Source organism: Bombyx mandarina, chromosome 15 (assembly GCF_030267445.1).
Source record: "Bombyx mandarina strain Sakado chromosome 15, ASM3026744v2".
In the NCBI taxonomy this organism is placed as follows: domain Eukaryota; kingdom Metazoa; phylum Arthropoda; class Insecta; order Lepidoptera; family Bombycidae; genus Bombyx; species Bombyx mandarina.
The window spans coordinates 14281105-14425283 of record NC_143221.1 but is presented as its reverse complement, the minus strand read 5'-3'; the positions used below and the strand labels follow the sequence as shown (position 1 = coordinate 14425283).

The following is a 144179-nucleotide window of genomic DNA, read 5'->3' as shown; positions in this document are numbered from 1 at the left end:
AATTTGCATAAGGCCCGTTATGTCTTACGCGAGTGCGGTGCTCGCTCACGCGGCCCGAACGCACATAGACACTCTCTAAACCCTACAATCCTGGTTATCCGTCGGAGCTCCATGGTTCGTGAGGAACGTTGACCTACACGATCATCGGGTCTTTGAGTCGGTCCAGAAGTACACGAAGTCAGCGTCGGAGCGATACTTCGATAAGGCTTTGCGTCATGATAATCGTCTTATCGTTGCCACCGCTGACTAGTCCCCGAATCCTGATCACGCAGGAGACAGTCACCGTCGACGCCTTAAATACGTCCTTACGGATCCATCAGATCCAAAAACCTTTACATTAGACGCTTTCAGCTCTAACACTAGTAGTAGGCTTAGGGACCCCGGTAACCATACTCCTCGAACTCAACAAAGAGTGCGACGTGCAACCTAACCCATACATCAGTCTGCTGAGTGTCTCGCCGGATCTTCTCAGCGGGTCGCGATTCCGATCCGGTAGTAGACTCATTCGCGAAGCAACTGCTCTTAAGTTGTTAGGTCTCCTTCGGATGCGCTCGGGCAGCTGCTAGCAAATCCCACCCCTCCTGGCTGAGCCTTTGCTTGCCCACTTGTCCTGGTGAAACTGGAAGGGCTACCAGTAATCCTTCAATCTCTAAGACTCAAATTAAAATTTTACGTGACTTTTCCTTCAAACTTCAATTTCTTCGAGCAACATTATTTAACTTTAATAATGTTTTAGTGTTGTTTAAATATCATATATTTCTGAACATAGCTAGTTTTTTTTCCTACCTAAGCTTGAGAGGCTATGCCAGCATATCCGAACGAGTAGGTGAGCTCACGGGGCTGACAAACTAGGAAGAGCAGTGCTTCGCAGAATTTACCACCCACCGGATCGGAAACGCGACCCACTGAGAAGATCTGGCGATAAACTCAGTGGGCTGTGTCTGTGGGTTAATTTACTCGCCGAGCCCTTCGTCACAAGCGATGGATTCGACGAGAACGATGACCGGTGCTTGAGGTATCTACTTAAAAGCACTGTTAGTGGATCGGGAGGATAGAAAATGACGTGTTTTGGGCGACGTCGACTGTTTACTATTTGGTCCGCAGGATCGGGAACGTAGTTAAGGCGGCCGCGATGAGAGGGTTCTCATGTTGATGTCGTGCCGATTTTTATAAATAGCGCACTGATGTCGATTGTAGATACTTAATGATGTACTATAGGTCCATATCGTCGTGGAGATCCACGTTTCTCACGTACAATCGTGCTCTGATGGCGGTCCTCCAAAAATGGGATTGTATGATTTGAAGGGGTTTCAAGTAGTGCGGGCCGTGTGAGCGAACACTACACTTGCATAGGAAGCATGACCAGACGTATGCAAGCTTTGTAGAGCCTTATTTCGGAGGGACAATTCACTTCGCTTGCAGATCATCGGGTAAAGGCGTCCTACTATGAACGCGGCTCGGCCGCGTACCGTACTGTAGAAGCGGAATGTCATCTTCCTAACGAGGTGACGCATAGGTATTTGACCTTTGAGGCTCACTGTATGGGCTAGTTGAATATAGTGATGGGGCGAATAGCGGAGGTATTTACTCGCCTATTAGGGAGTGAGCTTCTCGAAGTGGTATTCGGAGGGCGACCCCTTTTGAAGAACATCGCTGTACTTTTCGTGGGGTTGATGTCGATGTAAGCCAAAAGTGTGTACAGCCTATTTTATTTTACCACAAAGTGAAAGCTGCTAATTTATGATATAATGTAAGGATATAAGAAATAATTTAATATAATTAAACCACTATCGTAGTCTTCAACCCAGAAATTCATATTGCTTGCAGGCCGGCCATTCATGTGGCAACAATATGCCACCATTTTTTTAAGTTAGAATTGGGTCGCTGGAGCTTGGTAGCTATATCGGAATGTATATGGAGTCACCGCCGCTAGAGTCACAACTTAGAATTAAATGACAGCTCCAAAGTACCAATATCTCATACCTGTATCTTTTAATGAAGATAGTTTTTTCTAACCAACATCTTCAAACTTTAAACTCTTTAGTCAGAACTCTTTAGTTGTTTAAAGTTCTATAGCTTGAAATGTTTATACCAACAACGATTTTCCATTTTGAATGGCATATATCAAATTGGCAAGGTAAATGAAAAAAAATCTTAGTATTAGCAAACTTTGAAATATAACTGTCCCAGGTTCGTTTTATGTATGCCCTTTTCGTTATTGAAGAAAATGAACGATTTTCACACACAATATCTAGCTTTTTAATATTAAACTATGGATTTCTTGTGGACATTGTCTGGGCTTAATTTCAGAACTCGTTTTGATTGGTATGATTTAGATTTTTGTTTAGATATCGGCAGATGAGTAAATCCGCTGAAGTGCATCTATGCATTCCCGATTGTCGTTGGCTCTCTTGGATCGAGTTGTTTAATGATATTGTTCAATGGCATGAAGAGTTATGTTGTGTGAAGAAAAATAGTGATTATTTTATGTTTGCGTTTTCACTGCTAATTTTAAGTTTGCGTTTTCACTGCTAATTTTAAGTTTGCGTTTTCACTGTTAATTTTTTTATTGATCGTACCAATTTGACGCGTCTGTACGTTTCACTGTTACGTTTTTGATTTCAAATCTGCGAGTATGGTGGTGTAAAAAAGATAAGGCACTATTGTGCCTGCTGCTGTGCATTTATTTTCTAGAATTGGGTCGTTGAGTCGTAGCTGACTTATTTTGTAGATGCGTCAAACGCGATGCAGAATAATCTAATTAGCGTTCACCTTTTGTTGGTTTTCATTAATTTTAAGAAAAAGTAAGCAGTATAAAACTATTTGATTGATTCATCCGACCGATTTCGGCCATGGCGGCCACTTTGACTCCTGTCCATCAATTTGGCGTTCGTGTGTTCAAAGATGGCTTATATAGCCTATACAGGATACCATAAGGTATAGTATAAGTATATAAATACTTAGTAGTAACAAACTCATCACGCAATAGAGGCTCGTCCAGCTCAAGGGCAAGAGGGAGTTGAGGCATTAAGCTGATGCTTTGCAGATCTGCCGATCGATCAATATTCAGCAGAGTTTGAAGTGCTCTGCCTAGCGCTTTAGAACATCCTCCTTGCTTGTTAAAAGGTGCCTACTATCTAGAGACCTTAAAGGCACCTTTGCATGGTTGGATGTACGCATCTCGCTATAGAACTCACCAAGCTGGTTTGTGTCAGCGAGCCATTGCATATGACTAGCTTTGTCCTGCCACCACTTGTATTTTGCCATCTCGATCAAAAAGCATTCTCACGTCCACGCGCCAAATGTCATAATAGATATTTTTATGATATTTCTTTTGCAACGTCGACCACGATTTGACTGATGCAGTGGCAGCCGCGGTTACTACCACTAATCAAGTTGGGACAAGCATTTTCTTAGGGAACCTTTTCAAGCCCCCTCCCCGGCTGGGCGGGGAAAGCAGTGCCTCCCTAAACAGGGCTGCTTTGCCATCTTGGGTGCTACCGAACCCGCGCTATCGCCCCAAACTTGCAGCGCAGGAACGACCACGGTGTGCACTCACACCCCCAAGACCGCCTGTGTGTAGGTATCGGACAAAGCCGGGCTTTTTTTTTATTGCTTAGATGGGTGGACGAGCTCACAGCTCACCTGGTGTTAAGTGGTTACTGGAGCCCATAGATATCTACAACGTTAATGCGCCACCCACCTAGAGATATAAGTTCTAAGGGTCTCAATATAGTTACAGCGGCTGCCCCACCCTTCAAACCGAAACGCATTACTGCTTCACGGCAGAAATAGGCAGGGTGGTGGTACCTATCCGCGCGGACTCACAAGAGGTCCTACCACCAGTAATTGCGCAAATTATAATTTTGCGGGTTTGATTTTTATTACACGATGTTATTCCTTCACCGTGGAAGTCAATCGTGAACATTTGTTGAGTACGTATTTCATTAGAAAAATTGGTACCCGCCTGAGATTCGAACACCGGTGCATCGCTCAACACGAATGCACCGGACGTCTTATCGCTTAGGCCACGACAACTTCTCAACATCTTCTTACATCAGGCTAGACCTCTCTACTTCTATCCATCGCCACAGGACTTTTGCCTATTCGGAGTCCATTAACGGAAACGGTCAGATACGCAGGATATATTTAGGTGCGCAAACGTTTGCGCTCACGCAGGCGCACACCCTCGTCCTATCCCTTCTTGGATCAGTGGAACGGGAAACCGCTACGACTGAAGAAGGGGTTGGATGTTGTGTCTGGCCGACGGTGACTATATGCCCTCCACCATCGCTCTAGGCCATCAACCTTGCCTTGCTGACCCGCCGAGTCCGCCAATTAACGTTGCATACCTGCGTTGTGTTGCCTTCCTCGCCAAGTCAGACTTTGAGTGTTAAGCGGGAGGGAGCCGCATGTAGAGACGGGTTTTAAAGAGATGAGGAGAAGAGGGAATTTAGGAGTAGGAAGGACAGGATACTGTAGCCACGGACGAGTAGGTTGTGGTCTATAGCAGCTCAGGGAAGGCGGGATCGCGTGCCCGTGCACTCAGTACTACCGGACAGATAGTATATTTGAGCGCCCCCTGCCTTACATATATACTTAATTTAGTAATTATATATACTTAGTCTGGCCATAAATACTATTACAATTAAAAAAAATAAAAAAAATATTACATTTGTATTTGGAATCTGTCATTTTTGTATGATTGCTCATTGAGTTTTCTCATTTTGGCGCCAATACATTGTACGATATTTTGCGATATTAAAATGGAGTGGAGTAATAAAGAGCACCGAATCGCTGTGATTGCATTACACAAAATAGGTATGGAGCCAAATGCAATTTTTAAAACTCTCCATGCGCTTGGTATTAGTAAAATGTTTGTGTACGGGGCTATTAATAGATGCAATGAGACTTCCTCTGTTTTTGACAGATAAAGATTTGGCCGCCCACGTAGTGTTCGTACGAAAAAGGTGGTCAAAGCAGTAAGAGAAAGAATTCGAAGATATTCTGTCCGAAAGCAAAAGATTTTATCTCGGGAGATGAAGATAGCACCTAGAACCATGTCGCGTATTTTAAAAGATGACTTAAGACTTGCAGCCTTTATGAGACGTACTGGTCATTTCTTAACTGATAATTTAAAAGAGAATAGGGTGGTAAAATCGAAACAACTACTGAAGCGGTACGCAAAGGGAGGTCATAGAAAATAGTTACAAAAGTTTACGGATGAGAATTTTTTTACAATTGAGCAACATTTTAACAAACAAAATGACCGTATTTATGCTCAAAGCTCTAAGGAAGCTTCCCAATTAGTCGATAGAGTGCAACGTGGGCACTATCCGACTTCAGTGATGGTTTGGTGGGGTATTAGCTATGAAGGAGTGACTGAGCCATACTTTTGTGAAAAAGGTATCAAAACATGGGCACAATTGTATCAAGATACCATTCTTGAGAAGGTAGTGAAGCCCCTTAACAGCACCATGTTCAATAATCAAGAATGGTCCTTCCAGCAAGACTCGGCGCCAAGTCATAAAGCTCGGTCTACGTAGTCTTGGTTGGAAACGAACGTTTCGGACTTCATCAGAGCTGAAGACTGGCCGTCGTCTAGTCCCGATCTTAATCCGCTGGATTATGATTTATGGTCAGTTTTAGAGAGTACGGCTTGCTCTACACGCCATGATAATTTGGAGTAACTAAAACAATCCGTACGATTGGCAGTGAAATGTTTTTTCCATGGAAAGAGTGGGTGCTTCTATTGATAACTGGCCTCAACGTTTAAAGGACTGTATTGCAGCCAATGGAGACCACTTCGAATAAGCTTTTTATACTTTAAATTGTTTTATATTTATGTATTAAACTAACACACTGTAAAAGTAATAAATATTATTTGCAATAGATTTTTTTTTTATTTTTAATTGTAACAGTATTTATGGCCAGACTAAGTTTAGTACTAGTGGCCCACTCCGGCTCCGCTCGGGTCTTTAACGAAAATTTCAACGACGTTGTTTTATTTTTTTAAATAAAATAACACTTATTGCGGCATAACTGTAATAGTTAGACATATTATGCTGTCGCGACACTTTTTGTAAATAATAATAACTACAAAGTCGTAGTACATTATTTTATTCTATCATCAATAGTTTTACGCAGGGAACGCAATGTAAAGAATATTTTGGGTATTTTTTTACATCTTCGGTTATATTGTTGGAGTTTTAGTAAGAATTTCAATTTTTTTTCAAAAAAGATTATAGCCTATGTTACTCGGGAATAGTGTAGCTTCCAAACAGTGAAATAATTTTTCAAATCGGCTAGTAGTTTCAGAGCCTATTCAATACAAACAAACAAACAAATCTTTCCTCTTTATAATATTAGTATAGATAAAATGACTGGTTATAGAGAGACTATTATTACTTACAAGCAAAAACTAGTTTTATCGTAATCTATACTGTTTCTCGGTATAAAGATTCAAATTTTAATGTATTTCATTCGAGGCTAAAACTCAAACTAATATATTTTAGTAATATTCATATACACCTTTCGCGTAGCCATGAATCCTTATTAACTTTATTATTCAAAGCTAATGTAATATGTTTTGATAAGCTATCTTACAGTAGCCGTGCATTTGTTCGAAAATGTTGATGTTGATGGTGTCCAATCGTAGGGCGCGTAATTATTGTCAAAATCAGCGATCCTTATACAACAGAAGCTGATTTAAAAAATAGGTATGTTAGTTATATGTGCTGACCAATTTTTAATTAAAGGTTAACGAAAGGGCACAAGGTAAATTAAATTGTACCGTAAGTATGTAATGAACAGAATTTATTTTTATTAAACAACAATCAAAACATTTTGAAACGTAAACGCACAATTTCATCATGAATCTTTATGACGATCTTTATACTCAACTCGTAATAATGCCAATGAAAGCTGGTGTATTGAATTGGTCGAGAATCAAGAAGAAATAGGGCTTGTCGAAGATGAAGTCTGGCTCGGCAACCACGCTTGCAGCTTCTGTTTTAAAATTAATAAATCGTATTTAATATATAAAATTTTTAAACTTACAAACAAGCTTTCCAACTAAAACTCGATTTTTTTATTGTTATTGCTAACCGATCATGCAGCACTGTTTGTGCTGTTTCTAAAACATATGAATATATATATGTGGATATATATTCTGTATGTAATATGCGGGCTAGACTGATTCTTTTTTTCTGACTTTTTTATTTAATTATTGAATGGGTAATTTGAAATAGCAGATGCTGAAAGAGTTACTAGAGCTCATACATTATATTATCTGAATCCCGTCATCCACCTTGAAACCTGAGGTCGATGTCTCAACCGTATTGTATAAGGACTAACCGGAACAAATGACTGGCCTACAGCAGAAACAGACAATGTCATATAACATCCCAACATGGTAAGAGTCCTTCACGAAATTCCGTTCAGTAAGTAAATACCTAGATAGATTGGTATCCATCTCTGCCTGATACTGAGTATACCGAATTTCGTCCTTTATGCTCTAATGACTTTGTATTACCATTTGAGAGGCTGTATGATTGTGAATTCACTTACGCTCTTCTGTGGGCTGTTCGAAGTCAATACGTGTATGACTCAACATGTAGGATATATATCCTGATTTATTGTCATAGACCGTATCGAAGCCGTCGAAGTTTTTCTCAAAAAGCTCTGTCAAGAGTCCGGCCTGCAAATTTACGGTTAGTACAAATTAGGAAATAAAGCTGAAATGTTTGTGCTTTTAATTTAAATAAATAATAGTATAAAAAAAACACACAAAATGCTTTTATAGAAAATCCAACTAAAAAATAGAAAATAAAGTTGAATTAAAAATAGTGTAAAACAATTAATTTTATTGTAAAAAAAAATGTGTTTGGGTGCAACTCACACAGGGTAGAAGTGTAACTCATAAAAAATAAAAATAATCACAAGGGTCAACCACTCCGCAGTGCAACGGATCAGCCTCACCCTGGGGAACTGCCTGCATGGTTACGTTATCCCTACGCCAGGTAAGTTTTTTTTTTTTTTATGATTGAAACTTTACTGGTGGCCCGAAGGCCTTTCCAGTTTCACCAGGACATGTGGGCGAGCAAAGGCTCAGCCAAGAGGGGTGGGATTTGCTAACAACTGCCCGAGCGCCTCCGAAGGAGACCTAACAACTCAAGAGCAATTGTTTCGCGAATGAATCTACTACCGGATCGGAATCGCGACCCGCTGAGAAGATCCGGCGAGAAACTCAGCGGGCTGATGCATGGGTTAGGTTGCACGTCGACCTCTTTGTCGAGTTCGACGAGTACGGTTACCGGGGTCCCTAAGCCTGCCCCTAGTATTAGAGCTGAAGGCATCTAATGCAAAGGTTATTGGATCTGATGGATCCGTAAGGACGTGTCTAGGGCGTCGACGGTGACTGGCTCCTGCATGATCAGGATTCGGGGAGTAGTCAGCGGCGGCAACGATAAGGCGATTATCATGACGCATAGCCTTATCGAAGTATCGTTCCGACGCTGACTTCATGTATTTCCGAATTGATTCGAGGCCCAGGTCGTCGTGTAGGTCAACGTTCCTCACGAACCACGGAGCCCCGACAGCTAACCTGCAAAAGCGGGATTGTAGGGATTGGAGGGTGTCTATGTGTGTGCGGGCCGCGTGAGCGAACACCACACTCGCGTAAGTCATGACGGGCCTTATGCAAGTTTTGTAAAGTGTCACCTTGTTCCGAAGGGACATTTTACTCCGCTTACAGATCATGGGGTAGAGTCTACCGAGAATAAACGCGGCACGGTCACGGACTGATTTTATATGCGGGCGGAATGTCATCGATGCTTCCAGGGTAACGCCCAGGTACTTGACCTTCCTGGCCCAGGGTATGGGTTGTCTAAAGAGAGTAATCGGGGGTGTGAGATTCCTCCTCCTAATCCGGGAGGAAATCCGTGTGGAGCTTCCCCTCTGAAATAGCACCGCAGTACTTTTCGCTGGGTTGATGTCTATGCGCCATTTTCGGAACCACTGTCCTAGGGCTAGGGCTGCGCTCTGAAGCTTCTTCGCGATTAGGGACTTATTTCTACTAGAATAGTAAACAGTCGTGTCGTCGGCGAATAAAGCTAAATGGGTCGGCGGCGACCGGGGAATATCGTTGACGAATAAGCTAAATAGGAGGGGTGAGAGGACAGAGCCTTGCGGGACTCCAGCTGTGAGAGGTCGTGGGGAGGAGCGGGTTCCCTCGACTCGATATCGAAAAGAGCGGTTCGACAAGAAGTCCCGTATGATGAGCACGAGACTATCCGGCACGCCCATGTTGAATAGTTTGAAAATCAAACCATTGTGCCAGACTTTGTCGAACGCTTTTGCGACGTCGAAGAAGAGAGCTCCCGTGTATAACGGTTTTGGTCGATTAAGCCCCACAAGAATGTGCTCCGTGAGGCGGTGCACCTGTTGAACGCATGAGTGATTTGTACGGAATCCGAATTGTTCATCGATGAGAATGCCCTTGGATGAGACGAAGTCTCTGAGGCGTTTGTAGAGCAGACGCTCATACAGTTTGCCTAGAGACATGAGGAGGCTAATCGGGCGGTAGCTCGTCGGATGATTTTTTGGTTTACCGGGTTTATGTATGCCGATAACGTCCGCTTCTTTCCACACCGCGGGAAAGATACAGTTCGCCATAGCGGCATTGAAAATAGATGCCAACATCACGATGAGTTGGATGGGTAGAAGTTTAATAACGCGGTTAGATATACCGTCGGAACCGGGAGCCTTGCGAGGACGTAGGTCTTTGATCAAGTCTTTAACTTCTATCGGGGTGACGGGTGGTAACGCATCCGATGGTGGCAAGGAGGCTCTGCGTTCTACCTCACTGTCTACTAATTCTACATGAACAGGGTCCACGGATTGGGTGCTGGGCGTGCACTGGGTTTGCAATGTATCGGCCAGCAGCTCTGCTTTGTCGTCATCATCGAACGCCGCGAGTCGGCCTGAGGGGCCTACGAGGGGGGGCATAGTTACTACCGTATCCGATTTGAGAGTACGAGCTAAGCGGTAGTAAGACCTTTGGGAGGGCGCGAGTCCTTCTAAGAAATCAGACCATCTGGCATCTCGGACTTCGGCGATGCGAGACTTTACGTCGCGTTGTAGGGCACGCATTCGAATACGATTTTCCGCGGTAGGATACCTGTCGTAGGCGCGTATCGAGGCGTTCTTAGCTCTAAGGAGTTCCCTAATATCGTCGGACAATTTGAAGCGGTCAAGGAAGTCCTCCGCTACAACTTGTTTCGATGACCTATCTAATGTCGAGGTGATGTGTGACGTTAAGATGTCTATGGCTTCAGCGGTATCCTGAGGAGACGGGATAGAGTCCGGGTTAAACGGGAGCGATGGTGGATCAGATTCAGCCAGGCTGATGCCCAGCGTGTGCCAATCCACCACAGTCCTCGTGACGGGAACGGAATCGGGAGCGCGACCGAGCTTCATAACGACGGGACGGTGGTCTGAATCTAATTCTGAAACTACTTCGATCGAGTGTAAGCGCAGAGTTACGTTTTTTAATAACGCTATGTCGAGTATATCCGGGCGATGCGCGATATTTAGCGGGTAGTGAGTCGGGGTTAGCGGAGCGACGATATCGAAGGCGAGATCATCGACTAACGCGTCAAGCCGCCTGCCATTCGGGGTTGTGGTGTGTGAGTTCCACCTGATGTGTTTACAATTTAGGTCGCCCGCCAGAATGACAGAGCTCCCCATACCGAGCAGCGCCTCGATATCACTGCTTAGAACGATCTTATCCGGTGGAAGATAAACGGACGCGATAACGATCGGCGCGTGTCCCGTCAGTGAGATTCGGCACACTGATGCTTCGATATTAGCGAGCGCGGGAGGATCGAGCGGGACGCAATGCAGGGCTCTTCTATAGTAAATGACGGTACCACCACCACGGGCAGAGAGCCTGTCGTTCCTGACCATGTTATAGTTCGCGATTTTAGGGTCACGGCGCGCGGGCTTAAGTAGGGTCTCCTGCACTAAAAAGATATCAATTTGATGGTCACGCAAAAAGTCAGAAACCTGATCACGTTGATTTGCGAGACCGTAAGCGTTAAAAAATCCTATCGTTACGGATAGGGGCTTTATTCTACTTATATACGCCATTGATTACCGGCGGAGTGAGGGGAGGACGTACGTATTTAATGACGCGTATACGTCGGCGTATTCTTGCACAACGGCGATAAAGTGTTGTGCAGTGGAGGCAGCGCGAATGGCGTCGCCCAAAGCGTTAACGCGCTCAAAGTTGATCGACTGAAAGAAGTCGATCGCTAAAGCGAGATTTTCGGACGCGGTGGGAGGGCAATTCGCGGGAGAGGGACGAGTCGCGGGGGCGGGACGAATCGCGGAGGAGGGAGTTGTAGCCGTGTTCGTGTACGGCAGCGGTTTTGCCCAGGCCGAGACACTGGGCACCGTCGCCGGAACGAACGCTGGCTTAGCCTGCGACGCAGAGGGTGCCGTGGCTTTGATGTCTGGGCCGGAAGCTCGGAGGTGGTTTTGGCGGGCGACGCGGCGATTTATTTTAGGGGCTCGGGGGCAACCACGGTAATTCGCGGGGTGACCCTGTGTTCGACACAGGACGCAGCTAGGCGGTTCCGTCGCGGTTTTTTGGTCGCGAGCGCAGAGGGCCGTGGCGTGATCGCCCAAACACTTAACACATCGGGGGCGCGCGTGACAGTTACGGGAAGAATGCCCGTACAATTGACAGTTATGGCACTGGCTAGGAGTGCCTTTTTTATGGGGGGCTTCGATGGCGATACCGGAGAGCCTACAGACGGTCTGTGTGTTGAAGATTTTTTTACCCTCGGGGGTAGGCTGGAGGGTGACTAGAACCATATTATATGGCTCCCTACCGCGACCGGTGTGCATACGGTGCACAGAATTCACTGGAAAGCCCTGTTCTAACAGATCGGCCTTGACGAGCTCTACATCTAACTCTTTAGGGATTCCGCGTATTACAACGCGGAGTTCGCGCTCCTCCTGGAGCGTATAAGTATGGAAACTTATACGTTCCTTACGGAGGTAAGAAGAGAGGGCCCTATGGTCGTCGGGTGTTTGAACCTTAATTTGAATGCCGTTCGCGAGGTTACGGGCATTCGTGAAATTTATATTTTTGGCCTTAAGGGCCAGGCAAACTCGATCCCAAGCTGCCTTCTCCTGAAGGATAACCGGGGGAGGGGTCTGGGTTTTATTTTGTGCCACCGGACGCGGCGACGGAGTGGCACGGGCTGGGGGCGCAACGGGAGTCTGAGGGCGGGGGCGCGACGCGTTCACGGCTTTGCTAATTTTAGCGGCCGCGGGAGCTCGAGACTCCGCGGCACGCTTCTTACCCTTCTGTACCAGGGTGAATCCATCCGTCGATGAGGCGGGGGCGAGGTCGACCTCCATGTCCGAGTCAGAGTCGGAGCACGAGGAGGCGGGTGCAGGCGACCTACGAGCAAGTGTAGGTGTTTTAGAGGGCGCGACGGAGGCCGCGGATGATCGCTCAGCTGAAACGATGGTCACGGCGGACGACGCAGCAGCTTTTCTCGCCAGTATAGGCGACACGGGAGCGGCAGGCACGACAGAGGCTGCGGTGCTCAATGCAGAAGCTCTGCACGCAGGTACAGGCGACGCAGGAGCAGCGAGCGCGGCGGAGTCCTCGAGAGGGCTCGCAGTGTGATTGGCCTTGAAGACCAGAAACTCTGAGGCGAGCTGTGGGTGGCGAAGTCGGAGGAATTCCGCGAATACAGCGTCGATGATCGACGCCAGGTAAGTATGAATCAGGAAGAGAAATACGAGAAAGTCTATCAACTGTGTAACATCTCGTCACCACGATTCAGGAATTGTTGAATTTACTTGCAGCGACATCTGTTGATAACAAACTAAATAGAAATAAAAGTATCTCAGGGCGCTCCGAGAGCCACGACAGCGTGCGTCAAAGAGACACTGAACTAGTCGGGTACGCGAGACCGTATGGAGCGCTTCGTGATTTGTCGGCGCCGCTCGGAGCCGCTTCGGCAAGCCAATCGCAGCACACTTATTTTTCGTTTCGTTTCATTTCGTTTCATCGAGTTTGAAATCACAACGATTCTAAAGAAGTTTCACTTCAAAAAGCGTGGGGTGCTCTCAGTATATGTATTATCAAAATAACCTTCTGTTCTTCAGCTTTTTTTTACAATAAAATCATTTTTTACCTAAACATACATAAACCACATTCGGTAAGCCATGGACAGTAATTCACAGATCTGAATAACGTAGTATTTCAGACTGTGTAGCTCTAATACAACTGTCAATATCAAGGTATCTGTCATTAGTGCGTGTGAGCATTTGCCAAAGTTCACTTGCTCCTGAGCGCCGCCTGCGCCGGACGTGTGTATAGGGATATTTTTTATTTATTCCATAGACATGTAATTGAATCTCAATTTGTATATTATAGCCACAGTTTCACCATTGAAGTAACTTAGCGATAGTGTATATAAATCTTTTTTGTTGAAATTATATATAAGTAAATAACTTTTACAAACCCTTTTAATTTCAGGTACATAATCACGTGAATCTCTCAACGGAAATTCGACCGGAACGGCGAGCTTCAAGTATTTAGACTCGGTTTGAGTCAAGATATACGCCAGCGTCGCGGGATCGCGGAGTTTGTTAAATGCGCCGCTAAGATCCTTGTTGTCATTTAATGCAGTCCCCAAGACGACGGAAAGACCAGGTCTCAAAGAAAACTGGAAGACCTGGCTAATGAAAACCAAAAGAGAGTACAATAGGACGATCAAAAGTTAAAACATACAATTTGTGAAATGTAAATTGAACATGAACTTAATTTAAACAGATCAGTGTGTACCTTGATGCCAAGATTTTCGATTTCCGCGTATTTTCCCGCACCCTCCGAGTACCATGCTTATTTATTACTTTGTGTTCCGTCTAGTGCTGTGAATGAAATGTCGATCTGCTTGTACGGGCGGTATGAGTCGCTAGCTTGGCCCCATGGGAACTATAAAGGAACAGAACTTTATCGAAGTGGCATTGTCATTAGCATTGAAAATTGTGGATACTCAATGTTTATTTTCTATAACACAGCGTGAACTAAGATTAATAAAGTACTACTCATCGATACACAATATATATGTATGTACTATATGTCAATGGTTATACTATACTATGGTGAATAAGATTAAAAGACTAAGATTCTATATTTTTTACGAAGGAGATGATAGTTTACGGTAATGATAGTGACACAGGCTTCTGTTTATAGAGAGGTGAAGGGAAGAAAAGTGAAATGTGTTGCCTGTTCAGAAATTCCTTGATATATTTTACATGTTCTAAATAAAATACTTTATGGTTTTTTTAATCCAAATAAACGAAATGAATTATGAAAATACTCACATAAATGTTAGTGTAAGCTGTGAGAATTATACCGGTTTCCTTATCGATGTCGCCGTCTTTCAGAGCAATTTCTATGTCGTTTCCACTGTCGCTTTGTAGCTGCAAATTATCGAATACATAATTTACTAGAAAATTAATAAGATATTAAGTCAAAGCTTCCAAAAAACCATGGCCTTTACGTTTGTGCCGAAGTGAGTTAACTTAAGTTCAATACGTTAAGACTAAAAATATTACAAGCCATGACGTGAAATATATTGACATTTATCTCAATTTTTGACAAAATAAAGCAAAAGTGAAAAACGCTTACTGAATCCCTGATAGTTGCGACGGCATCATTACTATAGTCAATATTTTTAACAGTTCCGTTGAGAAGATTAGCGAAATTCTGTATGAAGGTTTCAGAGAACGGAGAATCGATGTCAGTGTAGGCGTTCAATATTAGAGTCGATTGGTAAATCTCGTTCTTTGTATTTAAATTTGTGTTGACGGCCTGGTTAACGTATACGACCTGTAATGATTAAGCGAAGACAAAATAAAAACACTATTTGATACATTCATATTAAGAAGCTATAATATAACATAAAAAAGATATATCAAACCCAAAGAAGTACGTGAAAAGTGAATTTCATTACAAGCGCATGTCGTTAGCATGAATTTGAAGATAATACTTACCTCATCTTCAGCTTGCAAATTAAGGTTTTTGTACAGTTCCGCTGTAGTATCCTCTTTGCTGTTTAAGGAGAGTTCACTCAACATGAACAATAGTGGAATCGCTGTGGAGAACTGATTCCTTTCGGGTTCATATTGAAACCATTGCTACAAAAAAATTCAATTGATGAAACTGTTTACAATTACCGATACAAGAACTTATTATTAGTTTGCATAAATTGGGATCGCTATTAAGATAATAATAATAAAAAAAAACAAAATGTGTGCAATTCACACGTGGTAGAAATGAAACCTTCCAAAATTAAAATACAATTATCCTAAACGTCTTAAGTAAATGTAAAATTTTGTCATTAGTAAATAATTGTAAGGTAGCGCCCTCTGTGAATTGATATTTTAATTTCACGTATAATCCTAAATTAAAATTCACTACAAGAGCTTTCATACACACGTTAGTATTAAAAAATCTCACAGATGGCGCTGTATTAAATAGTATGTATATTTCTGTCTCATTCTTTGCTGGCTTCATCCTACACATTTTTGTATTTGTGTCTCTTACCTGTCGTTTTTTCCGTTGCATCCGGTTTGAAATCACAACGATTCTAAAGAAGTTTTCACTTCAAAATGTTATGCGAATAAATCATTCTTCCGCTACTGATACAGAACCCATTCTCCTTGATTGTTAATTATACTACAAGTTACTGGTGGTAGGATGTCTTGTGGGTCAGCACGTGTAAGGACCACCACCCTGCCTATTTCTGTTGTTAAGCATTACGCATTACATTTCGATTTGAAGGGCAGGGCAGCCGTTGTACTGTTAAACCTTAGAAATCATGTCTCAAGGAGGGTGGCACCATTTATGTTGTAGATGTCTATGGGCTCCAGCAACCATCTAAAACCAGTTGAGCCATGAGCTCGTCCACCCATCTAAGTAATAAAAAAGATGTGTGGTGTCGTGAGACACCTGGTAGAAACGAACGGGTATTATTGCATTACTAATAAAAATCTTACGTTACGGACGTTTTTTCCCGGCACCGTCCGCTCCGCATCGTCCCATAAGGAAATTCTTTCCAAAAAAATCTACATAGCAGGCAGCGCTATGCTATGTACTAGCATTCAACGAGACAAGAACAACATCACCAATTCGGTATCTGATCGTGGTACAGAAATCACATTCAACAACCAATACAGTAATTTAAAAAAACAAAGCTACACTTACGTCAATGCCTATTCCACACAGGCCAGTGTTAGCATCATAAAATCTAAGCTGAGCTTCAGTGTAGTTCTTGGTGCATAGAGTGGAAGCGAACAAGTTGGCTGCGACAGCCACGGCCAAGCTTAGAGCCAACATGATCACGAACAATCTGCTGCAACAACTAATGTTGGCTAACCGATTCAGAGTTCTTATATACGATCCAATAATACAGGCCAAGTTCAATTTAGCACCTGATAAAATAGAGAATAAGTAAGTTTAAAAAAAAAGTAAATACAGCATCTAATTATCGCTTTTGCAAATACCAATTGTTTTATTATTTTTGCAAAGACATATATTAATTTGTATTGTTTCATAAAAAAATCTTTTTATTATAATTCGTATTGTCTTTATGGAATTATTTTATCAAAATTATTAACCATTTCATTATCAAGCTCGATGCTATTACGTTTTTGTTTCAGTATCATTATTATATCATTTAAAGCTGTTCAATAGGTACTCCTGTGAGATGAAGCTAAATATAAATGATCTAAGTTATGGCCATATTAGATTTTTAACTACTAAACTGCCCTATAGTAGATAGAAACAGTAGGTTTTTTTTTTCTATGAATTAAAATATAATATATCCATAGTATCGATGCATCTTTACCAGTGCAGTCTTGTTCAATGACCTTCTTGAAGAAGATTGGTGTACGGGACCCAAAAGTTCTTCAAAAGCATTTTGTACTGGCCCTCAAGTATTGTATTGTTGCCCTGGCAAGAAGCTGTCCAAACTTTGGAAAAAAACAAAGACGCTCGTCAACCAAGGTCTTGATTACGATGTATGACGTAAATCTTCAAGCCTTAGCACTTGTAGCTTAGGTATCGTCTGTTTTGCCGTATAAGGTCGAGTTTTGTCGTGCAGAAGCAGCTGCGACAAGCGGTTAACCATGGCTGGTTGGAAATTATCGAGATTCTTCATCATTGTGTCTAGTTTCTCACAGTACGTATCCACAGTAATGCCGGTGCCATTTGTGGTTTCCATAATACAACGTGATTGCTGTCGATCAGCGGGTTTGATTTTATTATACAATGTTATTCCTTCACTGTGGAAGTCAATCGTGAATATTTGTTAAGTACGTATTTCATTAGAAAAATTGGTATCCGCCTGCGGGATTCGAAAAATGGTGCATCGTTCGACACGAATGCATCGGACGTCTTATCCGTTAGGCCACGACGACTTCTGCTTCTGCTTTCTGCGACTACTTTTGTAATGCATCCGATAATTAACATTTCAAACTTATTGCTTCATCAAATTTATTTCTGATAACCCCAGTAACCCCTAAGCATCGACTAAGCTATATAATCAACTTGTTTATACCAATAAAAACATTCATATTTTATGAAGTCAGTTCAAACTCCTAATCATACTTAAGACTTCACAGGTGGCGGGTACTGACGTCACGGAGATGAAAGGCTTTTTCATCGATTGAGCAGTGTTTTTTTTTTGCCAAAAATTAGTTCAAGAGGAGGTTCTTAATTCGGTAAGTATTCTTTTTTGAACGGAATATACATTCAGCATGTAACAAAGTTGCACGCGCTGTTGTGACCAACTGTAATTCATTGAAGTATAATTTAATTCTAAAGATTATGTATAAAGACTGAAGGCTATATTTTTTCTGTTCGGTCGTATCCTTCAGCCCGCAGACGTCCACTACTCTCAAACTGTGGACGTCTGTGGATTACGAATCAAGGAACTCTCCCAAGTCTGGTCACACCGATCAGTACTGCGCTGTGTGCATCCTGCGAACAGTAGGTCAACCTCGTAGGACGCCTACCCACGCTACCTCTATAATAATACGCTATGTACTACATTTTATTTATTGCTTATTGCTTATTGCTGTTATTCATCCTAAGAACGATAAAGATGCACTCTGCATATATGTATGTATGTAATTTTTTAACAACTATTAAATTAACAGTAAATAATTGAAAGTTCTTTAAAAAATTATAGAGATTCTTTTGTGACTACGATTGATTTTTGGTTTTACCTATTTATCTCTTTAGTTAAAGCGCTATTTTTTTTTTTTTTTTTTTTATTGCTTAGATGGGTGGACGAGCTCACAGCCCACCTGATGTTAAGTGGTTACTGGAGCCCATAGACATCCACAACGTAAATGCGCCACCCACCTTGAGATACAAGTTCTAAGGTCTCAAGTATAGTAACGACGGCTGCCCCACCCTTCAAACCGAAACGCATTACTGCTTCACGGCAGAAATAGGCAGGGTGGTGGTACCCACCCGCGCGGACTCACAAGAGGTCCTACCACCAGTAATTACGCAAATTATAATTTTGCGGGTTTCATTTTTATTACACGATGTTATTCCTTCACCGTGGAAGTCAATCGTGAACATTTGTTGAGTACGTATTTCATTTGAAAAATTGGTACCCGCCTGCGGGATTCGAACACCGGTGCATCGCTCAACACGAATGCACCGGACGTCTTATCCGTTAGGCCACGACGACTTCTGCTTCTGCTTTCTGCATTTTGCATTTTATCTTTAGTTGAAATCCACGCTAACACGATCATTGAGAATTTAGCAGGTGAATTTATACCTATCGAGTTATTTTAATTTAAAAAAAATGTAACTTAGTCACAGGTAAGGAAATTGTACAATGAATTGTATAATGACATCATTTACACGTATTTTTAGGTGAAAAGGCGAAAAAAAAAAACAAAACAAAATTGACGATTAAATCGCTTTATTATCCGAAACCATAATAATATTTACATCTAACAACAAACAGAAACAATAATAGGATTTTAGGTTTATACAGTATTATAAGATTATTTTTGTTTTAAGATTACATTGATACACTCATATTTATGTACATTGCATCAGTAAGTTTTTGATTACATTCAAAATACATACAAAATAAAAGAAATCTAAGTATTTTCAATAGTTACAATTCCCAACAAAAAAAAGTTCAAATTTAAGAGGCCGATTGCTTATATACACTGAAGTGAATAGTTACGTTCAATTTTGTAGTTGATTTGAAACTACGTTCTAAGAATTAATGAAATGTTAATTTTGTAGGAAAAATGTACGAAATGTTTGTTTGTACAGAATCTAAATTGAAATTCCGCATTTAGTCTAGTCAACAAGTTCAAAAACGTGTTAAATAGACATAAAGCTCCTAAAAATATGTACGATAGCTCATTGGATGCGGAATGATGTCTACAAAAATGTTTTTTAAGGGCTTATTAGCACATAAAAAATTGCGATTGTAATAAACAAAATAAGATTTAAAAAAAAAGGAATTTGGTTTTTCCTTAATAATTTCTAAAATAATGATATTTAAGGAATTTTGAATAAAGATCCTGAAAGAGGAGGAAATTTCCAATAAAAAAGTCCCAACTCCCGGAATTCTATCTCTATTATTTATAAAAAAAAATAACGTTGAAAATAGCGCTCCGCGAGGTCGTTACGGCATAGGCGCGCCGTCTAAAAAGCCGGTATATCACCTAAAATTTTTTTTTTATAGTGTTAAATAACAATTTAAAAATTTGAATAAATTATGGTGTTTAAGTTTAAAAGTTATAACAATTTATAACTTGACAAATTATGTAACGGCTGTAATTTCATTATCATATAATATCTAAAAATGCTGTAAAAAATTCAAATTTTTTTTTTCTATATTTTGTTATGTATGGTTATTTTTGTAATTTTTTGTAGTTTTCGAAAAAAAATATAACGATTAATATAAATTTTTTATAACAAATTGTTAAGTTAATAAACAATGAAATTATTTATAAAAAAATGTATTTCTTTGTTAATCCGCTGAAAAGAGTCAATGATGATTTTTAAGAAAAAAATAATTTCTTAACTAATTATTTAAACAATTGAAATATGAAAAAAACGATTTTAAACAATTAAAACATTTATTTAAGGTTTTTTTTTTTTTTTTTAATCTTTATTTCACCTATACAATAAGACGGTAAAAATTTTTTTTTAAAAAGTCCCAAAATAGGGAGAGAGAGAGAGAGAGAATACACTTTATTGCACACCAAAACACAATTTACATTCAAAAAAACAATCAAAAAACAGATAAATTTGTACAATAGGCGGTCTTATCGCTAAAAGCGATCTCTTCCACACAACCGTATAATTTATAGAAATTCTGGAAAATATAAAAAAAAAATAAAAAAATATAGCAGGTATGTTGCGGTGTACTATAGATAATACGTTATAGAAAATATATACATACAATAAACAAAATATATACCGTTTACATATAATATGAAATATATACTTATTATTATATACCAATATACATACTTACATACAATACATACTAATATACTTACATACACATAATACATCAACAGTATGGAAATAATAAATGATGATGCAAACAAACAGCACTAAGAAGATAAGTAGTGTTCCTTCACCATTCTTTTAAAACAGTTTAAAGTTTGAGCACTTCTCACTGCATCCGGCAGAGCATTCCACAATCGAACCGCCTGGACGGTGAATGAATGATCAAAGAATGATGATGAATGCGCCGGCATTTTCAGTCTCAGGCTATCCGATGATCTCAGGGAAAAATTATGCGTATCACGTAGGAACTCGAAACGTTCTTTGAGATATATGGGGGCATGGGGGTTAAAGAGAGTACAGTATAGTAATGAAAGGACATGAGTATTGCGGCGAAGGCGAATTGGTAACCACTTGAGTTTAGTGCGAAATTCAGATACATGATCATATTTCCGTAAACCAAATATGAATCTTATGCAGAAATTTTGTAGCCGCTCAAGTTTATCAAGTTGTGTTTCAGTTAAATCAGTATAGCTGGCATCGGCGTAGTCAAGAATTGGAAGAAGGAGAGATTGTGCAAGCGCAGTTTTAGTGGCAGTTGGAAGAAAATTTCGTAACCGTCTCAAAGATCCAGCTGTTGCAAACACCTTCCGGCTAACCTCTTTTATCTGAGCGTTCCATGAAAGGTTTTTATCAATTAAGATTCCTAAATTTTTCACAGTATCGCTGATAGGAATTGGTACGCCATCAAATAAAATAGCCGGAAGCTGCGACCATTTCACTTTCGAGCACAATCTTGATCTGCCGACAACAATGACCTGTGTCTTCGACGGGTTCACCCTCAATCCATGCGAATTACTCCAACGGGATAATATTGATAAGTCATTATTCAGCGTCTTCATCGCGTTGGTCAGTTCTGACAAAGAAGTTTGTGTATAGATCTGTAGATCATCTGCATACAGGTGGTAGGAAGAAGTAAGTTGTATAGAAATAGAATTTATAAAAATTGAAAAAAGTAAAGGGGATAAAACGCCACCCTGCGGTACACCTACGTGCGTTTCACACCATGAAGAATAGGCATTCTCACAGTGAATACGCTGTCGGCGACCAGACAGGTAACTTCGAAACCAATCAACCACGGTCGGAGATATGTTAATGGAGCTAAGGATGGCTAGAAGTATGTCGAAATCAACGGTGCCAAATGCATTACTGAAATCCAGCAATGCCAACACCGTCAGTTTCCCACTCTCCATGCCAAGTCTGATGGCATCCGTAATATTCACCAGGGCTGTGACTGTGCTATGACCAGGACGAAAGCCGGATTGGTAAGGGTTTAAAAGCTGATTCCTTGTAAGAAACTCATTGAGCTGGTTGTGAATCAAGCGTTCTAAAACCTTTGAAAGGAACGGTAAAATGGAAATTGGACGGTATTCTGAAAAGGATATAGGATTCGACTTTTTTGGCAGTGGTGTAATTTGTGCTTCTTTCCAAGCCTTTGGAAAGATGCCGCTAGATAATGAGTGATTGAGGATATGACAGATAACGGGAAGGATTTGGTCCAGGATAGGAAGGATCATATTACGGGCGACACAGTCACTTCCAACTGCATTGGAAGTTATAGATAATATGCTCCGCTTAACATCACAAGCCGTTAGGTGATTAAAAACAAATGGAGAGCAATTTGGGACTGGAAGAGATGAAATATGATTTAATGTTTTTGATTTAGTTGTCCCATCAAAATCGGACGACGCACAGAAATGTTGATTTAATAAATCAATACTCGAATGAGATAAATGAGTGTTATGTTGTGATTTTCCAATCCCCAGTGATCTAAGAAATTTCCAGACTTTAGCTGGATCTCCATTTTCGACAGCACTATGGATATGTTGGCGTTGTGCATCCCTACACACCCTGTTGCAGTGATTACGGATGCGGTGATAATTTGTGCCATTTTCGAGGGTAGGTTTTTTCTTATATTTTAATTTAGCAGCCGCCTTCTTGATTAAGATACTTTTAGTATAGTAAATAGTGTATTTGTTTATAAACAATTTCTTAACAAATAGCGTATTTTTTTTTTTTTAATGTTAATTAATACCTATGGTAGGTGCAAAAACAGCAATATTAAGATATTACGGAAAAAAACTATTTTTCATAACATTTTTTAGAAATTTATTTTTTTGTTAATTAAAAAAAATTATAATTATCAAAATAATAAAGATTAAAAATTTTTTTTTGCCTTACTTTATTAAGTACTTAAATGATAAGAGCTCCACGAAGGGAAAAATTTATAGATTAATTATTGAAACTTTTATACCGTAATTTATAAAAACAGAGATTGGAAAAAAGTTAGTTAATTAACAATGGTGTAAATTTTTGAAAAATCGACGTAAAATATTTTTTTCACCTAGGTTTTTTTCGTTCAAGTGTTTAGATTACACCATAATTTATTCAAATTTTTAAATTGTTATTTAACACTATAAAAAAAAAATTTTAGGTGATATACCGGCTTTTTAGACGGCGCGCCTATGCCGTAACGACCTCGCGGAGCGCTATTTTCAGCGTTATTTTTTTTTTATAAATAATAGAGATAGAATTCCGGGAGTTGGGACTTTTTTATTGGAAATTTCCTCCTCTTTCAGGATCTTTATTCAAAATTCCTTAAATATCATTATTTTAGAAATTATTAAGGAAAAACCAAATTCCTTTTTTTTTTAAATCTTATTTTGTTTATTACAATCGCAATTTTTTATGTGCTAATAAGCCCTTAAAAAACATTTTTGTAGACATCATTCCGCATCCAATGAGCTATCGTACATATTTTTAGGAGCTTTATGTCTATTTAACACGTTTTTGAACTTGTTGACTAGACTAATTACGATAGTCTTGTACAAGATCATTTTGCTTTTCATTGCGTAGACTAGTGAATCAGTTCACGGTTCACCTGGTACAATGTGGTTACTAGAACCCATAGATCTAACCCCACAACGTCAATGCTGCTACTCACCTTGAAACTTGAGGTCAATTATCTCGACTGTATACTAATTACGCAAATTACATTGCGGGTTTGATTTTTACTATGCGGTGTTTTTCATTCGCCGTGGAGGTAATTCGTGGAAATGTGTCAAGTGGCTATTTCATTAGAGAAATTGGTGCCCGCCTCAATATGATAACACCGGACGTCTTATCCTTTAGAACACAACGACTTCAACTTTTTACTGGTGGTAGGACCTCTTGAAAGTCCGCGCGGGTAGGTACCACCGCCCTGCCTATTTCTGCCGTGAAGCAGTAATGCGTTTCGGTTTGAAGGGTGGAGCAGCCGTTGTAACTATACTGAGATCTTAGAACTTATATCTCAAGGTGGGTGGCGCATTTACGTTGTATATGCTCATGGGCTCCAGTAACCACTTAACACTAGGTGGGCTGTGAGCTCGTCTAACCAACAGAGCAATTAAAAAAAAAAAAAAAAATTATTGATTACAAGTGGTGGTGGACTGGTGATAGGACTTCTTGTCGGGTAGGTACCACCACCCCTCGCCTATTTCTACTGTGAAGCATCAATGCGTTTCGGTTTGAAGGGTGGGGCAGCCGTTGTAACTATACTGAAACCTTAGAACTCATATCTCAAGGTGAGTGGCGGCATTTACGTTGTGGATGTCTATGGGCTCCTATAACCACTTAACACCAGGTGAGCTGTGAGCTCGTCCGTCCGTCTGAGACATTGTATGTCATGCGTAAGAAATATTCAAACAAACAAACTCTCGCCTTTAAAATCTTAATATAGATACAACAAAATCAGCACGTTATTAATTTAATATATAATTAATAAGATTTACATAATTCACAGGTTTACTATCGATACAATGATTTATTAAATTTACGTTCACAAAGTTCACATTAAAACAGGACTCGGATGGTGCACGATAAGTAGCTACTTTTGCAACTTTACATTTAACTTACATTAATTTTTATATTTACACTTTACAGAAAAAGATACAGGGCATATATTATACATTATATTATAGTAATTTACATAGTGTTTTATTTAAAACATAAAAAAGTATGAAGATTACTTGACGAAACCTTTATAACGAATATAACTAGTCTGGCCATAAATACTGTTAGATAGAAACTTTTCTTTTTTTTTAACTTTTTAATTATTTTGAATTTGGAACACGTTTAATATTATTTTAAAAAACTTCTTTCGATTTTGCGCCATTTCACATTTAAAGTGATCGCCTAGCACAAGGTGTGTATGGAGCTATCGGCCATATTCCAGACACTTCAAAAGCTTTGTATCAGCCGTATGTTCGTATACCGTACTATCAACAGATACAATAACACTTCGTCTGTCGAAGACCAGAAAAGATCGGGGCGGTCGCGCGCTGTTAGAACTGCAAAGGCTGTTAATGCTGTTAAAGCCAAAATTCGTTGAAACCCCATTTGGAAGCAAAAAATCTTATCGCGAGAAATGAAGATTCCCGCTACGACTCTGTCGCGTATTATAAAACAAGACCTGAAACTCGGTGCTTATCGTCGATATACAGGACATGCCCTAAATCAATCTTTATAATTAAAGAGAGTGGATCGATCAAAACGCCTTCTGTCGCGATACGCAGGTGAAAGGCACAGAAATATCCTCTTTACCGATGAAAAAATGTTCACGATTGAAGAACACTACAATGAGCAAAATGATGAAGTGTACACTCACAGCTCTAAAGAAGTTGCTCAAGTGGTCGGAAAGGTACAAAGTGGTCATCATCTTGCGTCAGTGATGGCTCGGTGGGATGTGTTTTATCAAGGAGTCACAGAACTACATTTTTGTGAAAAAGCAGTGAAAACTTCAGCCAAAGTGTATCAAGATACAGTCTTGGATCATGTTGTGAAACCTCTCAGCAATACACTTTTTAAAAATATACCGTAGACTTTTCAGCAGGACTCTGCATCTGGTCACAAGGCGGACTTTATAAGCGCTAAAGACTGGCCCATGTCTAGCCCAGACCTCAACCCTTTAGATTTCAAATTATGGACAGTTTTAGGTCTAGACAGGTCTGCTTTAAGCGACACGGCGACATTGAGTCTCTTAAAAAATCTTTGGAGCAAGCAGTGGCGAAATTTCCCTTAGAAACAGTACATAAATCAATAGATTCGTGGTCAAGCAGATTAAAGGCCAAAGTGGCCATTTCGAATAGTATATTTTTTTTATTTTTGCTGAGACTTTAATAAACATGTAGGTATAAATTTTAATAATATTTAATTAATTTTAATAAGTAGTGCCCTTGTACTCTGTATCCTCATTGTCGTGTTTCTTCTAACAGCTGTGTGTATAAAATATATGAAATAAATAATATTACATTATGTACTTCATTTAAAAAATGCATTTTCATTAGTAACAGAGCTTATGTATATGTATTATTGAAACGTTGCGTAACAGACAAAATTTTTCGTTTGATGACTGTATTGCAAATCAAACCGCGTTCAGGGCGTTCTGGTTTCAGGCCACTAAGAAACGATCATTAAAATACACTCAATGATTTAGACACTGGATCGTATTATTCATTTCACAATTGATCATTAAAATATACTCAATGATTTAGACACAGGATCGTATTATTCATTTCATAATTTTGCTTCAAAGTTTCGTGAATTCCAGCAACCTATTGTAGTAACTTCAAAGCAAAAGAGCTTCGAAAGTCTAATATTCAACTTACGGGCGTCTTATCTTTAACTTAACTACGTACTAATCAAGTCTACAATATTATATTTCATAATCCATCGCGACTCGTTTCGTTTTGGGGTGACATAACAATACCATTGTGAACTCGCAAAAGTTTATTTGAGTGTAGAATCCCTGGCACGCACAACTAGATCTGGCCATTAATATTCTTAAAATTTATATTATTAATATGCTATCGATCATGATTACTTTTTTTTATTGCACATGTAGGCAGACGAGCATACGGCCCACCTGATGTTGAGTGGTTACCGTCGCCCATGGACTTCAGTAACGCCAGGGGCAGAGCCAAGCCGCTGCCTACCGTTAAGTACTTTACTTTGATAAAACTTAAAAAAAAAAAACTAAATAATGCTCAGTTTCGATTTTTTTATTAATTAGCCATGACGTGGGTATGCATACTATTATGGAATATTACTAGTATATACTAATATTTTAGCATTACCAACTCATCTTCTAGTGTCAGTAATTTTTGACCTAACTCTGCTATGACTACGTCAGAGAATATTAGGTATTGATTAAAAAATAATAATCACTTTGGTTAAATTAGCATACAGAAATTACATTGATTTAATTTGATTACCTTCAATCCGTTGTTTCGTCCTGAAGGACTCCATTTTAAATACATTACAAATACCCGTACGTAGCTATGAGATTAATAGAAGCCTGTATTTTTTTATCCTAAATTCAAACTATTACCATATCTAATTTTCTTAATATAAGTGTTCTAACTATTTAAAGAGAACAATGATTCCGACTTGGTAATCAAGTTGTTTATGCAAAAGAACCAAAATGGGGTATTTTTTTGGGGATGAAAGTATATCTATAGTAAAGCTCTTCCAGCTTCGTAAGGGCCAATGAGCGAGCTTAAAGGCTGAGCCAGATGGAGAAGGTTTGCCAACAACTGCCTGAGCACATCCAAAGGAGACCTGATAGCTCAAGAGCAACTGTTTTATGCGTCTACTATCAGATCAAGAAGTCTATTCAGCGGCATATGTCACATCCTATCACCAGTTATTTCAAGTGAGATTAAATTAATTTATTTGAAACGATAGATGGTAGGCAACGGCTTGGCTCTGCCCCTGGCATTGCTGAAGTCCATGGGCGACGGTAACCACTCACCATCAGGTGGTCAGGTGGGCCGTATGCTTGTCTGCCTACAAGGGTAATAAAAAAAATAAAAAAACGAAACAACAGATTTTCCAACATTAATCATCTGTGTTTATATTCATGTGAATTTCAGAGGATTTAATGCTTAAAATATTTATTCCTTTGTAAGAAAATGAATTAATGCTGCTTACTAAAGCATGAATTCATTAGCTTGAGAGTCCTACGATTATTTATTGCGAAAGAGTGAATTGCTTGAGAAAGTCTTAAAGCCTTCAAAGGTATTTCAAGCATACTATTTTAATAATTTTTTTGAGCCTTCAGACGGTCCTGTGTATGTACAAAGACAATTATTATAATTGAATTATTATAGCTCCTATATGGTTCTGATAGCTACGATTATCGATTCAGCGGTTGTGTGTATAATATTTATAATGAACTTGACCAATGTCTGATTATCCAACAGAAATGGGGCATTTTAAACTGATTCCTTGACTTCAATTAAAAGTTTTGTTAGTTTCTTATGGACGGCTTGCAAGTTTGAATTGTGAGGAAATAAAAAGGCTGCCGCTAGAACTTTACTGTAGTGTTTTCAGCTTTTTTGTTAGCCTGTAAATATATTAATCGATATAAGGATTTAATATGAAATTAATAAGGGTTAATTAAAATACACTCTAGGTTTGAAATGACGTTAATTTTTTTATTTTTTTATTACACTTAATGTATTTATTATCATTGGCGGATTTAATGTCTAAGGCATCGTCTACCAGTCAACTAAAGTGTAGAGTAAATAATGGTATGTTTATTGAAATATAAATTAAACACATAAATACAAATGTGATCTATGTGTAGTTTTAAGAGTAATCGAATACATAAATGAAGTGTATAACGCATTGTTCATTACCGAATCACGCAATGAAATTGAAATACTGAAGTGAAGTAAGCAGAAAACGAAATTATTTTAGTAAGCCAAATTATGAGTATTATCATAAATGGAAAGGCCTCTGGGCCTTCAGTAATCTCTTAAACATATAAAAAAAAGTTTAACTTACGTGAATCTTCAATGTAACGCAAAAAGAAGAAGGCAATAGTCGACCCAGTTGACTTTCTAGTAGATTTGCATTGTGTGCGATAGAAATGTAAAAAAAATTATGGAAAGTTAATTTTAATTTTTAATAATATTTTGTTCGAAATTGTTCCAATTCGATAACTTATATGATTTCACTTCTCAAACATCATTAATCAATTTATTTCATTTACTGCTTTGAGCTCAGTATTTACCATGGTCATTTGAGTTGTGATAATTTGCAATAACGCTAACCTACAATTACAGCACTAGTCAATTAAAAATTAAATGATGTGGGATTCATTCATACATTAAAAGTATTTGTTCGACCAGAAATACAAAACAACCACAGTTTTCTAAAAGTATTTAACAAAGAAATCAGTCTTAAAATTAGTTCTGATAAAAATCACTAAGCACGAAGCTTTCGTTTTTCCCCTTAATTAAATCGATAGCGCTAACAACATTGTTTACAAGCTATTCTAGATTATATCTTTCCGTAATTACGTTCAAATTACTAGATATAGTACACATACCCCTTTAGTTCTACATAATCTATATACATAGTAACGAGTTCAGGAGGTGGGTAAATATTATTATTTGTGCGACACATTAGGGAAAGTGGTTGACATAAGTGATTGAAATTAATACGGTAGACCAGTTTGTGGCATATTTACACGCAATAAGAGAACTAAGAGTCGTATAGCTCATCTTCCAGCTCAAGCGAACCGTGGCCTTATATTTTTATTGACTGAGAGAGCGCCAATACCCGGATCAGAGGTCGGACGGACGCGCTCCCAAGGCGCTTGCTATCTCCTATATTTACAATATTGACACCTTAATACCTTTTTGAAGGCCTGCCTGAACACTTTATTGAAGATCGTATAAAATATTGGATTCACCATTGAGCTCGCATAGCCTAGCCATAGTGCAAAATCGAATACCCAATGAGCGATTTTCCCTTCGCAGTCGGGACATACAGCCGGTACCATGTTAAGGATGAAAAACGGAGCCCAGAGAACGACGAACGTAAAAAAAACAACGCCTAATACTTTTGTGGCTTTTTGCTCTAAACGCAATATTCTCCCGTGACGAGAAGAATTTCTAGAGATTACACTGGAATTTCTAGAATGATGCGTTCGTGGTGTTTGCCGCTGATGAGTCGTGTTAGGCTGAGATCGCATGGATCTCTGAGTTCGAATACTGCGCACTGGAGTAGACAAAGTTGTTCTTGCGCCACCAAAGCTAGAGCCCCTTCGAAATCTTCTCGCTTCGTCCCAAGTTACCATTGATGATGCGCCTCTACTTGACCGTCGGAATATTGGGGTGGATGGTTCATCTCTCATATTACTGTTTTTTGAAAATCCATTGCAACCGTTTATATCGCCACCAGGTACGATTATTACTTCAGTGGTACGTCGAGGAGGTGTTGAATCTGAGCCAAAATAGGGACAGGTGCAGGGAGGTGGTAAAAGAAGACCATCCTCGGAACTTCTGGATTTAGCAGTAAGATTGGATGGTGCTAATAGACCATCGTTGCTCTCGTCGTCCGAGGCACTTCTAGGTCGATGAACGGGTGTCGGGTCACCCGAAGATGATGGTCTTCGTCGATCTTGCAGCATCGAAGATGGAGAACTCGAAGAAACACTTAATGAACCAGGCGTCAGCATTCCGCCTCTTTCGGAGATGTTTGTCCTAGAAAAGTGAACTAATTAAAATGAGATAGATCACACAGGTTATTCATTACCTCTACAGTTATTCTTCTTATAATCTTTTTAAAAAGGACAAAACTGAAAAGTTACAGAAAGGCACACAAAAAAAAATGAAATCAAATAACAAAAGCATTGAAGTAGGTACGATAAAGCCAACAAATATTGCCAATTGGTTAAATACCCTCGAAACTGCGGTTTAGCCGCCGCGGAAGCTTCCAAGCCTCGAGAGAGACGCAACATTTCTGCCCCGAACTGATGGAGTGCTGACATTGCTGAGGGGGCAGGCTCGCTGTGCAACACAACACGGACATAATACACAACGAGACACAGAACATTCAGGAACGAAACCTCATTAATCAGCACCTTTCGTTTAATCAACACAATTGACGGTATAAGCTGAATGTTCGAAAGCTATTAATGCTTCTATTTTCGCGAAACACAAAAGCTGTTCATGCCACAAAGCTTTTCAGTTCCAAAAAATGATATTCAGAAGTGCTGTAAATGAGGTTTCGTTGCAATAACGATTCTACGATGCTTACAAAATGAATTTGAAAATAATCTTTCATGTGATTCTTTTGATAATACTTTATTATATTTCGCATTCTCGATTTTCAATTCTAGACTGAATTCCATTCAATATTGTGATACAATTAAAACTGTTTTATGATTTAATCTCTCATTTGTTTCATTCGTATATTATTTTCAGTGTTTCGAATTTTTTTTGTTAATTGCCCTTGTAGGCAGACGAGCATACGGCCCACCTGACCGTGAGTGGTTAACGTCACCCATGGACTTCAGCAATGCCAGGGGCAGAGCCAAGCCGCTGCCTACCGTTTAAAAAAATGTGGAACGCTTCACGATTTTGCGTGTCATCCTTGCGCAGGAGCCATGCTAATCTTCTCTGTATCGTTCCAATTTTAGTATATGTACTGCCGAAGCAAGTACAATAGTTTAAAACTTCTCGTGGTCACAGACGACTTAAGTGTTTGTTATTCGTCGAAATTTGAATATAAAGCTAACTACCTTCTATTTTCTTTGAGAAATATACACATAATAATACATATTTCTAGACTTTAATGTTTCATTTCAAGTCAACTAAGTGTACGACACACGAAAACCGAACAGAATACTATTGCCATACATGCCGAGTGCGACACTCGTGATTTTCCTTAGCCGAGTCATTGGTGACGTTATTAAATATAATAATATTGTCGTCTGTGGAACACTTGTGAATACTTTATGTAACACTCAAAAAAACTCAAATTCTTAGGACACTTACAATAAAATAATAACAGTCAAACATCACAGAAAAACACCAGAAAACATACCTATATTATACATATTATAAGCAATAGAACAGACATGCACATCGAAAACATTTTGAAGGACAAAAGGCGAGTGTTATCAATTATCGTTTGATGTTTAATTCTGTCATGTCATTATTCAATAGATAGCATAGTTTGTGAAACTTAAGATTATATTATTTTATCTAGAAAAAACAATTTTGTAATCCCATTAAAACCAATCAAAGATTTTGGATGTCTATCTTGTATTTGAAGTTGAGATGTATTTTTATAGATATAATGATATTGGGTACTCCAGAATAAATAAACAATAAAAGACTTAATTGCGTTTTCTGTTATGTGTATAATGAGAAAACAACATTTAAAGCCCTTAATTTAATAAAATTATTATATTAACAAACTGAACTTTCTTTTTACTTAATGTCAAACTTCACTGAATGACATTTAAGAAAAATCCTTTTTATAAAACTAAAGAGTTTTAGACTATGAAGGTTTTTCTTTACATCTCCCCCCCTTAGGGAAACAATTACGTGTAATTGTTCATGTAGGAACTGATACTGGAGATAATTTTGTAATGTGATAGAGGTTCGATTCCATTTTTTTGTGTCCGATATCAACTAAATATATTGAATTTGAAATCTTTTTTAGAATTTTGAAGGGTCCAATTCTCAATTCATCCATTTTTTTCCTATTTAATCGATTTCCATTTTCTACATAAACTTGGTCTCCAACTTTCAGTTCACATTCTTTTCTATTAATATCAAATGCTTTTTTGTTATAATTGTGAGATTTAACTGTATTCTCAAAAGCTAATTTTCTGTCTCTCTCAAGATCTTCAATTGTACCATTTGCTTTTAGTTCCAGTGGTAAAACATCCACATTTTTACCTTCCAAAAGGTATTTAGGGGCAAACCGCGTGACCGTGTGTTCAGTTTCATTGTATTTTTCCACACATTTCTGTGCAATCGATGTCCATGCTATTTTTTTATTATTTTCATTAATTTTACATCGAATCTTATTAACTAAAGTTTGATTCAATCTTTCATTAAGCCCATTTGAAAATGGTGCATCTACAGCAGTGAAAACCATTGTAATATTTTCCTTTTTCAGAAAATCTTTAAATTCTTTCGAATTTATGCCAGGATATTGGTCTGTTAATACTATGTCAATATTATAGTTTTGTGTCACACTTTGTATAAGTTTTATAAAATCTCCAGAGCTTTGGTTCTTAGATGTTAAAATAAATGCATATCTTGTAAAATGATCTACTAAAAGATGCATATATTTTTTTGTAGATCGTGACCCTCCAAAACCTCCAACTGTGTCAATAGATACTATCTCGAATGGACGTGTTGCTGGACCCAAATGTGACATTAATCCAAATCTTGACTTTCTTCTTGACTTATTCCTTATACAAATTTCACAATTTTCACAAATATTTTTAATGTTTGCGATCATATTTTTGGCCTCGTAAAAAGGCGTAATTTTTTTTATTAATTGCGATCTCCCTATATGGCAGTAGCTGTTGTGAACAGCTTTTATGAAATTCTTACTAAATTCTTCTGTAAGTACGATTTTTTTTCTTCTTCTGTTTAACTTGTAATATATTCCATTTTCGAAGATATGTTTTCCATTTCGTAGATCTGTATTTGTGTTCTGATCATTTTTTATGTCATTTATGCTTATTAAATTTACCACTCTTAAAAAATCATCAGTGTTTTCATAAGACTCTAGAACAGGATTTCTGCTCAAACAATCAGCTTCCTGATTCGATTTTCCTGGATAATATTTTATTTCAAAATTATATTGAGATAAATAGTACATCAAATCCCCTAGTTCTTCATCAGTTCTGGCTCTAACATTCATATTCTCTAATGGTTTATGATCTGAATATACTATAAATTCTCTTCCCATAAGCAAGTGCTGCCAATATTTCACAGCTTCTTTTATTGCCAGACATTCTAGATATATTGCCTTCTTTTTCTTCTGGGCCTCTGTTAGTTTTTTTGAAAAATAAGAAACAGGTTTACTTATACCATTTTTTTCTTCTTGTTTTAGCACCGCTCCCACTCCTTTGATACTTGCATCCGTGTAAATATTTATCGGTAATTCAGGATCGAAAATCTTTAAAACTGGTTCTGAACATAGCAGTTCTTTTATTTTATCAAATGACTTCTGACATTCTGTAGACCAGATAAACTTCACATCCTTTCGCAACAGATTGTGTAACGGGTCTAGTATAATTGCACTATGAGGTACAAATTTGTGGTAAAAGTTTACTTTTCCTAAGAATTGACGTATATTTTTTCTTGTTTCTGGAACTGGGAACTTTTTTACAGCGGTTAAGTAATCTTTTAGAGGTTTAACTGAATTATTTTCTATTATATGACCTAAATATTTGGCGGAATTATTTGCAAAACTGCATTTCGAAAATTTCAGTCTAAATCCTTCTGTTAGTATTGCTTACAATAGTCTTGATAGGTGCATTAAATGCTCTTTAAAAGTTTTCGAAAAAATTAAAATATCATCTATAAAATTCACTACAAAACTCGAAAGTTTATGTTTCCTAATTACGTTACTCAATATTCTTTGGAAAATGGCAGGCGCTGTCTTTATTCCAAATGGAAGACACGTCCATTGAAAATGGCCTTCTTGTGTAACAAATGCAGTTTTGTATCTGTCTTGAATTTTCATTGGAATTGACCAAAAAGCTGAATTTATGTCAAGGGTTGAAAAATATTTACAATTTACAGTTTTTACCATCAAATCCTCTATCAATGGAAATGGTTGTAATTGGGGTACAATTATTTTGTTCAATTCTCTGAAATCTATACATAGCCTTGATTTTCTCCCATCTTCTTTTTTATATGCCAGAGTTACTGGAGCAGCAAATGGGCTGTAAGACTCCTCGATCAAATTCCTTTTTAATAGTGTTGATATTTGGGTTTCTATTTCTTTTCTATCTTCAACCGTGCATCTGTAGGGACGTTTGAAACAATACTTATCCACCATTAAGTCAATATGAGCTTCATAATCTTTTACTGTCCCCACGTCATACTTATCTTTGGCGAAGACTGCTTTGTATTTTTCTACTAATTTATTAATTTCCGACTGCTGGTAGGCATTAAGATGGCTTACAACTATTTCAAATCCTTCCGAGTTTATGTGTTCATTAAAGTTAATCTCACCATTGTATGTAGAATTAATTTCTTTTTTTAATACTTCAGGTTCTGAAAAACCTCCTTCATTTCTGTTACTTAGTACATTAGGAATTTCGACAGTTGTAGGAGAATAATTATAGCTTTTTTTATCTTTCAGATTTTCTTCTGAATTGTAGCATTGTTTAATTTTTAGTTCTTCCGTTTGTATTAGTTTGAATTTTTTTATACAATCCAAACCAATTAAAAAATCATAATTAAAGTTGACGTTATCTATTATAAATACATCCATAAAACCTTCAATATTATAGATTTTTATTTTTAATGTTACAATACCTTTTGTTTTCTTCTCACCATTAATAGTTTTCAAATTAACTTTTTCTATATCACCTGAATTTTCTTTGGGTTGTATTTTCAATAATTTTGCATTGATCAAAGACACATTTGACCCAGAATCATAAATTCCAGATACTTTTAAAGTATAATTTAATGTTAACTTGACTTTTATTAATGGTGGCACCTCTAGTTTTTTGGATTCTTCTCATTTAATTCGATTTCTAATTCAGAATTATTTATGTTTCGTACAACTGTTTTTTTATTATTTTCCTTAAACCAACAGCTTTCTTCGGGATGGTAACGTTTACCTTTTTTTTCCTTTAAACATATTAAGCAAGGTTTTATTTCTTTATTTTTTCTATAATAATATGTAGTATCGGAATATTTAATATCAAATTTATTATCAAATTTATTTTTCCCTACAAGATGTTCTAGTCTTCCGATTTCGTTATAAAGATCTTCTGTTCCCTGTATGTTTTCCCTATCTATTTTGTCAGCAACATAATTAGGTAATCCGAATGCTATCAGGTCTATGAGTGTCCCAGTATCAATCGACTTCCTGACTTCTAGCAACAATTTTTCTTTTTTTAAAGCATAGTCAAGTAAAGATCCAACTTGATATTTGAAAGCTAGAGCATATTTAACGGGTGACCAGCCTTTGCTTGCAAATGTCCTGCAAAAATTTTCTTCCCATTTTTTCCATTCTGAGTCTATATTCAATTTCATTAACATACAATTATACCAATCTACACTACTGTACTCCAAAAAAAATTTTAAAATTTCTATTTTGTTTTTGTCTTCTATTATTTTAAAACGCTCACATTCCTTATTGAAATCTTTAATCCATTGTGAAGCATTTGGATTTCTCCCAGAAAATTTTTCAATGATGAATTCCTTAGAAATTTTGTTTAAATTTTGAGTTTCCGTTTTATTTATTTTTTCTTCAAGCATTTTTTCTAATAATTTTTCAACGTTCTGATTCGAATCGTCAATAGACTTAGCATTGCTCTCCGAAATTTCTTCCAAATAAAAATCATCAAATTGTAAATTTTGATCCTCGTCTAAATAAATTCTTGACATATCATTTGTCAAAGTAATCCATACTTTTCTGGTTTGGTGTCTTTTGTTTAAAGATTTTTTTACCTTTGCATAATTTGAAGTTTTTGTAATTTCTTCATGAAAGTTGGCATTTTGATATTCGGTTGGTATCCCAAAAGTCTGTCCATCAGGTGTAGCAATTGAAGTTATGCATATAACATTTGATTTTCCATCTTCCGTTGATTTCACAGCAAAATCAAACCTTAATTTTTCCATTTTATTCATGGTGTTGCAAAAAATGTTGTTTTATAATGATATTGGGTACTCCAGAATAAATAAACAGAAAAAATAAAAATAAATAAACAATAAAAGACTTAATTGCGTTTTCTGTTATGTGTATAATGAGAAAACAACATTTAAAGCTCTTAATTTAATAAAATTATTATATTAACAAACTGAACTTTCTTTTTACTTAATGTCAAACTTCACTGAATGACATTTAAGAAAAATCCTTTTTATAAAACTAAAGAGTTTTAGACTATGAAGGTTTTTCTTTACATAGATATTCCAGTAAACGTGGCCAAAAACTGAATGTGAAATGGCTTTTTCACTACTTAATAGCGACTGTATTATAGGTTTCCAAACTAGAACACAAAAGAATAAGAAAGCACAACAACAGTACCGATCCGGCTCCCAACATACTGTACCTTCCTGTGTTTGAATAATCTCTATGAAACAATCAAAGAAGTTCGAGGTAGATCGTGAACGGATAAGTATAATCAGGCAGCCTGTTTCTGCAGTAAAGCAGTTATGAGTATCACTACAAAGAAAGGGAACAGTTCTTACATAAAACAACTGAAACATCGATCTCATGTGTGTTTAACTGGGTAGGTTCTCTCATTCGTGATGTCTACAACTTGCAGTAACAATAAGTAAGCTTTACTTAAGCTTAATAAGTAAACCTGCGCAATTTTTTTCTTTTATCTTTTTATTACTTATTGTGTCCACCCGTCTAAGCTCACAGTCCACCTGATGGTAAGTGCTTACTGGAGTCCATTTACATCTACAACGTAAAAACGCCACCCACCTTGAGATATAAGTTCTAAAGTCTCAGTATAGTTACAACGGCTACCCCATCCTTCGAACCGAAACGCATTACTGCTTCACGGCGGAAATAGGCGGGGTGGTGGTACCTACCCGTGCGGACTCCCAAGAGATCCTACCACCAGTGATTACGCAAATTATAATTTTGCGGGTTTGATTTTTATTACACGATGTTATTCCTTCACCGTGGAAGTCAATCGTGAACATTTGCTAAGTACTATTTCATTACAAAAATTGGTTTCGAACACCGGTGCATCGCTACATACGAATGCACCGGACGGCTTATCCTTTAGGCCAAGACGACTTGAAATTGAGTTGAAACTTTCTATGTACTAGCATCATCCACACTTAGAATTATGTTTTGTTGTTCCTTAATAAGTGACATTTAAGAGTTTCAATAAATACGTGTATTTCAAACATTTATCAATGAACATGAATTCAACAGCGAATCTTGATAGAGTATAACTAGTAATATTTAAATGTACGCCAAAATTCTCAATCATAATTCATTCCAAATCTTTTTAGACACATTACCAATCCATTTCAAAGTCTCGAACCGCCGAAGCTGATTTTAGATTTAATCAATGCAAATTCTAAGATATTAACAATTCTAATGGGCTCGTCCTTAAATTTCAATTTGATTCATGGGATACGCGAATGACATTAGCGAGCTTAAAAGCCTGTTCGCGCGAGCTTAATCGCTGCGTCGTCTTTAATGCGATTTGAAGCTCAAAAGCCACGTTAACATCAATCAGCATACAGCGGAGCTTTGATTGTGATCGGTGCAGTGTCAATGGAGTCAGCTTAGGGGTAAAACGCGTTAATGGATATTGCGATTCATGATAGAAGCATTTTCTAGATACTGTTAGTGATGTTGGTTCTTTACTAGTTTAAGGCTTTCGATTTAGGTACTATTATAAGATTGAGTTAATGCATCGTGGGTTGATCAAACGTATTTACATTAATTTGAATGCTCATGAAGGTAAGTATTTAATTTTTTGAATGAGTGTTAAGTGCCTACATGTGCCAGTGGACATTGAATTTTGTCACTCATATTAGGTAGTGAAGGTTTCATTATATTTTATAAAGACCCTTCAAACGATAGAACAGTTTATAGTAAAAAAGTAATCTTGTTAACAAGACTTCTAGCTTAGCTTGAAATATAGTAGTATCTGACAAAATAGGTAAGGCACTTATCAAGTATCTACGTAACTATAGTTATATCGCGGCTCCATTTTGTAAAAAATCAGGATTTTATAAGTGTATGTGAATCTAACCACCTTGAGACAGAAGCCACTCCCAATAAGTTGTTCTCCCCCACCGAATGTAGTTCCGCCTTGTCGTGGCGGTGGGGCTTAAGCGTGCGTCCCTAAAATCGCGTGCAGAGGAATCTGTGTGGGACGCCGCGACCAAGAGAACTGCGCCCAGCTCTCCTTGGTTGCCTCCGTATACAGCGGGTGCTCCTTGAGAGAGAGCGAGGGACTCTCTCCCCACGCCCTTTGCACTGGCAAAGGGAGGCATTCAGGGGATGAGGGGTTGGCTCTCGGGAGCCTGATGAGCCGGCGGCACTTTTGTGTCTTCCGGCTGCGGGTTGCCATGTCCCCGACTTCGGTTACAGGGGAAAGCCTTCCAGATATGGGAGGTACCGGCTCGCCGGCGTGGCTCCACACCGCGTTGTGGGCGACGGACAGGCCTCGGCCACCGTCGGCCAAACCGTAAACCCCAGTCATGGGGAACGGGGGCTCCTGCCTTTACTGGTCGGAGCCGCGAGGACGCAAACCTCTTCAAAAATGCCCCAATCTCAAGCTCGACACCCGGGGATGGGATGTATGGCTGGAGGGTTTCCAGTCCCGAGGGTGTCATAGATCTCAGGGGACCAAACCCCTGGTTAATAAAAAAGGAATAAATAGAAATGATGGACAATTGTACAAAGTTAGTACCCCAGGAGGGTACCGCCCGCGAGTCGGGCGGAGAATCCCTCCGTGCTTCCACCTCAGTGGAAGCACGCTGCCCCACGTATTCTGGGGGGGCAACAATTGCCAGGATGAAGGAGGCTGTGCGACGGGCAGCAGAATTCCCGTCGAACCGAGGCGCTCCCCGATCGTCGGCTCGATGCGCTCTGCGCTCGCCAGCGACTCGGGTGTGGTCAACCCCACCAGACCATCGGTGGGGAAAAAAAAGGGGGCGAAGGAAGACCCCACTATCAACGTCCGACGACGGCGGCGCGTCATCCTCCAGCACCGAGGTGCCGGAAAAGACGATGGCCATCGAGGAGGTGGCTCCGGTGGTTGCGGGGCCTGCCGCAAAGAAAGAGACGATGCCCGCTCCCCAGTGGGCACCAGTAAGGAGGAGGGGCGCAGTGTCACCAGCGACGTCGGTGGAGTCGATGTCGACGTCGGCCGCGTCCCTGGCTAGCGGGGACGAGGCATTCCGCGACCTCGACCTTGCGCTGGTCAATCTGGCTAAGCTGCTGTCGACCGTGGCTGCCAAGGGCGCCGAGCCAGGCAGCAGCTACCGGAAAAGGCTCCGGGAGGGAGCGGCTATGGTTAGGACAAAGTTGATCCCCACCATGTCCAAACTCGTCGCGCAGCTGGACTCTATGGAGAGTCGCATTCTGAGGAACTCCCCCGTCTTGCAAGAGGGGACTCCCTTGTCGCCGATGCCTGCGCTGGCACACTCTGGGCCTCCCGCGAGGAAGATGGATACCAGCGTGCCCTCACGACCCGTGATGAGTGTGGCGGCGCCCATGCCAGCGCCTACTTCTGTGGCCCCTGTTCCACGAGTGCCTACTCCCGCGCTCCCTCACCCCCCGCGGAGGGTTGAGTTGAGGCCTGCGCCGCCTCCCCAAATATCGGCCACCCCTGCATCCGTACAAAGAGGAAGGTTAAGGCCTGCGCCAGCGCAGGCTGAAGACATCCGTTCGCCACTGGCGAGGATGATAGACGAGTGGCCGGCGCTGCCGCGGCCCAAGCCTGCAGAGCCGCCAAGCAGAGAGGAAATGGCGGCCTGCATCTCGCGGGCGGTGGCGGTTGAGGTCCGCAAACACTTTGCCGGCCTCGAGGAGATGCTCCGCTCCTCGATTGGTTCCGGAGATGGCGTCCCGGCACCAACAGCCGCGACCGCTTTACGGGATCAGGCCGCCCAGCCGACTTCCACTCCTGCCCCATCCGCAAGGGTGGCACGACGTGGAGGCCGGAATATCAGAGGTGCGGGTGCCCAGAATCCCGGCCCGCGATCCCAACCACAGCCTCGCCCTCTTCCTCCGCCCCCGTTAAGCATGGACGAGGGCTGGACAGAAGTGGTGAAGCGGGGCACCACAGCACGGCGACAGATAGCAGCTCTGGCAGCTCCCCGAGGGGGTCGAGCGTAGACCGCTACATCCCGAAACACAGCGCTGGCGGCCGTGACTGCTCCCCGCGAGGGTCGAGCACCGGCCGCTGGCAAAAAGAAAAACCAAAGGAAGAAGCCGCGCGCAGCGGGGTCGGCGGCCGTGGTAGTGACTTTGCTGCCGGCCGCTGCGAAAAGGGCCTCACCTATAATGAGGTGATGGCCCGGGCGCGTGCAGCTGTAAACTTGACCGAAATCGGGGCAGAGGAAGGTCTACGCTTCCGGCAGACCGCCAATGGGGCGAAAATGCTGGAGTGTCCCGGTGCCGATAGTTCTGGCATCGCGGACAAACTAGTGGCGACGCTCCGCGTGGCATTGCCGGAGGAAGAGGTGCGCGTGCACAGGCCGGTGAGGATGGCCGAGATTAGGATCACCGGCCTGGACGACTGCGCCACCAAGGAAGAGGTGGCAGCCGCGATAGCCGCCCAGGGGGGATGTGCTCCGGAGAGCGTGACCGTGGGCGAACTTCGCTCAGGGTACTCCGGGGCCAGATCGGCGTGGGCGCGTTGCCCTGTGGAGGCGGCCACTTCCTTGGCCACCCCTCCACCGGGAAGATCGACGGGGGATCCGGGGAGACTGCGCGTGGGCTGGATAGCGGCCCACGTGCGTCTCCAAGAACCACGTGCCTGGCGATGCCTCCGATGCTTTAGCACGGGGCACGGCCTCGCTAGGTGCACCAGCTCGGTTGACCGCAGCGGTCTTTGTTTCCGTTGCGGCCAGCCGGGCCACAACGCAGCGTCCTGCACGGCCACCCCGCACTGCGCTCTGTGCGCTGCGGCCGGGCGCAGGGCAAACCACCGGGCGGGAGGCAAGGCGTGTTTCCCGTCCGGTAACAACACCGAACGAAACCGGCGCCGGAGATCAAAGCGCCGGCAAAAGAGAAGGTTGGCCAGAGGAGCACTGGCCAACGCTGTAATCCCCGTTGCGGCGCCGGTGCCGGAGGGCGGGGGCAGCACTGAAAGGGAGGGGGCGATGGATGTGGTTCAACAGTAATGGACCGCACCTATCGCTTCCTCCAAGGAAACCTGAACCACTCCGCCAGAGCTCAGGACATGCTGTCTCAGAGCATGGCGGAGTGGTCCATAGATGTGGCTGTGGTCGCCGAGCCGTACTTCGTTCCCCCGGCAAATGATTGCTGGTTTGGGGACGACGGCGGCCTGGCGGCCATAGTCATAAGAAGGGACGCGGCGATCCCCCCCTGGCGATGGTGACCAGGGGCCAAGGGTTCGTCGCGGTGAAGCTGGAAGGGACCGTCGTGATCGGGGCATACTTCTCTCCGAACAGGCCTACCGTCGAGTTCGGGCATTTCCTGGGCGGGATCGGGGCGATTGCTCGCCGCCTCGCTCCTCGTCCAGTGATTCTCGCGGGGGACCTAAATGCGAAATCTGTCGCATGGGGCTCCCCCGCTCGGACGCTCGTGGTAGGCTACTGGAGAGGTGGGCGAACGCGGCCGGCCTCTGTTTGTTGAATAGAGGGTCGGTTGCGACGTGCGTGCGGTGGCAAGGCGAGTCTATTGTGGACGTTACGTTCGCGAGCCCGGCCATCGCGCGCCGTATCCGCGACTGGAGGGTTTTGGAGGGGGCGGAGACACTGTCCGATCACCGATATATTCGGTTTGATCTCTCCGCCCGCTCCGCAGTCGCGGACGCCCACAGGGATTACCCACGTGGTGCGCCCCGGTCATTCCCCAGGTGGGCACTGAAGCGCCTGAATAAGGCGCTACTGATGGAAGCCTCTACGGTGGCGGCGTGGGCGCCCATGCGTCCACATCCGGTTGAGGTCGAGGGCGAAGCGGGGTGGTTCCGGGACACGATGCGTCGCATCTGCGACGTATCGATGCCCCGGATCAGCCCTCGGTCTCCCAATCGCCAGGCGTACTGGTGGTCGCCCGAAATCGCGCAACTCCGCGTGGAGTGCGTTCGGGCGAGGCGCGAGTGCGCTAGGCATCGCCGCCGTCGCCTGCCGCGTCGCAACGATCCGGTTGCGTTCGCGCTGGTGGAGGCCCGGCTGTACGGCGCATTTCGCGTCGCGCAGAGGGCTTTGCAGCTAGCCATCAGAAGAGCCAAGGATCAACACATGGAGGGTCTCTTGGAGACGCTCGATGGGGATCCGTGGGGGCGAACCTATCATATGGTGCGCAATAAAATGCGCCCATGGGCCCCCCCAATCACGGAGCGTCTCCAGCCTCAGCAGCTGCGGGAAATCGTCTCGGCGCTGTTTCCGCAGGAGCGGGAGGGATTTGTCGCTCCCGCTATGGACCCCCCGTCAGAATACGAGGGCGACGTCCCTGCTGAGGTGCCCCATATAACGGGGGCGGAGCTCCATGTGGCAGTGCGTAAAATGTGTGCGAAGGACACTGCACCCGGCCCGGACGGCGTCCATGGCCGGGTTTGGGCCTTGGCTCTTGGTGCCCTGGGGGACCGACTCTTGAGGCTTTACAACCCCTGCCTCGAGTCGGGACGGTTTCCTTCATCGTGGAGGACGGGCAGACTCGTGCTGTTGAGAAAGGAGGGGCGCCCGGCGGATACTGCCGCTGGGTACCGTCCCATCGTGTTGCTGGATGAGGTGGGCAAGCTGCTGGAACGTATTCTGGCAGCCCGCATCATCCAGCATCTGGTCATGGTGGGACCCGATCTGTCGGCGGAGCAGTATGGCTTCCGAGAGGGCCGCTCAACGGTAGACGCGATCCTTCGCGTGCGGTCCCTCTCGGATGAGGCCGTCTCCGGGGGTGGGGTGGCTTTGGCGGTGTCACTCGATATCGCCAATGCGTTCAACACCCTGCCCTGGTCCGTGATAGGGGGGGCGCTGGAACGACACGGAGTGCCCCCCTACCTTCGCCGGCTGGTGGGTTCCTACTTGGAAGACAGATCGGTCACGTGTACCGGACACGGTGGGATCGTGCACCGGTTCCCGGTCGTGCGCGGTGTTCCACAGGGGTCGGTGCTCGGCCCTCTTTTGTGGAATATCGGGTATGACTGGGTGCTGAGGGGTGCCCTCCTCCCGGGCCTGAGTGTAATCTGTTACGCAGACGACACGTTGGTCGTGGCCCGGGGGGGGAGTTTTGCTGAGTCTGCCCGTCTTGCTACGGCTGGGGTGGCGCATGTCGTCAGCAAAATCAGAAGATTGGGCCTCGACGTGGCGCTCAGTAAATCCGAGGCCATGTGGTTCCACAGGCCCCGGAGAGTGCCACCTGTCGATGCCCATATCGTGGTTGGAGGCGTCCGTATCGGGGTCGGGGTGCAGTTGAAGTACCTCGGCCTCATTCTGGACAGTCGTTGGACCTTCCGTGCTCACTTTCAGAATCTGGTCCCTCGTTTGTTGGGGGTGGCCGGCGCGTTAAGCCGGCTCCTTCCCAATGTCGGGGGGCCTGACCAGGTGACGCGCCGTCTCTATACAGGGGTGGTGCGATCAATGGCCCTATACGGGGCGCCCGTGTGGGGCCAGTCCCTGGCCGTGGGGGTAGCGAAGCTGCTGCAACGGCCGCAACGCACCATCGCGGTCAGGGTCATCCGTGGTTATCGCACCATCTCTTTCGAGGCGGCGTGTGTACTGGCTGGGACGCCGCCTTGGGTCCTGGAGGCGGAGGCGCTCGCTGCTGACTATCAGTGGCGGGCTGACCTTCGTATCCGGGGCGTGGCACGTCCCAGCCCCAGTGTGGTCAGAGCGCGGAGGGCCCAATCTCGGCGGTCCGTGCTGGAGGCATGGTCCAGACGGCTGGCCGATCCTTCGGCTGGTCGTAGGACCGTCGAGGCGATTCGCCCGGTTCTTGTGAATTGGGTGAATCGTGACAGAGGACGCCTCACTTTCCGGCTCACGCAGGTGCTCACTGGGCATGGTTGCTTCGGTGAGTTCCTGCACCGGATCGGAGCCGAGCCGACGGCAGAGTGCCACCATTGTGGTTGCGGCTTGGACACGGTGGAGCACACGCTCGTCGCCTGCCCCACATGGGAGGGGTGGCGCCGTGTCCTCGTCGCAAAAATAGGAAACGACTTGTCGTTGCCGAGTGTTGTGGCATCGATGCTCGGCGACGACGAGTCGTGGAAGGCGATGCTCGACTTCTGCGAGTGCACCATCTCGCAGAAGGAGGCGGCGGGGCGCGTGAGAGACACGCAAGCCCGCCGCCGTCGAGCGGGGGCCAGGGAGGCGGATCTCGCCCAAGCCCTGGCCCTCTAAGTGTTTCGGGTCCCCTTCATATGTCGGTCTGGGGACAGGCGAAGGGGGCCTAAGAAGACGACGTGCAAGCTGCTCTGCACGCGTTTTACGCAAGAGCATCCGGGTGATGGAAGGCCGGCTATCCTCGACCCACGCTGGTTCTGACCCAGCGGGGTATTCCGTAGGATAGACCATTCTAACCGGCGCCATCTAGGCGGGCTCCGGATAGCCTGCCGACCGAGAGGGCTGGTGGTCGTGGCGCCGACGACCGCCGGTCCGGTGTCCCGAGGGGGAGGGTGATGGGAGAGATGTGCTCCGCACTAAACGCTTCACTTTCCCCCCTTTGCCTTTTCATGGGTTCTGTCTCATGCGAGGTTCGGACGCGGGTTGTTGAGCGACAGGAGGTTTTAGTCAGTTCGACTCCGACATGCCCCGCCTTCCATCCCCAGGGGGAGGGCGGAAGTCCGGCGATTTCCTCCTGACCAAAAAAAAAAAAAAAAGTTGTTCTCGATTGTATTATATTATAATAGTCTTCAAACTGCAATGTTTTTTCGGAGCCGAAATACGTTGGATTGTTGTAACTATTGCATGGATTCACAAAACCACCCGTGATTATCTGGAAATCACATTGCCTCAAGGATTCCCGTTGTGCCATCACTATGGAAAATGAGGGCAGCATGAAGTTTGTTTGAAAGACAGTATTCAATTTAAACAATCGAATTGACGCAGTTTGGTTCCATCAAACCATTCAGACATTCAATAGATACCCGCGTTCTTTTGAATCAACGAAAAACCATAGCGTTAGCTGTTTAGTCGATACACGCAAGGCCACTGTTACAAGCTTTACGACTGTAAGCTGTGAACTTTCAACGGTAAAATTTTGGCTTAATTTTTTAAAAGGTTTTTCTTAAACGGGTAGTCGAATTCACAGCTTTCACAACTGGTCAAAGTCTCAACTTTATTATATGTTCGTGGTTAGACTCCCAAATCTAGGCCGGTGCACCCAAATACCTAAGATTACCTAAGGCTTCCTAAGAATAATTTCTTTCTCGTAGATCTTTTGAAGCATCAGGGTCTACGAATGGACTTTGGTTCTCTTTGTGCTCTGCACCGCATGTTCCATGTGAAATGTTCCATGAGCAATCGTTCGAGGTCATTGCTTTCTGTCTTTCCTCTCTTTTTAACCATTGCCCGCCCGTTTCTGTGCTGAGTTTACCTAACTATACTAACTGTAGCCGCTACATGCATCCTCTCCACGGTGTTTCCCAAACGCTACGTTATGTCCTTCTTCAAATGGGATTTGAAGTGATTCCTCAGTAGTAAGCAGTGGCCACCGACCGCAATGTCTGATGTAGAGCGTTTTAATGGCTGGAAAACTACGTTTCCACCAGCTAGACGTTTTTGATGAAGCCATGCGTGGTGTTTCTCTGCTCTCACGCCTTCTGCATCTCCCAGGTTCTGTCTCGGACGGAAATCAGATGTTCGAGCATGATTTTAGGGGAGACATTTAGTAGATGGCCGCAGCAGTCTCAAGCATACCGAAAGTTTCTCAGTATCAGATTTTGTTTGGAGACTTGGTCCCGGCCCAAAATTGTGGGCCATTGACGAATCATATCTAATAAAGATGCAATACTGTTCAAATACCGCGTTCGACATCCAATTTAAATTAATTAATAGTGTTACGCCGGTAAGAGTAACGCCATCTATCTCCGAATAGCCGAACGAATATCGAAGGATCTAGTAGCGTCTAGAACGCTCGAGAAGTACAGCGCTATCTGTTGTCAGATAGCGGAAACACACAATACTCGACTTTTGTGGAATATTCCAGACGATTCTAGGGATTTCGTCTCGACTATGAAAGCGTTGCAGAGATGGCACGCAGTCAGTAATAGGAACTACTCGAAGCGAAACAGCGAACGGATCACCTGAAGCGAAGCGGAAGAAGCGAATTGAGAATTTTAAAGTGTTTGTGAAGTGTTTTAAGTGCTAATACAGTGTTAACTTTTATTTCAGTAGAATTTTTATTTATCCCGAACCCCGGCGCGTAACATTAGGTAATTTATGTTTTCCGTTTGAAAAATCACTAACCAGGATAAGCGTTTCAACAAAATTATTTTTGAATTAAAATCCGTATTTTATTTCTCTAATTCAATATAGCTGGGAGTCGGCTCCACGTGCAAATACGAATAAAAACAAAGGATGCGGTCGGTGCAGTTTCAAGGGTCCTTTTAGAACGAAACTGTACTTCAGGTTATTAAAAATAAATTGATCCGTATTTCGAGCTGTTTAAGTTGTTTTTCTCTTGTACTTTCATCGGTTTAGCAGCGGATTACGAGTGCACTAGACGTATATATGTCAGATCCATATGGGCTTAAGTGAATCGTTACATGAGTGGATTTTTGCTTAGCGAGAAATTGTGCTGTAGTACTCTTCAAAAACATTGTGATGAAAATGAAATTAAAGCCGCACTGAGCTTAGCCTCATTCATTAAAACAAAATATTCAACAGGTATTTTTGTTGCTTGATGTTTATAAAACCCCATTATTTATTATTAACTTAACTATGTAAATTAGGCTATATATAAAAAAACAAACCACAATAGCGGATTAAATGACACGTTATTATTATTTTTATATTTTTTGCCATCGCAAGCAGACGAGGATACGGCCGACCTGAAGGTGAGTGGTTACCGTCGCCCATGGATTTCAGCAATGCCAAGGGCACAGCCAACCCATTGCTTACCGTTAATTAGTAGTTATATCAAATTAAATCAGACCATTAATTTAATCTAATGTATACGTGAGAAGAGTGTGAGTGCAGACGTGACGTATGATAGGCCTGAATGGAACAAAGGCCACACTACACCGACCCCATACGGTGAGATAAGAGTAAGAAGAAGAAAAGAAAATTAAGCAAATTGAAACTTTATTCCATTCAAATAAAATGGTAATTCGAAAAATCGCTTTCAAAAACTCTGACGCCCACGTGTCGTTGTCAAAGACGAAAGCGCTAAGTAATTTCTCAATTTCATTGCTATGCCTACATTAAACGTCTACGTTCCTTTTCATAGGATCGGTTGTCGGAAAATGCGAAAACATTGAGTAAACTTGACCTAGCCCTCGGTAAGCACGGTGTGACGTCATCGCGTGACGCAGATCACGTATCGAATTACCCTCAACCCTGCGTTGGCTTTAAAATTAATGTGTACCGTGGAAAATGTTACATCAACTCAATCTCATGTTATATCAATTTTTAAGTGTTGAGATAATATGAATTTTAGGACCTCTTGCAAGTCCGCATGGGTGAGTACCATCACCTTGCCTATTTTCTGCCGTAAAGCAGAAATGCGTCTCGGTTTGAAGGGTGGGGCAGCCGTTGTAACTATACTGAGACCTTAGAACTTATATCTCGAGGTGGGTGGCGCTATTCACGTTGTAGATGTCTATGGGCTTCAGTAACCACTTAACACCAAGTTGGCTGTGAGGTCGTCCACCCATCTAAGCAATAAAAAAAATGTCTTCTTGTTGGTTTCCTTATTGACAGAATACTCGAAGCATATATCATTGAATATCATATAACTTGATTCTGTATTTAAGTAAAACTTCTTTAGTTCTTCCTTACACTAAACAAATGCCTTAAGAGTAAAATTTTACTCGCGACAGATTCGTTACGGCTAGAGAGAAAAGATATAATTTAGGAAGAGCGCAAGTGAGAGAAAAGACAGAGCGTCTCGCGACCCACTCGACCGTGGAGAGAGGGAGAGGACAAAGCGATCTAGGTCGTTTCTCTTATACTTATACACAGCGTTCCCTATGACAAGATAAATTTGATTTAAGGATTTAAAATTGAGAAATCCACAATACTACACACCGCCAAATAAGGTTCACTTCTTCCTCGTGCACCAAGTTGTACGCGCACTATTTTTAATCAATTATTTAGTGCTTTTGATGATGGGCAGACGTGGTGATAGCTAGATTACTAGAGATCATCGACATTGCAATGCGAACACCGTCACCAATTGTTTTTTTTTTTTTATGATTGAAGAACTACTGGTGGCCCGGAGGCCTTTCCAGTTTCACCAGGACAGGTGGACGAGCAAAGGCTCAGCCAGGAGGGGTGGGATTTGCTAACAGCTACCCGAGCGCCTCCGAAGGAGACCTAACAGCTCAAGAGCAATTGTTTCGCGAATGAATCTACTACCGGATCGGAATCGCGACCCGCTGAGAAGATCCGGCGAGAAACTCAGCGGGCTGATGCATGGGTTAGGTTGCACGTCGACCTCTTTGTCGAGTTCGACGAGTACGGTTACCGGGGTCCCTAAGCCTGCCCCTAGTATTAGAGCTGAAGGCATCTAATGCAAAGGTCATTGGATCTGATGGATCCGTAAGGACGTGTCTAGGGCGTCGACGGTGACTGCCTCCTGCATGATCAGGATTCGGGGAGTAGTCAGCGGCGGCAACGATAAGGCGATTATCGTGACGCATAGCCTTATCGAAGTATCGTTCCGACGCTGACTTCATGTATTTCCGAATTGATTCGAGGCCCAGGTCGTCGTGTAGGTCAACGTTCCTCACGAACCACGGAGCTCCGACGGCTAACCTGCAAAAGCGGGATTGTAGAGATTGGAGGGTGTCTATGTGTGTGCGGGCCGCGTGAGCGAACACCACACTCGCGTAAGTCATGACGGGCCTTATGCAAGTTTTGTAAAGTGTCACCTTGTTCCGAAGGGACATTTTACTCCGCTTACAGATCATGGGGTAGAGTCTACCGAGAATAAACGCGGCACGGTCACGGACTGATTTTATATGCGGGCGGAATGTCATCGATGCATCCAGGGTAACGCCCAGGTACTTGACCTTCCTGGCCGCGGCTGTCTTCCAACAATGAAGTCGTCATGGCGTTAAGGAAAAGACGTTCGGTGCATTCGTATCTTGCGATGTATCGGTGTTCGAATCCTGCTGGCGGGTACCAATTTTTGTAATGAAATACCTACTTAACAAATGTTCACGATTGACTTCCACGACGAAGGAATAACATCGTGTAATAAAAATCAAACCCGAAAAATTATAATATGCGTAATTACTGGTCGTAAGACCTCTTGTGAGTCGGCACCTGTGGGTATCAACACTCTACCTCAACCTCAAACCTCAAACCTCAAACTGGAGGTTTCGCAACAACCCACGGTCATTTAGTAACGTGCGAACCTATTGTGGTACACTTCATTCACGGTTGTTTGCATAAGAGTTACTGTATTGCGCAAACGAACGCTATTACAAAGTTAAGTCGTACACTGTGTGCATTATTAATTTGTACGTTTTACAAAGTTAAGTCATACACTGTGTGCATTACTAATAAAAATCTTACGTTACGGACGTTTTTCCTGGTTAGGGTACCCCTCCGCATCGTCCCATAAGGAACTTTGTTCCAAAAACAATTCAAACTCGCCTTTATGTTAAGCGCACGAAATTTTGTATTTCCTTAACACGTTTTACTACAAGAAAGTGACTCGATATTCTTATAACGTTTTAATGTGTGCCTGGCGTGCTCGAGATACTGATGTAAACATTTCGTAACAAAGTTTAGAACTACGAAAAGTTCCCGGGAATAGTTATTACGTAGTAAAGTGTTTTGCTACAATGTCGACGGGTTAATCCGTGGACGGTTTTGCCAATTTGATATTTACGATAGTCTTAATCTTTTATTGGATTGTTTTATTATGAAAATGGCATAAAGTTTAACCTATAAAAGTCTGTCCGGAACAATAGTCCGGGACATTAAATGAAAATATTTCAAACGATATCTATGGACCGTAGTAACCAAATCAACAAAGAATTCGTCAGTCTTAACCCTTTAAAAATTTACATTTACAGCTGGAAAGTACTATACTGATACTATACAGATATCTATGGGCTCCAGTAACCACTTAACACCAGGTGGGCTGTTAGCTCGTCCACCCATGTAAGCAATAAAAAAAAAGAAAAAAAAAACATAAAATATCGGAAAATAATGTATTCCACCATTCACGAAAACCTCAAAAACTCACTTTTATGTGTACAAGTGAACTAATTTTTTTTTTTTTTTTTGTAATATAATAATAAATGGTTTTTCATACATTCCCAAGGAAACTGCTGAACTAATAATTGAATTTTGTTTGAAGTGCAAATCTTGACTCTTCATAACTCTTTGTTTTTCAAATGCGTATTTTTTTTTTATGGTTCAAGTATTTGATGTATTTACCGAAACTAATTAAAACAACGCTGCGATTGCCGCCACCTACTTTGAGACATGAGGTCTAAAGCCTCGATTATATGGTATAACCGTGCGAGGTTACAAAACTCTGTTTCATTCATTCATTATCCTGCCCTTCTCCCAGTCACCTGGGGTCGGCGCAACATGTTTTCTCCTTCCATACTCTTCTATCATATACCATTTCTTCGCTCACTCCCCTCTACCTCTTCCTCTAAATCCTTCCACATTCATAGTTAACACTCTCTTAACAACCTCATTTTCATTTCGTCTCATCACATGTCCATACCATCCCAAACGTGCACTCCTCAGCTTCTCTGTACCACCCGAATAAAATGCAATTTTGTCGTACCGTTTACTTAATTTACTAAGTAGCTGTCGGTCGTGAGCGCGCGTGAACATCATACTACATAAACTATGTTCAAATTGCTATATTCAGTCAGCTAGTCAAGTCTACGGATATAGAAGTCTACTACTGGTTTTTTTCCACTTATGACGCGAAGTCTTCTTACAATATGATTTGAGATTCCGGCATGTATGTACATACGTCGGTGAACTTGTCATCTCATTTATAGCAATGAAAAACGCCTACGCGACCTGATGTCTGTGCATTCCGAGACAGTTCAATAAACCCAAATTAGGAATATGACGTCATACTGAAATTTAGCCCTTCCACGGATATATCGAAGTAACAATGTAACTTTTATTCTACTTACACACAATAATGCGTCAAATAAATGTTATATGCCGTTGTAACGTTCGCAAATAAAACGTAAAGGGAGAGCGAGAAACGCAATTTGGAGTTTTATTAGAATATAACCTTTAACTCTGTCCTTGTAGAGCGAGTTTGCAAAATCGCGACCTCTAGTTTAACTCTCGGCCGGTCTGGTGTTAAGCTTAAAAATAAATGGCCTTAGGTTACGTACACAGACAGGAGTTTGCGAAGGATTAATTAGCTACTATCACCAATAAATATTTTTAATATTTACTGTTTGAAGTGCACAAGCTCCGATGGTGGACGAGGGGCCCAACTTCAACGGATAGGTCCTCCGATACGTCCTCAGATGAATGTACCAAATTTTAGAGACCTGAATGCTTTGAAATAATTTAGCTCATTTGAAGAGTTCACTGACCAGGCAGCCTGTGGAGGATTAACTAGCTACTATTAGCGCTGAATATTTTTAATGTTCACTTTCTGAAGTGCACAAGCTCCGATGGTGGACGGGGTGCCCAACTTCAGCGGATAGGTCCTCCGATACGTCCTCAGATGAATAATGTAGAAAATTTTAGAGATTGCAATGCTTTGAAATAATTTTGCACATTTGAAGAGTTCACTGATCAGGCAACCTGTACAACCCAATAATAAGCGAACCTAAAACTAGCTATATGTAACTTAAAATTAACCTAACATTATGAAGATGTGTATTTTATGTACTACATTTTCTCTTACGATTTATTAAAAAAAAAATATAGTACATATTTTTATTTATAATATAAGATATAACTAAATCTCGTCTATAGAAGCTAATATAAATGAAAATTAAATCGGCTGACAAACAAACGTAATAAGTGGTATTTACCTGTTCCCCTATTAATAAATATTAGTGTTCGCCCAATAGTCTACATTCGACCATCATTATTAATTTAAATTATAATATAAGATTGAAGATTATCATGGTTCTATTGCCAAAGACTTTACTTCTAAAATCACATATTTCGTCAAAACTACACTATAGACAAATAATATTAAAGACAAACAATATTACTCTATTCTCAATTCGATCACAGACTAATAATAAACAAAAGGGTATTTAAATGTATGTACGTGTGTGTCAAACACATGATAATGTGTGTAATGCTTTTTTTATTAAATTAATGTATTTTTATGAAAAATTTAAAAAAGATTAAAAAGTTAGCATTCTGCACTCCTTCTCTATATTCTCTGTAAGTATGGGAAATTTCATACTCTTCCATTCGCGCAATTTTCGTAAAAAGGGGTACAAAGCTTTTGCTTCACGTATTAATACTTATACATAGATACTATTTATAAACTAGCCGAGTCCCGCGATGTTACCCGCGGCTATTGTCGTACCGCAGGTGACGCCGCAGGCTAAGCGAAGCTAGACTAAAAAAAGTAGCCTAAGATACTCCGTATATCATCAGCTACCTATCAGTGAGAGTCACGTCAAAACCAGTCCAGCCGTTCTAGAGAATTGCTGGAACAAACAGACAGACAGACAGACAAAAATTGCAAAAAAATGTTATTTTGGTAAATGCACCGGATATATATTCCTATGCATGTAGTAAAAAGCGGTTATTTCAATATTATTAAACAGACACTCCAATTTTATTTATATGTATAGATATATATATGTTACCGGAAATGTATGAAATCAAGGAATTGTATACAAATCCTAGGAAATGTGTACAATTCCGATACTATTTAGGAAATGTATAAAATATTGTTTGAAAAACTATTTAATGTATAGATATCCTAGGAAATGTATAAATTTCCTCGGAATTGTATATAATTCCAATATCGTATTAGGAAATGTATAAAGTAAATGCTTTCTGTAATAAAACACGTTGTTAATAATATTTTTTTGTCATACCGTAAAATAATAATAATATATTCATATTATCTTACTAATTAAAACTTCTAAAATCAACTATCTATTAACTTTTAACGTATCACAAAATCAACTTATATTTATTCTTATAAAATCAAATTTTCATTTGGCAAGTAATCAGTCTGGTAATTAAGTAATTATAAATGTCAAAGTACAAAAGTAAATCTTTATATTATATTAGTTTGTCAGTCCATATAGCTATTTATTTTTGCAGGGTAAGCTCGAATGGCATTTGGAAGTACATAGTACTTTATTTTTAAAACACAGACATCTTGCTGTAGCACAGTTTTTCTTGCAAAGGCACTTCTTAAATCCCTGGCCGGTTCCAGTGGATTGCAAGTTGGCAACGGACCGTAGTGCAAGACTCGTCCCGCTGTCCCCGCGTACCCACCAATATCTTAAATGTTTTACATTTCCAATTGCTATTTTGGAAATGTATAGATTTCCTAGGAAATGTGTAATGTGTAAGTATAATATAATTTATTTCACACATTTCCGTGCGATTTTAGGAATTACATACATTTCCTAGGAATTGTATACAATGACGGATTACATACATTTCCGGTAACATATATATTATTTTATGCAACGGGAATAAATTAACATGACAAAATTTTACAACGAAAGCAAAACATCGATTGTCAGCATTTGGCTTCTTAACAAATTATGGCCATTATTTTGAATACGCACCTCGAATCCTGAAGCCATAGATCTCTGGTGTCGATCGGCGGTAGTTCGGTTTCAGTGGAGGCCGCCGAATGCTGAGGTGTACCACTCCTGGGACCAAGGATCCTTCGCCACGTGCATCGGCGACCTAGAGAGTACCACCAGTAATTACTGTTCAGATATAAAATAAGCTTAAGACTGACTCGATGGCGCAAGTTCTGTTCAGATAATATAAATACAATAGGTCTATATAAGACTGACTCGGTGGCGCAGTAATTGAGGCTCTGACTGTTGCGCCGAGGGTCTTGGGTTCGATTCCCACGTCGGGCAAAAATTGTGTAATGAACAGTACGGTTTGCTCTTTGTCTGTGTGTTTATTATCGATATATGTATTTAAACGTATGTGCATTTGTCAGTCTCTGGTACTTATATTATAGCACAGGGAATCTTAAATTAGGACTGGTGAACGTGCGTTATATGTTTCCAATTAAAAAAAATTGGGTGCTTTACATTAATGGAAACTCCGACAAAAGTTTAGGAGTGATAAAGAGCCGTCACAGATTACACCATAATACTTTTGAAATTTGCTGGTATCAATATTTCTATTTTTTCATGAGTGTACATAATCAACGCTTATACGGTTAATTTTTTTTTTGCTTTGATGTGTGAACGAGCTGACAGCCCACCTGGTGTTAAGTGGTTAGTATAGCCCATAGACATCTACAACGTAAATGCGCCACCCATCTTGAGACATAAGTTCTAAGGTCTCACTCAAGTATAGTTACAACGGCTGCCCTACCCTTCAAACCGAAACGCATTACTGCTTCACGGCAGAAATAGGCAAGGCGGTGGTACTTACCCGTGTGGACTCACAAGAGGTCCTACCACCAGTAATTCTCGCGTATACACGTGAAAATTATAATATAATGACAATAACACTTGCTATCATTATATTATACAAGCGGCCCGCTCCGGCTCCGCTCGGGTCTTTAATAAAAATTTCAACGATATTTGACGTTGTTTTAATTTTTTAAATAAAAGAACACTTATTGCGGCATAACTATAATTGTTAGATGCTGTCGCGACACTTTCTGTAAATAATAATGTGTTCTACAAAGTCGTAGTACATTATTTAATTTTCTATCATCAATCGTTTTCGGAGAGCACGCGATGTAAAGAATATTTTAGGTAATTTTTTTACACCTTGGGTTAAATTATTGGAGTTTTAGTAAGGATCTCTAATTTTTTTCAAAAAAGATTATAGCCTATGTCACTCGGGAATACTGTGGTTTTCAAACAGTGAAAGATTTTTTTAAATCGGTTCAGTAGTTTCGGAGCCTATTCAATACAAACAAACAAATCTTTCCTCTTTATAATATAAAAAAATATATAGATAATATAGAAGTATAGATTATTGCCGTCGTTTCTTTTATTTTACAGCGGTTTTCCGTGTTCACGGACATCTTTGACGGATGCAATGACAATGTAAAAAACGCGATATTGAACCGTAAATGTCATTAATGTCATTATCATTACATCAAAACAAAATGTCAATTAATTGTTCAATGATTTCTGGGTGAGTCTGTCTGTCATATTAGCATATACATACCACATGTTGGCCTTGGTTTAATACAAGTAATGACTAATTATACTTTTAAAAGCCATTTTCGAGGTCGTAAATGACAAAAAAACGCTACAGACTATAGACAATTTGAAGGTAAACAACAAAAACAAATTTTGTACTCCGAGCGAGTACACAGCTGTACAAATAAGTAGTTTGTAAATGAGAAGCTGTAGCTTGAAGAGTAATTTTCAGGTGTCATATTATTTCAGGTGTCATAATTAAGTTTACGTATTTATGTGTTGTCTTTGTATCTTTTTTTTATTTATTGCTAAGATGGGTGAACGAGCTCACAGCCCACCTGGTGTTAAGTGGTTACTCGAGCTCATAGACATCTATGACGTAAATGCGCCACCCATATTGAGATATAAGTTCTATGGTCTCAAGTATATAAGTAGTTACAACGGCTGCCCTACCTTTCAAACCGAAACGCATTACTGCTTCACGGCAGAAATAGGCAGGGTGGTGGTACCTACCCGTGCGGACTCACAAGAGGTCCTACCAGGTAGGCAGCGGCTTGGCTCTGCCCCTGGCATTGCTAAGGTCCATGGGCGACGGTAACCACTCACCATCAGGTAGGCAGTATGCTCGTCTGCCTACAAGGGCATTAAAAAAAATACCACTAGTAACTACGCAAATTATAATTTTGCGGGTTTGATTTTTATCACACGATGTTATTCCTTCACCGTGAAAGTCAATCGTAAAAACTTGTTGAGTACGTATTTCATTAGAAAAATTGGTAAGCGCCTGGGATTCGAACACCGATGTATCGCTGAACACGAATGCACCGGACGTCTTATTCTTTAGGCCACGACGACTTTTAATAGATAGTATCAGGAAATTGCTTTTGAACTAGAATATGAGTATGGTCGTAAGGTACCCGCCATCTCCAGTGGAGGGCGGATGTCCGGCGATTTCCTCCTGACCAAAAAAAAAGGCACGGTACGTGTTCATACAAACGTACACCATTGACTTCGGCCGGCCTGATGGCCGCGAAGATATCATGGGCTCTAGGTAGCAGAACTAGGCTCTAGATAGAAGAACCACTTCTGTACCAATGCAACCAAGACTTGTGTTTTATAACTGAATGTATCTGCATGATCCAGTAATCGCTTAGACCTCCTGGGTCTTCTCCATTCTTGTGGCACTAATAAATTCTAATAACAAGGTCAGAGAGAATCGTAATCAAAGTATGCCGGCTATAAGTCAAAAGCACTTTTTCTTAAATCTCATAGTTCTCATCCCAAGTCCTGCTACCAAGGCATGTGACAGAGCTTCTGGTAGGGACATGCTGATGATTTCTTACATCAGAATTGCTATTCTAATTCGAAGGACTGTCTTCGTGCTTAACACTATACGACACTAAAAGCTAGTCTTAGGGCGCTGGAATTCACGTTGCGATTAACCGCTTCACATCAAGAACGCCGTGACATCGTCTCCTTGACAACTATGTGTTCGATGAGATTTTCCGTCGTTGATATATTAAATATCTAAGCTAAATATCTAAGCCCAACGTCAAAATAGACATGATTTGTTTGAATATTTGTAACTATATTTAACTATATTTGTAATGTCTATGGGCTCCAGTAACCACTTAACACCAGGTGGGCTGTGAGTTAGTCCACCCATCTAAGCAATAAATAACAAAAAAAAGAAAGAATTTGAAAATTATGAAAAAGTATATTTCAATTTTTTTATTCTGCAACTGTATCTGGGGCCCTCCTACGACTGCAAGACGCTGAATTCGCTTTCATAACCATGACAATCGCATGGTCATTGAAGCCAAATGTCACAACACGCCTCGACCGAATGAGATATAACATGTTAAAAATGTGTTCTATGAATACGGGCTGATTAAACCTTGAAGCCGATACGAAACGATTTGTGGTAGAAATGGGCATGATAATGGGGTAAATCCGTTTGGAATCCCAATGGGCTATACCAGGAGTGGACGCTCGGACTGTTGGCATGAGCTTACTTTCTCATAATGAATACACACTGCAACACACTTTTTTACTGGTGGTAGGACCTCTTAAGAGTCTACGCGGGTAGGTACCACCACCCTGCCTATTTCTGCCGTGAAGCAGTAATGCGTTTCGGTTTGAAGTGTGGGGCAGCCGTTGTAACTATACTTGAGACCTTAGAACTTATATCTCAAGGTGGGTGGCGCATTTACGTTGTTGATGTCTATGGGCTCCAATAATCACTTAACACCAGGTGGACTGTGAGCTCGTCTACCCAGCTAAGCAATAAAAAAAAAAGTTCGATGGGTAGAAACAAGTTTGCACTGTGGTTGAATGCTGAGACCAATAGAATCAAAAAAATGTAATTTTATACGTGACTAGCTGACCCGGCAGACTTGGTAGTGCCTCAATCGATAAATAAAATACCTAAACTTTTGTATCAAATAAACATAAAATAAACAAAAGGAATCTGTCCGACGGGGGACACATCAAAGTAAAAACAAAATTGTTATTTTTATTTAATTCCGATCATTTTCATATTTATCTACCCTGTAAACCTTCTCTGGACTTCCACAAATCATTTAAGACTAAAATTAGCCAAATCGGTCCAGCCGTTCTCGAGTTTTAGCGAGACTAACGAACAGCAATTCATTTTTATATACTTACTTGTGGACCCGGCGAACTTTGTTTCGCCACACGGTTTGTTTCAAACACATCAACCGGTCAACTTAAAAATTCTACTATAACTAACCATAGAATATATTACGTTTAGCTGTCAGTTGCGTTTTGTTATTCCATATCAGTTGCGTTTTGTTATACCACGTTTTATGTGGCGTCCCACGGGAACATGATAAAAAGTATCCTATGTCCTTCTCCTGGTTTTAAACTACCTCCTCACCAATTTTCAGCCAAATCAGTTCAGCCGTTCCTGAGTTATAAATAGTGTAACTAACACGACTTTCTTTTATATATAGATATATATATATATATATATATATATATATAGATTATAGATATATAGATAGATGATCGATACCGTTTTAAATAAAATTCCTTGTTAAGCAAATACAGTATTACAATATGCTGCAGTCATACGAGAGTGATGAGGATTTAATGGATTTTACTCCCATCGGAGAGCACTCGCTTCGAACGTATTAATTTTGCTTTTTGATTGGCCGCTCGTTACACGGGCCTTATCGAGTTTTTTTTTAACTTTTTATTTTCGTAACAGAAAAATAATTAAAACGTTCATCCTTGAAACTAAATCTCGTTTTAATATGGCGACTTTCAATACTTTTATTGGTGAGGCTCCTGATTGCTGGATTAATTAGTTTTTTTTTTTCGATTTTAAATTGATAAAATATTCATGAAAAATTTTGTTGCTCTTTTTAAAGAAGCCTCCACTTTTAAAAAACGTGCATGTGGGATATAAACTACTTTGATAAGTACATATAAGTGGGTTAATGAAAAAATATATACAGAAAATTCTAATTTGGGGCCCCGTGGTCATGTGAGTTTCGTTTGCGATTATTAATTAATTGACACGTTTGCGAATTATCAGTGAAGTGATGGAAAAATATGACACTGATACAGAAATACAAAAAAAAAACTCCGGAACAGAGGTATCATTATGTTTACCACACAAAAACAATAACACACAAAAACAATATTTTTTGGGTAATCGAATATACTGTTTACATTAGTTTTGCAAACGTAATGTATATTTAATACCCGTGCGTTATCAAATTAGAGACAATATGTGCCCGATATAATATTGATTTAGATAATGGAAACATCTATTAATAATTGAGTTCAGAAACCGACAGAAATAATTCGGGTAATGTACGCATTTTAGCGATTGTACTAAAAATGATGCTTATAGTTCCCTTCTTACAATAACACCGTTTTTAAACGGGAAAGGCCATATGATTGAGCATTTTTAAGCAACTTAAGATAGCCATTTTTATTTCGTATACTATAATATACTAACCGAATAGTACACTGATCAGATTTGAAAAGATAATTTAGCGTTGGTGACCTTTATATGCCTCTGATACCGTAATTGTCAACAACTGTCATTTATAATAAATGTTGTAACTGATTTAATTGCTTTATTAATTATAGGTTACTATTTTTTGTAATTTTTCCAACAATTCTATCTGAATACTAGATTTTTATATGAATGCTCGAATCACGGATTAGTAAACCAAAAAAAAAAAGAAATTTACTACCACATGCATATAGATACCCATAGTAGGCGCACCCAGCCAGCCTGGAGCCCATCCTGCACCCAATCCCTTCCTCTGTCTGGCCAGTAGCTGGACTGTCAGTGCATATGTCAGCAACATCACTCCAAGAGGTATGTAGAAGGATATTATCGAACCAATGGCCTTGTAAAGCGGATCCGGGACCTGACAGGAGCCACCGATGAGGACTGATTGCGCATTCTGAAATAAAGAAGATGATCAGAAACAGAAAATAATCTATATATATAAATAAAGTTGGAGTATCTGTTTGTAGTATTGAAATAACCGCTTTTTACTACATGCATATGAATATATATTTATGGTACATACACGAAATTAACATTTTTTACAATTTTTGTCTATCTGTCTGTCTGTTTATTTGTTCGGGCTAATTTCTTGAACCGCTGGATCGATTTTGAAAAGATTTTTACTGATAAGTAGCTCATGATATAAGGAGTAACTTAGGCTACTTTTTTAGGCTAGCTTCGCCTCGCGGCGTCTTCCGCGGTACAAGAATAACCGCGGGTAAGATCGCGGGACCCAGCTATCAATAATAAAATTTAATGTTTCCGAAGCGAAGCGAGGACGGGTTGCTAGTTAAATATATACTTTAAAATGTTGTTATTAGTGTGACGCAGAAATTGATCAAATAAGTAGGCGTCATCTCGTAGGCGGCGCATTTGAATATCGGCTCGGCTTTAATAGATCTTAATAAATGATATACAATCACTTATCATGTATACTCCTCCTCCCCCTCCGTGCGTCGTACTCCTCAGTGCTGAGGGTCGTGACCTTTACGGAACACTTTTGTTAGGACTACATTCCTCATGTCCTAGAGATGATAAAATTATATATACAAACTGATTTATCAAAAATAAGTACATATAACTATATTTCGTACACTTTTAGTACCTAATTGTACTGATGTTAATGTTAAGGTAATTGCAAAGGAAAATGTTACCAAGCTCTAATTAGTGGCAGGGCGTCTTACTGGTGTTACGATGTCTTGTGATTCCGCACGGTTAGGTACCACTGTCCTGCCTATTTCTGTCGTGAAGCAATAATGTGTTTCAGTTTGAAGGGCGGGGCAGCCCTTGTACTGTTAAAGCTGAGACCTTAGAACTCTTGTCTCAAAGTGAGTGATAGCAATATCGTTGAAGATATTTGTGGGCTCCAGTAACCACTTAACACTAGGTGGGCTGTGAACTCGTCCACCCATCTAAGCAATAAAAAAATATAAAAAAAAGATGTCTCCAAAGCATCTGGAAGTCACAGTAATAACATATTTTCCCGTGAACGGAGTATTTGTGAATACGTCTATAACTTGAAGAAATCATTAAACAGTCTTATCTACATAAATATTTAACTTAATTGTATTCAATTCATTTTTCATCCTTATAGGCAAATGATATCGGCGCACCCTGTTTCAATACCGCCCACCCATATTGGGAATTTAGACATTAATTTTGCTTCTCAGTTATTTAGCGGCACAAATAGACGGAATGGTGGAACCTACACATGCGGGAGGCCTTATCACTAAGTAAATTGTTTCTAACAAAAGCCGCTGCTAATGCTTACTGTGACGATGCTAAAAAGTTTCATTTTATAATGGCCTTTGACACTTTAATTTCAAATTTCATTTCAAAAAGTTCAGATTTTTTATTTTTTTATTGCTTAGATGGGTGGACGAGCTCACAGCCCACCTGGTATTAAGTGGTTACTGGAGCCCATAGGCATCTACAATGTAAATGCGCCACCCACCTTGAGATATAAGTTCTAAGATCTCAAGTATAGTTACAACGGCTGCCCCACCCTTCAAGCCGAAACGCATTACTGCTTCACGGCAAAAATAGGCGGGGAGGTGGTACCTACCCGTACAAAATCACAAGAGGTCCTGCCACCAGTAATTACGCAAATTATAATTTTGTAGGCTTGATTTTATTACACGATGTTATTCCTTCACCGTCGAAGTCAATCGAAGGAAGGAAGATTTACAGTGAATTCATGAAATTCTTGAATAAAACATGAGAATTGCGCCACAAGTGTGACACTTCATAAAATGTTATCATTGTTTGCTAATAATTAATTCTTTTCTTTGTTCTCAAATACATTTATTTCATATTACATTTCACTTATTTTAAGTTAACTAGATGATGACCGAGCTTTTCTCGGTTTTTTTTTGATAACGCCATCTTGTCGTGTCTTTAAAGCGGTTAGTTGCCCTCGATTAAGAAAAATAGTATTATTATTCGCCAATAGATGTCGGGAGGAGTTGATTATTGAAATAACGAATAAAACAACATTTACTGAAAATAAATCGTAGCTAGATCGATTTATCGCCCCCGAAATCCCCTGTATACTAAATTTTATAAAAATCGTTGGAGCCGTTTCTGAGATTCAGATTATATACGTATATATTAATATACAGTGTGGTGGTCGACGCTCCGCTTGGATCGTCTGATCACTGCCTTATTCGTGCTGCCGTACCACTCTCTCGTCCTGATCGTCGAACGACGACCGGGTATCGAAGAGTTTGGCGGTATATGTCAGCAGACTGGGATGGATTGCGTGAATTTTACGCATCCTACCCATGGGGGCGGTTCTGCTTTTCCTCTGCTGATCCTGACGTCTGTGCGGACCGTCTTAAAGACGTGGTGCTCCAGGGGATGGAATTGTTTATTCCCTCCTCTGAAGTGCCCGTTGGGGGTCGCAGCAGACCCTGGTATAACAATGCCAGCAGAGATGCTGCACACCTCAAGCGGTCCGCATACGTGGCATGGGATAATGCCAGGAGACGTCGGGATCCTAACATCTCAGGGGAAAGGCGGAAATATAACGCCGCTTCCAGGTCCTACAAGAAGGTAATTGCCAAGGCGAAGTCGGAGCACGTCGCTAGAGTTGGCGAGCGATTGTAGAGCTATCCCTCCGGGAGCCGTGCTTTTTGGTCGCTCGCCAAAGCTGCAGAAGGAAACTTCTGCAGGTCTAGTCTCCCACCACTGCGCAAGTCCGATGACAATCTGGCCCACAGCGCGAAAGAGAAGGCTGACCTTCTGGTCAAACTCTTCGCCTCGAACTCGACTGTGGACGACGGGGGTGCCACACCACCGAACATCCCCCGGTGTGATAGCTCCCTGCCGGAAATCTGCTTCACACAGTGTGCAGTCAGGCGGGAGCTCAGACTCCTGGACGTCCATAAGTCGAGTGGGCCAGACGGCATCCCCGCAGTGGTTTTGAAAACGTGCGCCCCTGAGCTGACACCTGCGCTAACGCGTTTGTATCGCCTCTCTTATTGCACTAACAGGGTTCCGTCTTCATGGAAGACCGCCCACGTCCACCCTATCCCCAAGAAGGGTGACCGGTCGGACCCATCGAGCTACAGGCCTATCGCGATAACTTCCTTGCTTTCCAAGGTGATGGAGCGAATTATAAATACACAACTCCTGAAGTATCTTGAAGATCGCCAGCTGATCAGTGACCGACAGTACGGTTTCCGTCACGGTCGCTCAGCTGGCGATCTTCTTGTATACCTTACTCACAGGTGGGCTGAAGCCTTGGAGAGCAAGGGCGAGGCTCTTGCTGTGAGCCTTGATATCGCGAAGGCCTTCGACAGGGTCTGGCATAGGGCACTTCTATCAAAGTTACCATCTTACGGAATCCCCGAGGGTCTCTGCAAGTGGATCGCTAGCTTTTTGGATGGGCGGAGCATCACGGTCGTTGTAGACGGTGACTGTTCTGATACCATGACCATTAACGCTGGCGTTCCACAAGGTTCGGTGCTCTCCCCCACGCTTTTCATCCTGTATATCAATGACATGCTGTCTATTGATGCCATGCATTGCTATGCAGATGATAGCACGGGGGATGCGCGATATATCGGCCATCAGAGTCTCTCTCGGAGCGTGGTGCAAGAGAGACGATCAAAACTTGTGTCTGAAGTAGAGAACTCTCTGGGGCGAGTCTCCAAATGGGGTGAATCGAACTTAGTTCAATTCAACCCGTTGAAGACACAGGTTTGCGCGTTCACTGCGAAGAAGGACCCCTTTGTCATGGCGCCGCAATTCCAAGGAGTATCCCTGTAACCTTCCGAGAGTATCGGGATACTTGGGGTCGACATTTCGAGCGATGTCCAGTTTCGGAGTCATTTGGAAGGCAAAGCCAAGTTGGCGTCCAAAATGCTGGGAGTCCTCAACAGAGCGAAACGGTACTTCACGCCTGGACAAAGACTTTTGCTTTATAAAGCACAAGTCCGGCCTCGCGTGGAGTACTGCTCCCATCTCTGGGCCGAGGCTCCCAAATACCAGCTTCTTCCATTTGACTCCATACAGAGGAGGGCCGTTCGGATTGTCGATAATCCCATTCTCTCGGATCGTTTGGAGCCTCTGGGTCTGCGGAGGGACTTCGGTTCCCTCTGTATTTTGTACCGTATGTTCCATGGGGAGTGCTCTGAGGAATTGTTCGAGATGATACCAGCATCTCGTTTTTACCATCGCACCGCCCGCCACCGGAGTAGAGTTCATCCATACTACCTGGAGCCACTGCGGTCATCCACAGTGCGTTTCCAGAGATCTTTTTTGCCACGTACCATCCGGCTATGGAATGAGCTCCCCTCCACGGTGTTTCCCGAGCGCTATGACATGTCCTTCTTCAAACGAGGCTTATGGAGAGTATTAAGCGGTAGGCAGCGGCTTGGCTCTGCCCCTGGCATTGCTGAAGTCCATGGGCGACGGTAACCACTCACCATCAGGTGGGCCGTATGCCCGTCTGCCTACAAAGGCAATAAAAAAAAAAATAAAAAAAAAAAAAAAATACAAGAATTGCTCGTTTAAAGGTATAAGGTATACACAGTTCAAGATAAAGCCAAATAAAAATCACCATTAATAACAATCAATATTAATATTTTATTCTGGCGAACGTGCTCAATTCGGTCAAATTACTAAAATTATTGTACTCTTTCAGCCATTTCACTAAAATTATAGTACTCTTATCGGTCGGATGCATGCAAATTGGCAAGTAAAGTGAATATTTTGAAGTTGGTGTAATTAACAATCAAAAATTCCGTAATGCATATACTGACAGGTTATTTAAGCGTGTTCAATTCACTGCGTTTATTGCCTTAAATGAACTAACAAAGACACGAACCACCCCGCATTATAATAATATTATATTAACCCATACGCATAATATGTGAATGCTACTTCCAGAACCAAATATCCTCTAAAACAAAGAATGTTATTGTTACGCGCTGGGGTTCGGGATAAATAAAATTTCCATCAAACTACAAGTGAACACTGTATTAGCACTTAAAACACTCAAAAACACTTTAAAACCCCCAATTCGCTTCTTCCAGTTCACTTCAGGTGAACCATTCGCTGATTCGCTTCGAGTAGTTCCAATTACTGGCTAACTGTGTGCCATCTCTGCAACGTTTTCATAGCCGGTACCACATCCCTCGAATTATCGAGAATGTTCCACACAAGTCGATTATTGTGTTTCCGTTATCTGACAATAGATGGCGTTGTAATACTCGAGCGTTCTAGATGCTACTAGATCCTTCGATATTCGTTCGGCTATTCGGCGATAGATGGCGTTACTCTTACCGGTGTAACATTATTTTAGAGACGCAGTTAACAGCAGCCATTATTTTTAGACAATACTCGTACAAAATTGTATCAGTTAATTTCGGTAGATCGAATTGAATGGTCTGAATATAATTGACTCTGACTAACTCTAAACAATGTTTTGATATCGGTTTGAGGTTCGAAATTTGATCAATTTAATTATAATTAATTGAGCGCCTCCATTGTTATTGTCCGAAAATAAATGATAGGATTACCGTTTTGTTGGCAACATTGATTCATTGAATGATATGAAATCGTTTTTAATATAAAAGAGAATTTCAAATAAAATAATATTTTACTTGAACGGCGACGTAGTTATTAGAAATGTTGTCATGTAAAAATGTTTACGGATGGAAAGGGATATTATGTTAAACAAGTAAAACTATCTAGGATTCAGTATTATTCCATTTTGTTTCAGGTTAAATTGTATAGCTGTACCAATTACGACTACTTTGTATAGGTACAATCTACTAAGTGGTTTCAAAAAAAAAATTCATAACAAGTAAAAATAAATAAATACAAACAAATGAAAATTTAAAAACATGAATAACTGACTAAGTGAATAATACCTTATTATTAAAATGTCCTAACTGCAGGATGTCTCTAAAATAACTTTTTTTTTTGTAGTTTGGTAGGAAAAACTCTGCATTTTTATGAAAATCACACCATATCTAAGCGACATAAAACATGTCATAGGTCATAGAGTGATGAAACCTATACTAAATGACGCAGAAAAATCAGACGATTCCAATGGTGTATCTAACTCATTTTACCTACTTTTGTCGCTTAGTCAGGATTGCCTTTCAAGCGTCGATATATACTTAGAATGTTTTTTTATTCTATTGCTAATATGGGTGGACGAGTTTACAGCCCACCTGGTGTTAAGTGGTTATTGGAGCCCATAGGCATCTACAGCATGCCGCCTACCACCTTGAGATATGAGTTTTGAGGGCTCAGTATAGTTATAACGGCTGCCCCACCCTTCAAACTAGTTCAAACCGCAACGCATTACTGCTTCACGGCAGAAAATAGGCGGGGTGGTGGTACCTACCCGTGCGGACTCACAAGAGGTCCTACCACCAATATGTTTTAGATCGACTAATCTTCCAGTCTATTACCTGAGTATGAGTAAGTTACTGCTTACCTAAAAACAATACATTAGGATGAACACTGTCCGTGAATGTTAATGAACATTCAACCAGGTGTTAATACACTTGATCGTTTCTTGGAAGCTTGTCGAAATGATAAATGATTTATCAGCCATGAACTATTATGAAACAAGGTCAAAGATATGTCCTTAATTGCTCCGAACACACGTCTGGCATATTAAATTGGTTTTGATACATGTGATGTCTCGTCCCTAACAAGTCGCCAATAATGGTTGGAGGATTATATTGTTCACTTGTGACTGTATATTATCTGCGATTATTAACTGCTCGATAGTAATTACTGATGTTATGAGATGATATTAAATATATACTTAAATGCTTACTCAAAAAATATGGCGTTAGATAAATTAGAGAGAAATAAATGTATTTATTTAAAAATCCTTTCCGAACAGAGCTGTGAAGGATTTTCTGATTGAGTGCGAGATTGATGTTAAATTCATCTTTATGAACTGAAAATACAGCTAATAGAAAATAGAAGTACCTTCCTTACTTATTTCTGTTCAGGACAACAATTTAGAGGCTGGCTTGGATAAGCTTCTACGCTACTGAATATCACCCGAAATAAAAATCCCCAAGATTTTTCTCTGAAAGTTTTCGAAGCTACAAGGATTTTCTTAGCGTCATGATGTGATCGGTCTTCATTTATACAGTACCAGATAATTTTAAAGCCAAAAACTTCCTTCGTATTTGCTTTAAAATATTAAAATCAAATATCATTACACTTCATTAGCAATTCATGAAAAAATCAATATTGACTTGTCTTGGGTAAGAAAAGATCACAATTGAATACAAGATCACAAAAGATGCAACAAGGGAAGTATATAATAGCAACATAAATTTTACTATTGCAATATGCGTAATGCGGATAACGTAAATACAAATACTAAAGAGACATAATGCAGCCAACCCGACCAAAATGGTATATGACAAGTGGTTTTGTATATGTCCCCAACAAACGAAGCGCGGTTGGATGAGCCGCACATTGCATAATTGTTAAAGAGGTGAATTATTATTATTTAGATACTTGTTTGCAGGTAGTTTAATACTTACTTATTTTTAAAAGTTGCAATCACACAAGATTTACGCATACATTGACTTATTTTATCATGGCCCTTATAGGTAATATACACTGGAGTTATAACCTGTGTGGATTGGGAAAAGCGACCTTCCGACATCTGATATACGCTCTTAATGTTAATAACATCGGGCAGATCTATAATTAATTCTATTCATAATCCCTTCCTGAGACCTTAATTGACAATGAGCGGACCCAAAGCAGCTAAAGGGCCAATGTTCCACCGAAATCTTCCAACAGTGCAAAGACTTGCATTCTTACATTCATTACATTATTTGAATTGGGATAGCGCAATAGCCAATTCAAACAAAAGTGCAATCATAAAACCATTCACACCTTAACCACTTTATTTTTCTCTCCACCCTTATTCTTTCAGCCATTTTAATGCTCGAATACCAATTTTCTTCGTGACAAAAACCCAATCTATAACCGATGACCGTGAAATTAAAATCCCTCCATTTTTTTTTCTCCGAGATAAATTGTCAGTTTAAGTTGGTGTCTTGACCGCGTTATAATGGATCTCATTTGGAACCATTGGCTGAGAACAAAGGTTAACTGGATGAGAAATCAGATGTATTGTGTTTCGAGTAAATATGCTTTCTATAAATAGATATCGAAATAAACCGAATGGACTCGATAGGATCGATGATCGTTTGTGGGATTTTGCGTTTCTTCGGGAATCGTAATATTTAAGTTTTACCTACTAAACTTTGACTTGAAGCTAAACTTTGACTTAAATTAAATTTATGATAACACAGAAAAATCGGTCTGCAGAGACTCTGTTTCTCACTATGTGTGTGTCTACCTTTTGCTTCATATGGAATGTGCTCTGAGAAATCTTTCGACTTTTGTATTTTTACTACTGAACCCTCTGCCATCATTACTGGTAGTAGAACGTCTTGTAAGTCCGCACGGCTAGGTATCACCACTTTGCCTAATTCTGCAGTGAAGCATTAATGCGTTTCAGTTTGAAGGGTGGGGCAGCCGTTGTAATAAAATAATACTGAGACCTCAGAACTCATATCTCAAGGTGGGTGGCGACATTTACGTTGTAAATCCCTATGGGCTTCGGTAAACACTTAACACAAGGGGGGCCTTAACACCAGTGAGCTCATATACCCATCTAAGCCATAAAAAAATAATATTAATCATAGAACAGCTAATGTTGTCCCGTCATGGTGGTCAGTGGTGATGGTGAATAACAAAATAATAATGAATAATTAGTCGCTTTTGCCGATTTGTAATGAAGTTAATAATGACATAAACTGAAAGATTTAGTGGCTTTGTAAAAATATACTACATCGCCATTATTGTTCTATGCTAAATACGTTGTGTAGACTACTCACTATTATATTAACCTATATCACAAAGTTCCTGATCGGATCACATTGTATCACACTATGCTTCTAAAGTTGGTCGAAAAGCCTATTATTTCCACACAAGTAGTAATAATAAAAGGAAACGGGCTGAAATTAAATCGCGACAAGGGTCGGGTCTCTAAAACTTTTGACAAATTCCTGTTCGGTTCAAATAATGCTGTTAGACTTTGAAGGGAAGCTTATACAAATGAATTTTCCGAAACACATAAGACTTTGTCTCAGAATCCAGTGATACTTCTCACTATTTGCGATTATTTACAAAACGTGTAAGCATCGAGTGGAAAGTGTTTTTTTTTCCCTACCGACCGAATACCGATAGCCTTGAATGGCTATTTCAGTTTCTCTTTGACGTGTAGGTGAGCTCATGGAGCTCAAACCGGAGTGTTGCTAATACTGGCCCTAGCAAGAGCAGTGCTTCGCAGAATCTACCAACGGATCGGAAACGTGACCCACTGAGATGATCCGGCGAGAAACTCAGTGGACTGTATCTATGGGTTAATTTACTCGTCGAACTCTTCGTCGCAAGCGACGGGTTCGGCGAGGACGGTGACCGGTGCTTGAGGTACCTAAAAGCACCGTTAATTGATCGGGAGGATCCGTAATGACCTGCTTAGGGCTGGAAAGTTGAAAAGTACTCCGAATTAAAATAGGCGACTTTTGATCACCGAGAAAGTACAATGCAGAACTTTAAGCATTCATTTATATACGTATTAAATGACACGCCTGTGTCGTTGCTTCAGTATTCTGTCTGCATCCAATTTTTAAAAGCCAATTCTTATTTAAAACCTATTCGAACTTCGACAGACTTTGCATAATTACTTTTGTGGGGTAGTGCTTAAGGTATTAAGGGCGTTAGATGGCAATGACTGAAGACATTGCTACTGCGGATGACAGAGACAGTAACAGCAGATAATTGGATGAGGTCGGTGTCGCTTACTCACATTTCCTTATGAGCTATTAGCAATTTTAAGAAATAGACGCTATTGACTGCACTGATTGCTGACTCGGAAGTTAGAGGTCTTCCGGTAAGGCCGTTGAAAAATATACTGGAGCCAAAAAATTTAATGACCCTTTCAGTGAAAAGACTCATTTGTTTTTCTCTGACATTTTTTCCTTCAATATTCAAATTGCAATATCTGTTTAGTTCGCTACCAGTTAAATTGGGTTACCAGTTAAAATTAAATTTATTTGTCTATTTGTTCGTGTATATACACTCAAGGAGACTCTCGACCCGGCATTGCTAATCGGTCTTTATGCCATCACAGTCGCTTGTTCGTATGCCAATGTAAGCTGATATAAAAATTCCCAAAGACTCAGCCCACTGAGTTTCTCTCCGTATCGTCTCAGTGGGACGCGATTCCGATCAGGTGATAGATTATCTGAAGGACTGCTCTTGGTAAGGCTAGTGTTAGCAAATTCACTCAGGTTGAGCCCGTGAGCACACCTACCCGTCCAGGCGTAGCTGGAATAGCCCCTTAAGCTACCAGCGAATAGGAATGAAAAAAAAATAGCACCAAAGAAAATAAGTACGTCCAACCCAATTTAGATTGTCAAAGTTTAAAACAGTGTGTCACGACGATTCGAGTATTTATGAAGCTCCCAACTTTGAAAATCGCTGCCAAGTTAAATTGTATTCGAATTCGTTTATAATTCAGTCATTTATTAACCCTCAGCTGCCGTAGGATATTCGTTATTACAAACAATTGATATTTCGAAATCCAATCTAAAGGTGGGCGATTATGAAGTCAAGATTCAGAGTCCTTCCATATCCAAATAATATATTTTTGAGTTGTTAGCACATTTTGTTCTAGATTATTTATCAAATCTAGAAATTTGAGTTATCGGTGATTTAAAATATTGGGATGAAGCTGCTTTAGTGTGATTATTGTTTTACGGATTCGTTGCCCAATGGGCCCGTTCTTTCGACGATGATAATAGACATGAAAATACCTCACGATCCCAGAAGGCTATGAGTTGTCCTTGTACTAAAAAATCTAGAAATAGTGCCTTAAATATTATATAGCTGTATCCGTACTCCTGGCAGTGATGATCCAGACTTGTGTCGTTATATATATTATTATATCTATCACTAGCTTTTTTTCTTTCTGTAATCTCGCTGGGTATGTAGATAAGATTTTTTAAAATAATAAGCCGTTTATTTGGTAATCGATTTGAATATTCAGTTTTATCGACTGACAGAGCTACTGGGAGGTCCTATCATAGCTAATTGCTTCAGAGTTACGTGGCAACGTTAGGGCTGCTACTAATTTTCAACCTGCAATAAATGACACATTACAACGCCAGTTCATAGATGATTTACTAGGTTGATAGTTTTTAGTATGTCTAATGATTATCTGGTCCATCTTGAAGTTCTTAGTGTCTAGCTCGAAAAACTTTCAATAATTGCTTATAATATAATTGCTAGCATTAACCCACAACTAGACTCTATAAGAGCATGTAGGTTTGAGGATAATCTCATACAGAGTTGACTTGCTTACTTGTAGTGAACTGGTCTGAATTCTAAGGCAGGTTTTTAACTACTTACAGTATTTTCAGTACCAAGTGTCTAAAAACCTTTGTAGCCACTTAGCTGTTAATCTGATGCAGTTAGATCTTCGAATTTCAATTTTAAGTATATGTGTTTAGAAATATTAAAGTCGTTTGTATCTTTTGTAATCTTTGTGATCATTCAGTGTTTTAATTGCACTAATGGCAGAACCCTAATTGAAATTATGAACAAAAACAAATAGAGTCGTAAAAAATGGTCCGGTTTAGAATTTAATAAGTTTATAACTAATCAGTTCGAATATTAAATAGTCTTACACTTAGATCGAAGCAGTGTCAACAATTAGATCGAAAATACTTAGGAGTTCAAAAGTTCGTTACAAAGATAATTTTCGTAACGATGCTAATAAATTAAGAAGCCTTGAAGATCTATGAATTAATGTATTTGAATGAAATTCAAAGATTCTTAATGAAAACGATTTAGACGAATAGTTGACAAAAGTCATATTTCATTAATTACAAACTATCAAAGAGTTTTATTTAAACGAGATTCAAATTAATGTGTTATTAAATACGCATCTTTCGGGAGTCGAATTAATGTGATCTAAATATAAATCCTTCAGACAAAATGAAGTAACTATGAAATTCACAGAAAAGTCCAATAACATTAGTCATTCATTCCTCAATGGTTTTTATGAGATAAAAAATGTTCTTTATAAAGCTAAGGAAATTATATTTTATGAAGACATTTATAAATCATCAAGAACTAACTGAAAATTGGTGTTAAATTGTTTTTTTGTAAAAGCAATGGTTAATAGTATGGTAAAAGGACTCATTGTAATTTTTTTTATTGCATATATGGGTGGACGAGATCACAGCCCACCTGGCGTTAAGTGGTTACCGGAGCCCATAGACATCTACAACGTAAATGCCACCACCCACCTTGGGATATAGGTTCTAAGGTATCAGTATAGTTACAACGGCTGCCCCACCCTTCAAACCGAAATGCATTACTGCATCACGGCAGCAGTAGGCAGGGTGGTGGTACCTACCCGTGCAGATTCGGGTGACTTAAGAAAGAAGTTCAATCAAATCAAATTAATAAAACAGTTATTACTTCAAATCGGAATCAACGCATAATAATTCCACGACAGAATAATATAATAATAGCAATGGGTAAGGTCACAAAATTAAATATGACGGCGTTAACGATATTTCTGTTTAGCACGTGCAATAGGAGTGACTCACACAAGCCAGGTGCGCCGGCCGTGTCGTTCGACTCACAAACAACAGGTGCAACAGAAGTGACTCATAAATAAGCCAGCTGCGCCGGCCAGTATAAAAAGGCGGTACGTGCCTCGCAATGAACATTCGTTCGACTGCGTTTGCCCGGTGCACTTACTATATCGTTGTTACGTTGTGTGATTCAGTGACTGTTGTACGTACTGGTTAAAGTTGGACAAGTGTTAAAGTGAATTGTCAAGTTAACATATTGTTGATTAAATCAGAAACCAAAGGTGACTTCGTTTTACTTGGTGTTCAACAAGATAATATCTACCCTCAAGCTTACAAATACATATTACAGAGAACGACATGCTTTTTTTAAACTTTATACGTCAGAGAAGAGCCATTCATGAGTTTGGCTATGAACCTGCGGAGACAACAAAAAATCCGTGTTGCACTTGTCCGATTCCAAGTCCAAGTTTCAAGGCCATTTTACCTTATCAGCAGACGTTATGATGCTATAGAAATAATCCTTGGCCAGCGTGACATGACACTACCGTATCGAGTGTGTTGAGTTAATTATTGATATGGAAATGGTTAAAAATTTATTTTCCTAAAAATTCACATATTGTGAATCCTTCCAGCTAATAATTAGCAGAGGTTAATTAATCTCAACACTGCAAATGTTCTTTATTTGAAGAACTGTTTTAAATGTAAAATTTATATTCATAAAACTTACCTTGGAATACTTAAGACTCAATGGAAGACTCATGGCCGTGGACAAAATCCAAACGAAGGCGATCTTGACTGTGACTCTCTTTCTAGTCTTGTTTCTCCCGAACCTCATCGGATAACGCAATGAAAGGTATCTGGAGGAAGATGAACAATTGAAGTTTACTACACAATACATATTCTCGAAACGTCTTCCATGATGTAGCCATAAACTTGGGTTTTAAAATTGGAAGCCAGTAAAATTTATAGCTTTGCGAAATTACTCATAGTGCAGTGATCTATAACTTATACTATACTGTCCACTTTGGGCAATTGTGAAAAAACCATGCGTTCCTGTTAAAAATAACAGGTCGTTTTCCATGCCAAAGAGCTCTTAAGGGCGGGTTGAAAGGCGTAATCCCATTTAATACAAATTTCAACCTCACATCTCAAGATGAGCAGTGGCCTCTGGTAATTTAAATAAATACCCAATAAAGGCAAAAGGCCGCTTCCTCTATTTTGTCAAAAAATCCGAATTCGTTACTCAATTCTGAACCGGCTTCACATCCGCAACGACAGAAAATTGGGCAGCCCCAAAATCAGTAGGACATGACAATACTTTTGTAATACTGACGTAATTTTTACGTTTATTTACACTATGTTAGCTGAATGAAAGATCCACCCTCACTTATCCTTTTGTTCAACGAAGCGAAATCCTTTTGGAGCCGTGTTTGATAGTGAACAACGAAAATGTATGAAAACAACATAGGTACTGTAAGAGTTGGTATTGAGTGAATTTTATAAATTAAAATATATACAGGATGTTGTAATAGCTTCACTGACTTCAAGCCTGTAACGTCAAATGTGTAAAATCAGCCAGGAGATATTTTAAGCTTTTAATGAGATGCTAATCATAGCACTAATAAACGCACTTCATGTTAACCAATTCAATTTACTCAATATTTTAGGTACGTGGTTTGTAATTTTGCGATTATGCAATATTCCTTGGTGATTATTATTTCATTATTGCGTTGCCGGTGGCTCCAATTAAGAAAATAAGCAACTCTTTTAGGGGGCTGGGTGTACAACTTTTCAACAAGATCCCACAAAACGTTCAACTACTACATGTTCATAGATTTAAGAAAACTGTCAAGGAACGAACGTGGGAATGAGGCGTTCGCTCCTGGCCTTTTCATTTTTCATTATTATTATTTTTTTGAATTTTTTGTATTTTTTGACTTGTTTTTTCGTTTATTGTAAATATTTTTACTTATTTAAAAAAAAAAGAACATATTTGAGAAAAAAAACAAAAAAAAGCCCGCTGAGTTTGCTTCGCCGGTTTTTCTCAGGACTGTGGCTTTTTTTGGAACCGGTGGTAGAGTTAACATTGTTATTTATATTTTGACATTCAACAAGTGTGTTATGCTGACATCTAAGTTGAAATAAATGATTTTGAATTTGAATTGATAACTATGAAAAGTGGTATTTGACGAAAATTACTAAATGTAAAATTTTCGGTAAAATATTAATGTAACACTTTGTTTAATCTATAGCTTCGAGGCTTAAATAGATAGTATACATAGTATTGGTATCAAAAGAAGTGGACTTAAAACACTGCATTACCAGTAATTACGCATGATATAAATTTAATGTACTATGTCATTTCCAAATAATTGAAATCGTAGCTTTTTTAATTCTAAATTTAAAGAGCGGATAGACCATTAGTAATTGAACCATTAGTCTTAGTTGTAGTATTTCAAGATAAAAACATCACTAACCGATCAACGCTGATAGTACAAAGGTGCATGATAGACGCTGTGCATAGAAGGACGTCCAGACAGATCCAGGTGAGGCAGTACGGGGCGGCCAAGGGAAAGTGACCTGAAACAAAGAGAAAATATGAGTGCAATTCACACACAGATGGAATTTCGCGAAATAACAGGTCATAATCTTTTACTGTCGGCTGAGAGTCAAAAGGCATGTAATACATGCGAAACAGCCTAAACCACTCGCTAATGGCTCCGCTGCACTTATGCTTGCACTAGGCACCGGCAGACGGGTAAGGATTGACCAAAGCTGTAACCCTAAGGACGCCTGACCGACGGTATGGTCGGCAAAAATGACTCTACATTGGCCATTGCACCCATGAGGCCGTAAGGTGGTGCCGCTAATATGGTATAACCCGCTGGACCCGCTAATTAATATCAACTCTCTTTTACGACCCACTCTTTATAGAGTTGAAATCTGGATCATATCATTTAGACATAGTATAGAATACTATTTATCATGTTAATGAGATTGGCCGGACTACAAATCTGGCGTATTTACCGTAATAAATAGGATGGTTTGTTCTTTGGGTCATGTTTTACGTACTAATAATGCTATATTGGGATTGGTAATTAATGTACAAGATCATGAAATAGGAAGCTCTTTATCTGGCGCAACCGAAACATGTTAAATTATTTCCGAATTACAATTTCGTGGAAACTGACTCTTCTCAAGATTTTCTCTTGTGTTATGAGTACCGAAACACAAATCCCAGAACCAAACCCCAAATATCATTAGAAACGGCGAACAAATTAAGGTCAGACGTTGTTATATGGTAGTCAGACGTACTAATTATTAGGTCAACAAGCTGCTCAAGGTATGTAATTATAATGTACGTTCACTTTAAAAACGAACTTAAAATTAGTACAGATTTTTTTTTAAATATACGTAGGTATTTGAAAAAGTTTTGTTTTCGTATTACTGAGTTTAAATATCAGGTAAAATATTCATTTTTGTTCGAGCCGTTGAACTATTCACATCTGAGAAACCAAACCTGTTCATCTAAAAATAAGTTAAGGCTTTCATCGTTATGATTTTCCTCTGTTCCTCCACGTCAACCAGAAAACGGATGTCTTCATTGATGACGTCATAGTTTAAAATAATTTAAAACAACGCTATATTTCGTTTATTTTATTATAACACTAGCTGACCCGCCAGACTTCGTAGTGCCTCAATCGATAAATAAAAGAGACATCAAGGGGACACATCAAACAAGGAAAAACAAAATTGTTTATTTTTATATAATTCCGAGCTTTTTTTATATTTTCTCACCTTTTAAACCTTCTCTGGACTTCCACGAATAATTCAAGACCAAAATTAGCCAAATCGGTCCAGCCGTTCTCGAGTTTTAGCGAGACTAACGAACAGCAATTCATTTTTATATATAGAGATTACTAAATTGTTTCATTGAGTGTAGCCATTCTGGCTGCCGTCTTGTGTTTAAAGTAGAGGGCACTTCTGTTAACGTAATTGAATAAAAATCCTCCATTATCTAAAAGAGACGACTAGATCTGGTACAATGAAGTCGTTTACAAAGGGAATCTTACGTACCCTATATTTTTTTTGTATCTTACGTTTTCTTTTTCTTGTGAACCGAAATGCGACTTCACAGAGCGGAAAAATCAATAACCTAATAAATATTCATAATGTTTTTTTAATTTTTTATTGCTTAGATGGGTGGACGAGCTCACAGCCCTCCTGGTGTTAAGTGGTTACTGGAGCCCATAGACATCTACAACGTAAATGCGTCACCCACCTTGACATATAAGTTCTAAGGTCTCAAGTATAGTTACAACGGCTGCCCCACCCTTCAAACCGAAACGCATTACTGCTTCACGGCAGAAACAAGCAGGGCGGTGGTACCTACCCGCGCGGACTCACAAAAGGTCCTACCACCAGTGATTACGCAAATTATAATTTTTGCGGGTTTGATTTTTATTACACGATGTTATTCCTTCACCGTGGAAGTCAATCGTGAACATTTGCTAAGTACATATTTCATTAGAAAGATTGGTACCCGCCTGCGAGATTCGAACACCGGAGTATCGCTCAACACGAATGCACCGGACGTCTTATCCTTTAGGCCACGACGACTTCAAATAATGTTTAGATATTGTATTTAAATAAATATATTGTATTAGGTTTTCATGATTTTTATGTGAAAACAAATATGTGTGGATTGCGTAGTTTAAGTTGTTGTGGGTTAAATGACAAGACACCCGGTATGCTTGTAATTCTACAATGAAGGTCCACGGTGAAGTTAGCATTTTGTAATAAAAATAAAACTTATGAAAAATCTAATTTGCGTGATTATCACACGACTGAAATATAGACCTCAAGTCTCAGAGTGGATGCCCGCACTTACTCAAAGCAACAGCCGATGGGCCGCAAGTTCGTACACTAGTCTGGGCAATTATAAAATATTGAATTTCTTATCTATCCTCATAGAGCTTAAACAGCTATTATAATATATAATATTGACCTTGAAGCTTCTCTCTGGAATAGAGAAAGAACTGACAGCGATAAATTGCCTCGAATAAATAAAATTAGTTTGCTATTCTTGAGTACCGGTCTTCTTCTTAGTCGCATACTTCATTGCTGAAAGTCGTGTCCCTCAAAGGCCTTCGTGGCTTTTAATACCATCAGCTTCCATATCGTTCGGTTTTTGGCTTCTCTCAGGATGGTCGCAACGGAGAGTCCAGTGAGCGCGGTTACCTGATCTGACCTACGGTTTGGCGGCCGGCCAGGTTGAATACCGGTACTGGCTTCAATTCCTTCTGTCTATTTCTGCCAGAAAATAATCACAAATTCCGTTGTGTAGGTTATTATTTCATCCAACTGGTATATTGGCCAAATGTATAAAGCTGAGACAATATGCCAGTATTTAATTAAAAGAAAAAAAGCTTAAAACCACCAGGTTAATTGAAGTTCTCGTCATGTTTGTGGCGGGTAGCCATCATACAACGCAAGATAATTGACAGATGCCTGAATCTCGCTTACGACATTTTCAAGATAAAGCGCATATACACAAGTTCCGAACAACAACATTCGGACCGTCGGTCTACCGAGCAAATATCACCCGCTCGGTGGAAGATCTTCCTTTCGTCGTTAAACCTTCCCCAAACTGGTGAACCCGACGGAACAATCGCAACCTTCTGATTCATCATCAGCGCATCAAGAACTTCGGCTACCACTATCCCCGCATTCTCGCAGATAAAAGCAAGTCATCGGCAGTTGTCCCACAGCAAGCCAGCATCGCAGCCTCAACAGGACCATCGCAGCCGACTCACCGCGCTTCCTGGCCCTACGGCACGCACCTACACTGCCTCATCACGCAGCATTCAAGCTCAGTCTCGACTCACCGCAGACTTCGAGCAGCACTGGCGACAATCACGCAGCATTCAAGCTCAGTTTCGACTCACCGCAAACTTCGAGCAGCACTGGCACTTGCAAGCTAATCTCAGCACGGACAACGATAACTAAAATGACACGACCTCCGGTCTCGGAGGGGAGTGATGTGGCGGGTAGCCATCATACAACGCAAGATAATTGACAGATGCCTGAATCTCGCTTACGACATTTTCAAGATAAAGCGCATATACACAAGTTCCGAACAACAACATTCGGACCGTCGGTCTACCGAGCAAATATCACCCGCTCGGTGGAAGATCTTCCTTTCGTCGTTAAACCTTCCCCAAATGTTAAAAAGCAGTCCAAAGGACCAAACGTTTGGCGAAAAATCTATATTACTGCTTGTTGGATTGTCTAAGTATTTATTCGACACTTCCTTCTTTTTAGAGCTTTTATGTCATACCCCTATGCTAAACATCTAAGTTTAGAAAATCATTGTATACAGCTTTTTTATTTTCCTTACATGGGCACTGAACTCATAAAATATGAATGTGTGTGTATTATCCACTTTTCTTATGCAGAATTCAAATCATTATATCAACCAAACTCGTTTTTCTTATGTACTCCTCAGCACTAATTTATCCTCTGAAGATAATAGTCAGTTCACTACATGAGTTTAATTTACGAAAAAAAAAACAAACCATTATATTCCCACCGCATTAACCAAACATTATTCTTCATGCTCTGATATTACGAAAGGGCACACATATACGCCAGAAATGTCGGACACGTTTTCATATGCCAAAACTACGCCAATAACAGCTACACCGTCATAATTTTAAGATACCGTGACAAACGTAGCTGGAGCCGTTCGTAATTACGGTCCGGACATAAACGGGGCTATACTTATCCTGGTTTATATTCTTACCACGTTCGCGATAAACTGACCTTTTATTAGCCACAAACATTGGCCCACACACTTTTCATTAGTGGCCAATTGGCGTATACTAAATATATCTAGTTCGGCAAATTGGACGTAATGTAATACATCGTGAAGTACGTAAATAGTTTCAGGAAGGAACGAGCTATTTTCTGTATGTTTCTGTATGCTATGTTTCAATAAAGGTCAGAAACATATATTGGATAATTATTATTATTTTTATAACTTGTAGATAAAAAACTGGGTATGCCACTTTGGAACTTGAATTCGAAGTCATTAGGGCATATAAAAAACAGAAATTTTTGAAATCATTTTGTTGATTTGATTGTTTGCGATGATTGCATCATCTCGTTTTTACCATTGCACTGCCCGCCACTGGAGTAGAATTCATCCACAGTGCGTTTCCAGAGATCTTTTCTGCCACGTACCGTTCGGGTTTGGAATGAGCTCCTCTCCGTGGCGTGTCCTGAGTGCTATGACTTGTGTCTTCAAACGAGGCTTGTGGAGAGTACTTAACGGTAGGCAGCGGCTCGGCTCTGCCCCTGGCATTGCTGAGGTCCATGGGCAACGGTAACCACTCACAAGAACGTGGGCCGTATGCTCGTCTCCCTAGGAGGGCAAAAAAACAAATCCATAACTACTTTTCAATTCTGTGGGTCATGGTAGCCATCTGTGAAGTACTCTTACCGTCAGTAATGTATTTAATCTAGGTCAATAGATCTATCTGTGTGCTTAGTACGAGTTTCTTAACGTTCTCGATAGCGTAAAAGTTAAGCCAATTTTGTATGCAGTTGGAACATCGCCCCTAGCGGCAAACGTACGCAAACGATCCCATTCCATACAAATAAGAGCTAACTTTTACGCTATCGAGAACGTTAAAAAACTCGCACTAAGCACACTGGTAATAGTCTGTCTGGGTACAAAAGATATGGATGTATACTCTGGTCAACTCGAGCTACTTACTGCTGTTACATCCTCCCCTCCTATACGACCAGTTGTAGTGCCGATGACTGATGGTCACTCGACTCGTGAGGATAAGGTAGTGGGGAGAAACGCTTTCCGTGCTAACTCCTGAGTGCCTCTTATGATTTCTTACTTATTTCTTTCGAGGCTCGGATAAGGTTTATTACTTTATAGGGAATTTAATTCCCTTAAACTCCAACCGTCTCCAATAGAAGAACAAAAGAGAATCAGCGATTATCTCTAAGCCACCCAACCTGGTTTTACCACTAAGGCTTTTTTGCACATTGCAAACATCGGTTAGAATGATACTTCCTCCTTCCTCTCTTGAGAGAGAGATTGAGGATATTAACCATTGTCTATGAATTAATTTAATTATTTAACACTTAGTCTATGTAAACTCTTCTGCCACGTCTTAGGTAGTGGAAATATATAAACACAGCCCCCATTTTCGGCATGAAATTGTTAAATAAACGGCAAAGGGAGAGGCATTATCGAAAATCAATCAACGGAATTATGGCTGTCGTAAAATTGATGGTTCAAGTAATTCTGCACTGAAAGTAAATTGTGTCAAGGGTTTTAAAATTACTCAGTCTTATAGTATAGATGTCTAAGAAATTAATATAGTATAAGACTTATTAATTTTCAATGCGAGACGCTTCCATGTACAATATTTAATGACATCATTGTCAACGCTATTTGAGTTTCTGAGATAAAATATCAGTGAGCTACGCAGGTAAGTTATGAGTTTTATCTATATCGAAGTAATTATCAAACCTCATTTACATAAAAAAAAGTCAAAATTAGTCATTTTCATGATTTTAATGCCGTTGAACAACATTGTAATGCGCCATTCATTGTTATCGGATTGGACACGCAAATCATTCTGAACGTGACTCAACTAACAATATGGATATTTTACTGTTCGGTATTTTAGTGGGAATATAGACAAAACTGATTGATTCGTTGGCGTACTAGTTAGCGAAAAAAATTAATTGCGCTATGTCTTGTCTTTATTCTTTATTGTACACACAGTTAATATTACAGTAATTGCGATAAGATATAAAAAAATGGCGAGCTTAACTCAACAATTGAGTTTTCTACAAGCTAACCGTTCTTAACGAAGGAAAGCTTTAAATGAGTGGGTAGAAGAATAAAGAATAAAATATGTCTGTTACAGATGCTTAATATTTATGTATATATGTATAAATTGAAACGGATATGTGATATGACTGATTCGGTGCAGTAGTTAGAGCTACTGGCCATCGCACCGAGAGCCGTGGGTTTGAATCCCACATCAGGCCAAGAATCGTGTGATGAACAGGTTTGCCTGCTCTTTGTCTGGGCGTTTAGTATCTATAGATGTATATATGTAAACGTATGTATATCAGTCTCTGGCACACGTAATACAGTTAATCCCAATTTGGAACCGGATGATGGATGGAACCGGTTTTGTTTCCAGTTATTATTTATCTACTATTGTGCCAGACTTTGGTTCTCATAATATAGGGAGTCCTAGTTTGGGATCAGATGACCTTTTACCCAGTTATGAATATTTTTTGAAGTGTGCCTATTAGTGATTTTCCAATGCAAACGTAGCATTCCTCATCAAACAATTTCTAGTTAGGGTTTAAAAAATATAGGACCTAGCTTGTAGCATGGATTCGGTGTCTAAAGTTCGAGGACACGCCAAACATCGGGGGTGACGCTCAGCGCTATTCGAGTTCTGCAAAGAGTATTTTTGCGTGGGCCCTTAATAGATTCCCACGAATATCAAAGGCCGAAATATCTGAGGCAGCTCCGGAGAATACCGGAAATTTGGTATGCGTACCAAAATATCCTTGTGTAGCCCTACACGTAAATGTATGACGGAACGGGATTTTTTTTCGTAACAACTGCGGTCACACTGCGGCCATACATCGCTGTAAATCGTTCATTTTAACAATAACATTTGACGACTGTTGGACATTATTCCAAATTTTTTTTCATTGTAGTTTGTTTATACAACTGTGATCGAGTTCAGGTTCTATTTAGTGTTAAATTCATAACTTTTACATGTACAGAAATGATTAGTAGCTAAACAGATTGCTATTTCATTTAAAATCATACATCACCTGACTACATTTCCAGCGGGCACAGATCTTTGTAATTTTGTATGGATTACGAGTGGTCGTATCGCGTACCCTTGTTCCCCTTATATTCTGTAAGGATTTATCGTGCGTTTATGTTAGTGCGCCATAACACGTGAGGGAATGGTTTTGATATTTTATTGTGTAGCAAAAGAACCTCGCTGGGTATTAGGGAAATTCATGAACGAAAACTGTGCGAGGTAAAGGAGATAATGGACACAGTGGTAAATTATTTCTAGAGTAACTGTTTTAGATCTGATTAGGGTCTTATAAATAAGAAACTGTGTCTATTCTGTTACTTGACGTTAGGTGTTATTGAGACACAGGCTTTAGATTTATAAAATATTAATTTACATTTGCCATTCGTCAGGCACTATCAGTTACTATTACATAACAGAGTATTAATGATATCACAGATTGACCTTCTTGCTGAACTAAACAATACATGAGTCTGAAATTATATTTGCAAAAATTTATAGTACGCACTACATAATTATTTAGTCTTCGTTTATGTACGGAATTGCTATTTACGATCTTTATTCGATGGTTCAATATTAATCGTTAAAATCGATCGATAAAATAATTAAAACTAGAGGTCCCGCAGTAGTCGAAATTCGACTATAATTAATTGGAATTGTAAGTTTTTCCACTATTATGATTGTATTTTATACTTCTATAATCACAAATTTCGCTAAGACTACACTATAAAAAATATTAACAAAGACAAACAATATTTAATGTGTATTTAATCTATTCTCAATTTGACAAGAGACGTCAAGAACAAAAGTTTGACAATAAATAGTATGCATGCGTGTGTGCGTCAAATACATGGTATGTAGAGTGTGTAATGTTTTCTTTATTGATTTAATGTACATTTTATGCATTATTTAAAAAAAAAATTAGCATTGTGCACTCCTTCTCTATATTTTCTATAAGTGTGGAAAATTTCATACTCCTCGGTCCGCGCAATTTTCGTAAAAAGGGATACAAAGTTTTTGCTTCACGTATTAATATATAGATACTACACTAAACATTGACAGAGCACTACGAATTACTCATTTGTGGATCCAAAATATCATCCTTCAAAATGGAATAACTGATTGCTTTGGAAACATAGAATTTATATTATAAAGTCGGCAAATTCTAACTGTCATTACAATATTATTTTTATAAAGTATCAAATGCTTAAGTGGATACCTGCTTATAGACAAGACAATGAAGTTCCCGCTGTGTACCTTATGAAATAAGATTGTATCTCAATTAAATCTGTACAGCAACTGTTATAGCCTCTTTTTTCCTACCTTTTCGCTGGCAGCCTTAGGGGCTATTTCACCTACGCGTGGTAGATGAGCTGACGGGCTCAACCTGAGAAAATTTGTGAACACTAGCCCTAGTAAGAGTAGTGCTAGAATCTACCACTGGATTGGAATCGCGACCCACTGAGAATCTCCGACGAAAATCTCAATAGATATAACCTTTTAAAATAAATTGGCATTAACAAGAATCATTATTTGTACTACTCAGAAAAAGCATCCAAATTTAAATATCATTTCCAATTACTTAAACACTTAATACAGGCTAGTCGAAAAATTTAATTCTGCGTCACGAATCCGTGGAACGTGGAAATTTCAGAATTCATAACAAGACTAATTTGATGTTCATAAATAGCGGCATGATAATATCCATTTTCACGTTTCGGTGTAGAGAGATGATTTAATAAAGCCGTATAGAGAAATAGAGCACAAAGACTGGGTAAGATTGAAATTTTACGTAACAAAAGAGACCTGAGAGGAAGACAACAAAAAAAAAACAATGGTCGATCAATTAGTAATAAAGTTCACAACATATGTGACGTTGCAAATCACTGACCCAACCCAACCATAAATTCTAGCTTGATTCTAAAATAGATATTAAACCTGAGTTAGAAGCTAGAAGTTACATATGTCTTTAAAAAAAAACAGTATAAAAACTCATAGGAATTTTAATAAATTTGAGGTACCACAATTAATTAAGACGTTTGATGTATGCTTAAACTTACAAAGTTTCGTGTTTCGAAATACTTCCGACCCTAAAATGTTGACAGCAAAAATAACTTCGAATGTAGTTTGATTAATTACTTTAGTATAGTTTTAATTACTTCGTGAACAGAAATAGATTAGATGATATTTGACCGGGAAATATCCGGGTTGCCTTGGAATATTATAATTATGTAATAATATTAGAAAGATACGATAGTTATGGTTTGAGTCTTAACACTAAACTAGCTAATTTTGATACAGGTAAACATACCTGCCATTATAACAGTGATATATAACTGTCTTCAAGTCATAGTTAATGTAATTTTTTACACTTTTATTCCGCTTGACTGTTCTCGGTGTATGAGAGAGAAAAAAAAACAATAAATTACAAGAGCAGGGACCCAAAAAACCCGACCACTAGTATTTGGACAAGGGTTATGAATTAACATGTTGGTAAGGAATACTGGCAACAATATATTCGTATGGAATGAAGACAGGGTAATGGAAGTATGCTGATAAAATACTCGTATGTTTTGAAAATTGTTTTAAACTTGTATTAAGTTCTACTAACTAACTAGTACAACAAAAAACCCATCTTACCTCGAACTAAAGTTAGAATCCCGAGCGGCATGACCAAAATGGCGACAAGTAAATCTGTTATAGCGAGAGACATCAGAAAGTAATTCGTCACGTTTTGTAACCTCCTTTCCAAGTAAATGGCGAGGCAGACTAAGACGTTCCCTGTGGCCGTTGCAATAACCAGCATTGAAGCCACAAGCGCCCACCAGTTGTTAACACCGACATCTCCGCGAACATCAGTGGCATTCCGGGTCTCATTGTCCAATGAAATGTTCACTTCGAATACAATCTCATTGAATTCAGGAGTCAGATCAGATGATAAAAAGATCTCCGGCACATGCATTGTTATGTGGTTATTTTCATTTTTTTTTACTTGTTTTGAATCTATCATCTTATTTCGAAAGCGTGGTCCTTATTTTTCCGATACATTGTTGTTTTCCCACGGCTTTTAAGTTATCTGAAACAAAATGAAAATTTTCATTTAATTTTAATTACTTCCAATATTAGAAGAAACCTGCTGGCTGTTATGGTGAACCCTAGCGGAGACATAGGCCTTGACCTCTACAGGTGATTAATTACTTGAATTTGTATACATTTAAAATTATTAGCGTTGAAAAATTTTAGAGAATCATTGCTCATTTTTCACCTTCGAAGTCTATTATGTATATAATCAAGAAACCTGTTTTGATATTATATATGGACCTTTGTAGTTCATCGTTAATTATAACTTTCTTTGATAGTAGATTTCTCAATAGCACGGGTTTGTCAGAATAACACAGTCGACATCACCCTAAACACGGCATTACGGATCCTCCCGATTCATCAATGGTGCTTTTAGGTACCTCAAGCACCGGTCACCGTCCTGGCCGAGCCCGTCGCTTGCAACAAAGGGCTCGACGAGTATATTAACCCATAGACACACAGCCTGCTGAGTTTCTCGCCGGATCTTCGCACTGGGTCGCGTTTCCGATCCGGTGGTAGATTTTGCGAAGCACTGCTCTTGCTAGAGCCAGTGCTAGCAATACTCCCGGTTTGAGCTCCGTAAGCTCACCTACGCGTCAAGGAGAGGCTGAAAATAAATAGTCTCTCAAGCCTATAAGCATAGGTAGGAAAAAAAAATTACACACCTCTAAGTCAATTAATTGGTAATTTTCCTTTTTACCTATGATGTCGAACATTAGCAGAATGTTTCTGCAACCAAATTAATGATTACCTATACACGTTTCAATCAATTACCAGATATGTACTTAAAATAGAGCATTAAATCTGAAGGATTCGACCGACTGAATTATTTTTGGTGGGTTCGTATTTGCTTGCACGACGTACGTCTGTTCTTTTTTTTTTTGATAATTTATATCAATCGTTTATATTATCAGTGATAGCCATAGCGGATCGTGAACGTGTAACATTGATATTAAATTAATATTGTACGTTTGAAGTAACTGAGAGTGAAAATAAATTTTACGACAGTGAACTTTGCAGAAAACAAAAGTGGAGCTAGTATCTGCAGGTTATGTATTTAAATAATTAATTGGATCGGGTTGGCAATTCTGGCTTATCAGTAGACAGCAATAATCTGGCACGTTTCAATAACTGTAAAGACCCATTCAATTAAATACGTAGTTTACATTATTATACGGTCTATGCCATGATTAATGATTTAGGTCCAGAAGCTATTCTAAAAAGGATGTTGTAATTTGGGCTCCAGAAGTTAAAATGTTTTTTATTCGCTGAATTGAAGGCTTCTTTTTGGCATTTGAATTTATTAAAAGAGGTATTAATACTAACTGCGTAAATCTGTAAATTGGGAAAATACCTTCCAAGGTTTTATTTCGGCATTTCATTGCAGGAAATTATTTTTTTAAAGAGTCAAAGGCAACTTGCATATCTTTGAGCAGCCGAACGATTTTTTCTGTGCGATTTCAAACAACTATTTCGTTCACGAGTAGCTATTGATTCAACCATGTAAAAGTATTATTGTTGTGATAAACAGTTTAAGACATATACCTGGAAATATGAACATAGCTATAGCTATAGCTGTCGATAATGTTTTAATTGGTTATGGGGTTAATTATCTTCCGTGTGCCAATCTGTAGAGTGGTTATTAAGCTCATAGAAACATTATAATATGAATTTGGCTGTCAACCTTAACACAGTAACAAATTTGCTTTCTTGTGCTTTGCAGCCTTATAAGATAGTTCCATTTAAAATAACTCACATGAACGATTAAGTCCAGACAACATCTGGTATACAGTTTTATTATAAAGAGGTATCCATCACAGCTATACATAATTTTTATACAAAATATGACTTCAAACCCAAATATGTCTAAATAAAACTACGACCGTAGCGTACTTTCTTAAGTAACTTATTTATGTACTTATATAGTATTAGTGTTTAAACAATTTGTGATAATTTTCAGCGTGACGATGTGATTATTTTTGAGCTAGCTGAAGTACTAGACTTTGACCATAGTCAAAAAGTCCAAGCGGATAAAGCCGTGAAGTCGTCGTGGCCTAAAGGATAAGAAGTCCGGTGCATTCGTATGTAGCGATGCACCGGTGTTCGAATCCCGCAGGCGGCTACCAATTTTTCTAATGAAATACGTACTCAACAAATGTTCACGATTGACTTCCACGGTGAAGGAATAACATCGTGTAATAAAAATCAAACCCGCAAAATTATAATTTGCGCAATTACTGGTGGTAGGACCTCTTGTGAGTCCGCGCGGATAGGTACCACCACCCTGCCTATTTCTGCCGTGAAGCAGTAATGCGTTTCGGTTTGAAGGGTGGGGCAGCCGCTGTAACTATATTGAGACCCTTAGAACTTATATCTCTAGGTGGGTGGCGCATTTACGTTGTAGATGTCTATGGTCTCCATTTACCACTTAACACCAGGTGGGCTGTGAGCTCGTCCACTCATCTAAGCAATAAAAAAATGCTTAAGCGGTAGTTAAAGTTAGAGAAGGAGGACATTCTTATGTGATCGACAGATGGGCTTAAAAGCTATTTTGAAACCAAAAACCCAAAGCTCATACAACTTTTACGGCCTCCACACCGTTGTTACCAGGGCAAAAAAATCTGTATTAGCAATTTAAATCGTCGCTTTTAAATTTCTCGTTCTCGCACAGAAAGCCTTTTAAGTGGCAATTTTTATAGGATTTTTATCTACAATGTTAGGCAATCTCGGGTAACTGGACAGGAAGCGTCGGCATAAATTTCGGCGAGTTGGCTTGTAGCCGTAAAGTTCCGGAGTTACGTGTTGATCGTTGTGAAACTGTTTAATTACAGTCCTAAAAAGTTTGGCGGAAAGTCGTATTTTTATTTTTGCAAATCACGTTTAACAATGGCAATATGATTTCTTTCATGGACGTTATACAATAAATAGGATTTAGTGATCTGTACTGATTAGGATTGTTTCTCGCAGTTTCGAATCTGTATGTCATAGACGGTGAACAAAATTTCAAATTTTAGTGTATTTTTTAAACATATATCTTAGTGTTGAATTATCTAACAACTAAAGGTAATAAACGAGCCAATATTTGAAGGCGCAAATATGCCAATAAAACTACCAAAGTGGGTATTTTACAATTGTGTTCAATTATATCTCAAAAATACTCAGTATAGTAAACAAATAACTCAAAATAGATTAAAGAAAATATACACACGGCTTAATGGAGTCTAAAGCAGATTATGTATAGGCTATAACTGGAAACCTGTTTGTGGTAATTACCTCTGACACTGCTAGTTAATTCAATTCTGGCCATACCCATTAAGTATTAACGACTTTTCATTTTATTTACAGAAACTGAGGTTAAGCTCTAGAATAAGCCAAATTTAAGTTCAGTTGTAAATACAAGATGAAATAATTTAAAATACATGGACGTAAATCGCAAATTCAGTGGGGTTGTTGTATTCAGCATATTTGAGGCTTCCTGCTAAGTGATAAGTTCCGGAAATCACATTGATACGAATGGAACATGTACAATTGTAAAAATAAGTTCAATGGTGGAACCAATCGACAAAAGAAAATAATCTGAAGATACTACAGTTAGGACAAATGATACGGATGTAGTAATAATACTTCAATTAGGACTGCGTATCTGGAATTCCTCATTTATAGTCGCAGAGTTTACCATCGTATTAGACCTCATGTTTTTATACAGTCTGCTTCTGGATTCTACTCTAATTTAGTAACATTTTACTAATAAGATACGAGGTCCGAAAAGTAAAGTAAAAATTCTAAAGGTAACATGATTTAAAAATCAAACTAGGTTAGTTTGCGTATTTACTGGTGTTAAGATATACCTTAACACCATTAAATACGCAAACTAACCTAGAAGCGTGTAGGTCAGCACGAGCAAGTACCACCTATCCCTGACGCAAAACAGTGTACATGGGACTTGGATCCCTAATCTCAGTATCGGTTGGAGGTATGTTGGCTTCGTTGGCTACTTCGTCACCTATGAATTTACCCCGCCAATTTTAGTAGCATTATTTGTATTTTTTAGATGGGTGGACGAGCTCCTACCTGGAGCGGCCTTGATCTTAAGTGGTTACCAGAGCCCATAGACGTTAACGACGTAAATGCCACCACCTAGCTTTAGACATGAGTTCTACTAAGTCTTAGTTTTATAGTACAAATACTGCCCCAACCTTCAAACCGAAACTCATTACCGGTTCACTGCAAAAGTAGGCATAGTGGTGGTACCTACCCGTATGGAACACACCCTGTTACCAGTAATTATAAAAATGACAATTATGTACTGCGATAGTCTTGCATGACACTGCGAACAAACAAAAAAACAATGTATTTTTATTGAGCACTTAACAAGAGCTAGGGCCAATAATTCGTACGATAAAGTTCAAAGCAATTATTCGAACAGTCGCTGAAAACGTTTCGTCAACGTCTTTATTTAGCAGTAAACAAAAGAAAGGAAGCTTATCTTTTGTACGATTTTGCTTCGGAATGTGAACTGAGCACGAAGTTTTAATCGATTTTATAAATCACCGCTGACGCGCCAAGAGTAATGATGGGTTACGTTTGGCCGGAACGCACGAACGGTTTCGAGATTTGGTTGAATTTAAAGTTAGTTAGACCTACATAGGTACCTATCTGTTGATGCTTCGTTTGTTTTTCGTGATATTATTTTTCTCGATCTCATTTGTGCAAAAATCAATCTTCTAGATTTTTTTGTCTTCTCTAAGGATCTTGACTGTGATTTTTGGTTCGATTAGGATATCTTTCATAATCGAAAATTTACTTTATACATATAATTCTGATACCGAGACTATATATAACTGTAAGTTGCTAGTTAACCTACTACTTCTTCTGACTTTAGAATTGGTTTGTAGAATTATCATGAACTAATTTTCTAGTTTAGTAGCAGTGATTGTGTGAATTAACAACGATTATACTTGGCAGAAACATTGCAAATGAAATTTTATTTGGTACCTTGCTAATATGTTCTTGTACTTGGGATGAACTATAATCAAATTATGCGATGTATGACAGCATTGTATTATTCATCTTTCTATTTCTATTATTCAGCAATAGCATTATTCATCTAGTTCTTTTAGAAGAAAAGGTATTGAGGTCTTAAGTACCTTAACTCCATCGAAAGTCTAAAAAAAAAGCTTTATCACATTGTTGTCTCATTTGTTATCTAAGCACATGTAATACGTGGCGGCACTCATGCTTATACGATTGGCTGTGGACAGAACCATGAATAAAGCTTTTTACGTAAACGATTTAATATTTGAACAACCAACGGGAAATCGCAGGTACGGCGACCGGGGTAGAAAAATAATCATAAAAGGATGTTTAATTTGTAAAGCTATTTCTTTTTTGTCTTTGTAGGTAAATGGACTTATGGCCCATCTGCCGATAAGTAGTGTCCGTTGCTCAAGGGCATCAGTAATGCAAGGGTCACCACCATCAAGCTTGAGTACTGCATCTCAGAAGAATAACTTTTATTTCTCGCCCTGATGCCTACATTGTACCAAGATGACTGGCCAAAGGATAGCAATATTGTCACCACTCCTAGATATACGAGTATTGCGCATTAGAACCAAGAGTGACTTCGAGTTTTCAATTGTCGTAGATAAAATTGGCAGCTCGATTAACCTGATGAAGTCAAAAGAAAAAAATTATGTAATACACAGCACAAAAAAGGAACCCTAATTTTGTACAGTCTTATTTAATTTAGGATCTCAATTTTAAAAGGTTTCAACGGCGGGCGCGAACATAAAACAAAGCTATTTCATCCGTGAGCTAAGAAACCATAAAATTATTATTAAAAAAAATATACATAACCTACGTTTAGCGTTTGTGTTTTTTATTTAGGTTTCGTGGAATTTGAACGACTCATTGAATTTTTTTATAACTAATATTTTACAGCATTATATTGTAAGAGGAAAGGAAAACGTGACGAAGTATTATTACTGGTGGTAGGACCTCTTGTGAGTCCGCACGGGTAGGTACCACCGCCCCGCCTATTTCTGCCGTGAAGCAGTAATGCGTTTCGGTTTGAAGGGTGGGGCAGCCGTTGTGACTATACTGAGACCTTAGAACTATATCTCAAGGTGTGTGGCGCATTTACGTTGTAGATGTCTATGGGCTCCAGTAACCACTTAACACCAGGTGGGCTGTGAGCTCGTCCACACATCTAAGCAATAAAAATAAAAAAAAAGTATAGTGTATCTAGTGGTCAAAATTGCAAACCAGACACGACCTTCAGAAAGGAAGAGACCGACTCTGAAGAAGAAAAAGAAATAGCACGTTGGTGCTAACGTTACTCTCAAAAGAACATACCGCTGTATGTATTAGTGAAAATCACTATTAATAAATAATAGTTTAAAAAAACGAACAAAATACGCTTTTATAGAAAATCCAACTAAAAAATTGAAAATAATTTTTTATAAATTTGAATTAAAAATAGTGTAAGAAAAAATAATTTTATTGTAAAAAAGCATAGGGTGCTTTTCAGGATATTATTATTATCAAAATAACCCTTTTACTCATATCTGTTCATAAAATATTTATAAGTATTGATACCATTCAATTTAAATTTTTTCAATATATATTTTTTCAATTATTTTTTTAATGTTGAATTGTTGGTTTAATAAGTATACCAAATCACGAGTTAATCCGACGTTTTAAAGGGGGTCAAAATCATGTTCAAAGATTCCGGTACATACTAACATACATACGTCTGAAGCTAATAAAACCGTATTAAAAATAGCTCAATCAATCGAAGCGCTATAATAAAACCTAAGTATTTTAAAAAAATAACTGGATAATCTTGCTTGTTAGCTCAAGCGATTTTCTTTAAATACTACACGGCACTAAAAGACGCCTTTCGTTGTCGTTACTCAGTTATTTGAACGCGATGGAAAAATAGCCATATTTCAATACACTTAAGGACTGTATTTGAAACTGGCATGAAGTAGCTTTAATAGGCCTAAATAACAGTTTCGTTTTAAAAGTATTTTTTCTACTAAGCGTATCGTCGTATTTTCGTTTTGAAAAACACTTTTCGGATACACTATACTTAGTCTGGCCATAAATACTGTTACAATTAAAAATAAACAAAATATTACATTTGAATTTGGAATCTGTCATTTTTATATGATTGCTCATTGAGTTTTCTCATTTTGGCGCCAATACATTGCACAATATTTTGCGATATTAAAATGGAGTGGGGTGATAAAGAGAACCGAATCGCTGTGATTGCATTACACAAAGTAGGTATGGAGTCAAATGCAATTTTTTAAACTCTCAATACGCTTGGTATTAGTAAAATGTTTGTGTACCGGGCTATTAATAGGTGCAATGAGATCTCCTCTGTTTGTGACAGAAAAAGATCTGGCCGTCCACGTAGTGTTCGTACGAAAAAGGTGGTCAAAGCAGTAAGAGAAAGAATTCGAAGGAATCCTGTCCGAAAGCAAAAGATTTTATCTTGGGAGATGAAGATAGCACCTAGAACCATGTCGCGTATTTTAAAAGATGACTTAGGACTTGCAGCCTATAAGAGACGTACTGGTCATTTCTTAACTGATAATTAAAAGAGAATAGGGTGGTAAAATCGAAACAACTACTGAAGCGGTACGCAAAGGGAGGTCATAGAAAAAGTTTGTTTACGGATGAGAATTTTTTTACAATTGAGCAACATTTTAACAAACAAAATTACCGTATTTATGCTCAAAGATCTAAGGAAACTTCCCAATTAGTCGACAGAGTGCAACGTGGGCACTATCCGACTTCAGTGATGGTTTGGTGGAGTATTAGCTATGAAGGGGAGTGACTGGGCCATACTTTTGTGAAAAAGGTATTAAAACATCGGCACAAGTGTATCAAGATACCATTCTTGAGAAGGTAGTGAAGTCTTAACAACACCATGTTCAATAATCAAGAATGGTCCTTCCAGCAAGACTCGGCGCCAGGTCATAAAGCTCGGTCTACGCAATATTGGTTGGAAACGAACGTTTCGGACTTCATCAGAGCTGAAGACTGGCTGTCGTCTAGTCCCAATCTTAATCCGCTGGATTATGATTTATGGTCAGTTTTAGAGAGTACGGCTTGCTCTGCTTTAATTTGTGTAATTACTGGTGGTAGGACCTCTTGTGAGTCCACACGGGTAGGTATCAGCACCCTGTCTAACATTTTTATTTATTTATTATTATTATAATTTTTTTTTTTTTTTTATTGCTTTAATGGGTGGACGAGCTCACAGCCCAGCTGATGTTAAGTGGTTACTGGAGCCCATAGACATCCACAACGTAAATGCGCCACCCACCTTGAGATACAAGTTCTAAGGTCTCAAGTATAGTTACAACGGCTGCCCCACCCTTCAAACCGAAACGCATTACTACTTCACGGCAGTAATAGGCAGAGTGGTGGTACCCACCCGCGCGGACACACAAGAGGTCCTACCACCAGTAATAAATTTCTGCCGTGAACCAGTAATGCGTTTCGGTTTGAAGGGCGGGACAGCCGTTGTGACTATACTGAAACCTCAGAACCCATATCCCAAGGTGTGTCTATGGGCTCCAGTAACCACTTAACACCAGGTGAGCTGTGAGCTCGTCCACGCATCTCAGCAATAAAATAAAAAAAAACAGTAATTTGATGTAGGTATTTTGTCTCCTGCTCCCCTAAATAAGTTACCTGATCACCATCATACAATTTGTGAATTAGATATGGCATCCGAATTCGAAAATCTAAATGAATCTCAAAGATTACTCCGAAATCTTATCCGATACGGTCTCCGGGCCCGAATAATTTAAATTAAAAGATACTCCCAAAGCGAACGGTTAAAAATAATTCGGATTAAGGCCTTTGAGGTCTCTAGAGCTAAATCGACTAACGAAAATCGGGTTCCCGTAACGAATAATCGATAAAAGAGTGATTCAGATTAAATTGTTCGTGAATTTTGAATATTGTTCAATGGAAATAATGAACCGTCATTGGTTTATATTAAGTACGCTGCAAAACTTCAATCAAAAACATGCTGTTATGATAATAAGCCTTTTGAAGCTTGAAAATTAACAAATAAATGAGCCGATGTAGAATAGTGTAGTACCTAAGAGTCTTTCAAGGAATGCAACTTCCTACGTAAATTATTCAATAGGTTTTTGTTTTCATATTCGAATATCAAAAAGACAAATCGCAAATCGATCGAAATCGATAAGAAAGATCGAAGAAAACTTCGAAAAGATCGGACCACGGTATAAAATGTTGAACGCATTAAGCACGACCGTTGCAGTTGTAATCTATATATATAAAAATGAATTGCTGTTCGTTGGTCTCGCTAAAAATCGAGAACGGCTGGACCGATTTGGCTAATTTTGGTCTTGAATTATTTGTGGAAGTCCAGAGACGGTTTAAAAGGTAGAAATATGAAAATAACAATATTTTTTTCCTTTGATGTGTCCCCCGTCGGACGGATTCCTTTTGTTTGTTTTAAGTTTATTTTATAGAAAAGTTTAGGTTTTTTATTTATCGATTGAGGCACTACGAATTCTGCCGGGTCAGCTAGTACCAATAAAAATATAAATAGTTCATAAGTCGTCATTGTAAAAAGAGCTTCGAATAATCGATATGTAAGTTCGCAAAAGAGCAAAGTTCTTTTCAAAAGTCTTATATTGAAAGGCTTTCCTTACAATTCAATTGGATTTCTATTCGATAGGAAAGATACAAGAAATGTTATATCATCAAGATTATTTGGTACCCTAAATCACAGTTACTGGATGCCGTGTACATCAAAAAAGTCATTTAAGTCACCCACTATAAAAACTTCAAACTGGCAAATTCTACTGCTTCAGAAATTTGATGGATAATTAGGTAAGTATTTTATGACTAAAAATATTCACCATTATACATTTCACAGAGATGTAAATGATCATGTGCACTTATACACATGCCTACTTAGAAAAACTGGTACCGAAATGCTCTATAACACATAATATTCCTTAGTGATGGAATATTATGTGTCATAGGGCATTAGGCCAAGAACGGACACAGTTTTATTGGAATGAAGTTCCTTACGGCAGGCTTGGAGGAGATAGGGATTTTGCTGCGCGACCGAACTAAAAAAATGCGATAGTAAAACCGAACGAAAAATTCCGTGGAATAAAACCGTTAAATGACACGTGCGCAGGCGCGACAGTCGTATACACAAGCGTTTCTCTTTCTCCTTCTTTCTTTTCGTTCTCTCGTCCCTTCTCTCTCTATTTTGTAATTATTTCTATTTCTATGTAATTTTATGTTGTCAAACAAAAATAAAGAGACATATTTTGTTATGTTAATTGATAACTTGAATTACGATTTTTTATTTATTTTACGTAATTTATTATTTCCTAAAATACTGAATTTCCTAAATACTTTCCTGTACTTAAATAAAAACTAATCAGCAAAATTTAAGAGAAAAATCAAGGTAACCTACATAAAATTGAGCACGATTTTTTTTTGCAAATTGTGTCGATTCTATATTAGCCGAAGGAACTTCGTTCCTATCTGGTGTCCCACGACACCACATCTTTCATTTTTTTACATTTAATTACGCTCCCAAAGAAACGGCAAGTGGTATTTGCAATACCGCCTACGGTCCTAGGTCACTGAGGCGACGAATACACAATTTCAAATCGAAATTACGCACTCTCACTCGGAAGCAAACGTCAAACATCGATTATAATAATACATAGCTATAGAAACGAGCCCTTTCAGCCAAGAGAATGTTAAGGAATCCTTATACGAGAAAATTTAAATACTTTAGCAATTCAAACGAAATCGTTCCGCCGAAGTGCCTATCCTACGGTATAATCATGCTTCGAACTGTGCAATTTACTCAGAAAACGCTTACATTGAATCTCTGATATGTTACTTAATAACATTATATTTTGCCTTTATAAATCGGCTCAAGAGATTATTAGAGTGCGCAGATCCTACCGCTCAGGCTTTAGTGATGTTGTCAGCTTAGAATGGCACCATGATTTTTTTATTGCTTAGATCAGTGGACGAATTTTGGCCCGCTTGGTGTTAAGTGGTAAGCGATGCTCATAGGCGTCAGCCAGGCAAATGCTGCCACCCATCTTGAGACATGAGTTCTAGGTTTATGTGCGGCGTAGTGGTACATTTCCGTGGGGGCTCACAAGAGGCTTTATCAACAGTTTTTTTTTTGTCGGTTTTATTTGTTGACATGCAAGCTGGATTCGAACACAGGCACAGCCGCATCGCTCGATAGAAATGTCTCATCCTTTGGGCCACGACAACTATTTCTTTCTCCGAAAGTCGTAAGAGGGGACTAAGGAATTCGCTAACCGGTATCTACTGGTGGATGGGTGTGTTGAAGTTGCTCCCATCCATCCTTACTATCCTGCCTATTTTTCCAGCGAAGACATGCGTTTTAGTTTGAAGGGTGGGGCAGCCGTTATACCGTACTATAGTTGAGACTCAACCTGTTCCGTCTCGTCATATAACAAGATCGCCTTAGAGTTATAGCATAATATATGAACTAATAAAGAATCCAAATTTTAGTTTTAATACAAATGCACTGAACTGTTGTAGGCGTTATCTAAATTTAACACATGTGGAAATGGTCACAAAGCAATTTGCTGAGAACACGCTAAAACAGTACTTATAGAGGCCGATGTGATATTAGACTGTAATAAATTCTGTTTTATGTGATATTCTCGTGCTGTTCGAAGGAAATATTATAGCCCCGCTGCCTGAAATATTGAAGATTAATGAAATTCACGACTGCGTTAAATAAAGTGCACAAAAACTTCAAACTTTTGTATTAAAATTATGTAAAGAAAGGCGAAAATGATTACCGCTGCGCTAGCGGAGATGCGTCGATACCGTGGATGCATATTTATGCAAGTTACGTGTATTTAAGGACAAAATAAAAAACGAAAGAAAAAACGCACCTTAACTTTTTAATAAATAATAATAATTTAATAAATAATAAATTATTATTATTTTTAAATAATAAATTATTAATAAATTATTATTATAATTTTTAATAAATAAATATTTACTAACAATCACGCCACGTTAACTGGTCCCGTGATAAGCTCGTAAAGAACTTGTGTTAAAGGTACCTGATAACGGAAATAAATGTAAGATTTTTATTATACACATACATATGTTTAATATACATCCATAACCCTGGAAAAGACATTTATATTTATCATACAAATATCTTCCCTTGGCGGGATTTGAACCCGCGACCCCCTTGTGTAGTGACCATGTCACTTACCACTACACCAGACGGCCGTTAAATTACTTACTTACGTTACTATAATCGTTAATCATTTGTTGTTCTATAACTGACTTGTTGTTGCTTGATATGACATGACATTTATTAGGCATTCTTATTAATATTTCAACAAACAGTACTGTTTTACTTGTTAAATTTGAATTTCAAAGTGTGTTTTCATTAGGTAGTCTTTTTTGTTGTATTATTGTATTCCATCTTCGAGCCGATAAATTGCCAGTGTTATGTACGCCATTATTGTCACATGCATCAGGCCATAGCTTAAGTTATTTTCAATGTTAAATGTTTGTGATGTGGCAGTACTTTTTTAAATAAATAAATATTTTGAGAGGTAGAAATAAAAAGTAACAAAAAAATACTTTAAATTTTGGTATAACAAACGTCAATTTCATAGGTGAAGAAGACCTTATGTTATTCTGAATGGGATTTTTAAATTCTATTAGTTTAGTTTTATCTAAGTAATACTTGTAAAATTAATACTAAATAGTTGAAATAGTGTAAATTGTGTATTTACGATGTCAATGTCAGTTGGCTGTCAAAAGAAAGTGTCAGAGATAAGACGTTCCGTGGTTAAGGCGAGAAATAAAATTAATTGTGAAACACTTGAGCAAGTATTGCTTTATTCTACTACGCCATCCCACAATTATAATTTTTTTTATTGCTTACGTGGGTGGACGATCTCACGGCCCATCTGATGTTAAATAGTTACGGGAGCCCATGGACATCTACAACGAAATCGTAAAACATAATCTAAAGACCGGAAAATTAAAAAAAAAATCCCAATGTGTATGATGCTGAAATAGCACATACGCGTTCGGGCTAACGTAGTGTTCTATTTTACTTTCCTATTATGTGCTATTTTTTACTATTTCGATGGGCATCTAAATGTAAACAAACATGTCAGGTGAAAAGTTCTGAGGACCATAATACGAAATTAATTTAATTTTACTGGTGGTAGGACCTGTTGTGAGTCCGCGCGGGTACCTATCCTGCGCGGGTAGGTACCACCGCCCTGCCTATTTCTGCCGTGAAGCAGTAATGCGTTTCGGTTTGAAGGGTGGGGCAGCCGTTGTAACTATACAGGAAATCTTACAACTTATATCTCAAGGTGGGTGGCGCATTTACGTTGTAGATGTCTATGGGCTCCAGTAACCACTTAACACCAGGTGGGCTGTGAGCTCGTCCACACATCTAAGCAATAAATAAAAAATTAAAATCAAATATCAACGAAACTAAAATAATTTAAATAAACTTAAATATTCTGTAAAATTCATCGTTGAACTGGATAACTTTACCGAGTTATGATTTAAGATAATATTAACACACGAACGATTATTGAACTGAAACTCCATATCCGTCTTCTTGGAAAGACACGGAAAATCGTATAGAACTTTCGGTGGAACGTTCAAATATTTTCTTAATTCTAACAAGAGGGTTTCGGAACGTGGAAATTAGTGGACCGTTCTCATTCTTGTTATCTTTTCTCGTTGATTCGTTGGTTTTGTTTTATTGACTCATATTTGGCCGCTTAAGGCGCTTTTGAACGGCATCATATGAACAAGAGTTTCCTTCTCCTCCTCACAGTACCTAGTGGCGCGATCAGCGAGCATCACTGCGAGTCTTTTAAATCTGCAAGTGCTTTGACGACCTACGGTAATCTGTTAAGCTATAAGACGTTAAAACTGGTATTTTACTGGTGGTAGAACCACTTGTGAGTCCGCACGGGTAGGTACCACCACCCTGCCTATTTCTGCCGTGAAGCAGTAATGCGTTTCGGTTTGAAGGGTGGAGCAGCCGTTGTAACTATACTGAGACCTTAGAGCTGTGGGTAGCGCATTTACGTAGTAAATGGCTCCAGTAGCCACTTAACACCAGGTGGGCTGTGAGCTCGTCCACCCATCTAAGCAATAAATAAATAAATAAAAAACTGCAGTAATATTTGCTTTTACGGATTTTTGGTACAAATGCCTTAAAGTTTATCACTTAACACCTTAAGTGGGCCGTGAACTGTTCTGCCTATTTCCAGAAAAAAGATAAAAATATAATAAACGGAAGACAAAAAACGAATTGAGCTACTCAAACATTTATTATTAGTCTTGCAAACAATCAATTACTTCCCAGAATATTAGATTCGACGTGTACAAGAAATCCTGCGAAAATTTTCCGTGTACTAATATTATTCCGGATAATTATGTCGGATCTGAATATTCATGAACTTCGGAACTCCTTTGATACGGAGTGATGAGTAAATAACGATTCACACCACGACTCCGAGTTAATTTAATAACACAGTTGCGGATAATTATCGTGTGGATTCTCGTTAGCGTATTATCGTGTTTTAGCTTCAAACGAATAGTGCCGCTTACTAGTAATGGAAAACTGGGAATTGAAGTCGTCGTGTCTTAAAGGATAAGATTGCCGATGCAACGGTGTTCGAATCCTAAAGGTACGTACCAATTTTTCTAATGAAATACGCACTGGACATATATTCACGATTGACTTCCACGGTGTGTGAATAAAACATCTTGTAATAAAAATCCAACCCGCAGAGTTATAATTTGCGTAATTACTAGTTTACCACTAGTAGACGTGTTGTGAGTCTGCACGGGTAGATACCAGCAGCCTGCTTATTTATGCCGTGAAGCAGTGACGCCTTTCGGTTTGAAGGGTTATGTAGTCGTTGTGGCCTAACGGATAAGACGTCTGATGCATTCGCGTTGAGCGATGCACCGATGTTCGAATCTCAGGCGGGTACCAATTTTTCTAATGAAATACGTACTCAACAAATGTTCACGATTGACTTCCACAGTGAAGGAATAGCATCATGTAATAAAAATCCAACCCCCAGAGTTATAATTTGCGTAATTACTAGTTTACCACTAGTAGACGTGTTGTGAGTCTGCATGGGTAGATACCAGCAGCCTGCTTATTTATGCCGTGAAGCAGTGATGCCTTTCGGTTTGAAGGGTGAGGCAGCCTGAAAACTGAAATAAGTATGAAATTCACAGAAAAGTCCAATAGCATTAGTCATTCATTCTTCAACGGTTTTTATGAGATAAAAAGTTTTCTTTATGAAGCTAAGGAAATCATATTTTATGAAGATATTTATAAATCATAAGAACTAACTGAAAATTGGTGTTAATAATAAAGTAATGGTTAAAGGTATGGTAGATAAATTACCTTTGTAATTTTTTATTTATTTTTTTAATGCATAGATGGGTGGAAGAGCTCACAGCCTACCCGGTGTTAAGTGGGTACCGGAACCCATAGACATCTACAACGGTAATGCTGCCACCCACTTTCAGAGAAGAGTTCTAAGGTCTCAGTTTACAAGAGGTCTTACAAGACTTACAAGAGGTCCTACCATCAGTAATTACGCAAATTATAATTTTGCGGGTTTGATTTTTATATTTTTATTCATACACGATGTTATTCCCTCACCGTGGAAGTCAATCGTGTACATTTGTTAAGTACGTATTTCATTAGAAAAATTAGTACCCGCCTGGGGTATTCGAACACCGGTGCATCGCTCGATACGAATGCACCGGACGTCTTATCCTTTAGGCCACGACGACTTCAGAAACTATAACGTCTTATTAAAAAATAATATTATTAAGATAAACTACATTTGTCTGTGTCGTGTAGACGCCAACGCCACTGAACTGATTTTGACGATATGTGATATGGAAATATTTTGCACCCTGGGGAAGAGACCTTTTATTAGACTGTCGAGTAAAAGTCTTCGCCTTCGTGACATCTAATCTAATTCAAGCGGGAAAAGCTGCTATTGGAAATCTAGTTTATAAATTTCTGTCTTTATTTTACTACACAATAGATTGATAATCTATCTATGTATATAAAAATGAATTGCTGTTCATTAGTCTCGCTAAAACTCGAGAATGGCTGGACCGATTTGGATAATTTTGGTCTTGAATTATTTGTGGAAGTCCAGAAAAGGTTTAAAAAAAGGTAGATAAATATGAAAATGCTCGGAATTAAATAAAAATAACATTTTTGTTTTACCTTTAATTTGTCCCCCGTCGGACGGATTCCTTTTGTTTGTTTCAAGTTTATTTTATACAAAAGATTAAGTATTTTATTTATCGATTGAGGCACTATGGAGTCTGCCGGGTCAGCTAGTATTATGATAAATAGCAATGTTTGAAATTGATTAGAAATTAAGGTCGCATGTAGATATTAAAAAATATAGATAGGAAGCATTCGGAACACCGTTTAGCTAACTTTCAAGCAAATTAAAGATACAAAACTTACGCATATTTTCTAGTACGCGATTGCTTAGCAATCAGTTTGCCATGAGAATATGTTACTTAGTATCTAAGTAATACACATACTATTCCTAAATAAATAAATAAACCACAAAAATTCGCAAAATATAAACGTGTTATAATTTGTTTTATTAAAATGTCGTAGATTTGGAACTGCAGGGTTGAACATTAAAATCTGAATTAAAAATTTCAAATAATTATCAAAATTTATGCTCGTTGTAAGCTGTCAATTGGCGAATCACAGATACTCGTGAAGGTCAATCTGGAAAAAGCAAAGATCTTAATAAAAGCGAGCCAATCACATATATCTGGAAGCTTTGACTGGTGGTAGGACCTCTTATGAGTCCGCACGGGTAGGTACCATCACCCTGCCTATTTCTGCCGTGAAGCAGTAATGCGTTTCGGTTTGAAAGGTGGGGTAGCCGTTGTAACCATACTGAGACATTAGAACTTATATCTCAAGGTGGGTGGCGCATTTACGTCGTAGATGTCTATGGGCTCCAGTAACCACTTAATACCAGGTGGGCTGTGAACTCGTCCACCCATCTTAGCAACAACAAAAAAAGCTAGAATTGGAAATACATACGGAATTTTAAATTGATTTTTCATGTTTACTTTTATATATTGAAGATACCATATAACACATTACCTAGTTATAAAAAAAAAAAAAAATACAGCCTTACTAAAGCGTATCAAACCAAATTATAAATGTTAAATTTATTGTAAAGTCGTAGGTATTTGATACATGTGTATTTTTTTTCTTTTTTTTTTTTTCTTTATACGGACGAATTGAAGTTATTTTAAGTTACTGTTTTTAGATCACTAGACGAGCTCACGGCTGACCTGGTGTTAAATGTTTGCCAGAGCTCATAGACACCTGTAAATGCGCCACCTACCACGAGACATAAGTTCTAAGTCTCAGTTTTAACAGTACAACGGCTGCCCGACCCTTCAAACCAAAATGCTTTACTGCTTTACTGATTCACGGTAGCAATAGGCAAGGTGGTGGTACCTACCCGAATTACTTCGAAAGATTACGTTACATATATGTCTATCATATTGTTACGCCGGTACGAGTAACGCCATCTATCACCGAATAGCCGAACGAATATTGAAGGATCTAGTAGCATCTAGAACGCTCTAGAACTACAACGCCATCTATTGTCAGATAGCGGAAACACACATCGAAAGTACTCGACTTGTGAGAAATGTTCTCGACAATTCTAGGGATTTCGTATCGACTATATTATTATAAGTGTTGCAGAGATGGCACGCAGTGAGTTAGTGATCGGAACTACTCGAAGCAAAACAGCGAACGGATCACCTGAAGCGAAGCGGAAAAAGCGAATTGAGAATTTTAAAGTGTTTGTGAAGTGTTTTAATACCGCCCGCTCGGTGGAAGATCTTCCCTTTGTCGTTACTTCCAAACATACATAGATAAAAGTAAATACGAGCTAATAAAAACGTATAAAAACATGTTTATAGGGTATAGCGTGAGCCTACAATAGCTCTACAGTCCAGTGGTTTTATTTGTAAGGCACAGCATAGCCTGCATAGTTTGGTACAGTATTTCTATCGATTTCATCGTCCGTTATATGAAAAGAAGATTTCAACTATTTCAATCTTGAACTTGCCCATCTGGGCAGGAACATCATCTTCGTTTCTAAGTTACTTCAGTAGCCACTTAACTTAACATCAAGTGGGCAGTGATTTTATTAACTAATGAAAGTTAATCATGCAAAAGATAGCCAATAATATAATCAAAATAAATCATTTACTATGAATAATCCTGGGAACAGCGGGAAAATTGAAAGCAAACATCGAGCGATTACAAACAAACTTTATAGGGTTTTAAAAACACAAATAACTATACTGTATATTATCTATACTAATATTATAAAGAGGAAAGATTTGTTTGTTTGTTTGTTTCGAATAGGCTCCGAAACTACTGGACCGATTTGAAAAATTCTTTTTCCATTAGAAGCCGACATTGTCCCTGATGAACATAGGCTACTTTTTTTTATTATTTTTTTATTATTTTTTTTGTTTCATGTGTGTTTTAATGTTTCCGAAGCGAAGCGAGGGCGGGTCGCTATTATGTATAATCTTATACGCTGTACACAATGTATAAGCTATATTTAATTTTATATCTTCTTGTGTGCGTAGGCGTATATGTATAAGTATAAGGGGTTTCGTATTTACTGGTGGTAGGACCTCTGGTGAGTCCGCACGGGTAGGTACCACCGCCCTGTCTATTTCTGCCGTGAAGCAGTAATGCGTTTCGGTTTGAAGGGTGGGACAGCCGTTGTGACTATACTGAGACCTTAGAACTATATCTCAAGGTGTGTGGCGCATTTACGTTGTAGATGTCTATGGGCTCCAGTAACCACCTAAAACCAGGTGGGCTGTGAGCTCGTACACACATCTAAGCAATAAAAAAAAAAAATATTTAGTTTCAAAATATGGTTTTTGATGCCTGCGCTAAATAAAACCACTTGCCTAATGCAAGTGGTTTTATTTAGCGCAGGCGTAAGAGCATCTTTTACTGCCTATTAGGGCAGTTTATAACAGATACATGTTTTAAAATGTAATCCCCATTGCACAACAAAACTATGTCGGATAATTTATACCTTGAAATGGGTTTAAATTTTTGATATGGATGTCAAGTGTAGTATTTGAAAATTACAAAATACTGCATATTAATCCTTGTGAATGATTTTTCTATAAAAATCATATACGACCGATTTTGAATTCAAGAAATGTTTACTCGAACCATTGCATTTCTTTATGGAAAATATTGGGGCGATGCGCCTTTATTTATTCAAAACTTCTATTTTTGTTATTTTAGCTTCTAATTTCAAAAATTAGTGCTAATTTCGCGCCTAACATCAGACATACGCATAATAGATCAACAGATAAATCATAAGGTTTCCGTCTCTGCTGCTCGAGTACAAAAGGCTTGAAGCGCCAATACAAAATTCACCGAAATCACGACACTAAAACATCCAATCACGAAATAGACTGAGACGCAACACAGATTCGGTTTAGTGATAACACAGACCCGGACAGCGGAACGGTGCGGCTGGTAATGAAATCAGACGTTAATGCCTTCAGAAAACCGCGAACTTAATCCAATTACAGCGAAGACTGCGACCAAGTGGAAGACGCAGGGGACCGTTCAATTAAAACTGAATGATTTAACTGATTCAAGGCTTAAACAGGATTTAGTTACGGTACCTAAACCATCGAAATAGATTTAGGTAGTGTGAAAGTGAATAATGATTTTAGACCGTAGGCTATCTGTTTTAAAAATCATTCTTAAATGTCCCGATTAAAATATAATACATGCAGTTTTAAAAAAAATCACGCTTAAATAGCAAACCGAATTAATAATTAATTTCATATGTATTTTTTATGCTATCGATACTGGTCAGAATGTTTAAGCGAAGTTATAAAATTGTTGTATTGTCTTCGGTTCTTGATGTGTGTCCAAATTTTCAAGTTAATAGAACACTTTAAAGTTAGTGAAAATTGCGTTTAACCCTTTGATTGCCATCTAGGTCACCACCGGTGTCGTGTGTGGCGCACTGAAGTAATTATGTCTATTTCTCTTACTCAGGCTAACTGGATTGGCTAACTTGGCCTTCCTTTGCTTGTTTAAGTACGTTATAGTATTTTAAGGTCTCTTAAAAATAGATTTGTTCTTAGTATCTTTGGATTTTTCTTTCCTAGAGTCTACTAGACATTCCGTCGCCTTAGTAAAAGAAGTCGACATAGGTACTTCAGTGCACCACGTAGGGTAACGGTGACCTACATAGCGGTCGAAGGGTTAAAGTTTCCGTTACATATAAACAACACATGCATACGTATGTACCTCTATACTATATACTATAATATTATAAAGAGGAAAGATTTGTTTGTTTGTTTGTTTCGAATAGGCTCCGAAACTACTGGACCGATTTAAAAAATTCTTTTTCCATTAGAAGCCGACATTGTCCCTGATGAACATAGGCTACTTTTTTTTTTTTTTTTTATTTTTTTTTTTTGTTTCATGTGTGTTTTAATGTTTCCGAAGCGAAGCGAGGGCGGGTCGCTAGTATACTATAATATTATAAAGAGGAAATATTTGTTTGTTTGTTTGTATTGAATAGGCTCCGGAAATACTGAACCGATTATTTCACTGTTTGGAAGCTACACTATTCCTAAATGACATAGGCTATAATCATTTTTGAAAAAAATTAGGGATCCTTACTAAAACTCCAATAATTTAACCCAAGGTGTAAAAAATTACCTAAAATATTCTTTACATCGCGTGCCCTGCGAAAACTATTCATGATAGAATAAAATAATGTACTACGATTTTGTAGAACACATTATCATTTACAAAAAGTATCCGACAGCATATGTCTAGCTATTATAGTTATGCCGCAATAAGTGTTCTTTTATTTAAACAACGTCAAATATCGTATAATTTTTGTCAAAGACCCGAGCGGAGCCGGAGCGGGCCGCTAGTAGTTAATAAAGCCGTGTTAAAATAGAAATGTAGAGTAAACTAGATTATATAACGAGCGTTTACGTGTGGTATTGAAAGCACGCACGATTATCTATTTCACTGATATTGCTTATTTTTTCCACAAAACAGTCGTAGGCTCCGATTTTAAAGGTTTCGGAGATGCTATGCAAAGCCTTTGATACTTGAATCGCGTGTTTCAAGGTAAGTAGTACTCACGTTGTAATATCTATGGACTCCGGTAACTACTTAACATTGGGTGAAAACATTTTTTGTTCTTTTTGGAACGAAGTTCCTTATGGGACGATGCGGAGGGGTGCCCTAACCGGGAAAAACGTCCGTAACGTAAGATTTTTATTATTTATGTATAGTCTTAGTATGATGGCTATACAGTGTCTAATGTATAGTCTACGTGATGACGGTTATTATTATTATTCATATAAATAGCTGTTTCTTTGTATATTGTTATTATACCTATATATTTTTTATAAATCATTATGCACAAAATAAAGTTGGTAACTTTGTAAAGTAGATTTTTTTTACTTTTGTCAATAAAAAAATCATAGTAAAAAATGTATAGCCGAATAATTATTTTCTTTATACCTCGAATAGAACTGAAAATTAATATTATTATAATAAGGAACCTCGTTCCTATCTGGTGTCCCACGACACCACACATCTTCTTTTTCTTTACCTAAGCTGGTAGGCTTATAGGGCTATGCCAGCGTCACCGAATGATTAGGTGGGCTCACGGGGCTCTAACCTGAGGACGTTGCTAATACTAGTTCTCCCAAGAGCAGTGCTTAACAGAATCTACCACCGGATCGGAAACGTGACCCATTGAGAAGTTCCAGCGAGAAACTCAGTGGGCTGTATCTGTGGGTTAACTTTTTTTTTTTTATTGCTTTGATGGGTGGACGAGCTCACAGCCCAGCTGATGTTAAGTGGTTACTGGAGCCCATAGACATCCACAACGTAAATGCGCCACCCACCTTGAGATACAAGTTCTAAAGTCTCAAGTATAGTTACAACGGCTGCCCCACCCTTCAAACCGAAACGCATTACTGCTTCACGGCAGAAATAGGCAGGGTGGTGGTACCCAACCGCGCGGACTCACAGGAGGTCCTACCACCAGTAAAAGGACAATGCCCATTTTCTATGGGCGTTTGGGCCCCTAAAAAAAGTTGTCGGGTGATGATGATTTTAACTTAATTTGATAGACAAAGAAATATCGTTTCATATTCAGAAAACGATTTTTATATTCTCACCCAGGTTTAAGAGAAATCTGTTTTTTTCTGCAGCTAAAATTAAGTTGTTAATTGTTTTCTTCGAAATCAATAATCGCTCTCATCATTATTTACAGTATTAAATAAGTTAATTGTGGTTAATGTTGCTAGAAATAAGCCCTTACGTACATTTTATTATTATTATATCCTCTTAATAATAATAAAATGAAATGAAATCCGGAAGCCGGCAACGATATTGTTGTTGTTGTTTTTAAATTCGCCAACAAGCAGGCAAAGAGCGTAGCCTATACAGCCTAGTCTGTCATAGTTATATTTTTTATATTTTTTTATGTTAATAAAAATCCGGTGTATTTCTTTTTATTGCTTTTTGTGAGTTTTGACGTCAACTTGATGAATAGCACATTGGGTGAGCGTGAATTTCCGCAGACCTTTTATATTGAAAAAAAAAACAGTCACTGCTATGTTAGCCACAGTTTTATTCCCAATGACATTTAATACACAAAACAACACCCAATTTGTATATTATACATCACAATAAGCTATTAAAAAAACATTAAAATAAAACTTCAAGTGACGCTTCACTCGGGTTGCTGCCAAAACTCTCTGATCATATATAATAAGAATAGAGTAATGGTAGGCCATTGAGATTTTTACTAATGGAATCATTAATATCTAAAAATATTAAATAATTCATGGTTTTAAGTAATAATTATTATTACAATACATAAATATTGAATTGAACAACAATAAACTAAAAAGTCTCTGAATTATAACTATTAGCAATTTTTTTAATGTTGTTCAAGTCACAGACAACTTTTTCGTTTGTCAGCATATAAGTTTACTATAAGGCTGTATGGGCTAATTTTCCCTTTGTCTATTGGCGAATTTAAAAACTATGGCACTCAGTTTTGGGATGTTATCAAATAAGTAATTTATTTTTTTGTAAAACAATGCCAGGGTGAAAGAAATGTTGATACATAAACTAAACAACATGAAAAAGTAAGGCATAGTTTTTCAAGTACAAATAGTTTTGTCATGAAGTTGGCCCACTTTTGGACATTGTCCTTTACTAGCCAAACCCTTCGTTGCAAGCGAGCGGTTCGACGAGAACGATGACCGATGCTTGAGGAACCTAAAAGCACTGTTAGTGGATCGGGAAGATCCGAAATGACGTGTTTAGAGCGACGTCCACTATTTACTATGGTGAACAAAGAGCTCATTGACCCGGATAAGCAATAATAATATTAAACCTAATAATGTTTGGCAATAAATACCGTGCAAAAGCTGCATTGCAAAAATATTAACATCGAGTACGCGTTGTTTTTACAATGACTTATGAATTTTGCAATAAAATTTTCATGTGAATTTTAAAATTAAAATTTCACACGTCCTCGACTTTAGTGCACGCGGTTCTGATGATATTCTTTTGAGATGATAATTCCGTTTGGCCTTTCGTTGCGCTAATTTCATATTTTAAACAACATCAAAAGGGTTTCCGAGTGATATATGTTTTACGAAGCAATTTATGTGTTTACTGTAAAAGGAAATTGAATGTTAAACTGTTATAAAGAATGTGTCGTCCGTAGGGGTTGGCTAATCTCAATGTCCACATTTTATCTTGTTTATTGAAAATTTTAAAGACTCTGTTTCAATATTGTAATCGGTAGTTTAGTTTACTTTGAAATATTTCTACTAGTGTTGGTAGATATCACTATTTTCATGTGCAGCAGTCACAGGATCTGTCTTTAAGGATGGTATAACCTTTATTACAATAGAATAGAAATTTCGACCTAATGCCTCATAATGGAAGGAGGTATTAACATTGCATCTATCGACTCTGGTAGCTAACTTAGAACCAGGTAGTCTGCTCAACTAGATCAGAGAGAAAATCCCATCTATACTTTTATAATATATTTCGTGGAAAACGACTTAAGTAATATTAACACGTGATTTGATTAATATCAGAAAATGTAGGGTAAACACCGAAACACCAGTGTATAAAAGACGGTACGTGGTCAGAGTCGGATTTGATTCCGATTTAGTAGATGCATTCGCGAAGCAGCTTTCCTTGAGTTGTTAAGTCTCTTTCGGAGGCGCTCGGGCAGCTGTTAGCAAGTCCCACCCCGGCTGAGCCTTTGCTCGCCTACATGTCCTGGTAAAACTAAAAAGGCTTCCGGGCCACCAGTAATCCTTCCTTCATATATAAAGAAAATGAAAAAAAAGTCGGCTCAGTCAGAACAAAACTGTCGGTTTACCCTATTATTGTAAGAATTATGTAATGAAATTTTCAATAATTACTATTCAAAAGGTTTTATTGAGTTTTATTGTAATAAACTGATTTTCACCGAATGCTGGCACCATCTTTTTTTTTTTTTTTATTGCTTAGATAGGTGGACGAGCTCACAGCCCACCTGATGTTAAGTGGTTACTGGATCCCATAGACATTTACAACGTAAATGCGGCACCCACCTTGAGATATAAGTTCTAAGGTCTCAAGTAAGTTACAACGGCTGCCCCACCCTTCAAACCGAAACGCATTACTGCTTCACGGCAGAAATAGGCAGGGTGGTGGTACCTACTCGCGCGGACTCAAAAGAGGTCCTACCACCAGTAACTTTTTAAAATCACCACGGTATTTTTTGGAACGATGACAACAACATTATTAATTGCGAACGCGTTTTCTTCAGCTGTAGTAAAGGCTTGGTCTCTGGTATCACCGATGTTTACGAGCGACAGTAACTACTCATCATCAGGTGGGCCGTATATTCATCTTGGAATGGAATGAAATGAAAACGAAAAAGGAAACTCATGATTAATCCTAAGTAGTATCCAGTATTAGTGGATTCCATGGTCTAGTTAAACTCAATGATAATGCCTGTTAGGATGGAAGGAGTTCTAGTTTATAAAGTAGGGTAGGGTAGGAATTTTAGCTTTTAGCAAATCAAAGCTTAACTTAAGCATGACTAGAGATAGCTTTTAAGCCTGAGCTTAAGAAAGTTACATCGAAAGAGCTATGTGGCACGATAGCTCCCTGATCATGACCGCCACTAACCTAACGTTGCTCACGTAGAAGCAGTAATAAGCATGACACAGCATAAAAATAGTCCATATTAAGATGTACGGTCCAAGTCTCATTTGCATTGGGACTGCGGATACCTTATCTTACTAATTTAAACGTAGAATTGTACCTTACCACCCAACCTATACCGCTTCCTCTACAGATAGACAAGAATTATAATTTAAAATGAGCATGAAAGTTATACTACGTGAGGAAGTAAATAATAATTATAAACAGACATGCTTTAACAAAAACCGACTTCAAATAGAAAAAAAAAAGATATTCCAAAACAAATGCATATAGACTAAAAACAATAATCTTCGATATCGGTTGGCGTAACATCGAGTTATTGAGTTATTCATCTATTTGTCGCGCACGTACTTAATGGAAATTTAAAACTTATATGATTTTCTCATGGATACCATTATCAGAACTGGACTAAATTGAAATGGGATCACACGGGAAGCGTCAGCCTTCTAATAAAAAAATTATCATCAAAATCGATCCACCCAGTCAAAACCTAACAAACATAAAAAAGGATAAAAAAAACATACAGTCGAAATGAGAACCTGCTACTTTTTTGAAGTCGGTTAAAAAGCCGCACGTCATGGTCGAAGCCAATTATGAGCGTGTCTCGTCTGACTGCTTCGCTGATTTACGTGTTTCAATTTTTAATTTTCGTATACATTTCCGAATTCACAACTCTTTATTTGTGACGTGCTCTTTTATACGTTGGTACAATGTGTCAATGAAGGCTACAGTTTGGATGATTCTTGTTAATTAACATAAAATGCGAATACGGTCCAGTTCGAGGAGTAGATAGTCCGTTATAATTATGTACAAATGTAATAGGGGGAAAAGTTTCTTCGCATTTTTCAAGAAAATTCACAATATTTTTTAGTATAGTTTATTTACATTTAACTAAAGTATGTACGTACGATTTTGTTCGATAATTTTTTACCATTTTGTAGGTAGAGACATGATTGCATTGCTATAGAAATTTTGGGGCCTTTGATCAAAATACCGCAGCAATTGGTTTTGGCAGTTCTCTCGTGATGTTAACCTGACACTGCCTAAAGAATTCTGAAGAGACTGAAACAGGTGGAAATCTGAAGGTACAAGGTCAGGACTATACAGTGGATGCATTAACCTCCCAGCCAAGGTAAAATTTTGCTGAGTGGCTAAAAATGTGTGAGGTCTAGCGTTATCATGATGAAAAACCACACCGCTTCTGTTGAGTAATTCCGGCCGCTTTCTCTCAACTTCTTGCTTTAATTTATCAGTTGTTCGCAGTAGAGTTCAGAATCGATGGTCCTGTCTGGTGGTAACAGCGTATAATGAATAATTCCCTTCCAATCCCACCACACACACAGCATCACCTTGTTGCGAGTTAACCCGGGTTTCGCCACAGTCTGTGAAGCCTGACCTGCCTTTGACCACGACCTTTTTCACATGTTCTTGTCGTACGTGATCCACTTTTCATCACCAGTTATCAGCTTCTTTAAAAAATAGTTCGGTTTCATTACATCGTAAAGAATCACAAATGAGTACACGGTTCATTAGGTTTCTTTCAGTGAGCTTGTAAGGTACCCAAATATCGAGCTTTTTTGTGTACCTAGTTTTTTTCAAATTCGACAAAACTGTTTTGTGGTCAATTCTCAGTTCTTCAGCTACGTTGTAACTACCGATATGCCGATCTTGCTCCACTTTTTCAAAAATGGCATCCATTTTATCCGTAATAGAGCGACCAGAGCGACGTCCATCTTTGACATCAAAATTTTCGGATTGAAAACGCTTAAACCAAATTTGTGCTACTCTCACAGACACTGCGCTAGGTCCATAAACAACGCAATTTTTTTTCGCGGCTTGCGTTGCATTTTTAGCTTTTTTGTAGTAAAATTTTAAAACGTATCGAATCTCTTCATTAGATTCACTCATTATAAACATACTATAATGTGAAAAGACTTTTTCCTCAACCTATTATACGAGACGGATAGATAGACGAGTCAGCGTTCCGGCCTAGAGACTGTCAAAGGCATTTGTCACTGGCGTTTGTCACTAAAAACAATGGGGAGATGCTCGTATTTCGTACACATGGCACATGGAAGAACTTGCACGTAAAGACATAATATCTTACTGGAAATGTCTATTAATTTATAGTATATAATTTATATATTTATATTTATATTAATATCTTCTGTAGTGCTCATGATCCATTCAAGAGAGCTTGTCATGTAAATGTTAGAACATTGAATGTCTGTAACGAAATCTTTCGATGTATTTTTCACAATCTCCAAGACGTCTGACTTAACTTGAAATTTTTCATACGTAAGGACTGATGACAATGTAGTAACAAAATTACTTCTGTCTGATACTCGGCTTAGATTATTTCTCGTAACAATTATTTTAATGTACTGAACTTAACTGAACATTTTTTCTATTTTTTTTTTAGTTCATAGACATAGAGTTCATAGACAATATCTACAACGTAAATACTGCAACCTATCTTGAAATATGGGTTCTAAGGTCCCGGCTTTTACAGTACAATGGCTGCCCCATCCTTCAAACCGAAACGCATTACTGCTGCACGACAGAAATAGACAGGGTGGTGGTACCTACCCGTGCGGACTCACAAGACGTCCTACCACCAGTAAACTGAGCCGAACTGAACTGAACTGGCATTAGCGACTGTAATCACTTAACGTAGCATGCGCTGCAGACTCGTCTGAATAAAGATGGTAACAAATAATAAATATTCTTACAAAATATATGACACAACATGCTGAAAATAGGATGTCAAGATTGACATAGTCACAAATATCAATAGATGATTTATTGTTTTTAAAATAATATCCGATACATTCCCATAAATACCCTACATAAAAATAAAGATAGATACAGCCGAAGCTAATACGAAACGTGCCAGAACAAAGTCTTTGATTATTTACTTCCCAATCAAGACATGAATAGTTAATTTGTAAATGAGATTCAATTTCCTTCAACCCTAAGAATTGCGGTGGAACACGCAGAGAATCGCAGATGTCTTTTTGGAAAATTCAACCATGCTACTCTCTTTTAATTATTTATTTACTGTTTGCTTTTAAAAATACTTATTCATAATTAAACACGGAGCCGTTATATTATTATGTGGAATAGCTATATCACATGTTAGAATTGGTTTATTTGCATATTTGTTCTTGTTCTTGTTCATGTTCATTTTTTTTTTGTTTACACCTTATCTGTTTCCACCGTGAAGCATTTCGGTTTCAAGGGTCCCCATCCTGTCCGTTGTACTGATAACTAATATCTAGGACCTCTTGAGATTCCGCGCGGGTAGGTATCACCACCCTACCTATTTCTGCCGTGAAGCAGTAATGCGTTTCTGTTGGAAGGGTGGGTCAGCCGTTGTAACTATACTTGAGATCTTAGAACTTGTATATCAAGGTGGGTGGCCCATTTACGTCGTAGATGTCTATGGGCTCCAGTAACCATGCAACACCAGGTAAGCAATAAAAAAAAAACAAAAAAAAAATTAAAACTCATGTCTTAAGGTGGGTTCCAGCGCTTACCTTGTTAATGTCTATGGAGACCGGTAACCACTTATCCCTAGGTAGGCCATGAGCTCATTCTTCCATGTCGGCAATAAAAAAACATTAAAATTTCCCTTAAATTCGTTTTAAAAAAAAAACAGTTAAATACGGACGTTAATAAATACGAAGTCATTTTCATCTAATCGTGATAACTTTAAAAGCGAATTCTATCATCTCCCAATACGCAAGACTATAGGTCCAAAATAAACTAAGGCAATTTCAAGGCTCATTTTGTCTGAACTTATCGCATAAAAGTAAAGTCTTACGTGCTGGCAATATAAAGTAGAGTGGTCATAAAAACAGCGAATTAAGACGTCTATACGAAAGGTGCCACTAGAGAGTAAAAGACCAGTAATTGTCTTAGAAGTGGAAGTGAAAAAAGAGCAATGAACGCCGCACATAATTACCCTCGTCACCCTAGGCAGTGTGGGGCCATAGAGCGAGCGTTATAGAACACTTAATATCGATCCGGCTAAATAGCGCGAGAGTAATTCTTGAATTCATGAATTTTAATAATCCAAGTTCTCGTACCGGTAAGCGCCGATTAGTGATTATGTAAAATCGTATGTTATATAGTAATTTTGTTTGTTTTTATTGCGTAGACGGCTGAATAAGCTTTTAATCCACCCACAGTGTGTTTACCGGTTCTCAAAGAAATAATAACGAATTCTGCCAACCAAATTTCAAAATTTGATTGGTTTTTTTTTTATATTTTTTATTGCTTAGATGGGTGAACGAGCTCACAGCCCACCTGGTGTTAAGTGGTTACTGGAGCCCATGGATATCTACAACGTAAATGCGCCACCCACCTTGAGATATAAGTTCTAAGATCTCAGTATAGTTACAGCGGCTGCCCCACCCTTCAAGCCGAAACGCATTACTGCTTCACGGCAGAAATAGGCAGGGATTGGAATTCACATTATCATAATATTTTTTCTTAACGGTACAGTCGAAGCCTCAATAGTATGACGACTGCCCCATCCTTTAAAAAGAAAGGCACGATTGTTTGTCGGCAGAAATTGACAGGATTGTCGTATCTACCCGTGCGGGCCTATATCCCGCCCTACCACCAAATGTTTGTTAGTTAATGATGCGTTTGCATATCGTCGCTTATCACTAACCATCATACTGTGCATGTCAAATTCACTTAGTTGCAGCAGAGACAGCTGAATACAGCAGAGATATTAATGTAGTCTAAGGATTTTTTGAGACCTATGTGATGCTTACAGAAATAAGTAAACGTACACTATAGTAAGTATTCCTGGCCGCAGCAGATACGTATATCAAAAACATTAAAATCAATTCAGTATTTTTTCTCTACCTCTCAAAAATAGTTTATTGACTTGCGTGGTATTGTCAGTTAAGCTATTTATACGGTTGATTTTGGATCGGGTATTTCATAGGATCATATGAACGATCGTTTGCATGCAACTGACGAAAACGCTTTTCACGCATTTAGTGATAATCACAAAGCAGCGATGTCGGGTTTTAATAGTTGTTAAAAATGTTAAAAGCCGGCTTAGTGGCCAAAATTTGATAAAACAATAACAATAAATCAAGGGCACAAGATCGACGGTACTAGACCTTCGTAAGGTCTACGCTGTCTTATTAGGACCTGACTCGAGTGTCCGATCCTACGCATTACGGTAATAAGATTCGAGACAAATACCTGTCTTGTAGCTCTGAATGTATGAAGATAAATTTAAGGTGTGTAGTGTCATTGATATTTTGAACATTGTTGTTGATTGATTTGTTTCGTAACTTTTTTCAAAAGGCAGTTGAAGCTTAGAAACATAATGTTGAACAAAAAACGTTTCGTGGTTATTTTAGATAGAGAACAAGTGGAAAGAAGCCGACGTTATCGGCATACATAAACCCGGTAAACCAAAAAATCATCCGACGAGCTACCGCCCGATTAGCCTCCACATGTCTCTGGGCAAACTATATGAGTGTCAGCTCTACAAACGTCTTAGAGACTTCGTCTCATCCAGGGGCATTCTCATCGATGAACAATTTGGATTCCGTGCAAATCACTCATGCGTACAACAGGTGCAAAGGATATACCGTGTAGATAGTTATGTCTTCAAAGTGGTATGGAGGTTTGTAAATTTATCTCTACAGGTGACGAATATAATAACTATGAAATCATAAATTTACCGTCTTTTGCTTCTGTGATGAACGAAAAAATATGTTTTAATCTGAATGAAACTGAACGAAAATAGATTTCAGCAATATATTCTGTTGCGTCTTTTTTTAGCCATTTCTTTGGTTGTACTGTTTTTTTTTTGCCTTTGTAGGCCGATGAGCCCGCTTTTATGGTAAATGGTTACCATCGGTAATGAACATCAGCAATGCCAGGGTCACAGCCAAGTCGCTGCCTACCATTAAATGTGTTTGAGTGCTAGTTTCATGTCTAGTTTTACCACAAATCACATTTTTCCGTTTTACTAGAGGTCCCGCAGTAGTCGAAATTCGACTATAATTAATTAGAATTGTAAGTTTGTACACTATTATGATTGTATTTTATACTTCTATAATCACCAATTTCGCCAAGGCTATACTATAAAAAATATTAATAAAGACAAACAATATTTAATCTATTCTCAATTTGACCACAGACGTCAAGAACAAAAGTTTGACAATAAATAGTATGCATGCGTGTGTGTGTCAAATACATGGTATGTAGTGTGTGTAATATTTTCTTTATTGATGTATCTTTTATGCATTATTTTAAACAAATATTAGCAATGTGCACTTCTTCTCTATATTCTCTATAAGTGTGGAAAATTTCATACTCCTCTGTCCGCGCAATTTTCGTAAAAAGGGATACAAAGTTTTTGCTTCACGTATTAATATATATATAAGGTAATTTCCAATATGTTTGTGATTAGTACGACACAGTCAGTCAAACACAATTGAGTTTCTCTGTAATAAAAGTTTTATTGTTCATTATATTAGGTACATGAAATAAGAGTGTGTATTTACTCATTCGTTACAAAAACCTACATACCTGTAATAAAAGAAACGACATTTAATGTTATTATTAACAATGTCAGTTCCTGAATCACAATTAAATAGTATTTTAAACTTTAAATATTAATTTATTAACAATCACGAGTCTCATGCGTTTTAGGTTATCTTTTCCATAGCTAATTAAATTCATTGATTTGTCATGTCACTGTCACTGTGCATTCGATGATGATTGATGCGCGGGAAATTGAATTAAAGAAAATTATATTTTTTCTTTACATATAGATAAACGAAAATAATAACAAGACTGTGATTTAGCGACAAAATAACCGTATCGAACAATTTCAGCATTGAAGATACATTTTACTTCTAACACTGCGAACAAGTTCTAAACCACAGATCCTTTTCCACCTAGATAAATGTTGAACGAACTATTTGAAACCAAAGCACTTTGTACTTAAGCCCGAACGCATATTATACACATTATTCTATGTGACAAATACCTCTGCTCGACATTATTGGGTTACGCAAATGTTTGTACGCAACTAGAAGATTGCACAAAGCGGGAATGAGTTGCTCGCTCCGGGCATTTCAATATTGTAATAATTGTTATGCTATAATTACTTCTTGTAAAAATGAATATTTAAAAAAATCTAATATTAAAAAAAAATATCCAATATTTCAAAAAAAAAAAAAAACATGCCCGCTGAGTTTCTTGCAAATTCTTCTCAGGACGGAGGCTAATTCTTGTGAATTGGCGGTAGTTCTTTTGACGTTCAACAATAAGTATGTACTTTCATTTATGTTGAATAAAACTTTTTTGATTTGATTTGATTTCTCGCAATACAAAATTGTAAATATCTTTACATTGCTTTGTAGCTATGTAAATGGGCTTAGGTCAGCGGGAATTAAATAATACGTCACTTTACACTAACTTGTAATTATTTCCACATTTTACTTACGGAGTAATTTACAGTGATCGTGTTTACACTTTCAACTCTCTGCCGAGAATGAATGCTATTAATCCCTACCTATGCTGATAGCCTTGAGAGGCTATTTCAGCTTCGCCCTAACATGTAGGTGAGCTCACGGGGCTCAAGCCGGAGTGTTGCTAACACTGACCCTAGCAAGAGCAGTGCTACGCAGAATCTACCACCGGATCGGAAACGCGACCCACTGAGAAGATCCGGCGAGAAACTCAGTGGGCTGTGTCTGTGGGTTAAATGAATGCTACTCCAATGCGCTCGAATATATTGCCTGATCGCCCCACCACAACGGAATGGTGGTGCGATCGACAACGTCACTAGATGGGTGGAGCCAACCAAATCAATTGAATAGTTATTTAAAATATATTTATAATATATATATAAATTATATATATATAAATTATATATATATTATAAATATATTATATCGCGCATATGTGTAAAACTAATCTAATTATTCCTACTAAGATAATAGTAGGTACCTTAGATATAATTAGCTGAATTTATTTTAATAATAATTTTAAATAACTATTCAATTGATTTGGTTGGATCCATATATATATATATATATATATATATATTATTGCTAGATGGGTGGACGAGCTCACAGCTCACCTGGTGTTAAGTGGTTGCTGTAGCCCATAAACATCTACAACGTAAATGCGCCACCCACCTTGAAATATAAGTTCTAAGGTCTCAAGTATAGTTACAAAGGCTGCCCCACCCTTCAAACCGAAACGCATTACTGCTTCACGGCAGAAATAGGCAGGGCGGTGGTACCTACCCGCGCGGAGTCACAAGAGGTCCTACCATCAGTATTATTGAGTATTATTGAGTTTTAATATAATACAATCGACAACGTCATCGGATATGCGAAGCAACTAGGTCTACACGACAGCGGACTTTATAATTTATGTAACATTCTTGCAACTTGTATTATTTACTTATAAATACCTAACATATGTATGCAATATTTTTTGAAGATTTGGAAATTCTCCGTGATCCGGCAATCACCCAATTTAATTACTAGCCAAGTTAAACTAAAAAATCGGGTGTCTGTAAAGTTGGTTGACTGACGATAGTTGAACGTGACAACGTCATAAGAAAATACTGATGGAATGGCTTAATTTTTCAAAAGAAAATTTTGATTTTATTTGTTTAATAGATATTTTGTATGGATATAGAGAAGGAGGTAAATAGAAATCACTATTGAATTGATCGAGACGCTTCAATTTCTCTCATGACGTTTTCAATCTTCAAATTAGACTCGAATTGACTACGGCGTTCCATGATCGCGTCTTTGTTGTCGTCAAATAATTCGAGAAATTTATTGCTAGTTTAGCCACGTGATCGTGGAACGCCTCAGAGCGAGGTAACGCCGCATGGGTCAGGTTTTTTCGTGCGTGCAGCCGGCTCCATCGAATTATAAGACGTTGTCACGTCAAAAGACCCTTAATCTAAAGCTGAAACCTTTGCTGAAATCCATTATACGTATAATGTTAAAGTCTTAGTAAAATCGTTATCTCCTACGGACCTTTTTTTAAAGTTCATTCGTGATTTTTATGTGGTTTATTTTATTTGGAATTGAGTACAATATAGGCAGGTATTAGATCACATTAGCTGACTGACGAAACGTGTGGTCTCTTGGGAGCGTAAGAGACAAATCCGATGGTGAAGAGTTTTTTTTTACGTTAAGGTTGTTTAATCTAATTCCTTTTTTGAGTACGGCTCTGTGCTGTCTGTATTCGAAGACTACCTACTGCTGGTCGTTGGAAATATACCGGACAAGCACATACGTCAAACGCGCATCTTACCCTTATACGCGAAATATCCTACATTTATGCTTAATACCGGCATAGCGTCGCCTTATATATTATATATAACTCTGAAGGCGTTTTGGCTAACTTAGAGTTAGAAATATTGCGAGGCTTGTACATATTTTGTTGAAATAAATTATTTCAAAATATTTTTTTATATGCTCAGAAAAGTTTAGTCTAAACAGATATCAGGTATGTTAATCCAATTCAAATAATCATTACATTATTTGAATTGGAATAATTAATAATTGATAATTTAAATTTAAAAAAAAATCAAACATAATTAGCCACGTGATTAATCTGTACTTTGCCCTCCAATGACGTCACACTGCTGTGGGGTGGCTTAGAACAGAACCAAAGCGTTTCGTCAAAATGAATCGTAAATGTTGCTCAAAATATTCCCTGAGAATAGGCAGCAACGAGTCTGACATCAGCATACTACAATCGCTAACCTACATTTACTAGTGGTATTGTGGACACGCACAGATAAGTACCAACATCTTGCCTATATCTGCCGCAGAGCAGTAATGCATTGCGATTTGAATTAAGGAAGAGTAGTGAGAATACGTTGTGGATATCTATGGGCTCCAGTAACCACTTAACACCAGGCGGGCTGTAAGATCGTCCACCCATCTAAGCAATAATAAAAAAAGAATTTTAATGTTCCAAGTTCTCGTGTCGATTAACGCTGATTCTTGGTGGTTATGTAAAATCGTATGTTATATCGTATTTTTGTTTGTTTTTATTGCGTAGACGGGTGATAAGCAGGAATAAGCACCTAAGCAATAATAATAAAAAGTTGTTATCCATGAGACCTCGATGATGGGCTCAGGATTCTTTTTTTTGCTTATCCACTGCTAGTAAGCTCGAGGGATTATGCTAGCTTCCTAGTTGAGTGGTGAAATCATTCACTCAACTAGACCATAAAAAAATGCGTTCAACCCTGTTATTTATATAGATATAGCTACCGCAGTAATTTTAAAGAAAATAACTGCCTGTTTCCCTATTCTGTCTTTGTAAAAGGATAATCCTCTCCGAGTAGCTACGTTCTCAACGCTGCGGTCGTAGTGTTTCAGACAAAGCTCTTCACTGTTAATAATCTATGTTACCGTTTCAACTATACGTCTGTATAACATCATTGTCTTTGTTTTCTTCGAAAGAATTTTCGCTGTAAGAGAAAATACTTTGATTGAGAAATTCGATTGTTCATTAATCTTCTGTTGTTATTTTTACTGGTGGTAGGACCTCTTGTGAGTCCGCGCGGGTAGGTACCGCCACCCTGCCCATTTCTGCCGTGAAGCAGTAATGCGTTTCGGTTTGAAGGGTGGGGCAGCCGTTGTAACTATACTGAGACCCTTAGAACTTATATCTCAAGATGGGTGGCACATTTACGTTGTAGATGTCTATGGGCTCCAGTAACCATTTAACAACAGGTGGGCTGTGAGCTCGTCCACCCATTTAAACAATAAAAAAATAATAATATTTGTACTTTCATACCAATTCAAGTAAACGGTCTAACGTATTATCTTCATTACATTGTCATTTGGAAGTACCAAAAAGAGTTTTTTTTTTATATTTCTGTGTGTCACTTATGACTATGGAAGGATATAGCGGAAGAGGTAGACCTAAGAAGAAGTGGATGGATTGCGTGAAAGACGATATGTGTAAGAGGGGAGTGAGCGAAGAAATGGTATATGGTAGAGAGAGTATGGAAGGAAAGAACATGTTACGCCGACCCCAGGTGACAAGGAGAAGGGCAGGAGAATGATGATGAATGCTGATGATGATATAGTGTGTACACCAACATATAAAATGTCGTTAAAAAAAGAAATTTTAATTTCATGAATGAATAAGCGCATTTTGAAATCAATAGAAGGTTTTATTCATACATTCACTTGTTTTTAGGACGAAAATATTATATCAGTATTTTCAGTCATCTGTTTTATACATAGTTATATTGAACGTATTGTTTATGGACCGGCCCGCCTTTAAAATTAATGGCGTGCCTTACTTGTGTAAGCTAATAATATGTACGACCGACCAATTTTGCTCAAAATAGAAATTTAAATTCAATAGCTTGTTATGATGTACGTACTGAGAAACTAAAGTCACGGATGAAATACTAGCACGTTCTTCTTAAAGAACATTTGAATCAGGTTAAGCATAGGTATTTTTATCTTCTGATTAAAGGTTAACATGTACTGGTGGTAGGACCTCTGGTGAGTCCGCATGGGTAGGTACCACCTCCCTGCCTATTTCAGCCGTAAAGCAGTAATGCGTTTCGGTTTGAAGGGTGGGGCAGCCGTTGTAACTATACTGAGACCTTAGAACTTATATCTCAAGGTGGGTGGCGCATTTACGTTGTAGATGTCTATGGGCTCCAGTAAACACTTAACACCAGGTGGGCTGTGAACTCGTCCACTCATCTAAGCAATAAAAAAAAAAATGTACCCGCTACATATTTCCGACATTATTATTTACCTCACTCCACACGAGACGACGAACTATGAAGTATATTATCACATTCCCAAATGGACAAATTAAAATTGCTATTTCCAATTCCGCTGGCTAAAAATATTCTAAATTTCTCGGAACGAAAACAAATGAGGAGAAAAGCGCTGAATATAATTGAAAAAAAAAAAAAACTTACTTTTATAGTTGAAGCTTTATTCTTGCGTCGAACGCAAGCTCGGAGCACACGGCAGTAATTTATTTACCATTCGCTCTGGAAACACGACAAGGCGCTTTCAACCCATTATCTTGCGCTAGTGTTAATTCTGTACGATGTGGATAAATTCAATATGTTCGTTTTATAATTTATACAGAATCGATTTTAATAGGCATTTCAAACTGCAACACGCGACGTGGATGTGAGACAAAAAAAAACATTTTTATCTGCATTTTTAAATATCGATTTAGATTTAGCATCAAATTGTTACCTGATAAATAAATAAATGAATAAATAAATATTTACTAACAATCACCCCACGTTAACTGGTCCCGTGATAAGTTCGTAAAGAACTTGTGTTACAGGTACCAGATAACGGAAATAAATGTAATATTTCTATTATACACATACATATATTTAATATACATCCATAACCCTGGAAAAGACATTTATATTTATCATACAAATATCTTCCCTTGGCAGGATTCGAACCCGCGACCCCCTTGTGTAGTGACCATGTCACTTACCACTACACCAGACAGCCGTTGTTTTAGTGTCGGAAACTAGAGATACCCGATCAAGAATTCCGTCCCTCGCTTTGACTCGCGAGGTTAAAATAGCGGTCCTAATGGAATAAGTACCACCGCATCCTTCAGCAAGTAGGACGTATTTTGGTCACAGTAATCGACAGTATGGTACTCGCATGACTTGTCACACGACCTATCTTTTATTTTTTATTGCTTATGTTTGTGGACGAGGTCACGGCCCCCAGTGGTTACCGGAGCCCATAGACATCTACAGCGTAAATGCCGCCATCCACCTTGAGATATGAGTTCCAAGGTCTCAGTATAATTACAACGGCTGCCCCACCCAAACCGAAACGCATTACTGCTTCACGGCAGAAATAGGCAGGGTGGTGGTACCTACCCATGCGAACTCACAAGAGGTCCTACCACCAGTAATTACGCAAATTATAATTTTGCAGGTTCGATTTTTATTACACGATTTTGTTCCTTCACCGTGGAAGAAGAGGATAGATTTTTCGTGGCCTAAAGCTTAAGACGCCCGATGTATTTCTGTCAACCTCTGACGGTTAATCTTATGATCGAAAGGCCGATGGTCGTAACAACACAGACTCGGCGTCCTGTGGTAGGGTAACGAGGAGACATGCGTTCCGCGTGAAACACATTGTCTATGTGTCCTGCCTACAGCCCGCATGGCGTTAGAGAGAGTTCGGCGATGTCAACCTAACAAAAAAATCAATGTCGATGTTAAAATCCCACAAAGGCTCCTATACAAAAGCTTATTAACAGATGAGCTTAGAGAACGTTCACCCATTAATAAAACAGTCTAGACTATGACTGCAAGATGATTATCACCTTTTAGTTGAAATTCCGACATTTTAGTAGTGGTTAATTAGAGTTATTTAAAAATCAACCTTATTTCCTTGTTCTTAGGGATCTTTATTCACAGTACCTCTAATATCTAAATGTATTCTCCTAAAATGTTTTTGAACGCTCAATTAGGGAACCTATCTAGGAGAATCCTATGTAGAAAATAGCCCTAATCCTGGGCTCACAGACTTATCTTGCCCCAAACAGTAGAACTTGTGGATCAGCTAGACGCTTCTATTGCCGAGACCTAAAACCCTAGAACGTAATAATGTCTGAATATGAAAAATCGCGCTGCCATTTGTTTGTTGAATTCAAACATGATGATTTATACACATTGATTTCAACTCAAATCTTATTCTATACATCCTTGTTGAACGTCAAAACATGTATTTTCTGCCGCTATTCAATTTGGTCGCGTAGAGAAAAATAGACAGGAAAACAGAAGAAACCTGCTTCTAGATAATAATTGCTTTGATTTTCTGGTGCAGGCCGTATGAGCAGGTAACGAATGATATGGAAGGAGTAGAAGACCAAGACAATTAAGAAGGTAAAGTATCATTAATAGCTGAAAAGTCATCGTGGCCTAAAGTACTGTTACGCCGGTAATAGTAACGCCATCTATCGCGGAATAGTCGAACGAATATCGAAGGACCTAGAACGCTCGAGAAGTACAAAGTCATCTATTGTCAGATAGTGGAAACTACTACTAGAGATGTGTGGAATATTCTCGATAATTCTAGGGATGTCGTATCGACTATAAAAGCGTTGCAGAGATGACACGAAGGCAGCTAGTAATCGGAACTACTCGAAGCGAAACAGCGAACGGATCACCTGAAGCGAAGCGGAACAAGCGAATTGAGAATTTTAAAGTGTTTGTTGAGTGTTTTAAAGTGTTTGTGAAGTGTTTAAGTGTTCTAAGTGTTAAATACAGTTTTAAGTTGTACTTTGGTGAAATTTTATTTATCCCGAACCCCAGCGCGTAACAGTATATTTAAGACGCCCGGAGCATTCGTATTGAGCGATCCGTCTGTGCTATCGTACGAATGTCGCAGGCAGGTATCATTTCTAATGAGATACGTACATAACATATGTTTACGAATGACTTCCATCATACATTATTCTTGTATCGTGTAATAAAAATTTAACCTGCTAAATATCTATTCAAAATATTATAGAATAATACTTGATATTTTTACTATGTTAATGTTCACTTCACTACGTACCGACTACGTATTAGAAATATTGGATTTCGTAAACTGTAAATATTTTTTAATTATTTTAAATGGGTAGATCAATTGATACAACCACTGTGTAGAGCGTGGACTGTATTTTGGACTGGTCGCTTCAATAAAGCTATATTCAGAGCGAAGGTTATTTTTATTTTGTTTTAAGATAGTTACAACACGTGCACGTACAACCAGAATTTTTTATTGTCTTACACTGACTGTGTTGCCACACTTATAAGTGTGTTCCCACATTAAAAATAGTCATACAAAACTTAATGCTTAGGATTGCCCTACAATAACCACTACATAAAATTAAGTGATCATCGGAGCCAATACGTATTACTACACGAATATAGCTATCCGATTAGAGATATAATCCTACCGTATGTTAAAAGAGAATGCACGTGCATGTTAAAAATCCAGGAAGCTACGACTTATGAAACTTTAAGTAAGCTTTTCATCACCGAAAAAGAAAAAAAAGCACTTTTCGTTGACAATTAAATCCAATGACATTGAAAATTTATGTCGAAAATTCGTCGGTCGCCCGCATGTGCGCTTTCCATTCATCACTCGCCGACAGCGGACCGGCTTCTCGACGTAACAGGGACCAGTTCTAATGAGCTCCCACGAATACGACCGTTGAAAAGCTCAAATCACATTTTTTACTGCAATACTTTTATTTATTAGTCATCCGTTTTTACTACCAGCTAATTTCACCAAGGGAATGGGAATATTGAAGAAGAAAAAACCTTCATAAACGCAATACTGTGCATGATGTCGGGCTGAATCATCGAACTCCAGTGGTGACACCCAAAAATGGACTAAGAAGAGGGTAGTGGGACTTTTCTCCTCGTAACAGTCTGCAGCCTTCAGTCTATTTGTGACTATAACGCCAATAACAGCGCTGAGATATCAGAAATTCATTAAAAATAAAATCGCCTTAAGATTTTTGCTTACCACGCTAGAATTATTTTCATAAAAAAAAAGAATATCCCCACAGTAACAAAGTACCACAACTGGTCGAACAGCCTTCCAATAAGAATCTCGGACTTATGGCTCTATTTGGCGGTAAGATAAAGATGTAGCTAAACGTCATCTTTATTAGTAATTTACGTATCTTCACTAATTTAATTGTCGTCAGCTTATAACAGAGTGAGCAATTACGATGTATGCCCAAAGTGAGTTAACCTTGCTGTTAGCTACTTCCCAAAAACCTTGTTTTTTTTTTTAATGCCTATCGATCTATTTCCTTGCGCTTGTATAATATGATGACTCTTCTTTTAAGTGACATCTTCTTTATCATCATGATCATCTTTAAGTGACAACTGGCATTTACAATACCAAAAATCTCGTCTGCCAACTTGTGACATGATTTCGAAGTCTCTATTGCATTAAAAGCTGTGTTAACATTCAAACTCGAACTGCCTGCTTATTGGCCAAATTAGGCAAGATCATGACACTATTTTTATGGTCTGGGGCCGAACCTCCTACGATGTGCCCGCGCCTAGGGGGCGCGCGGGTTACGTGGGACTGGACGGTCCGCAGATGTTGGGAACAAACCATGGGCCTAAGGGATGTAATTTTGGACCCTACCCACTAAACTCCCCTGCACTGGATCATGGCTCTTACCTGATCTCACAATAATATTTAAAAAATAATTCAGTTCCCTATGACTCCTACACATGCCCCGTACTAATTTATGTACCGACCGAAAGCTCATTGGGCGTAATGTTCTCAACTTTTAAACTAAACTTTCAAACTATTACCACGGAAATCCCGAAGGGCCTCAAAGTATCGATCTCTAAATGACCACTGGGCTCAATTAAGGTAGAGTCAACAAAATTTGTCACTGTCAATTAGTAGTTTATTGACAAAAATCGAATGCTCGTTTAGAACTTGCTGAAGGTCTCAAATAAGGGTGTTCACTAACGATGTTTTCTATTTAATCAGAAAACTAGGTGTGCTCTCTAGTAATGGCCGCTTTAAGTTCAATATAATTAATTCATTTGAATTGGGTGGCAACATTGCATAACTGAAGTGTAACTAATAGTTTTTTATTATATACCGTATATTATGATGTATATGTGTATAGGATTTGGCCCGACCAGGAATGATATAGAATACTGCCAAAAGTTCTATCATGTGTTCAATATGTTTGTAAATATTCTAATTTGTTCTATGGGTCTGCTAGAAGATATTTTATTGTAAAGTAAACTACATCATTTTGTAGAGACCCGAGATATTCTCGAAGGTCGAAGTGTCTGTAAATATCTGCCCAGACTCTCCGACATAAACAATAACCTTTGTACCGGGATATATAGTATGATAAAGGGTCCAACAAAGCTAAAACCGAAAGATATAGATGACGACATGATCGTAATTAGACAAAAAAATCGCTCCTATTAAATAATAATAATATGGACTTAAGAAGCGGGGCCTTTGCCCAGCAGTGGGACACTAGAGTGCTTAAACATATTTTTTAGTAGTTATTGCCCAACAGAAGAAATCTGACAACAGTTTGAATGGCGTTCTTTTATTGGATGGATCCACGAGACCACGGCTCACCTGGTTGTTAAGGAGATACTGGAGCTCACAGATATCGGACCCGAACCGATATCTGTTTTGCGGCAGAAATGGGCAGGATCCTGGTACTTATCCGTGCCAGCTTGCAGGATGCCCAGCCACAAGATATCACACAATAGAGATTTTACGGGTTTGATTTTTATTATGCAAAAGCGCGTTGTGGAGGACTTTCTTGAACACTCTTAAGTACGTGTGTATTTCCTTAAAAACTCTAGTCGCTGGGATTCGAACACGGGCATAGTTGCATCGCTTGATACGATGATACGTATAGAAGTCGTCTTACACTAAAGCCACGGCGACTTTATACTTCCTTCGTATAAGAGTAATTTATATATTTTTTTTAGATAGGTACATGTAGAATTGGGACGGTGGCATTTTTTTTCTGTCACACATCTTAACGTTCCATTTCATACTCTTTACATACGTTCCATTCTTAACAAACCTATATGCTTCCGCTGCTTCCACTGGAATCAGATTGCTATTCTCGCACCTCGGTCATTGAACGTGAACTTAGTAGCTTAAATTCATTGTCTTCACACACAAACACAAACATACTCTTTACAAAAGAGGATTTAATAGAACGTTTTCGCTATGTTCCGTTTTTACAGAATTATCGACAAAAAAATTGTTGTGTAATAGCAGTTAACTCAAGAGCCCCTATTATACAGACAATCTTCCAACGGTGGTTTATCGTAACAGCGAATCTCGTTGTTTAAAACACCCGTATTTTCCGCTTAAATAATGTTATTTTCATACATTCACGACAAGTGTAGACAATTTGATAATTTTGGTTTCTTGAATACAGTGTGGTTTTAGCTTTTCTTTTTCGATTAAATTTCAGTATGGAGTATTTATTTCGACGCGCGACATTTTTATTTGTATAAAACTAAATCAGTGAAATCTGAGTTGTTTTTTCTTTTATAATTTATTGATGCACAAAACAAACTACAATCATTACAGTACATATTAGCAAAATCGTACAAGTAGTACCTTAATATAATCTGGATTGCGATCTAAATGGTATATGCATTCAGCAAACCCGTATCAATTAATGTAGCTTTGGCCACTAAAATAAAATAAAAAAATAAACATAAAAAATTACAAATAAAAATAAAATTGCGAATTCGATAAAAAAAAAACCAACGGTATCCACATAAGTAGACAACAATACAACCAACACAAATATTATATTCATAACTAGCCATTGTTAAATAGGATATACTTCACACATCTGACAAAACCCTCGAGTCTAGGTTCAAAGATATCAAGGTCACCGTGACATTAAGCCAAATTTTAATCATTATACAGTCTGACCATTCTTACCATAGGGTTATAGTATGATATATTATTTTCATATGTCCGTAACGCCTTTGCGTTTACCAAATACGATTTTTTTTACAATTTATTTTGTTATTTTTATAGTTGTTGGTAAATTATTCTGTTATTTAGGAATTATTTTCAATCGTCTAAATAGTGATTTTAATCAAAAGCAAGGAACACTAAAGTTGCGCTTGTCATAGCGGGCGACCGTCAAGACATATTCTCTTCTATTTATTTTGTTAATTTAGTGTTTCTGCTGTGCTTAGGATCGTTTAATTGTTTAGGTCAAAAAATTGTGTGTCAAAAATCCAGATGATATATATTATTATATATTTGTTCTGGTGGTAGGACCTCTTGTGAGTCCGTGAAGCAGTAATGCGTTTCGGTTTGAAGGGTGGGGTAGCCGCTGTAACTATACTTGAGACCTTAGAGCTTATATCTCAAGGTGGGTGGCGCATTTACGTTGTAGAGCTCCAGGAACCACTGACGTGTAGACGAGCTCACAGGCCACCTGATGGTAAGTGGTTACCGTCGCCCATAGACTTCAGCAACGCCAGGAGCAGAGTCAAGCCGCTGCCTACCGTTAATTACTCTCCATAAGCCTCGTTAGTATTAGTCAGCTAGTATACAAATAAAAACCATCCTATATGTAAACTATTGAGCCATTTTTGCGTGACTAAGTTAAGACTAACATACGGGATTTTCATATTAATCCTACAGGTTTTCGTATGAATTTTTTCACAAAAGGCAATCTCATTCGATCAGCATCTGAGGTCGTATAGACGAAAACACAAAACGGTATAGAGCAAAAACGTCATGTGATCCGGCATCACACGAGCTTTCTCCGGGCGACAGCTTATCTGCTGCGTCAACCGTGAACCCGTTTGTGATGGTCGAACGTGACGTAACCGTCTTTGTACGTCAAAATTAAATGACATTACTTTAATTAAACAGTCGGTTTACTGACATAGGAAAATGTTGAATGTTTTTTTTTCTTGTTGACACTAACTTAATGCGTAATTGTTTACGTTGTGTGTTTGGTTGTGATGTTGTAATTTTACTAGTATTTTTATTATTATTGAGTGGATAAGTGAACGTGCTCACAATCCACCCGGTGTAAGAGATTTATCTCAAATGCTCGGTTCATGCCATGCTCGAAATGCCAGGTATTCAATCTGGTCTAGTCTACATTTTTTTTATTGCTTAGTAGGACACAGCCCACCTGGTGTTAAGTGGTTACTGGAGCCCATAGACATCTACAACGTAAATGCGCCACCCACCTCGACATATAAGTTCTAAGATCTCAGTATAGTTACAACGGCTACCCCACCCTTCGAACCGAAACCCATTACTGCTTCACGGCGGAAATAGGCAGGGCGGTGGTACCTACCCGTGCGGACTCCCATGAGATCCTACCACCAGTGATTTATGGTATTAAATTTTTACTAATCGTTATTTGTTAATAAGCGGTCTTGTTATTATTAATAAATACACGCATGTTCTGAAGTATCTAAGCGGTAATAGCACATAAGAATTTATATCTGTAATTTCTTCATACACAACGGCTTATGAGTTTGTTTGTGGTTGATTAAGTTAGGCACCATTGAACTATATATTCTGAAGCAAGCCCTTTAGAATTCGAATTAAATTCATCTGATATTCTAGTAAAACAAAACAGTAAAAAAAATACAGCGATGCACATAGGAAACTTTTCTGGAAACAAAACCCGTTGTTACAAGCATTGAGTCATTCTAAGAGTTTAATTCAATGTATTTATTTACCACATTTTAAAATGTATTCACGGATGGCCATCGAAGCCTCAACGGAACACAGTCACGTGTCAGCAATCTCTGTAACAATAACCACAATAACAGATTCCCAGCAATGTCAGCAATAACTGTCACTGTCAGCAATAAGATATGCGCCAAAATTTAAAAAGAATAAACCCATGAATATTTTGTAAGAACGATCAGTTTAAGCCAATGTGTTATAACGTGCCAATAAAATTGTCCGGGTGTGTCTATTATAGATGTTTTCACACTTTATCGATTCCCTCATGCGTAAACTTGTTTGTGACATGCATGAGCTAGTTGTCTTTGAGGATAAAGTGAGGCTTTTCGATTTAGGATACAGATGCGGGTAGAAAAAGGACATTGTGGAAATGTTATGATACATAATTACGTTTCATATATTCCGACGAAGATTTTCAGAGTGAAAGAATAATATTTTACTAGAGATCCCGCAGTAGTCGAAATTCGACTATAATTAATTGGAATTGTAAGTTTGTACACTATTATGATTGTATTTTATCTATACTAATATTATAAAGAGGAAAGATTTGTTTGTTTGTTTGGTTGCGAATAGGCTCCGACTACTGGACCGATTTTAAAAATTCTTTTTCCATTAGAAGCCGACATTGTCCCTGATGAACATAGGCTACTTTTTTTAATTTTTTAATTTTAATTTTTTTTTTTGATTTCATGTGTGTTTTAATGTTTCCGAAGCGAAGCGAGGGCGGGTCGCTAGTACTTCTATAATCACAAGTTTCGCCAAGACTACACTATAAAAAATATTAACAAAGAGAAACAATATTTAATCTATTCTTAATTTGACAACAGACGTCAAGAACAAAAGTTTGACAATAAATAGTATGCATGCGTGTGTGCGTCAAATACATGGTATGTAGTGTGTGTAATGTTTTCTTTATTGATTTAATGTATCTTTTATGCATTATTTTAAAAAAATATTAGCAGTGTGCACTTCTTCTCTATATTCTCTATAAGTGTGGAAATTTTCATACTCCTCCGTCCGCGCAATTTTCGTAAAAAGGGATACAAAGTTTTTCCCTTCACGTATTAATATATAGATGTACATTATATATAAAAATGAAACTCGCCAACGACTTCTAGAGCATCATATCTTACACGGTTAGGACTATTTTACTTTTTTTACCATTGTCGGCAGACAATACGGCCCAGTGCATGGTTAGTGGTGACCGTCGCCCATGGACTTTAGCAATGCCAGAGGCAGAGCTAAGCTAAAATATATTTGCCATTGTGGTCCAAGGACATCAACAGACAGATAGACAGACAACTAATCTGGCACCTGCCCCGATTCCATCAATTCAATTCTCCGTTAAAATCGATTACGAAAACATTCCTCATGAATATAATGTTCAGTGAAATTATCCCACCTACACCGGTAGGTACATCAAAATTTCAGTTGTCGCATTAAGCAAATTAGCATTTTATCTATATGTTTGTGTACACAGCACGAGCAATCGTAGCGTAGCAATCCTTTGTTTAAAAAGGAAATCCTGTAGACGGCCTCATAATGGCGAGCTTAATACGATTATCAGATCGCGTTTCAAAATTTAAGCCTAGATACGGGACCAAAGCTTTAAGGTCTGGTAAGGCTGTCCAATCACGATTTCAAATGAGTTTTGGAGTTTATTCGCCTTAGGCTCGAATTGGTAATCGCAGTAATTAAAAATGATGGTAAATCTACATTTTGCGTACTCACTCTTTATGTGGTCCTACATTACTGAAAGGGCAAGATATATCATTCAATCTACACGGCGGCCAACTGGTAGAACCGGTAGCAAACTGTTTACTAGGACCTCTTGTGAGTCCGCACAGGTAGGTACCACCACCCTGCCTATTTCTGCCGTGAAGCAGTAACGCGTTTCGGCTTGAAGGGTGGGGCAGCCGTCGTAACTATACTGAAACCTTAGAACCCATATCTCAAGGTAGGTGGCGGCATTTACGTTGTAAATGTTGCTTAACACTAGGTGCGCTGTGAGCTCGTCCGCCCATCTAAACAATAAAAAAAAGCCCTCAAATATTTGGGTTGAGGCCGAGCCTTAACTCCTTGAATTAGATTAATCGATTGAAAGTCTGTTTGAATAGCGTTAATTGTACTTGAATTTTAACTGATTGGTTTAGGGTATTGCCCAAAATAGATTCGGGTACGCCAAACGTGGGCTTTTGATATGAAAATCCTTTGAGATGGAAAACCGTTGTGTAAGCAGAGGAAACTGTGCGACATAGTGATTTATATGTATAACCTACTAACATTGTGAACGTGAAAGCTTGTAAGGAAGGAATTTTATTACTTTTTCACACAAAAGCTACTGGATAAATTGATGAAACTTCACAATGTAGCTTATGCATCAGAATAGAGCATTGGTTTAAAGTTATAAAACGAACGACAAAAAAAAAGTGGTTTTTCGTACATGACAATGTAGAGATAGTGAAAGTGGGGCTTGACCGGTTTTAACTAATATGTTTGTGTATAAAAAGCCACCAAGTACTAAGGCCTCATTGCTAGCTTTATTATAAGCGGTACCAGAAGCTCATATATATGAAAAATTTAATGCCCCCTTCCTACATCTATTCTAATGAAAGCGGAGGTTGTACTGCAAAAAAATTGGGAATACGAAGTCACAGGGACTAGATTGGAAATTAGATACTGGATAGCTATATTTTTTTGGACTAATTAGACAGCTTATAGCCTAAGTCCGTAGTTAATGCTTCGCAGCAGAAGTAGACATGATGGTGGTACTTACGCACCACGGCTCATTGTGCATGTAATTATTATTACTCCTTCAAGATGTTTTTTACAAAGTTAAGTTGTTTTTTAAGTAAAAGGTTGACATCTTATGAGTCCGCACGGGTAGGTACCGCCACCCTGCCTATTTTTACCGTGAAGTAGCAATGCGTTTCGGTTTGAGGGGCGGGGCAGCCGTTGTAACTATACTGAGACCTTAGAACTCCTATCTCAAGATGGGGGCCACTTACGTTATAAATGTCCATGGGCTCCAGTAGCCACTTAACGCCAGGTGGGCTGTGAGCTCGTCTACCCATTTAAGCAATAAATAAATAAAACTTTTTTATTAAAATCAAGACTTAGCGCAGCGAAAGAACAATTGACGCTTTTTTAGATGACATTTTGTTTTTCATTCAAAAGAAAAGCAAAAGCTCAGATATTAAATAAAATTGTTTTTAACTTATCTGATGTACCTAATATTTTCTTTATATATTTTTCTATATTGCAAAATCACTGCGATTAACGTTCTGACAATCTTTACGTTATTACTAAGATGTATACAAAGTATTATAGACACGTGTCAATGCTATAATCCTAAGAAATCGTGTGAGCTAATTTTATTATTATAATAAAGTTTATTAACTATAATATTTTATTATATAATGATTATTTATTATTATTATTATATATTATTATATATTATATATTATTATATATTATTATTATTTATTATATAATTATTATAATAAAGTTTATTAACTATAATAAATTTGACTACGTATTAAATAATTAAGGTTTTTTTTTATTGCTTAGATGGGTGGACGAGCTCACAGCCCACCTGGTGTTAAGTGGTTAGTGGAGCCCATAGACATCTACAACGTAGACGCGCCACCCACCTTGAGATATAAGTTTTGAGATCTCAGTATAGTTACAACGGCTGCCCTACCCTTCAGACTGAAACGCATTACTGCTTTACGGCAGAAATAGGCAGGGCGGTGGTACCTACCCGCGCGGACTCACAAGAAGTCCTATCAGAAGTAAAAAAAAAATTAATTTTTTTTTTTGTTCATGCTTTAATCTATAATAATAAGAAAAAAACAATAATCCCTCCGAACCAGTTAAACTGATTGACGATTCCATTTATTATTTCAATCACTCTCCCCTACCAGGAAAAGCTGAATCGAACATTCGATCGTCTATCAAATTTGATTGATAGCTCAACGGCTACGTCAAAAACTGGGAGTTCATCAAACTATACATTACTTTGGACTTTTGCGAACGCAGTCATGGATAAATTTCGTTAGGAAGACAGTATGAACGATTGATTCGCTAAATTTACAAATTGACCGATTTATTCGTGAAACAGGCAAGATGTTGGTACCATTTTTCCTATTTCTCCCATTAAGTGATTAGACGTTCTTGTTTCAGAGTGAAATGCCAGTGGGTGACCAATAAACTTTTCTATTCAAATATGTAAAAAGAATACTTTATTCACCACAAGTAGCATATTAATTTTTTAAACCTAATTATAATGTACAGCTTAAATACAAAATATTAATTCATTTCAAATAAAATCAAGGCTTCTCGTGATTTAAATATGCCCTTTTATGCCCGCTCGATAATAGTTGGTAATTTTCTTTAGTCATATTACGTAGAGTTTGTTATAATGAGTTTTTATTGCATAATATTAAGCTGTCACATTTTCGTAGCCGCGTCGTAGAAGGCCATTAAAATAACTTCATTGGGGTTCAAATGAATGCTTGTTCTATTTATACTCTCGATTTTGTCACAAATTATATTACATAAATGACTGACGCTTATTCTTTTGTACAACATAATACACAAAATCTCATAAATAGCAATATAAAATCAATAATGTTTGATTTACGTGAGACTATCTACATATTCTAGAAAGGTCTAATTAAAATTTTATAACGTAAATTTTAATTCAATGATTGTTCAACAAAAAAGAAACTCACCTTTTAAAAGCACACACAGTCCATTTTACAATAAAAAAATAACACTAATACGCTGCATTGAATTGCCAAAATATTAATTAAAAAAAAAGATCGTATGACCGACACATTTTAGATTATATTTCATAAAACTTTTCACTGGCTCTTTGTGAAAGCTCGATTGTGAGCTACAGAGCTTTTGAGCGTACGTGTGGCAGCTACGGCGGTTGCTGCCGAATGAAGTGAGAGCTACTGAAGGCACCTGTTGTGTTCGCAGCCTTATTGCACCTCTGTACCTGTAAATGTGTGAAAGCACTAACTATTTTCTTTTTATCAACCACCAAGTGTGCACACACATTTCACTTAGGTTAAGTGATTATAAAATGATGAAACACATATTCAGGTCCAATTACTCAAAGCTATGAGTTATTGGTTAGCAAAAATATCTTAATGATTAAATTCGTATCTGTTTCTAGTATATTATATCCTTTCTCTCTGTCTGTTAAAAAAAAACCGACAAATAAACTTTTGAAATCATATTCAAAATGTATCTGAATTCATGATTTGAACCCCAACAGAGTCGCAATGTGTATTAATGTTGTTGTATAGTATGCGAAGTTGAATTGATGGCTCACTTGGTGTTAAGTACTCACCGGAGTATAAAAACTAGACTTAGATTAGCACAGTTCCCGTGGATTTCGTAAAGAACGAGAAAGGGCAGCAGATGGACAGCTGACAGATGGGCATCTTTGGAATATTATATACCAGCGTACTACCATTGCCAAAGAGTAATTCCCGTTTTTTTTGTCAGGAGGAAATTGCTGGACTTCCGTCCTCCACTAGGGATGGCGGGTGGAGCATGTTGGAATTGAACTGACTAAAACCTCCTGTCGCTCAAAAAACGACGTCCAAGCCTCGCTTGAGACAAAACTCATCAAAAGGCAAAGGGGGGAAAGTGAAGCGTTTAGTGCGTAGCACGTCTCAAATTACTTACAAATTACGTCTTACTATTTGGAGTGATTTCGACACATGAACCTAGGTACTTGTATGAGAAGTTAGATTGGAGAAGTACTCAGTACAGGTATGGCTCACGAGCTACTGTTAAGCCATTATTGACGCCCAAATACAGAACAGCTGCTTTTCGGGGAGCGTTTAAATACGCAGCTACGCATTGCTGGAATGATCTCCCACCACCTATTCGTCACATTGTAACAAAGCATGGCTTTATTAATCGTTTAAAATCATTCAATTCTTTTGGACTCACAAAAACTAATCTAATTTATAGTATTTATAGTAACTAATTTAATCCTAGCTCGTGAAAACTTCCTTTTATTAAATTTTTATTTATTTTTATTTTTTTAGGCTGCCCACAGTTATTATGTTTTGTATTCGGGTTCACCGTTTAATTTGATTTTTGTTTTGTTTTTTTCTTAAATTTTTGGTTTTGTTTTCTGGTTCACCATTTAATTTGATTTTTATTTTGTTTTTTTCTTAAATTTTTATAATTTACTAATTTTACTAATTTATACCATATTCTGAGTATGTACACACGTACGGAGTCTTCATTCCCGCAAAGAACCAAAGGGAAACGGGGGTGACTGAAAATCAGCGCTGTTCAATTTATCAACCTTGAACAGCAATAGCTGAGCCACCTCCTTTTGCCTTTTTCTCTTTTTTTTGCTTTTCTTTTTTTTTTGTATTTCATTTTATGATGTGAAAGGCAATAAATGATCTTTATTATTATTATTATTATAAATTCAATTCAAAATCATTTATTTCAACTTAGATGTCAGTATGACACACTTGTTGAATGTGAAAATACAAATAACAATGTTAACTCTACCACCGGTTCCAAAAAAAGCCACAGTCCTGAGAAGAACCGGCGAAACAAACTCAGCGGGCTTTTTTTTTTGTTTTTTCTCAAATATTTTGTTTTTTTTAAATAAATAGAAATATTCACAATAAAAGAAAAAACAAGTCAAAAAAAATACAATTAAAAAAAAAATAATAATAATGAAAAATGAAAAGGCCAGGAGCGAGCGCCTCATTCCCACGTAGTGCCATCTAGTAAATAATCCTTAACTTTATAATATGCCTTGTTGCACAAACGTTCCTTAACAGCTTTCTTAAATCTATGAACAGGTAGTAGTTGAACGTTTAGTGGGATCTTGTTGAAAAGCTGTACACCCAGCCCCCTAAAAGAGTTGCTTATTTTCTTAATTCGAGCCGCCGGCAACGCAAGCCTATGTTTGTCAACTTGTTGTAACATTAGGTGTGGTAAATTTTATACATTTTGTTTTGTTGTTATTTAATAACAGATTATTGACACTAAACTAATGTACCACGCGCGAGATAGCATCATTCACATCATTGATATATACAAGAAATAGGAAGGGACCCAATATGGAACCCTGAGGAACACCCATATTAAGTAAGACACCGGAAGATCTCGTTCCTTTAACGTCTACCTTTTGGATTCTTCCGGTTTTGGTCTCTCCCGTCACCCTCCCCCTCAAGGGTATTTACCGTAGGATGACCATTCTAAGTGTTTCGACCAAGAAGCAGTCATGTGATCCAGTTTTAAGGGTGGAACAACCGTAATAGGCTACATACATAATTAAGACTTCGGCCTTAAATTTCAAGTTGAATGGCGTCTCGTTATGACGTATGAGCTTTGATGACCACTTCAGACTAAAAAGGCTGTCAAAGATATATAAATAAGATCTTCAAGACACAGCTCTCTCAGGCTTGTAACATTACTAGCACCGATACAGCAATTATAGTAGGTATTTTTAGTGGTAACGCATTTGATTCTGCGTTTTCTATCTATTCGTCTAACAACAAAAACGTTTACTAGTTTAAGGATCAAAAACAATTCACCATTACTAAAATTAAATAAAATTTAACGTACAAAAATTACAAAATTTGATTTAAAGATAAACTTTAATCAAAATTTCCAAGTTTTATGATTTGTTACATTGAATTTTCCATGTAACACACCCACACGGTTTATATTAACTTAACATTGAACCACTCAAGGATTAAGATAAACATTATTGTGTGCTTGATGTTCGAAATTGTTCCTCAGAATTGAACTTTGTCTTTATGCATTGACGGTGGGCAAACTTTCAGCCTCTCGTGAGTCCGCACGGGTAGGTACCACCACCCTGTCTATTTCTGCCATGAAGCAGTAATGCGTTGCGGTTTGAAGGGTGGGGCAGCCGTTGTAACTATACTGAGACCTTAGAACTTATATCTCAAGGTGAGTGGCGGCATTTACTTCATAGATGTCTATGGGCTCCGGTAATCACTTAGCACCCAGTGAACTCGCTCACCCATCTATGCTAATATTATAAAGCTGAAGAGTTTGTTTGTTTGAACGCGCTAATCTCAGGAACTACTGGTCCAATTTGAAAAATTATTTCAGTGTTAGATAGCCCATTTATTGAGGTAGGCTAAAGGCTATATAACATCACTTGGTGCCTTAAATAGTTCCTAAACATTCTATTATTCAAAAATATTTTCACTTTCTACGTAGATGAAGACGCGGGAAAAAGCTAATAAAAAAAAAAAATTGTATTATCGTAGCTTATGCTGTATCAACAAAGGGAATGGAAAATAATGTAAACTACTTTTAAAACGAATATCATTTTTAAAACTTCACGAACGAACCACGATGAAGACAGATAACGATAGAGACTTTTCATTTACCTAATATCTCAAGAAGGTTATCAAGTTGTAATGTCTATGGGATCTCGTAACCACTTGATCTTATGAAATAGACCGTGAACTTGATCACTCATCTATGAGATAAAATTTAAATAAAGATGCCTGTACTCCCAGCGAGCTATGCAACTATCTGTAATTGGAATCATCAAATAGTATGATATTTTCAGAGTAAAAATGTTCGCGAAAGACTACTAGAAGGTTTACTAGTACTGAATAACATTTGTTACATACCGTATTATTAGAAGATGTATTTTATATAAATTTAATGGGACAGCCAGGGTGGTAAATTTCTATGCCGATATTTTTAGGTTTTGCTGCAAAATAATAACAGCTATTAAAATGCACTTAAGACTTATATCGCTGGCATTGTGGTATCTCTGGGCACCATCGCCATTTCACACCGTACATACATGGCACAGCCATGAGCTATTCCACTACGATGGTAAGTAGAACATAAATTCAATTTCGTAGACAGCGTTCGCTACGAACGCACTACGTAAGCTACGGCGTAGATGCTACGAGTTTTGTAGTAGTTTTTAAATTAAGTTTGGTATTCAATAGTGCTTTTTAGTCTACGTTATGTCTTATGCCTTTGCCGCGCACTCGAGAACTTTGCTCATATTTCTCGGAAAACACCTGATAGCCTAGAGAGACTATTCGTGACAGGGAAGATGAGATGAGGGAAAAAGACCCCGCGGGCGCAGTTCGACAAGGTGGTTCGATCAAACCGCACACACTAGAGATCCCATTCCACGAAGCTCTTCATGGGTCAATGACCGGAGAAGCTGGAGGGACATTACAAGAAGTAAAATCCTGTCATTAAAACGTTAAAATAATATAATTCGAATCGAATTGAACTAAATGAGGCATATGCCCATCTGACAGTATTAGTTGCTCTGTTAAAGCTACGATGATGGCCATATGCTGCCTTCCAAAGCAGTAGACATTGTATTATAGCTTATTTTTGCTTACAATGAATAGTTTTTAGCTGTTTCATCGCTTCGATGGCTGTACGAGCTCACGGCCTATCTAGGTTTAAGTGGTTACCGGAGTCCATAGACATCAACAATGTTAATGTGCCTTCAGACATAAGTTCTAAATCTCAGGTACAACGGCACATATTGCGTCGTCATCAGGTGGACTGTAAGGTCATCTTTATCTATATATTAATACGTGAAGCAAAAACTGTGTATCCCTTTTCACGAAAATTGCGCGGACGGAAGAGTATGAAATTTTCCTAATTTATAGAGAATATAGAAAAGAAGTGCACAATGCTAATATTTTTTTAAATAATGCATAAAAGATACATTAAATCAATAAAGAAAACATTACACACACTACATACCATGTATTTGACGCACACACGCATGCATACTATTTATTGTCAAACTTTTGTTCTTGACGTCTATTGTCAAATTGAGAATAGATTAAATATTGTTGGTCATTGTTAATATTTTTTATAGTGTAGTCTTGGCGAAATTTGTGATTATAGAAGTATAAAATACAATCATAATAGTGTACAAACTTACAATTCCAATTAATTATAGTCGAATTTCGACTACTGCGGGACCTCTAGTATTGAGAATTAAATAAAAATAACTTAAAAAAACTCTAGCACATATTTAGTATACAAACAGAGACAGATAAAACAAAAATAAACTTGAATAATTACATCGAAACGAAAACGACAGGACCCATACAATATTCAATTGTTCACTTAATATAAATAGCCTTGACAACGTAAATACAGTGGCTTGAACCTGACCAGATACTTCGTTCGTCTAAATTTAGATTCCGAAGCAGGGACGTAATTGGTCTAGCAAAAAAATACCATAGCTGAAACGTGCCAAGGGGGGGTTTGTGGGTGGCGACGGTCAAATATGTTATTAGTCATTTGGCCATCCCAAGTGCGCCTGACTGACGGAGCCGTCGGAGTCATACTCAAATCTTAAGAAAAAGCTGCGCCGACTCTCAACACTAAACGACTAACCTGTCTGTAATTAAAGAAAAAAATTATTAAATAATCTTTTTGGGGCTTTACGTCATCATATACTGAAGTTACAGTAGAATGTTTGATATTTTTCAAGAGTTTTATCTATTCAAGAAACAATAATTTTACAGACAAGCGGTCTTGTGATAAGTGATGATTTATTCTAGAAACAATAGTTCAGTTTGTTTTCCCAGGGCCCCCTTTTTGTCAAAACATTACCCTGGGTTAAAAAGACAAGTATCTGGGTCTTATAAAACAAGGATATTAGATATCTTCCTTACCTTTCTCATTAAACTTGCTGAAGAGTGGAGCCTACTGAGCTTCTCCTTTCTTCTCTCTTGACAGCAGGACCCCAACCTGGTAGTAGATGCACGACCAAGACAGCTGCCCTTGAGCTATTAGGCCTCCTTCAGGGACTCTCGGTAAGTCACTAGCAAGCCCTCCCTCCTAACACTCAAGTACGTCCAACAGTTCTGGATAGGCGACAAGGCCTCTAAACCAACGGCTATACTTAAACACCAAAAAACATTTCAGCTTAAAATAATTTAGAAAATAAACCAAAACACTGAAAGCGAAACGAACGACCAAATTAGATTTCTAAGTTTAGATATTTTTGTGTATTTTTGTCATTTGTTTTGGTATTTTATCCAAACATTTCTATTTTTGAGAAACGCCAACTTCAAACAGATACGTTTTCTAATAAGACCCGACTCTCGACTCTGATTACGTCCTCCAAAAACTCGTCAACAATTTAAGCTAACTAGTGACAATTTAGGATGGTCTACGTCAAATGTCTTATTCTTTTAGATCGATTGTAATAAAGTATGCAAGGCCAGTGTTACCAATGTATAGTTCCAAAATATGGAAGGCCAACGCTTGTGTTGTTCAATCATGACTTTATGTAATTATATGGACATTGAGTAAATTAATGCCGGTGCTTAAAAACGGTATGCAATTGGTCGTTTTTGTAAAAAAAAATCCGTTCTGAAGTAATATTATTTTAATGGATGTTTATATTACAGTCGCAAGCCTGAATAATTGAGAGGGCCTTTTTAATTTTCGAGATTCGCATTTTAATTATTGCGGTGGCATTGTTATCTATTTATATCAAAATGAATTGCTGTTCGTTAGTCTCGCTAAAACTCGAGAGGGGTTAGACCGATTTGGCTAAGTTTGGTCTTGAATTATTTGTGGAAGTTCAGAGAAGGTTTAAAATGTAGATAAATATGAAAATACTCGGAACTAAATAAAAATAACAATTTTATTTTTCCTTTGATGTTTCCCCCGTCGGATGGATTCCTTTTGTTTCTTTTAAGTTTATTTTATACAAAATTTTAGGTCTTTTATTTATCGATTGAGGCACTGCGAAGTTTGCCGGGTCAGCTAATCTGCAATAGAATCTCATGGAATTAAAATTTCATTCGTAAAATGTAGAGTTGAATTAGAGAATCGCGGCTCTGTTTTGATTTTGATTAATATTAATGACATGGCGCAGGACATTGTTCGCACGGTTTATTCATTCCTATTCCTGTCACTAATTTACTTAGTATTATTTTCTTCGGTATGTGCGAATAGCAATCATAATTAACATTACATTTACAGTTTAACCAATTATTATTTCCGATGTTCCGAGCACTTTACAATTTCCGTGGACATTACGGACGATTGAGCTGTTCTTAGTCGATATTTGAGTATTGTGGTAATAACCGTCTATTTTTCGATTAAAAAATATTTTTAGATGATTGCGTGCCATTTCTGAAAGAACGGTCTAACAGTATCTTGAGGTCTGGCTGTTGATTGACTTGGACTTTCATCTTCTCCTGGGATTCTCTTATCAAGTAAATTATTCAAGTAAGAGACCGTTAAAAAGCTTTAAGTATTTAAAATTGCTCATAATGATGAGTGGTTCGTCTTCTAATCGCAATGTATGCCTTGTGAATAAAAAGCTTCAAACATTGTACAAATTACGACTCATTGT

General features: G+C 38.5%; 1 protein-coding gene, 1 non-coding gene and 1 pseudogene across 7 annotated transcripts; all 3 read right to left on the bottom strand.

Annotated features, from left to right (window-relative positions):
- Positions 1 to 6801: 6801 nt before the first annotated feature.
- LOC114248582 (uncharacterized) lies at positions 6802 to 16473 on the bottom strand (annotated as a pseudogene). Its single transcript, XR_016324161.1, has 8 exons — positions 16301 to 16473; positions 15088 to 15231; positions 14723 to 14923; positions 14416 to 14514; positions 13874 to 14023; positions 13551 to 13763; positions 7570 to 7699; positions 6802 to 7008 (listed from the first exon to the last, which is right to left on the bottom strand). The product of XR_016324161.1 is annotated as an uncharacterized LOC114248582 (transcript).
- Positions 16474 to 28361: 11888 nt separating this feature from the next.
- Positions 28362 to 136705, bottom strand: 5-HT2B (5-hydroxytryptamine receptor 2B). 5 transcript variants are annotated; one of them, XM_028181875.2, is made up of 8 exons: positions 136507 to 136705; positions 85565 to 86000; positions 75518 to 75620; positions 73768 to 73897; positions 60061 to 60259; positions 54252 to 54375; positions 30388 to 30495; positions 28362 to 30189 (listed from the first exon to the last, which is right to left on the bottom strand). In XM_028181875.2, the coding sequence occupies exons 2-8, from the start codon at positions 85932 to 85934 to the stop codon at positions 29304 to 29306; spliced, it is 1920 nt and encodes a 639-aa protein (XP_028037676.2). In that variant the 5' UTR covers positions 85935 to 86000; positions 136507 to 136705; the 3' UTR covers positions 28362 to 29303. The 5 variants fall into 5 exon arrangements, with proteins under 5 accessions (XP_028037676.2, XP_089589543.1, XP_089589544.1 ...); XM_089733417.1 differs by having other exon boundaries at positions 60076 to 60259; XM_089733420.1 differs by having other exon boundaries at positions 30011 to 30189; positions 60044 to 60259.
- On the bottom strand, positions 31045 to 31151 carry LOC114248616 (U6 spliceosomal RNA). Its single transcript, XR_003624955.2, has one exon. It is a non-coding gene; the product is annotated as a U6 spliceosomal RNA (small nuclear RNA).
- Positions 136706 to 144179: the final 7474 nt, after the last annotated feature.

Coding starts and splice junctions, on each gene's coding strand:
- 5-HT2B (XM_028181875.2), bottom strand. CDS start 85,934: ATGATAGATTCAAAACAAGTAAAAAAAAATGAAAATAACCACATAACA. Junction 73,898..75,517: donor TGTACTATCAGCGTTGATCG/GTTAGTGATGTT, acceptor ATCTTCCTCCAG/ATACCTTTCATTGCGTTATC. Junction 30,190..30,387: donor GCTAAACCGCAGTTTCGAGG/GTATTTAACCAA, acceptor TCACTTTTCTAG/GACAAACATCTCCGAAAGAG.